Source organism: Centrocercus urophasianus, unplaced genomic scaffold (genome assembly GCF_019232065.1).
Source record: "Centrocercus urophasianus isolate 14NV4802_14NV808 unplaced genomic scaffold, USGS_Curo_1.0 seq_10, whole genome shotgun sequence".
Lineage (NCBI taxonomy): Eukaryota > Metazoa > Chordata > Aves > Galliformes > Phasianidae > Centrocercus > Centrocercus urophasianus.
Window position 1 is genome coordinate 172,932 of NW_024884142.1, and position 142,315 is coordinate 315,246.

General features: G+C 46.2%; 2 protein-coding genes across 19 annotated transcripts in view; both read left to right on the forward strand.

The window, feature by feature from the left end:
* The first annotated feature begins 5,049 nt into the window (after positions 1-5,049).
* Positions 5,050-93,308, forward strand: ASXL2 (ASXL transcriptional regulator 2). Of its 4 annotated transcripts, XM_042813107.1 has the most exons (13): positions 5,101-5,256; positions 25,346-25,428; positions 37,117-37,119; positions 41,098-41,206; positions 44,524-44,680; positions 66,596-66,711; positions 72,080-72,206; positions 76,777-76,917; positions 78,612-78,775; positions 81,659-81,755; positions 84,428-84,533; positions 85,212-85,923; positions 87,475-93,308. In XM_042813107.1, the coding sequence occupies exons 1-13, from the start codon at positions 5,200-5,202 to the stop codon at positions 89,839-89,841; spliced, it is 4,239 nt and encodes a 1,412-aa protein (XP_042669041.1). In that variant the 5' UTR covers positions 5,101-5,199; the 3' UTR covers positions 89,842-93,308. The 4 variants fall into 4 exon arrangements, with proteins under 4 accessions (XP_042669291.1, XP_042669041.1, XP_042669121.1 ...); XM_042813357.1 differs by lacking the exon at positions 37,117-37,119 and having other exon boundaries at positions 5,050-5,256; XM_042813187.1 differs by lacking the exons at positions 5,101-5,256; positions 25,346-25,428; positions 37,117-37,119 and adding an exon at positions 37,137-38,428.
* Positions 93,309-100,484: 7,176 nt separating this feature from the next.
* The window catches only part of DTNB (dystrobrevin beta), a 141,129-nt gene continuing 99,298 nt past the window's right edge, over positions 100,485-142,315 (forward strand). For 4 of the 15 annotated variants that reach the window (XM_042809469.1, XM_042809477.1, XM_042809463.1 and 1 more), the window contains exons 1-7: positions 107,297-107,485; positions 110,935-111,002; positions 115,190-115,270; positions 117,017-117,230; positions 120,979-121,064; positions 129,636-129,790; positions 134,386-134,491. In XM_042809469.1, coding sequence (XP_042665403.1) covers positions 107,433-107,485; positions 110,935-111,002; positions 115,190-115,270; positions 117,017-117,230; positions 120,979-121,064; positions 129,636-129,790; positions 134,386-134,491 — 763 coding nt within the window. In that variant the 5' untranslated portion in view covers positions 107,297-107,432. Of the gene's footprint in view, positions 100,563-100,767; positions 101,014-107,295; positions 107,486-110,934; positions 111,003-115,189; positions 115,271-117,016; positions 117,231-120,978; positions 121,065-129,635; positions 129,791-134,385; positions 134,492-142,315 lie in introns of those variants that run through there. The other 11 variants (XM_042809486.1, XM_042809444.1, XM_042809453.1 and 8 more) reach the window with 7 other exon arrangements.

Here is a 142,315-nt window from a genome sequence, read left to right on the forward strand (position 1 = left end):
AAGTTGGAAAAGTCCTCCAAGACCATCCAGCCTGACCCATCACAGTTATGTTTCTTTCTACCATTCCTTGCTTCTCACTCCTTTTTTCTGCTGCTTGAATTTCTAAACGATTTTCAGCCATCCTAATGCCAGTACCAATCTCCAACTGCTCTTCAACGACCCGTAGTGCCAAAGACACTGTCAACTTGTCATTGCATCCTCAGTCCATGGCACAATGGTACACGCCAAGGGAGAGGTGTAGGAAGGTCTGTGAGCAATGCTGAGATGTCTGCAGGGTAAAAGGAGGCGCCCAGGAGATCCTCAGATAGCTTGAGACTTCAAAGCTGAGCTAACAAACTCTTTTATCAGTACTAAACAAAGTCCTTCCTTCAAAAGGAATGCTCTCCTTTTCTTTGTATGATACCCTCCATAGGCACTCGTCAGGGAGACAGAACATCTGGCTGTGAGTCTGCTGAGGCTGAAGAACAATGGAAAATGAAAGGCTTCTCTTGCTGGCTTTATGCTTATGCTTTTTTTCTCCTGATCATCTTGCCAGGATTGCAAGTCTCAGGAGTGAATGATGACTGAGGACACCAGAGCCTCCCTAGCAACTCATCTCAAAGAAAGGAGAGGTATCTGCTAGGAAAAAAAGTGGTAAAGGGGCCTCAAAGGGTACTTTCAGGTGACTCACAATCTCTTATTGCACTGAACAAGGACACTAACAGACAGCAGAGGGGATGTCATGCATGCCAAGACGATAGTCTGAGGCTCACTCATGCTTCTGTCTTTTGCCCTGCAGATGGCAGATGGGCTGCAATATACCCATCCGCAGTTCAGAGCTCTCATGAGCTTCTCTCCAACTGGTTTATGGACACACCTGGGGTTTGGGCTGCTGGAAAGACCAAGGGTTTTGTCTGCCCACCACTGCCCCCTTAATACTTAGCCTAATTGTTTCTGCACCATACTCCCTGTTGTTTCCTATCTGGAGTATATAAATCATACATCAAGTGTCAGCCCATATCCAGAAGCAGTGCACGGTTAGGAGCAATGTTCTTCATCCAACACTGTACCAGACTCAACAAGCCTTGCTGAGGAGTGCGTGGAGGGTTCAGAGCTGATTCTGCACTGTGTATGCTTGGATTCCCTAAGGATAACACTATGCCTAACACAAGGGATCCTCTGTAGAACCGCAGACTGGGCAAGCCAGCTGTGCTGCCTCTGGTAACAGGAGTGAAGGTTGGATGTTGGGAAACATTTCTTCTCCAAAAGAGTGATCCAGACATTGGATGGGCTGCCCAGGGAAGTGGCGGGGTCATCTGGAGGTGCTCCAGATCCGTGGGGATGTGGCACTGAGGGACTGGTGGGCATGGTGGGGTGGGCTGGGGTTGGACTTGAAGATTTGAGAGGTCTTTTCCAACCTCACTGATTCCATGATTCTAAGAAGACAGCACCGCTCCCTTGTAAAGGGTCTGTGTCACTTTTCCCGTGTTCGTTCAAGATTGCAGTCACTGCTTTGCACAAAGATTTGGGTTCCTGGTTTTTGTATCGCTTTCACAACTTAAAATACTCATTGCAAAGCTGTGTGGTAGCCACATAACCACCCCCCACCTAAAGAAGCCATCTGCTCCTTGTTTGGGCTTAGCAGCAGTCTGACATTTGCATGTTCATTTTCCTGGCTGGGAGTATCAACCTGAAATCAGCCGACTGCCCGCTTTGAACCTGACTTCAGAAATAGGATTGAATCAGTCCTCTCAATTCAGTACTTTAATATTAATTCCTGCTTAATACATGTGAACTACTAAAGCTTAAAGCTTAATGATTAAACAACCTTGCTTCTCATTTTGCCAAAGCAGGATGCTGCTGGGTTCGTGTACACTGAGGTCAGTTTTTCCTTTCTTCATCAGCAACGAAGCAACGCACTCACAATGAACTCTGCTTTGCTTCCTCACGTACAGCTCCAAGATAAAATTAGCTCTGAGGACAGTGACCTCTGAGAGCAGCTGGCCAGCCCAGCTCCTTGCTGGGGAACATCTCTAACAAGCTGCAATGTGCACTTTAGCTGCAACGCTTCCTGACACAGTAGTGGCTCAATAACAACGGGATCAGAAGAAAATGGAGTCATATTTTTTGAAACAAACACCAACAGCTCGATTCTGTGGCTTGTGAGGCTGCTTGAGAAGATGGAGCAGCACAGAGCATGAGTTGAGGAGGCGCTGGTGTGCAGAGCAGCATCCTCTCAGAAAGCACCCAGATGAGTGCAGATCCTGCCTGATCTCAGGGCTTTGCTCCTTCTGAAGGAGGACAGAAGAGTCCCTGCACTACACAGTCAGGTTTGCTGGGTTGAGGAAGTCCCAACCGGGAAGCATTGTGGTGATGAAAGGAGCTCCATTCACCTGGTGGCTGGCCATGAGTGCTGCTCCCCAGGGGTCAGCACTGGGGTCTATCCTGTGTAACATATCGATTTGCTGACCTGAATGAGGGCCTTGAGTGCACCCTCAGTAAGTTTGCAGGTGAGGAGGTGGGGGGGAAGTGTGGATCTGCCTTGGGATGGTAGTAGGGTCCTACAGAGGGATCTGGACAGGCTGGTTTGCTGGGCTGAGGCCATGGGATGAGCTTTAGCAAGTGCCAGGCCCAGCATTTTGGTTGCAACAGCCCATGCAACACTACCTTGGGGCAGAGTGTCTGGCAAACTGCAGGGAAGAGAAGGATATGGGAGTGCTGATTGACAGCTGGCTGAAAGTAAGCCAGCAGTATGCCCAGGTGGCCAAGAAGGCCAATGGCACAGAATCATAGAACCGTTAAGGCTAGAAAAGACTACAAAAATCATCAAGTCCAACTCTAACCTACCCCCCCCCCCCCCAATGCCCACTGACCTCAGTGTCTCATCTTCAAGGTTCTTGAATAGCTCCAGGGACGGTAACCCCACCACCTCCCTGGGCAGCCCATCCCAATGTCTGGATCACTCTTCTGAAGAAGAAATTTTCCCAACATCCAACATGAACCTCCCCAGTGCAACTCAAAGCCAGACATCTGTGATGTCAAAGGAGCTGCAGTGCAGCAAGAGAAATCCAGCCATGAAGATGCAACAGCCCCAGTACATCTGAAGCCAACTCACCCTGCCCTTTGTCATCCTTCCTGACAAAAGTGACCTATTCCATGGTATAAGATGTTCTGTTCTCCAAAGATCTTTTATAATGGCAGGCTGACTTGTAACACACATTGGACTGTACTGCCCTGCGTTTAAAGGAGTTCTCAAAGTTGAGGCATCATGGAGATGGCTCTGCCACTTGTCAGTCAAAACCCAGAGATTAATCTCACAGGCTGACTGACTTCCCGTTTGGAAATAATATGACCTTCTGATGGTAAGTTAAGATTCAGAGCTCCAGGTTTTGTATAAATACTCAGTGAAATAACATGATGGATCACATCCTCATGTTGAAACAATTGATGCATGGTAACATTGCTGCACAAAGAACTATTTCCTTAGCTCACTGATGAATGACCTGTTTTTATTTTACTCCAAATGCAAGATTTTTCTTCTTTAAAACCCCAGAAGCTACTGTGAAATACGAGGGACTCAGAATTCTGGTGGGATAGGAATGCTACCTGGAAATCCTAGAGGCAGAAATAACTTTGTGCGGAGATGATGATGGTGGAAAGATGGTGGTAGAGAGATTATAGTGATTATGATAGTGATGGAGAGATGATGGTGGTGACAGTGGAGGTGGAGATATGATGAGCCAATGTGGTAGAGAAATGACAGTATTGGAGAGATGATGGTGAATATGATGATGGTAGGGAAATGATAGTGGTGACAATGGTAACGGAGAGGTAACGGTGGTGGAGAGATCACAGAATCACAGAATGGCCAGGGTTGGAAGGGATCTCAAGGATCATCAAGTTCCAAATCCCTTCCACAAGCAGGGCCACCAACCTCCATGTTTAATACCAGCCCAGGCTGCCCAGGGCCCCATCTGACCTTGAACACCTCCAGGGATGGACGGGGCATCCACAGCCTCTCTGGGCAGCTGTTCCAGCACCTCACCACTCTCTCTGTAAAGAACTTCCCCTGACATCCAACCTAATTCAATCCAACCACTCCCCCTTGTACTATTAAGATGATGGTGTTGGGGAGATGGTGATGGGTTGCCGCTCTAGGGGAAGAGGTGGGGTGGGGGCACCATTCAATGGAAAACAAGACTGTGAGTGCAGGGAGAAGGGAAACAGGAGGGGAATCAATTCTTTGAGAGGGTAAATAACTGCGGGACAAGTGGAAATGGTTTGAAATTGAGGGAGGGGAAATTGAGGCTGGATGTCAGGCAGAAGTTCTTTACCATGAGAGTGGTGAGGTGCTGCAACAGCTGCCCAGAGAGGCTGTGGATGCTCCGTCCATCCCTGGAGGTGTTCAAGGCCAGGTTGGATGGGGCCCTGGGCAGCCTGGGCTGGTATTAAATATGGAGGTTGGTGGCCCTGCATGTGGCAGGGGGTTGGAGCTTCATGATCCTTGAGGTCCCTTCCAACCCCGGCCATTCTGTGATTCTGTGATGTTTTTATCAGTTGTTGTTATGGGTGGACTTGATGACCCTAGAGGTCTTTGCCAACCTTAATGACTCTCTGATTTTGTTGACTGTATGATTGCATGGCTTGGTCATGGGAAGAAGGTGGCTATGGCGGCCACTGGAGGGTGTTGGTCAGCAGCAGGAGGCCTTGGGGGATGGCGGCAGCAACAAGAAAGGGAACCTGGTGGCCCTCCATTGGTGACCGGGTGGGGTGGTGGTGACCACCGTGATGAAAGGCTGCTGGCCAAGTGGGGCAGCAGGAGGGAGGCGACGGTAATCGCAAGCCGTAAGGGAGGCCGGCAGCCGGCAGCCGTCGACGTCTGTGGGGGAGGGAAGCCGGGGGAGGGACAAGGACCATCCGCGGCACTGAGCGACGGCGGGGGGAGGGGAGCCGCGGGCGGGGCGGCGCGCACGCGCAGCGCTGAGGGGCGGCGCTTCCCTTCGCCGAGCCCCGCCCACCCGTACAGTAGGAGGGGTCACGCGGCGGGGTCACATGACCGCGGCGCTGTACAGTCGGGTCCCAATATGGCAGCGGCGGCGGGCGCGGGGGCTGCCGGGGTTGGGAACGCTCTCCCTTGAGGCCGCCGCCGCTCGTTGCCGGGCGGGTGGAAGGAAAGAAAAAGCGAAAGAGTCGCAGCTTCCCAACACCGCAGCCAACGACATGAGGGAAAAAGGACGCCGGAAGAAGGGCAGGACCTGGGCCGAGGCCGCCCGGACGGTACGCGGGCCTTGCGGCTGGAGGGCGGCGGCCCGGCCGGGAGGGGGGGGGGGCTGAGGCGGGAAGCGACCGGCGGTGTGTCCGTGTGTCCTGCGTCCGTCTGGGTGCTGGGGCGGCTGCTGCGCGGTAACGAAGTGTGAGCGGCTCGGAGGGGTGGATAGGCGTGTGGCCGAGAGGGGAGCGTCGCGTTTGTTGCTGTCGTTGGATGGAGCGCTGCTGGAAATGGGGCTGCGCACGGTGGAAGCAGCTGCACGTGTGGCTGGGAACTTTGTGTGCGTGTGCGTTAGATGTTCACCTTTATTCCTATGAAGGCTAGTGTTTTTTCAGTCTTTTTAGAGTCATAGTGTCACTGAGGTTGCAAAAGATCCCTCAGATCACCAACCCAACCCACCCCACCATGCCCGCTGCCCACTGTGCCCCTCAGTGCCACATCCTCACAGTTCTGGAACACCTTCAGGCACGGTGACCCCACCACCTCCCTGGGCAGCTGCATCGCTACTCTTTCAGAACAGAAATTGTTCCTGATATCCAACTTGAACCTCCCCTGATGCTAATGCTATTACTGCTTGTCCTTTGTTCAGCTGAGCTTTTGCAGCCAGTGTTGGAGTCGCTTGGGGTGGACAGGAGGTGATTGCAGCTTGCTGTGATTGAGTGCTGCAAGTCCAGGTGGGAGGTTCGTCAGCTTGCTTCTTCCAGTGGCACTTAAGGAGCATGGTTTAATGGAGGAGGTGGTTGTGGTGGGTTTGGTGGTTCCGCTTAAAGGTCTCAGAGGTCTTTTCCAATTTTAGTGATTTTACAGTTGTCCAGAAAAAGGACAAGAAAACTGGTGAAGGGTCTGGAGCACAAGTCTTATGAGCAGTGCCTTAAGGGAGCTGTGTTTGTTTGTTCTGAAGAAAAGGAGGCTCAGAGGAGACCTTATCACTCTCTAGAAGACCCTGAAAGGAGGTTGTAGCAAGGTGGAGGTTCAGCCTCTGCTCCTGGGTAGCAGCAAGAGGACAAGAGGTGATGGCATCAAGTTGTGCCAGGGAACAGTCAGGTTGGATATGAGGAGAAAATTCTCCAAAAGAGCAGTGCTGCAGTGGCGCAGCTGCCCAGGGAGGTGATGGGGTCAACAAACCTGGAGGTGTTCCAGAACTGTGGGGATGTGGCACTGAGGGACATGGACATGGTGAAAGTAGGCTGCCAGTTGGACTTGATGACTTCAAATGTCTTTTCCAACCTAATGATTCTATGATTCCTATTCACAGAGGCAACAAGTAATGTTTGATGACTTTTCTCTGTGTTTATGGTGTATGGATGCCTTTCTCCAGTTGCAGAAGGGACAAGCTGGTTGTCTTATGTTGTATAAGCAAGTCGCTGACCCCAGAAGGAGATCTTGAGGGTGACAGCCCTGAACAGGCTGCCCAGAGAGGTGGAGGAATCTCTGGACATATTCAAACCCACCAGGGCACTTTCCTGTGCAACCTGCTGTAGGAAACCTGCTTAAGAGGATGGAACTGGAGCATCTTCGGAGGTCCCTGCAGTTCTGGAATTCCTGCCTGCCGATTTCCTGCTCTGATGCTCTTTGTTTCAGTCTGGTTTGGGGCTGGATTTGGTGTTTTTTCTCTGAGCCTGTTGAGTTGGGTGCAGAAAAAGGGATCTTGAGCAGAGGGTAGACTGAGTAAGTGGGATCTGTGGGGGCTGGACTGGAGGGCTGTGTGGTAACAGCATGGTGTAAGCTTGGAGCTATCTGTATGTGCAGCTCAGATTCAATCTAATGGAGAGAGTGAGGAGTTGGATTAAATCACAAGCATTCTGACAGGTATCTGTTAAAACAAGACTTAAGAAGTCTGGCTGGAGAGCAAGTGTAAATAGGCCTTTGTGGTTGAGACTTGCAAGCACAAACTCTTCATAAATAGTAATTTATTTAGAGCTTGTATTTACAGTTTGAAAGGCATCAGAATAGTTGCTCTTCGGTCAGGAGATATGATGCAGATAACTATTTTAAGAATGCAGGATGTGTCCCACAGGTGTTGGTTTCTCTGTGTATGTTTTTTTGTGTGTGTATATGTACACATTATATATATATGTGTGTGTGTGTGTGTGTGTGTATACACAAATTTATGTATTTCAACGTTTTTCCAAATAAGGGTGGCAGAATTTCCAGTCCAGGCTGTAAGTGTGAGCAGATCTTTTCCAGCCTATGTGCATTGCTGTTGATATTCTATCCAGCAAGCTCTTCCAAAACCCACTTAAAAGCTGAACATGCATATAGAAAATATGCTCTCAGCACCGAAGGTTACGTGTTATCCTGGGTCACATATCCAGCCTCATGGCAGAGAGAGCCAAAATGAGCAAGTGCTTGCCAAAACCTCCCTTTTGGCAAATATTTCTATTTGTGTATTCAGCGGGAATGTTAAAATATTCTGGTCAAACTCCAATTCCAGTCTTCAAAAAGTTCCCCTGCATTTTCAGCTTGAAATAATGCCTTTTGGTTCTTGTCCTAGCTTGTGTAGTCACATTGGGTTTTGAGCTGCCCGTGGCTGAAGCTTGTAGGGGATGTTCTGCAACTGCTCTGAGAAATGCTGCAGCTCTCACATATGCTGTTCTGCTCCTGAAAGGTATCATAAAACTTGGGAAACCTTCTCTTTTGCCTTCTGTAGTGGTTTGCCTCTCCATGCCTGTGCACAGAGCTGGATTTTTGGCAGGTTGAACTCTCTGAGCTGGCTCCAGATGGGATGGAAAGGGCCCTGATGTTCACAGCTGGTGGGGCAGAGTCCTAGGGCTGCATGTTTTAATGGCAGCATGATGTCACGGATGCTGGTGTCTGTGGTATCTGTCCCAGCTCTGTCTCCTTGCTCCAGCTCTTGCATCACCTCTGGTGCTGGCAGTTCAGGGAGCTGAAGCAGCAGGAAGCTGCTGTTCTTATGGTGCTGATGTGGCTCTGTGCCAGCTTAGTCCTCCTAACGAGCTGCTTGGGGTCAGGTGGCTGCGGTGCAAGACAGGGGCTGGGGATGTGGGGAGGGTGCTGAGCTAACTGCATCTGTTGCAGTATTTCAGGGCTTGCTTCAAATGAGGTGATAAGCAACAGAAACATGGCTTTTTTTGCTTGCTAGGAAGACAGAGTGTAGGCAGTGGGTGTACAGATGAGTTTAATTCAGCGGGACTTAAACTGTGCTGATTTTTATGTGTTTTGGGCTATTAATGGGAGCAGCAGTACAGTATAAGGGGAGGGAAGGGTGCCCCATGAGGGCAGTGCTCAGGGAGGAAGTCACTGTTGATAAACAACCTCTTTCTTATTTCCTGGCTCATTCAGTAACCTCGCAGCTGCAGATGACTGTTAACTTGGGACAGTAGCACATGAAGTCCCTGTTATTAAGGTCAGTTTTGTTAAAGTAGGCAGCCAGTGCTGCATGGTACCCCAAGTTGAAGATGCACTCTCCTACAGCCCTCTGGTAAAGCAGCAGCACTGCAGACACACCAGAATGGTCATGAGTGCAAGTGTGATGTTATGTGAGGCAGCAGGACTTTGGTTGTGCAGTAGGGAAGTCCTGCACTGTGCTGGGTGTATGCAAGTTTGCTATTCCCCTTGCTTATGTTGAGCACCATTCCTGTGACACAGCTTTATAAACCAGCAAAAATCCACAAACGTTGTACAGGATTCCTACTCTATGTATGTTTCTGCTGTGCTGCACCATTTAGAGGTCAGCAGCTCCTCAGTTGCTGTGTGCTGGCAATTCCCTGCTGAAATCCAGGCGAGGAATCCTGGTGCTGGACAGGAGCCACGTGCAGGTCATCTTAGTGCTTTGTTTGTGTGCAGGGAAGTGTATGCTGACGTGTGCCAAGCTCAAAGAAATCTGGTGTTTGTTTTTTGATGGGGAGTCCACCCCTTGTGTGACCTGAGAAAACTGCTTTCTGCCGCTTGGGTTGGTTGCTGTGAGCGGGGGCTGAGTGCTGGTGCTCCAGGCTGTCTCTTTGTCTCTCCTAAATGCCCCTTGGCCTGGCCATCATGAGCACAAAATGCTATGTTTCATGACCTCAAGCTGCTACAACAGTGTGTTTTCTTGCTTTTCCTATTGAGTCACACTGACTCCTGTTGGCTTTGGAGGGTGGAAATCCAGTGTCCTCACCTAAGTGGAACCACACTGGAGGCAAAGACGTCAGAGTAGGAGTTCTGTGCAGTGCTGTCAGCTCTACCATGGGAACCCATCTTCTGCTTCAGGGTCTGCTTGGATTACTGATATCAGCTTGAGGAACGCAATGAGACAGCGTGCCATCACAGAGATGGGTGGCATGGAGCACACAGCCTGCTGCAGCCCTCCCAGGAGGAGATAACGGTAATGTTATAGAATCATAGAATGGGCTGAGTTGCAAAGGCCCACAGTGCTCATCCAGTTCCAACCCCCTGCTGTGTGCAGGTCACCAACCAGCAGACCAGGCTGCCCAGAGCCACATCCAGCCTGGCCTTGAATGCCTGCAGGGATGGGGCATCCACAGCCTCCTTGGGCAACCTGTGCCAGTGTCTCAGCACCCTCTTGAGTGACCTCTTGCTCAAAAGACCAAGTCAGAAAGCTTAATTCACAGGGAAACAAATTGCATGCTTTCTCAAGTGGACTTCATTAAGACTACCCTCTTCATTAAGGTGCAGTTCTCCTTAAGGTGGAGTCTAGATGCCATCCTTTGCCTCTTTCTGTTCAGAAGAGATGGATCCCGGCTGTCTGGGCTGCCCCTTGTCTGCAAGTGCCCAGATCCATTTGTTCGCTCCTATTCACAAAGTGAAAATCTGCAAAGGTTCAAAGACTGCTGCAAAAATATACAGAAGTTCAGAGGATTCTGTAAAACATTAATTTGAGGCTGATGGGAAAGGACTGACAGCCTGGCAGACAATGCTGTTATTTTCTGCTGCTTATTTCAGATGCTCGGCTGCAGCTTTTCCATTTAGAGGTCAGCAGAGCTGAATTGTGTTCTCAGACTGTTTTTCAGAGACAAGTAGTACTTAGGTCCAAGATGCACACGATGCCTGAGGTTGAGTGATGGGTTCTCTGGTGAAGTGCAGAAATCAATCAGGGGAAAAACGAGGAGGGTGTGGAGCACAGCAGCCCTTCCCGTTGAACTGCAAGGCTGCAAAACTTGTGTAGCTGCACGAGACTGAGCTGAAACGTGCCAACTTGATCAGGTGTTAGTGCAGCACTGCAGCTTTCTTTGCATCTTTTGTTGACCATAACACTTAGATGTATTTTCCTCCTGTTTTGGCAGTTTTTTTTTAAAGGCACTTCCTGTGAAGTCAGCCGCTGCTCTGCAGATACAAAGTGTTGTAACCCAGTGTAGGCTGTGCTCTGTTGGACGCCTCAGCTGGAGGTGCTTTTCTTGAGAATCCTCAAGAGAGACAGCTTTTCCAATGTGGAGGCTTCAAGTTGATGCTGATATGGCAGTAGAGCTGGGAGGAGATGAGGTGGAAGAGAAACCCTTTATTCCTCTAGAAAGCAAGCAGGTTACAGAACGACGCCTTCTCCCATTCAGCCATCCAGTTACTTGCGTGCCTTTCTCCAAACTAATTCCCAAGCTGTAGAAGTGTGATCCAGCTGGAGATGTCAACCCAGGCGTGCTTCAGACCCCTGAGCACAGGGCCCTGCCTGCTGCTGCTTCAGAAGTGACCTCGGTGTGTTTGGCTTTGCAGCCAATGGATGGAGATGACGACGCGGTGCTGGGATGTGGTTAGTTTGATGTCAGCAGTGCAGCTGGCCCTGGCCTTGAGGTTGGTGTGTCTGTCTGTCCCAAAGCACGTTGCTGGAACCTCAGGCAGAGGAAGCTGCACCTGTGCTGTGGGGAACCCCCTACTGAAGCTGTGTGCCCTTGTGCCCCTGGCACCCTCTGCTGGCAGCCGGCACAAACCCTCAGCACTGCTGTACAAAATCGAACTGGGGTAAAGCTATAAAAACAGCACAAAGCTGGTCCAGAGGAAAACTGACAAGGTTCTGTTCTTATTTAAAGCAGTAGATGCAGGCAAGATACTACTTTTAAAGAGGAGCTCAGATATGTTTACTTGATTTCTTTCATTTAACTTCAGCATACTTCATGTACCCTGCAGAGCTGTGCACCAGGCTTGCTGCAATGATAGGCTCCTCTGGTTTCCTCCACAGGGGATCTGGTTATGCATTGATTGCCTGCAACTCATATTAAAACATAGCAGTTGCATAAAAAGAAGTGGATGCTTGATCTGTTTTGTTGTGTGACTGTTGGGTTCTCTGCACATGTGGTTATTTTGGTATGTTGGGAGGAATAGAGACAACAGAGCCCTTGGTCTAATTTTCCTGTTTCTGTAATATCCCTGCTGTGGGATCTTCTCAAAGGTCGGGTCCAAATTCAGCCCCTGAATGAGGCAACTTCATGAGAAGTACTGGAAATGTCCTCCTTGTTGTTTCTGATAGCCTTTCAAATAAAACGTGAGAAACTAGATAATGAATGACACCCGTTGCTTGTGGTCTGCTGATAGCATGAAGTGCTGTGGGCAGAAGCAGTGAAGTATGAGTGGGGTAGGTGGAGCTGAGTAGAGAAGAAAGTTCAGGGGGCAACCACGTAGGTTTATCACTTGGTAGCTGTGGCAGTAGGAATTGAGTGAGCCAAAAGAGTGGTCAGGAATTGGCACAGGATGCCCATGGAGGTGGCGGGGTCACCATCCATGGAGGCGTTCGAGAACTGTGGGGTTGTGGCACTGAAGGAAATGGTCAGTGGGCACGGTGGGGTGGGTCAGCAGTTGGCCCTGGTGATCTCAGAGGTCTTTTCCAAGCTGAATGATTCTGCAGTTGTGTTGGTGTTGCGTGTGGAATACATAATGTAGTGTGTCAAATGCTTAGCATGGCTTTATATGATGACAGCCCTCATGTCAGTTGTTCAGGAGCGGGGTATTTTATTGATTCTGAAATGGGATGTTTGGCTCTTCTGAAGAAGCACATGATGAGACTGTGAATAGAGTTCCTGCTCCTCAAAGCAGTGTGAAGTTCTTATTTGCCCGATTAAAACTAGGTATGTACCTATAGACGCTGCAGCGTCAGAAAATGTGCGTGCAGTTATTGAGCCAGCTAGAATACATGCTTCCCTGGTTCTTGTTGTGTTCGAAACCCAAGGGTTTCAGTTTTTGTTAATGCTGAAACTGCTGTGAGAACAACTAACTTCCAGCCAAGAGGTCCTACAGATGTACTTTGAGGCGTCTCCTGTGGGGTAGGACTGAACTTCCAGATTAAAACTTCATTTTCAAGAGCACAAAATAATTCAGTGCCACCGTTGGTAGCCGTGTGTCCTCCAACTCCTTGCAGTGGGTTTATGCACACTAAACACTGTCTCCAATAACTGTACTGGAGTCTGAGTGTGCTTACTCATGTTTTGCTTGCTTCTGAATAGAAACTGTTTTGATAAGATCACTCCTTAAAAAAAATTTCCCTGTTCTTTTTCTGACAAGTTATGCAACCCAAATGCTGCTAGGACAAATTCTCTCTTCTCTCCCTTTCCGTGTGGGGAAACTCGAGCTAGCTCACAAACCTCTTACAAGCCACAGCAATAAACGTTCACTCTTACAGCTCACAGTTTTGCTGTTCAGAAGCTCTTTTTGAGCTCCCTTTCGACTCTGTCCCAGTATGTCATCCACCTGAGATCCACAAAGCCTTCTCACTCCTTTTTTCCCCTGCGCTCTTTGGCACGCGATGCACAAACCAAGCGTTTCAAGGGATTTGTGTCGGCTGAAAGGCTGCAGTAGGCTTGTGTTCCTGGCATCTGTGGCTTCTGCAGTGTAAAAAGGCTTCACGTTGAGGGGCGAGTTCTGCTTTCTCCACATGCTGTCTTATGAAATAGCAGCGGAGCTTTGGAAATGCTGAAAGTGAAGTTCAGTCTGTCGTTACGATGTGGACATCGCTGCTTCTGGTGATGGAAGGTCAGCAACGCCTTCTCTCGTGGTTTGTGCCATTTTATTCCTGTGGCAATCTTTGCCCTCTCCCAAGCACGTCCTTCCCTGTATCAGCCAGGATTAGTTGAGCTCTCTCAAATCCTCCACTGAGGCATAAATCCCATTCTTGTTGTCACGAAGTCCTGTTTGTTTCCTGGTACGGTCATAACCCCACTTCAGCCATCTTTCCATAGTTGGTGTGCAGGAAAGCATGGAACTTGGTGCAGGTTGTTTGCTCATTGGAATAGCATAGTTTATAGGTTTTGGCTGAGATTCAAGTCTCGCTGAGTTTGAGTATCTGTTTTGAAGAGTTTGTGTGAACCATCCTTTCAGATCTGCTTTATTTCTTCCATGCAGGTTCCAGAGGATTGTGTAAATGATTTGGGTTTGAAGGGACCCCTAAATGCCCTGCTTGCCTCTCTTGTTTCCAGCTAACCTGCAAATCCCAGTCCTTAAATGCTGAATGCCAGACAGGTTAATAAAACTGTCCCATTTCAGAGGTGTAGCTGGAATGGCAATAATGAGTTTATCCTTAATCAGGAAGGCTTTGCTGATGCCTGAGCTTGGATAGGTTCTTGTTCCCTAAATAAACAAATGTGCTTCTGAAAACCATATGAATTTAACACCCACATCTTTGCCTTTTGACCTTCTTGCTTGCTTCAAGCAGGTACTTCACAACCTGAAAACCATAAAGCAAGGCACACATGCAACCCCAGCTCACCCATCTCTTAAATCCTTAAGTACCATTTGTTTATAAAACCTCTTCCACGCTTGTCCTCCGCTGAGCATGTTAGCAGAGCCTTGCTTCTGTGGGAGGCTTTCAGCTCTATGCTGGGGGAATGGGGATTCTGCAGCCAACTGCTATTCTTCTGACAAAGGTTTGGAGTTGAAGTTGAGCTCCAAACTCTGTTAATAAAAGCAAACGATCTTTATTTACCGAGCTCCCTGCAAAGATCGCGCTTCCTTTAACCAAGCAGTGAACGCACCTCAGACGCCTCTATTTTGATGTTTCAGGCTGCTGGGGCTTCCTGTCTCTTCGACCTAACGTCTGCTCTAGAGCTGTGTGCTGCTAAGTGTTTGCCAGTCCTGAAAGGAAAGAATGAGTGTTAAGGTTTCCTCTTTGCTGCAGGGGAAGGAATGTGGAAAAATAATATCCTGCAAGAGAAGTTCCCCGCTTCAAGTTACTTACCTGCATATTCTGTGGCTGTTTGGATGTGGAATCCACGCGCTCCAGCACTGACTGTCAGGGCTTTATCTTTATCCTGTGGATATCTCAAAAGCTGCAGAAGCTTTGCTGTCTCCTGCTGAGTCTGCACAGGAGTGAACTCACCTGCTTTCTGTCCCCTTGAGGGGTTTCTCTAATTTTACAGAGGAATCTCGAGATGTTGGTGTCATCTTGAATTTGCTTTCTCTGCTGTTCTGTCACTTTTTTCCAGCTGTCTTTTTGGCTGTCATCAAACCTGTGTCCTGTTCCAAAGTGTGCTCGCCTACTTCAGTGTGCGGGATTTGATGCAAACTGTTCCTGCTCTCTCTGCTAGACACAGTATGGATAGGGTGAGATGCAAAGCCTTGCTTTCAGTCTTTAAAACCAAGCAGAACCACTTAAACCAGCAGAGCCCAGCAACCTTCTTGCTCTCACTGCTGGTTGTCCCAGCCAGATGGAAGGCATGCAGTGGTTTGGGTAAGACAGGCATGCCTGAGCAGCGACTTCGGAACAGCTATTGAGGTTTTCTGGCAGGCAGAGTGAGCCTCTTGCCAACACCCAGCTACTCTCTTATGGTAACGAGATTCTTGTGTTTCAGGGTCTGCTCAGCTGCATTCGAGTGAGACTGAGGAGCTGTAGGAGTTTGTTCTCAGATATTCTGTTCGTTACGAACAGTCTCATCAGCAGCTCTTCAAACTCAAGGGAAGGCTCTTGGTGTTAGTTCTCACTTCAGGTCAGTGGCAATGGGTTTCCTGAGGTACCTCTGCTTCGGCTTTCTACCTGGTGTGAAAGCTAAAATAGGGACCAGAACCCATATAAAAGAGCATAAGGATGATAACTGTTTTACTGGAGATGTTCCAAGCTAGGCTGGGAGGGAGGGGGGGCTCTGAGCACCTGATGGAGTTGTGAGTGTCCCTGCTTATTTCAGGGGATTGGGACCAGATGGCCTTTAGTGGTCCCTTCCATCTCGGACAGTTCTGGGCTGTTGGCTCAGCACGAGCATCAGGACCTAACAGCAGGGTGAGAAGAGCTGCTGTGGCTGGGAGGGTGCTCTGCATGAGAGCGTGTGTTGAGGTTCTGTATCCCACAGCAAGCCTTAAGAGAAGGATGGTATTGCAGATCGTGGCTGACAAATCTGTGACGCTGCACTATGCAACTTGATTGCATTCTGGCTGTAACGTGTTGCTGTGAATGCTTCCCTTTTCTCATGTGCCCTATTGTCAGAGAAGGACCCTGCTTCCTGTGGCTCCTGTGACGTTTGCTGGGCGTTCTGCAGATGCTGCTTCACCAGCAGCTTGAGCTGCTCTGCTGTGGGGCACTCTGTGCCTTTGCACTGCCTCCTCTTTTTCCATGGAGCCCCTTGATTTGAAGCCGCTTGGCAAACGGAATGATAAAACTGATTTGGTCTTTCAAAAGGTATTTTTAGCTTGGATTAGGTCCCCAATCTTGTTTACCACTTAGCCTGCATGAACACACACACTGGCAGAAGGAGGGGAGCTGCAGTGCAGGACAGTGGGTGAGCAGCAGCTCAGCAGCTCCGTGTGTTAATAGCTCATTCGGTCACTTGAGACACGGTTTCTTGGCAGTAAGCAAAGCAAAATAACTTGTCTAAGTTTGGTAGCTGGTCATGTTGGTCGACATGTCCATGCTCTCACACCAGTGCTGAGGGCCCCCCTGGCAGGCTGGGTGGTGCCACTGGACACAGCTGTGTTCAGCTCTTTGCTCCGGGCAGCACGGATTTCTGAAGTCTGTTTGGTTTGAGGCTTCCTTCCATGGCTGCTGCATGCAGTTCCTGGCCTTCTGCCCTGTCTGCTCTTTGCTTTATGATTTGGGTTATATTGGGCACCATCGATCCATACTGAGAGAGCCTCACTGCCTGCTCAGGGTCCTCCTTTTGCAACGTGCTTTGAGCTTAAACTCAAATATTTTGTTTCCACATATATTGAGAGCCTGAGATCAGTTATATTTCAAAGTGTATATATGTGTAAAGTTGACAACTTCATAGTGTTTTTCATCCAAATTCTGAATTTTTGTGCTATGTGGAGGAGCCAGAACGCACAGCCAGGTGCAGTTCAGCAAGTCTCCTGCATAATAATTCTCTTGCTAACAATGTGACCTTTTCTCACTGCCACATGGCTGCTGTGTAACTCTTCAGCCTTCTCAAGACTTGAGATACCATGCAGTGGATTTTTTTTCAAAGCGTTGCTCTTTCTGCATCTTCTCTGCCCTCTGACCCGTGTTTGTTTGCTGCTTTCTAAATTAAGGCATGTATGCTCTAGGTCTGAAAGTTCTAAGGTTTTTTTTATAGAGGTGATTGCTTTTGGCTTTGCCCACAAGAATCTGTCCCAGACTTGGGCTTCTCTCAGTGTTTGAGGCTGATGTAAGGCTGCCAGTGCTGGTTCCTCTCTTGGAGCTGCATCCAGGTGGGAGCTCTGGCAGCCTGCAGCGTGGGCACTGAAGAGAAGTGCAGCTGTCTTGCTGATGGAAAAGTTGGCCACAGATCCAGAAATGGTTTATTAGGAGCAGTGCTTTGGTTTTTTGCTGTGTGGTATCCTTAAAATGAAACATCCCCAAATACAGTTCTGCTATGCTGCAGGCTTAGATGCTGTAGGAGATGGACACGTGTGCTGATGTATTTAATGGCACTTGGTTTCTAATGGCATAGAATTGCCCATACCTTGTTGGCCTTGTTTCTGGTTCAAGCCATGAATAGCATTTGGCTAATTGGATGAGCAGGAGGGAGACTGCAAATGTAGGTCAAATCCCTCTGTCTCTGCATGCTACCTCTGCCCCTGACCACCTGGGAAGGGTCTGTGTGCCCACTGAGCTGCGAAGTTTGCCTTGCTTAGCAATGTTTTCCCACTGCAGGAGCGTAAAAGGACATTGCCACTGTTGCTTCTGTGCCTGGAGTCCTTGTAGGAAGGGAGGTGAGGGCTGCTGGTTAGAGGTGAATTTGGGTTCTAACCTAAGAACTAACTCTAAGCCTTCAACATTTCTAAAACTCTCTTTCTGGAAGCACCAGGAAGAAGCTCATCTTTTGGTCTGTGTGTTATTTGCAGTATAGTGTGTTGAGGAGCTTAAGATTAAGCTAGAAAGAAGATGGAGCCAGAACAAACCGAGGGAGATGCTGATTTCTTCAGTCCACAGCTGAGTTTGGAAACTCTTTATCAAGGCTAAAAGCTTGAGTTCAGAAAGTGGCTGGGCAGATTCACAGGAGAAGCCAGCAGAAGCTTTCATGGAGGCACCAGCTCCTGGGTTGAGGAGGGCCTGATCCACAGGTGGCTGGAGCTGGTGGGGCAGAGTCAGTTCCCCCACAGGCAGCTGTGTGTTGTTCTCAATATTTAGCAGGCATCTAAATCCCAGCAGATTCCTCAAGCCACGTTTTGCTCATTGTAGGGCTACAAAGATGGGGAGAGGTCTGAAGGGCAAGATGTGAGGAAAAGGTTCTGCCCCAGAGGGCAGTGGGCACAGCCCCAGTGCTGGAGCTCAGGGGGTGTTGGGTACCACTCTCAGCCATTGGGTTTGGGTTGGGGGTGGTGCTGTGTGGAGCCAGGGCTTCTCTCTGACCATTCTGGGTCCCTTCCAGCTTGGGATGTTCTACGATCCTTGGTTGTCCCTTTCAGGTCTGGATATTCTGCAGTTCCAAACAGTAGTTACCTTTGTGGCATTAGGTTGGGCAATTCTAGCTCTTTTAGATAGAAGATCATCAATAACAAAACTCAAAAATGCATTTTAATGAGAAGTTGCTGGAAATATGAATGGATTAAGGTGTTCCTTCTTATCTGGTCTTGAAGAAGGATGGATAATTCCCCGCCGGAGGGGGGGGGGGGAAGCCAAGCCATTGCTGGACAAGTTGCCACAAAGCTTTTACCTTACCTTTCAATGCTGACAGGGCATGCTGTCGTAGTTATTTGGGGAGAGCTTCCTCTAATCATTTACAGCCTGCTTAAATTCAGAGATATAGCTGAGTCTTCTGGCGAAGAATAAACTATAGAAGAGAACTTAATGGTTTGGTCCAGTGAGCGGCTTGTGCTGGGCTCCTGGGGGAGGGGAGGCCTATTCTTAATTCCCTCGAGGAGGGTTTTAGCTCTCTCATTCATGAATGATTCATTGCAGCCTTTTAAGGACTCTGCCTGCTCGTGGTGTAATGCACTTTAGTGAGGTGAATGCTAATTTAGTGCATGGAGCTTTCACCCAGCCTTGAACTTTGGCACCTGTGAATGTGTGTGCAGATTTGCTTCCTGCGGTGAGTGGAGGAGCTTCCCTGTCTGTGCTCTTCAGCTGCTCAGCAGTCAGCAATAAACATTGGGTTTGGTGGACATTCAGGGTTTCCTGAAGCCCTGGAGTCAGATCTAACAGGAAGGAGCTATTTTTCCAGTGTCATTTGCAGTCTGGTGGCTTTGAAGAAGAGTGGATGGGCACTTGGTACCAGAGCTTGGTTTGAGAAGCATCCACTAACAGTTAATGCTTGGGGATGTATGGTTAAGTGCTGAATTCCATTATCTTGCTGGAAGGAGGTCCCTGATTCCCACTGCTCACTATTTGGACTGCTAGGCAGCATGCTGAAACGTCAGGGGCAGAGATTGTGGCTCTGATGGTTCCACTTTGCTGGATGGAAACCTGTGCCAAGAGCTTTGTTCAGGCTGAGCAGCCAGAGCTGGAGCAGCCAGGTGGCACTGCAAAGAGGAGCAACAGGGATGTGCAGTGAACTCCACGTTCTGTGATGTACAGGGTTCGCTGCAATGCTAAGCTCAGGAGAAGCAGTAGTTTTACTTTTCCTAGTAAAAAACTGGAGGAAAACAAATTAAGGAAACAAATCTAAGCTTTTAGAAAGAATCTAGTTGACGTTTATATGTGTAGATATCTTTCCACAGTGAAGACTGGATCTTTGACTGTAACATTTTGAAGTGTAATGCCATTCCTCTCACTGTTCTTCTCACAAAGGTGTAGCAGTTGAGGTTGCCATTGCTTTATTCCTGCAATTAATTGTCAGTCAATATAATAATGGCTTTCTCTGGCTCTGCTATTCCTGTGGTTTTTCACTCCTCCTGTTGTCAAAGAATTGAGGAAAGTAATAAAATCTAAAATGAGGAGATGCAAAACTAATCTCTATCTAAAGATTCCCGTGCACTCTAGAGACTTTTAAACAGCACGGAGGAATTAAATGTCCCATATCTTACAGATGCAGCAGCAGATGTCATTTAATTTGTTGCATTCATATAGTAATGGTAGCACTCATCAGTTTGCTTCAGTGGCATGCAGATAATTGTTTAATGTCTACAGAACAACTTGACTGTACCAATGGCCAGGACCAAAGAGCTTCACTGTGTGTGTACAGTCTTCAGTCTCATTAAAAGGTCTCATAAGTGTGTTATAGCTGGTCCAGTGTAGCACAGAGGAATGGCTGGAGCTTTTTTTGAGAGTTCCCATTAAGAACAGGATGCTTTATCGTTAGGTTTGAGATGGGAAGTCTATTGATTTCATCTGAAAGTGAAAATAAGATGAAAGCTTTGGGGGGGGAAGGGGGTTCTGGTTGGGTATTAGGAGAAATTTCTTCTCCAAAAGAGTGGGGATGTATTGGCACAGCTGCCCAGGGAGGTGGTGGGGTCACTGTCCCTGGAGGTGTTCAAGAAAAAGGTAGATGTGGGACTGAGAGACATAGTGGGCACAGGTTGGCAGTTGGACTAGAGGATATTAGAGGTCTTTCCCACCCTTACTGATCATAGGATTCTGTGTAAAGATGAGATTTGTGTTGGCTGTGGGCTTAGCAGTGCTGGCAGATGCATGCCATACTTCTCCCGAAGCAGCAAACCCTGAATGACCACATTTAGGGTTGTGCCTGTTTGCTTTTCAACTTTTAAATCCCTCCTGCTTGCACTCAGTGTTCATGCTTCGACATGATGCTTCAACACAGTGCTTCTTGTAAGCTCTTGCTGCATAAGTTTTGTGGTTGTGATGAATCACAGAATCGTAGAATGGCCAGGGTTGGAAGGGATCTCAAGGATCATGAAGCTCCAACCACTCAGCTGCAGGCAGGGCCACCAACCTCCACATTTCATAGCAGCCCAGGCTGCCCAGGGCCCCATCCAACCTGGCCTTGAACACCTCCAGGGATGGACGGGGCATCACAGCCTCTCTGGGCAGCTGTTCCAGCACCTCACCACTCTCTGTAAAGAACTTCTCCCTGACATCCAACCTCAATCTTCCCTCCCTCAACTTCAAACCATTTCCCCTTGTCCTGCTGTTATCTCCCCTTTCAGAGAGTCGATTCCCCTCCTGTTTGTAGGCTCCCTTTAGGTACTGCCAGGCTGCACTGAGGTCACCCCGCAGCCTTCTTTTCTCCAGGCTGAACAAGCCCAGCTCCCTCAGCCTGTCCTCACAGGGGAGGTGCTCCCTCCCCCTCATCATCTTTGTGGCTCCTCTCCAACAGCTCCCTGTCTTTCTTGTACTGGGGGCCCCAGACCTGATGGTGTCCATTGTGTTGTTTCCAGCCCCATCCTTCCTGCTCTTCCTCTCATGAAGTTGCCACTGGTCAACCCTGTGGTGTCTGAAATACTTAAGAAGATCATTGCTTATGGGTAAGCCCTTCTGCAGGTTGATGCTGGAAGTAGAACTTACTGTAGGAATGCTTCAGGGTTTTACAGCTTGTCTCAGCTGGCAACACCCATGGGCAGCCCAGAGGTGCAGAAGAATGGCTCTGGGTTGAGCGGTGATAACTTAACCTGACAATAGGATGTGGACTTGGAACCTGAGTTCAGCAAAACTGTGATAAGAGAGAAGTCTTGAAGTAATTTCCATCATCAGGTTTACTTCTATAGTATCTCTTAAAACATCTTGAAACATCTTCTAGTGAGGTGCTTTCCTGTTCTTATCACACAGCCCACTGCTGAACTGGCCTTCTGCTTCCCTAGAATCAATCAGGTTGGAGGAGACCTCCAGGATCATTAAGTCTGACCTCAGCCCACCCCACCATGCCCACTGACCACATCCCTCAGTGTCACATCTCCCAGTCCTGGTGTTCCACCTCCACACATCTGATGCTGTTGTCTTCTTTCTGGTGCTCGTAAATCTGGGAAACCTGAAAAAAGGAGGAGCAAATTGAGAGAAAAGGAGGAGCAAAGCCTTGTTTATTTTGTTGCACTTTGTGTGGTAGGATGGAGATGTGGAGATGTTTTGTTGTCTGTCTTTTTCCAGGTTTAATTGATATAGATACTTAGCTTCTCAAATCTTGTCCTTTAAGTCCAATTTCAGGTATTATGAATAAATATTTCACAGCATTATTGCCGTAGGAGTTAGAAAGTTGCCTTCCTTCCAAGATGCAGAATTAAGAAATCTTTTCTTTCCATGATCCTATTTTCTTTGCAGAAAGCAGAACAGCTTCAGGGGTCAAAGCAGCAGACACTGCAAAAAAGAACTCAAGTGTTTTTGTTAACGATGAGCCAATTACTCTGTTTCAACACCCAAGGCAACCTAATCTGAGCATGGGTGACATTATCTTAAGTATACAGCTTCACCTATGTGGAATGTTGTCACTTTCAAGCATTTATAGCTAGGCTCTAGTAATGAGGCAGCTTTTTAATAACTAATTGTTGGCATTTGTTGGCTTGTTTTTTAGATGGTGCAAAGTATAGTAGGAAGGCAGTTCATGTATCATAGGATGGCCTGGGTTGAAAAGGACCACAGTGATGATCTAGTTTCAACCCCCTGCTATGTGCAGGGTCACTAGGCAGCAGACCAGGCTGCCCAGAGCCACATCCAGCCTGGCTGGATCCCGACTCTTCATTTCAGAATGCATCTGTGGCAGATGGCAGTGGGTACCTTTTCATTTATTTACACAGTGATCAGAAAGTCCTTAATCCAGTCTAGCATTGAAAGGGCAAAGGAGAGAAGCTACTTGAGGTACATCTGTCTCCTAAAGTCTCTTCCATCCCCCTGTACCTGGTTCTTCTTGATCAGCTTGTCAAGTGGCATGTAGTTGTTATGTATATCAAGATGCAGACTGCTCTGCTTATCTAAGTAGGCTGAGACTGGGAATGCTTGCAATTTGGCATGCTGCCTGCCCTTGGGGTAAGACTTAATGGCCTCAAGTTGTGCCAGGGGAGATTCAGGCTGGATGTGGGGATACATTCTCCAGAAGAGCAGTGCTGCAGTGGCACAGCTCCCCGGGGGGTGATGGGGTCACCATCCCTGGAGGTGTTCAAGGAACGTGGAGATGTTGGGGTGAGTTGGGGTTTGGGATCGTGATGATCTTTTCCAACCTGAATGATTGTATGAGAGACTGCACTGGGTTGGTGTCCACTTTCAGCATGGGTTGCTTGAACTCTTCCTTGTTGGCTTGTCCTTGGATCTGGCCGTGCACGAGATGTGCTTGGAGGCTTCTGGGAAGCATCTGACCGCTGTAAACAAGCCCCTGAATTTTCATGTGAACTTTCTGCTGCTCTGAGGAGCTGTGGCTGCTCAGCCAGCAGAGTTGTTTTTCCAGATGAGCTTGTCTAGACTGAGCTTAAGTAATTGGGCATGTTTCCTGAATCTTCAACCCTTCTTGTTAGTTTTTTTGTTTTCTTTTAACCATACCTCATTGTGTAGTGCTCATGGGATAAGGCATTTTCAGTCATCCGAAAGCCTTTTTACAATGGACTTCATTCCTGTTCGTGCCTTTTTGCAATAAGGCAGTGTTTTGTTTCCCTTGGTAGACGTCTCCTTGAACTTGCAGTTCATGAAACGGATTTCAGTGCTGAATTTATGGCACAGACATAATGATTGAGGAAAGTTCTCTTGGGTTGTGCTTTACCTGTGATGTGAGCCTAAAATCCTAACACTTCTGGTTTGTCCTTCACTTCCCTATTATAACTTTCTTTGTTCTGCTAGTCTTGCAGCTTGATGTGGTAGTTTTTCCAGTATGTTGTGATGGCAGAGGCAACTTGAGAATGCAAAGATCTTTCTCCATTTCTGCATGCTTCTGCATCCTTCTCTCCATCCTCCTTGTGTATCTGTTCATTTGAAGTGAAAATCTGAGACCTGATCTCTTCCATCTTGCTGTGTCACTTAGCTTACACAGACCATTGTGGTCCTGCAGATTCATTCTCTGTTCTCCATCCGTGTCCTGCTGTGCTGCCACAGCACCATGACAACTTGATTTGTTGTCTCCTCCTCTCCTAGTGTTCCTTTTTCCTCCTTAGAGCTGAGTGCTATCAAACAACCACGTCTCTGAAGACTTGGTTCTGTTTTCTGTAGCAGTACTCGAGCCACCTTGCTGGCAGCTTGAATTTCATGCAGGTTAATATCTTCATTGGTGTATGTGGGGAGGGGAGAGAAGCCCAGTAAAGGTTGCCATCCTTCTCTTGAGCATCCCTTGTCAGGAGTCAGCGGATGGTCTCAATATTGTAAACTCTCCTTCCTACCAGCAGACAAACAGCCTTCATCATATCATAGAGTCATAGAATGGCCTGGGTTGCAAAGGCCCACAGTGCTCATCCAGTTCCAACCCCCTGCTGTGTGCAGGTCACCAACCAGCAGCCCAGGCTGCCCAGAGCCACATCCAGCCTGGCCTTGAATGCCTGCAGGGATGGGGCATCCACAGCCTCCTTGGGCAACCTGTTCCAGTGCCTCACCACCCTCTGGGGGAAAAAATTCCTCCTGATATCCAACCTAAACCTCCCCTGTCTCAGTTTAAGACCATTCTCCCTTGTCCTATCCTTGTCTATGCCTTCTTGCTACTTGTTTGATCCTGGGTATACTGAGATGGGCATTTCATAGTCTTAACATTAACAGTTAACTGGGGCTTGCAAGCACGTTGTGTTCTTGTCTGTGAATGCCCTGAAGTTCCTTGTTAACAGAGCTGTACCATGGCTTTCTTCTCCTTTATTTTGCTGCCATAAATAAGTTGGTACTGCATGTGAAAATCGAGACTGACCGTTTTTATTTTTGTCTTCCATGTACTTTCTGCACGTGCAGAATGAGTTTTCAGATATTTTTCTAAGTGAATGGTGAAAAAGTACCATTTCATGCCACTGTACACTCAGAGTACTGAATCCTTGGCAGTGACAAGCAAACATGTTGGTGCATATTTGCAGTGTTTCTGATTCTGGTCAAAGATATGTTAGGATTCAAGGATTGGTATGCTGGGTTCAGGTCAAAAGTGGATGATTAAGAAGGAAATGAGGCATTTCCTGCTCCTCCCCAATGCAAATATTGCTTAAAATATCCAAATCCTGTGTAGTAGCTGATATCTTCCCCCAGAAGCATCTGTCTGTCCAGCGCTGAGCAGAAGGAAGAAGTATGGTTTGTGTCTCGAGGGCAGTGAGTGACACATAAGCACAACCCTGTGCCTGCTGTGGGCTGGGAGAGGGACAGAATATATTTGACTTTCTTCATACAGGCAATATGTTCTGAGCCTGTATTTCCAAAATTTCAGCCCAAATTTTATGGGGAAAAATGTTCCAAGAACCCTATCAGTATTGAACACCATACTTCCCCAAAGTCTTAATTGTCATAATCAGTTTTATTCAAAATTGTTTCAGCTTTATCTGATCCCACTTTAGAGGGGCATTAACTGATGTAAGATAGAGCCTGCACTATGTGACCTCACCTGCTGGTAACTCAGCAGCTTTTGGTAGCTCAGATACGTGCATGCATTAAGGATTTGTTTCTCACAAGCTCCATATAGCTGGTACTTCAGTAGGTCCTCAAAAACCCCTGTGTGAAGGGGATGGTGATGAAGCCACTTTGTTATTGCAGAGGATGGGTTTTGTTCTCTTTAGGAGGTGAGATCTAGAAGCAATGCCATGGAAATCAAGTTTGGAAATGGCTTTAAAGCAAGTCTTCTGGGAGAGCTGGTCACAAGATGCAAGTCAGTGGTTCTTCCTTGGTTGTATCTCCAAGCCTAGATCTCTGAACAGTCTTTTGTGCAGTAGAACACTAAAATGAAAGTACAAATGAGTAACATACTCTCCATCTGCTTTGTTTGCCAGGTCCTGGAGAAATATCCTAATACACCTATGAGCCATAAAGAAATTCTTCAAGTTATCCAGAAAGAAGGACTTAAAGAAATCAGGTGAGTTAAGTGTCCATTGCAGTAAAGCAAGATAACCTCTTGGTTACAACTTAGTTTTCTGTTAACTCCTCACTCGTGTGTGTCTTTGGAACTGAAATGTTAAAATACTTGTGGAACTGGAGTCTACATCCCAGTTGCTAATATGTATACAAAAAAATCCCTGAAGTTGCTGGTATTTCTCACCAAGAAAGGTAGGCGAGGGCCATAATAAACTAACAAATATGTGCTGCACCCACCTCATCTGCAGCTCTCAAATGACATGAACTGGATCTGATCAAGTAGTTCAGACTTCAGTCACATAGGTAAACTTCACTACTTGTTATGTAATCTAATTTAAAGAGCAGAGTGACTGTAGTTCAATGGAAACGACCCAAAGCAAAACTTAAAGCACTTTGGGAAATTAAAAAAAAAGAAAGCAACTTGACTTACAAATCCAAATCTAGAAAACTCTCATGCTGTTTTCTATAGTATTGCCTGCAGTAGCTTTAGAGATCTTCATGTTCCATACAAGGAGGGTATTGAGTGTTTAGATGCTACTGATCTGCTTTACAAAGAGTAACTCAGATGACAAATCTGGAACTGTATGCTGTTACCATAGTTTAATTCTTGAGTCTTTGCTTGCGTAGGGCCCTGAGATACACAGGTTTATCTGCTAATATAGGCACTTGCTATGAACTAGAAAGTATTTCTATCTTCTAAAAGTAAAGAAGAAGCAGGGAAAGAAGAATGCATGCCAGCTCATCTATTTTGGAAGGAAGCAGTCATCCTAGATTTGACTTTATTATGTCCCCTCCTCTGTGTTGCCAGTTGAATACAGCAACATATGCTTTGCAGGAAGTACAGAAGAGCCCAAGTGTAAAAATTCTGCTGATAACAAGATCCGCTCAAATTGTAGATAACAGGAATATGTTCTGTTTTCTGGAAAGAAATGTTGGTTTGCCTAACAGTAAGGAAATATCCTCATTCAGCTCTTAGGGAGGTGATGAAAATTGGGTTGAATTCCTGCCTTGGTAACCCTTTAGTAGAGTGCAGTACAACGTTTGGTTTATCAGAGGCTTACCAGCCTCAGGTCTGCTTTGATGCTGAACAAATTGTTGGTAATCTGTCAGCAGTGTACCTACAAACTCTCATCACACTGCACCTTCAGTCCTTCCAAAACTGGAAATGTGCTGCTCTGTATTGGTGATCTTGCTGGTGACAACGTGAAGTTCAGCAAATGCTACAATCATTCAGTTGGAAAAGACCTCTAAGGTTACCAAACTCCACCCTTATCCCCACCATACCTGCTAACCATGTCCCCCAGTGCCACATCTGTACGTTTCTTAAATACCTCCAGGGATGTTATACCACTTCCCCAGGCAGCCTGTGCCAACGTATCACCACTCCTTCCTGATTTTTCCTGATATCCAACATAGGTACTTAACAGTCATGAACCCTTCTAGCAATTCAGAATGTGTTTTTGGGCAGAGCCTTAGGGAGGAAATCTGATGTTGTGCAAATGATCCAGTCTGACAAGGCTACAGTTTGGAGTGGAAGGACAAAAAAAAGAGTGCAGGGGGTGGGGCAAAGGGCAGAAATGCGATGCATGTAATCGATCTGAACCTCAGGTTCTCTTGCAATTGATGTGGAAGTTTAGTCTGACCTGATAGTAAGTTATTTCCCTTCTCTAAAAGCTGCTGACAAGTATCGGAGACCACAGACTCCTCACAGAATCACAGAATGGCCTGGGTTGCAAAGGCCCACAGTGCTCATCCAGTTCCAACCCCTGCTGTGTGCAGGTCGCCAACCAGCAGCCCAGGCTGCCCAGAGCCACATCCAGCCTGGCCTTGAATGCCTGCAGGGATGGGGCATCCACAGCCTCCTTGGGCAACCTGTTCCAGTGCCTCACCATCCTCTGGGGGAAAAACTTCCTCCTAAGATCCAACCTAAACCTCCCCTGTCTCATTTTAAAACCATTCTCCCTTGTCCCATCACTGTCCACCTTTGTAAACAGCCCCAATCCCAAAAGATGCTGGTAGGAGCAGTCAGATACCAAGCTCAGTTTCTCTAGTTTAGCTGTCCATCCCACTGACTCATCTTCATTTGGATACCATGTAGTGGTCTTTCCTCTTAAATGTTGAAATGACAGAATAAAGTGTTGTTTAGGTTAAGACTTGAACAATTAGTAGTTCTTAAGCAATTCCATTTCAGTTTGTGCCAGTGTCCATCTGTTGGTACCTAGACAGGGATTGTTGGGATTCTCACAAGTCATAGGTTTTGACAGATGGACTTAGCACAGATCAGCATTTGTTAAAGGAAAAATTATGTTATATGAGGTGTAAAACTTGAATCACAGGCTGGCTTGGGTTGGAAGGGATCTTGAAGATCATGTGTTTCCCTCCTCCAGCATGTCAGATGAGCTCATGTAGCTCACTAGATCCTTAGTCCTCTTTTTTTTTTAATGGAAGTTCTGGCAGGAAACCATGACAAAGCCTTTGAGAGCAGATGATAGCAATTTCCCCATTCTTGGTTGTATTGAGATAGCAAGAAGCTCCAAGACTCTCAGGCTGGTAAAGCATGGTATGAGTTTGCAGCCAGGATATGGAGTCTCCTGTTCATGTATACCAAAGTATTCGATTTTTGAGTTGTCTTTCAGTGCAAATTGTTTTCAATTAGAAAAAAAATTGTTTTATTAATGGTGAACTATTTATTAATAAAACACAGTCTCTTAAACACTGCCACTTATGACTGTAAGGCTTTTTATTTCAGCATCTATTCCTTATATTGTTAGGTATATTGTTTTGGTCTAGTGTCTGGTGACCCTGCCCATGGCATGGGGCTTGAAACTAGATGATCTTTGAAGTCCTTTTCAACCCAGGCCATTCTATGACTCTATGAGATGCATCCTTCTCTGAATCTGCAGTTCCAGATAGGGAATAGGTTGAGAAGTGATGAGTTGTTGGGAGCCCAACTCATGTCCAGCAGTCACTTGTTTGGCTCCAGCCAGCCATCTCCCTCTGGCTTTGGTTCATGTTGAGCTGCCACTTGGCAGCTGCGTGGGAAGAAGCTTCACAGCGTGTTGATGTAGCTCAGAGGATGTGCTTGGTTCTGTTACAGGGAATTTGGAATTGCAGGGAAGATTGCAGGTACCAGTTGAAGTGAGTATAGAAAAAGTGATTTATGGTGCTTTTAGAACAATTTGGCTTTTTTTCCTGTGTGTGTGGAAGAGGCTAGATGTTCTGTAGCAGTACTGATACATTGAGTGATTCTGGCTGATTATTTTTCCTGTAGTTGTCATTTTATTCTAGTACTCAAACCAGCAATTTATTTGTGTGATCTTAAAGGTCAGCCTAGGACCAGTGCTGTCAGTTTTGGAGATGTAAGGCATCCTGAAGCCAGACCTATACTTCTCACATGATCTGTCATCCTGATTTTCTTTATTTGCCTATTTTGACAGGCCATCTGAATCCTTTCCTACAGGTCACTGCTTGCACACAGCAAAAATAAAACCCATGTGAAAAAATACTCTTGTGAATCAGCACCGTAACCATACGTGTCTCTAGGCTTTGTCCTTATGAATGAATCCCACTTGCCTTATCTCTGTTGGCAATGCAGTGTAGACAAGTCTGAGCGCTTCCAGGCAAGGCTTTGAAGATGCCCAGAATCAGTGCTAACTCACAGAATGCCAGCTGTGAACGTTCCCTAAACCTCAATACATAGGCTAGATGGCAGCAACAGAGAACCACATTTATTTGAACATGAATAGCTGTTTGGGGGGGGAATATTACTGACTCAGTCCCCTTGGGTCTGTTGGAAGTGGTCGCTGTAAGAGCACCCAAGGAGTTAGCTTCTGTGGAGGATGATATCTTCCATGGTCTTTTCTCCATAGCCATGAATGTTTTGTTTCCTCAAGTATTTTCACAGAACCACCACTGCAGAACTAGTTTGTGGGTCTCAGTCCATGTATGGTAATGCTTTTGCCCAAATGCTGATTGAGTCAGTGTTTGGACAAGGAAGTATGTCTAATCTCAGTGTAAACACAAACATGGTACTCCAGCTGCTTCTTTTGAGTATCCATTGAATTGCTTCTATGCAGAAACCCAAAAAGCTGCTAAAAGCACTTCTGGGGGGGGAAAAAAAAAGGAAGTATAAAAGCCAAGTTTTACTTTTCTCTGGTCCCATTTAGATTAGAGGGGAGTGTGTCATTGTGGCTTGGCTTCAGGGCTTTCACCTGCCCTTCTGTGGGTGGATCATCTGCGCCTCATTGACAAGTCTCTCCTCCCAAATTCCTTGCAAGATGCTCTGCAGGTTTGGCTCCAGGCAGCCTTGGGGAGGTGATTCCCTTCCTGACAAGGGGGTGGTTGTGTGAGCGGGGCTGGAGCTGCTCAGTCTGATGTTTGTAGGAGTGAGCTGCCAGCTCTAATTTTAGACTTCCATAAGGTTTCTTTTTTTTTTCTCTCCTGTTTTTGCTAGTTGAAAATCAGAAGCTATGGTGAGGTTGTCCTCTGTGGGTTTCATGGGAATGGTGCCTCCTCCTGACTGGTAAGGAGGACAGTAACGTTGCTTGCCTTCAAAGGGAAAGAAAAGCTGGAATCACAGAATTGTAGGGGTTGGAAGGGACCTCCAGAGATCATCGAGTCCAACCTCCCTGCCAGTGCAGGTTCCCTGCACCAGGTTGCACAGGTAGGCATCCAGGCAGGTCTTGAACATCTCCAGAGAAGGAGACTCCACCACCTTTCTTGGAGAGTTCTATGCACTTCAGAGCAGTGCCACCCATATTTGTGAGACTTCCCCAGCAGCCTGGGGAAGTGTGCTATGAAATGGGCATCTTGCCTGCCTGGGAAAAGATCCCCTTCCTGGTCACTCTTGGAAGAGGAGAACTCAAAAGGATGCAGATCACCAGCTCGCCAATAGAACTCATTAAAAGAGCAAGCAGAAGTCAGAATGCTGTTTGTACACCTGCAGGATGTTCTTACATCTCAGAGTAGTCAGGGTAGCACCAACGAAGCGGCTCTCCTCGTTCTTGGCAGAACGCTTTGCCACTGAAACATTTCACAGCTATTCTTCAGTACTTTGTCAATTTCCTTCTGCTGCAGAGCTAAGAAATAAGGCAGGGTTGGGTGAGCTGAGGGATGTTCTCCTTCATTCTGGGGTCTTGGGGCAGTTGTTACTTCGTAGCTTGGTTCTGGGAAAGTCTTCCTCCAATGGAATTGTAGAGGGTGGGAAAGACCTCATATAGACCTCCTCCATTCCAACTGCAGCCCATCCCACCATGCCTGCTGATCACATCCCTCAGTGCCACATCTCCTTACTTCTTGAACATCCCCAGGATGGTGTGAGCCCACCACCTCCCTGGGCAGCTTGTTCTAGTGCTTCCTCTGCAGAAATTTCTCCTAATATCTGACCCGAACCTCCTTGTTACAACTTGAAACCATTACCTCTCATACAATCCAATAATCCTTTCCTGAAACCAAACCACACAAAAGCACCCTACTACAGTTTAAGTGTGGGAAGGAACGTTGAAATGGTTGCAAGGTTCTTAAATTATTTTTGTTAAGAGCTGGACTTCTTATTGGAGCCCACTGAGGTTGAATGTGGGGACAAATTATAAGAGGGAAGGGAATCTTTTTTGAAACTGAAACTACCCAACAACAGAAGAAATGTGCATCCTGCGTCTGGCCAATGGCCCTGTTGTTGCTGCTGGCTGGATGCACTGGCTGTGGAACTGTGTCTTGTCCTGCTGCAGAGGGAGCTTTTCCCTGCCCAAGAGGAGAGCTCTGCAAAGTTGAGCTGTTCTGAGGTTTCTTGTGGCAGTATAAATCTTGCTTTTGAGTCCTGTGATAGTTTTAGCTTCTCAACAGCAGATGTCATAACTTGCTTCATCTGTAGGTTCTGAAGTTCTTCAGAGTTTTCTGGGGATATCGAGTGTAGTCTGCATCCTTTGAGCCATTCCATAATGACTTTGGTCACTTTTTATTATTGCTTTTCATCTGGATCTTGTTAAAATGACCTTACAGCTGAGGAACGTTTACAGCCCATTAACAGCTTGTAGACACAGTGTGTTAATGTGTAACTTTGTCATGGCAGAACACCCAGCAGTTGTTGGGTGGCTTCTTGTGGAGGAAGCAGCCAAAGAAAAGGCAATTGCTGTTTCAAGCTTAGAAGTTCCTCAGCTCTAAGCTTAGAGATGTGACCATTATAGTGCGTGATAGAAACAACTAATTAACTTCTCTGGGGAGAACCAGAACACTGGGGATGTAGGTGTCTTTCTGAGCAAGCTCTCATGGAAATATCTGTTGATGTTTTCAGTTGTCAAGCCACAACTGCAGTTTGGAATGGCTGATTTTGGGAGGGACTTCTGGAGGCCATCTGGTCAGAAGGAGGATTGTGACCAATTTGCATGGTGCCCTTGCCTTTGTTAATTGGCAATTATTTGGCAGCCCAACTGATTCCAAGGTGCTTGGAGCTGGAGGCAGCCTTGGGTCCCTCTGGCCCCCCACCCCAACGGAGGCACGCAGAGCAGAGCGCCCAGCACCACAGCCAGGGGTTGGGGAGATCCCCAAAGAGGGATGCTTCAAATGACCACCAGTTTTAGGATTGTGTGACCTTTAAACAATCATCCGAGGTTGGAAGTGGCTTTTGGTTATAGATGCATCTGCCAAAGAGATGTTACTGCAAATCTGTCTTCAACCTTGATGTCTGTAGTCTAAATGCTAAGGTAGGAAGTTGCTTTGTGTTCTACTTGCTGTCTCATTTTAATGAATATCAGCACACTGGCAACTTGTAATTTTTTTTTTAATATTTTGTGAGCACATTTTTACTGATGAGCCATTAGGGAGCTCAAATTTTGACGAAGGAGATTAGCACATAACAGAGCAACTTTCACTGCATTGCTCTTAAAATGGCTGCAGGCCAATTGTCCCATTGGTGAGCTCATTTTTAGCTTTTTTTCAGTGTCCTCTGGTCTGAGCAGGTGGCTGAGAAATGCCCTGTGTACCTGAGATGAGAAAGGTCCTTGAAGCAGAGACCAGAAAGAACCTCGAAGCAGTGCATCTTCCACTTGATTCCTTGTGACAGCAGGAAGCTGGGAAACTGGAAAATAATGTGCTGAAGCTAGCAAGCTAATTTAAATTGTATTTTCCTGCTGCAGCTGAAATGGAGTGGATGAGATGGGAAGGACATACCTAGAGGGCTTCCAGACCTGCTCATAGTGACCATGCCTCACTGGTTTGTACAGCCATCTGATCTCTGCTAACCGTACATCTTCTTAAATACAAATTGTCAGCCAATTTTTCCAGTGGCAACCCATTCCTGTTGTGTGAGCACCTTCACATGCAAATCTGAGGGAGCACCAGTGCGTTATTACATTGGTGGCAGCAGCTTCTGTTGCAGACTGGTCTAACAAAGCTGCTTTTCAGGAACTGCTGGTTTGTATTTCTGGTGAGTGCTGGTTTCCACTAGGTCACACTGCACAGAGCTAGATGCTGTGGAGGGAGGTGCCCAGCGCTAGACTGAGAGGCAGCAAACACAAACTGCTGGATGTGAATTCCCATGAGATAGGAAAAATGCCACTCTCGAGGTGACAGACCACTAGAGCAGGGCCAGAGAAGGCTTCTCCTTTTTTGGAGCTGCTCAGAGGGGGCTGGGCAAGGCCCTGCTGTTGGAGCTGGAGGCTGGGCTCTGATATCTGGAAGTTCCTCCCATCCCAGCTGCTCAGTTCCTGGTTCCCAGCCTCATGCCCTGGAGGTGAAGTGTTTTTTGGCTTCTGTGCCCCTTGTAAGATTGAGTTATTGCAGTGCTTCAAAGACTTCCTAGGCTTAATGGAAAGGCTGGAGTTAAGGGCTGCTTCTTCTGTATGCGACTGGAGATGCAGTGCTCCAAACGTTTGTACTAACAGCTCTCATTTTTTTCTCCCTATCATTGTACAAATCTTGAGCTGGCTTGGAAGGCTTTGTAAGTAACTGAAATCATCAGCTGACAACTATCTAGTTACTTCACAGATTCTTTAATCCACACTTTGAGTTTAATCTTCAAGTGAGCTGAAACATCTTTAGTCTACATAGTATAGAAGTGATATACTAAGTGTGTATTGGGGAAAATAGGACAAGGGCTTGTGCAGGTTGTGCTTTAGAGCCATCAGGATTGGGTTACCCCTGCATCTCTCTGCTGTTCCCAGTTAATTACTTCCATTCTGATGGAAGATTCTGAAATGTCCATCAGGATTTTACTTGACCCACTGGGGTTACTGCATGCAAGACTTCTTACTCTCAGTTGGAACTGGGGGGATCTTTTCCAATGGGAAAAGGTCATTTGCTGGAGGAATCACAGAATCACACAGAATCACAGAATCACCCGGGTTGGAAGGGACCTCAAGGATCATGTAGTTCCAACCCCCCTGCCTAGCAGGGCCACCAAACACACACATTCAGATCAGGTTGCCCAGGACCCTGTCCAACCTGGCCTTAAACACATCCAAGGACGGGGCATCCACAACCTCCCTGGGCAGCCCGTTCCAGGGCCTAACCACTCTCCTTGTATAGAACTTCCCCCTAACATCCAACCTAAATCTTCCCTCCTTCAACTTCGATCCATTTCCCCTAGTCCTGCTGTTGTCAGCCCTTTTGAAGAGTTTACTCCCCTCGTGGGTGTAGGTTCCCTTCAGGTATTGATAGGCTGCAATGAGGTCACCCCGCAGCCTTCTCTTCTCCAGGCTGAACAAGCCCAACTCCCTCAGCCTGTCCTCATAGGGGAGGTGCTCCAGCCCCCTGATCATCTTAGTCGCCCTCCTCTGGACCCTTTGAGGGGAAGGGGCCCTCGAGATAGCATCTTAGATGCAGGATTCTTCAGCTTTCTTCCATCCATTACTGCAAAAGCTCAAAAGAAAGTCTGGCAGAAAGAGAGCAATAAATGCTGATACAGTAAATTCTTGTGTGTTTTCCCTTTCGTTAAAAAGTTGGATTTGGCTTTTTCTGGAGAAAATAACCAACTAATCAGCTTTTCTTAAAAGAAAAAAAACAAAAACTGAAGGTCACCAGAACATTGCATTCTGTTTGAGGCTTTCGTGTCTTCGCAGCAAAGGGGAATTTGTATGAAGTCCCAGCTGTAAGGTACAGGCTGAAGCTGTTTGGGGCAGCGTGAAGGCTGTGGTCAGTGTTGAGGGGAGGCAGTCTGTGGCTCTCAGGGAGCTTTTGGTGGTATGTGTGGCCAGGGGCTAAAGTAGGTTCCCTAGAGCAGGTTGTACAGGAAAGCATCCAGCTGGGTTTTGAGTATCTCCACAGAAGGAGGCTCTGCCAGCTCTCAGGGCAGCTTCTTCCAGAGCTCTGCTGCTCTGCCACCCTCACAGTAAAGAGATTCTTTCTCGTATTTGTACAGAACTCCCTGGGTTCCAGTTTGTGCCTGTTGCCCCTTGTCCTGTTGCTGGGCACCAGCAAAAAGAGCCGCATCCTCCTGACCCTCACCCTTCAGATACTGATGATCAGATCCCCTCTCTCCTTCTCTTCCCCAGGCTGAACATCCTCAGGGCTCTCACCTCTCCCCATCAGGAGATGCTGCAGGCCCCCACCATCTCTGCAGCCCTTCGGTGGGCTCATTCCAGCAGTTTCCTGTCCTCCTTGAAAACTGGGGAGCCCAGCAGTGGACTCAGTGCTTCAGATGTGGCCTTTCCAGGGCAGAGCAAAGGAGAGGAGCCCTTGCCCTGCTGGCTGTGCTCAGTGCAATGGGTTCTATTGGCCTTCTTGGCCATTAGGGGCACAGTCAACCTTTGGTCAACTACTGGTTGATCAGGGCACTCAGGTTCTTCACTGTAGAGCTCCGCTCCAGCAGCTCACCCCCTAACCTTACCAGTGCATGTAGTTATTTCTCCCCAGGTCTAGGACTTTACATTTCCCCTTGTTCCTCTTTGCCTAGCTCTCACCCTATCCAGGTTTCACAGGATGGCAGCATGGCCTTCTGGTGTGTCAGCCACTCCTCCCAGCTTTGTATCATCAGCACACTTGCTCAGAGTGCTCTCTGTTCCTTCATCAGTTCATTAATGACGATGTTAAAAAGGATCACACCCAGTGCTGACACCTCCTAGAACCACTCTGGGTCCAGCAAGCCCTCAGAGGGCTATTTCTTTGCTTAATGAGCATTTCAACAGAAGTTAAAGTAGCCACCAGTTTCTGTAGCACCCTGTATCTGTGCAGAAGGATGGAGGTGAGTTGGTAGGTGACATCAATGGCAGGTATAGGGAAAAATGTTCATTTGAAAAATAGTTTTTCAAGGGATGCTTGTGTAGAGAGATCACGTTTCTGTTAGCAGGGACTGCTAAATGCATTCATATGTTAGGGAAAAGCTCTGCTGTGTGACTGTTCATAGCATTTGCTTTGATAAAGGTATCAAATCCCTGATTAACCACATCTTGCACTTCTGCTACTACTGCAGTTTCGGGAAGAGAGTTGTTGCTGCTTCCTTAAAATGAAATTACTTATGCTTTCCCATGATGGCATATATTCCCTAGTGCAAGGGGAAGTGCGGGGTGTAATTGTGCAGGGATGAATGCTGCAGGAATTCAGCAGGTTGGCTTTTTTTTTCCTGAAAAACACTGGAGTGAGATCTCAGAAGACAGATAGAAGTAGGATTTATTTTTGGTTGGAAACAGCTGATAGTTCTGTAGCAGAAATGGGAAAATCGTGGGGGCATGCCAAAGATTTGGAAGTCTCAATTCTGTGTCTCAGAAACCCCAGAGGGTGGTTTTGTCTGGTTTCTTCCTTTCAGATCAGAAAACACTAAGCCTTTCTGCATAGGCCCTTAAGGGTGAGTGAGAGCACCACACAAACAAGTAGCTTACATATGGACACTATGTTTAGGTGAGGCTGTGTCAGTGCTGTGAACTTAAAGCTTTTTGTCTGCAAACAGTATTTGAGAAAATCAGTGAGCTTCTGCAGGGCTTCTTGTTCTTATTCTGGACTCAGCAGAGGATATTGGAATGTCCTTGTGTTCCCATGGGTCACATTCAGTTGTCATGCCAGTCTTAATAGGCCATTAATTAAAGCTGTAAGTAAACTCCAAATTTGTTGTGGGCTGAAGAGCTTTTTAGCATCCTCTGAGCCGATCCTGCCCTAAGGGTTTACAGTGCCCTGTAGTGCACTGTGGTACAGGTGCAGGTCCATAGAGGCACTGCCTGTGTTGCTGGAGCAATGGTTTGGTCTTAGAATCATGAAGGTTGGAAGAGATCTTGAAAAATCATCGAGTCCAAATGTCAGCCCATCCCCACCACGTCCCCAGTGCCACATCCCCTCAGTTCTCAAACACCTCCCTGGGCAGCTGTGCCAATGCATCACCACTCTTTCGTTGAATAAATATTTCCTAATAGTATCTTGCACAAATTCACAGGAATTTTAAGTGTTGATGATTTAAAATTAACTTTCTAGCATGAAAAGCTTCTACTCCCACCAAAAAAAGCCCTCCAAAGCCATACTGGCATCTCTTGTCTGGATTTGTAGAAAATAAACTGAGAAGCCCAACAGATACACGTTTCTTTCTCTGCTGGTGTTGCTGATATTACCTAGTCTTACTGTTACTGCAGATCTGCCCAGAACTTTTTAAAAACAAATAAAAGTTGTTTCTGGTGGATGGGGAGGAGGGTTCATGTTAATGCTTAGAAGTTGTTTTGCTGAAGTTTTTAAAGGGGTGTTTCTCTCCTTTTTTTGGGTTGCACTCCAACTCCAGAAGGTAAGAACCACTGCTGATTGTTGTGAAGCCGTTCTGTTTTAACACAAGCTGCACAAGCCTTAATTGAAGAGCCCTGCTTGTTTCACGTGGGCATAAAAACAAAGTTAAAGCAGTGTAATTAGTGTCAATGCTTGTTGCACTAACCTGCCTTCGCTGTACGCTGTTTGCATTTGTGTTTGACTATAATGCAAACATGAAGCCTGCTTGCAAGTTGTGGCAGTGTCAGGCTAACAGCACGGAATGCTCAGTGTCTCACCAAATTAACATCGCTGTGCAGTCTTGGGTTTGCACTTGGTTTGCATGATGGCTTTGTGCATCTTTGTCTGTGCGTAGAATCTGCTCTATTCATAGAAGGAGCTGCTTCTGAATCTTAAATTTGTTTTAACAAGCTTTGAGTTGGTGCTGTGGCATCTGCTTACCATCCATGCCTCTCTGCTGTGGCGCTTGATGTGAATCGATTGGGTCTTAAAGCCTATTTTAATTTGCTAATGAACCGAAAGCTTTTTGTGTGAATGTCTGATTCAGAGGGAATGGGGGGAGAAAGGGATACTCAAATATGGGGAAATCCCTCACCCTTAAACACAGCTGGATCCATTAGGGCCTTTTTGTCAAGTTCCATGAATTGCAGTGAAGATGTGAAAGGTGGATGCTCACTGCTGGATGCACTTTATACAAACTTCCATTTACAGCAAAACAGTCATTAACTCTTCTGCAGAACCCCGAGCTGTGCAGAGGTGGGTTCTGAGCAGCATTTCTGTGCCAAGCACCAGTGCACATCCTGCCTGCAGGACCTGCTGGAGCTGTGGTGGTTCTGCTCCAAGGCAGGGAGTTGCTGGCCGTGTGCTCTGCTAACAAATGATTACTGGAGCTTTAATATAAAGGAGCCTTCTGAAGGATAAGTATGCCTTGTATCGTGTTCTGAGTGCAAGTTTGAGTTCCAGCACTGCAGAGATGAGAACTCTGTGGTGTCAGGCCAGCATCCCATCACAGGTGGCTGTACAAAAATGATTCTGTCACACTTTGTTTTCGAATCAGAACAAATCTGCTCAGTCCCTGAGGTCTCAGGGCAGGGCTGGTTGGGAAGGGCTCGGTGGTGGAATTGGCAAACCTGGAAAGAAGTGTTACACATCTTTTTTCCCACTGAGCATGTTCACCATAGAGCTATCTCATCCTTACCTGATGCACATTCACCATTTTCAAGCTCCTTTTTCTCCTGTTCAGTCTGAAGAAGCTTTGAATTTAACATGGAATGTAAGAGGCCGTGATTTAATGAAGGCTGAAATTTGACATTTCTCAGAAAGGGAGCTTGGTATGTATGCATCTGCTGGGAAGTAGCTTAGAGAAACACTCTGAGGGGTGAGAGCTTCAAGTGTGCATTTCTTATGCTGTTGGTCTCATAGCTAGCTACCCTCATGCTATCACAGTGTCAAGCAGTGCTGAGTACAGCAATAGTGGGGGAGTGGTTGGGAACGAGGTGACAGAGCAGACACCTTCCAGGTCATTAAAACAGCACAGTGTAGATGGAATGGTTGTGAAGAGTCATGGAGGACCACCCCTTCGGCCAGCTATAAGCACTGCACTTAGATGTACAGCTAACAGGTCAGTGCCTACTCTGGTAATGCAGAGTTCAAGAATGTGTGTGTGCTCAGCTCTCACTGTGCTGGGTGGTCACCTGGTGAGTATAGGTGAGTGCTTGCTTGTATGCTGAGGCAGCACCTGTAACTGCAAGGGTTCCTGATGGTGCTCTGAAACATGCCTTTTGCCTTTCGTAGAGGTAGCTTTGGGTGGGTGGATGTGTAACTCCCTACTGCTTTCCAAGCTGAAATGCACTGCAGAAGAAAAAACAAAACAGAAAACTTTCAGTGGCATGCCATAAAACTGGCTTAAGTTTGTACCTACTTCTGTTGAACAGTTGGCATCATGCACCAGATCAGTTCCATTTGCAAACATTCTTACCAAAGAAAAGGTCATTTTGATTCATGAGCTGGCACAGGTTGCCCAGGGGGGTGATGGATGCCCCATCCCCTCAGACACCCAAGGCTAGGCTGGATGGAGCTCTGAGCACTGATGGAGCTGTAGGTGTCCCTGTTCATTGCAGGCAGTTGGTCCAGGTGGCCTTTAAAGGTCCCTTCCAACTCAATTATACAATTCTAAAGGCTGGGTTCTGCTTTGAGGCCTATGAAGTACCTTGCACATTACCAGGACCTCGTGGTCAGGGTGCCCAGCCAACCACGGCCCCAAATGGCAGCAGTGCAGGTGTGGGTGACATCCCATAGTTGTTAATGGCGCATCTGAAGCGTGCAGGAACCCTTCTTTCCCTTCATGTGCTTCTACCTGCTGGCTTTGGGGTGCAGCAATGGGAGCAGGTGGTAATGGCCTTAAGTTGTGCCGATGTGCTGGAGATGTGTTTTCCAGATGGGAGGTTTGGGTGTCCCAGCAGGATCTGTGTCTGCTGGTGTGGGATCTGAGTATGGCTGTGGCAGGAAGGGCTCAAAGCGAATGCCATGAGGGATGTGCACCTCATAGCCAGACTGAACCCAGCTTTCTGAAAGCTACGTGAGATTTACTGAGTGGATTTTAACCTGTAAAATTTTCAGTTAGATGTGTGAAAGGTTAGAATGGTGTTAGCTTTGTGCCAGGTTTCTAAGGAGCCTATGGAGGAAGGCAGGTAACGATAGGTGAATGTGAGAAGAAATTAAAGCAGAAATAATGGGTAAGCTGTTAAACAGTGGAATTAAGTAGGCGTGGGATCATGGAATCGTAGAACCCATCACCACTGTTACACATCCCTCAGTGCCACATCTCCATGTCTCAAACATTTCCAGGGATGGTGACCTCACCACCTCCCTGGGCAGCCTGTGCCACTGCATCACCTCTCTTTTGGAGAAGGAATGTTTCCTAATATCCAGCCTGAACATCCCATGTGCAACTTGAGGACATCACACCTCATTCTATCACTAGTTATCTGAGTAGTATGAATGACAGACTGTTCCAACCTTTGTAAAGCTTGGTCATGCCCAAACTTGGTTCTTTGTTGAGCTTTCAGAGCATGGCTTTACCTAGGTTCTTGTGAAATGCCTGGCTTAGCTCTGATCTGCTGTCCTGATCAAGTTTTTAGGAGGAATGAGCTCAAGGTCAGGTATGTGGTGAGCTTCTTGCATGCAGTTAAGTGCAGAAATGGGTTTTGCATAAAGAAGGGAAAGGTTTTGTGCTGGAAAGCAACACCTTTGAAAAGAATATGGGGCTGCTGTAGGAAACAGTACTGGGTTGTAGCTTCCAGGGTGACCCTGTAGCTTTCAAGAGGTGAGGAATAGGATTGCAAAACATCTGCCTGGCCGTAGTGAAGTCAGCTAATGTGCAGTATTGCTGCTGGTTCTGGGCACTGGCAGAATGGAAGCAGAGCTCAGGACTGGGCTTGGTGTGGGATGATGTTCTCAGTGTAAATGTGCTCAGGAGAAACTTCTATCCAGGGATGGAGTTGTCTGGAGGCGAGCACAAGCTCTCAGCAGAGGTGCCAGTGTTCTGACCCTCAGCTGTCTGTCTGCATCAGCCACGGCAGACATTAGGAGGTGGAGCTGGGTGAAACTCAGTTCTGCCATGCAAGAAGAGCAGGGAATTCTAATGCTCTCTGCAGTCTGTAGTTAGCTTGCAACAGATCTGCTCTGAGTTTCAGAGATGCAACTTTTTGCACTTGGAGCTGTATGAATAAGTGTCCATTTTGACGTTCTGCAAAGAAGAGGTGGAGGGCCTGAGCACGGGGGCTTCTTGTGTGCTTTTTTTCCTGGAACTGGAGCATGGCTACGTCAGGCTGGTTTCACCATTGCTTGTTGTGGCTGATTCAACTCGTATCAGTGGGAATGCCCGTTGGGTCTGTGCTCTGTGCATGCTTGGTCCTTGGGTGAGGGGTTGTGACTCCCAGCAGAAGATGAAATCTGTCCATACAAATGCAAAAAATTAATGCTGTGCTTTTATTTTCAGTGGGACTTCTCCTCTTGCATGCCTGAATGCTATGTTACATACGAACTCCAGAGGGGAAGAGGGCATTTTCTATAAGGTCCCAGGGCGGATGGGAGTGTACACTCTGAAGGTAAGTTTCTCAGCTGGGCAGATTGTTTGAGTGCTCAGTGGCTTTTGTTCCTTTACAGATATTTTGCACTAGGGTAAATCCAGTGTAGGGAAGAGGGAGCTGTTCCTCACTAGCGTGGATTGTAGTGTGAGCTGTACCTCCAAACACAAACACTGAACTCCTCATTCTTGCTGGTGATCATCTGCGTGCAGAAAATAGAACCAAAACAGTGCTGGGTTTTTTTCACAGAGGTGTAGATTGCTGGTGTTAATTATCACCCAGAAATGAAATTGTAATAAAATTGCAACCACAGAAAAGTAACATTATCACCACTCAACTCATATCTGGAAGAGAAATAGCCCCTTATCCTTAATCTATTAATAGCAGACAGGAAGTATTTCTAGGAAAAAGGTGTAGAATCCTTCGTGTAGCTGATTTGTTCTTCTAAAAACAATCTCTATTTGTGGTTTCTTTTCCCCACTTACACTACTCAGATGAGGCCTGCTCTCACTGTTCTTGGTTTTCTATGTACTTGAAACTGGTGACTTTGCCATAAGATTCCTCTCGCTAATTTAGATCTCTACAGTGTTGGTTGTGTCTGCTGTAGCCACGCTCTTCTTCTCAGTCCATGCTCCAGAGAGAGCAGTAGTAGCTTCTGAGGTAATGTTTGACTTATCCTGTAATATTTAAATCATTTGAATTGGAAAAGGTCTCTAAGATGGTGTAGTCCAACCCGTCACCACCAGGCCCACTAAACCATGTCCTGAAATGCCACAGAATCACAGGATGGCCAGGGTTGGAAGGGACCTCAAGGATCATGAATCTCCAACCCCCCTGCCACATGCAGGGCCACCAACCTCCACGTTTAATGCTAAACCAGGCTGCCCAGGGCCCCATCCAACCTGGCCTTGAACACCTCCAAGGACGGGGCATCCACAGCCTCTCTGGGCAGCCCGTTCCAGTACCTCACCTCTCTCTGGGTAGAGAATTTCCCCCTGATGTCTGACCTAAATCTCCCCTCCCTCAACTTAAAACCATTTCCCCTCATCCTACACATATCAATCCTTTCAAAGAGTTGATGCCACATCTCCATGGTTCTTTTTCTTGGAAATCCAGACCAAGGCAGACGAGTGTTCCTCCATTTTCCCATCTTATTACTTGTTACAGGTGCTGGAGCATCCTGCTGTTCCCCCAGTTAGTGGCTGGAGCCTTCTGGTGATTGGCAGTGCCCTGTACCTCTGTCCATTTGGCTCATGTCCCCATGTGCTTGTATTTATTGCTTCCCCTGTACTTATTATCCCCTTTGCAGCAGAAAGGCTCACAACTGGATTTCCTGTTCACCGGTAGCCTGAAAGATTCCAGTCTGTAGGAATATTTCTAACCTGATGTTTGGAGAAGTCCATCAAGCTCACCACAGGTGATAAAACAGAGCACATCATCTTGCAGAAGTATTTATAGGAGTGCTAGCTGGAAAACCAGATTTTATTTGATTATTCCATATGGTTCCCTAAATGGAGGAAGCTTAATTATTGAAAGAAGATCAGTTATAAAGAGAAGATGTTTCTGTAGTTTAGAGTACACTTCTGCTTTGAAAACAGGACGTGCAATAGGGAGAGGTAAAGGTGCCTAAAGGAATTTGTGTTAATGAAGATCACGCATTGACATCTTCCTTGGAGCACAGTTATGGAGAGCAGCAGAGGGAGCAGGGATTGTTTTCTCTGGAGCAGAAGGAGGCTTGGGGGAGACCATCACTCCCTACAACTACCTGAAGGGAGGCTGTAGCAAGGTGAGGTTGGCCTTTTCTCCCAGATAAAAGAGAGAAGGATGAGAGGTGTTGGCCTCAAGTTGCACACGGGGACATTCAGGTTGAATTTTAGGAAACATCTCTCCTTCAGAAGAGTGGTGGTGAGGCATTACAACAGGCTGCCCAGGGGGTGGTGGGATCACCATCCCTGGAGGTGGTCAGGATTCGTGGCGCTGAGGGATGTGGTCAGCAGTCGGCGGTGGGTTTGCAGTTGGACTAAATGATCTTTTCCAGCCTTAATGATTCTGTGGTTCTGGGAGATTTTGAGGGGCCAGATGGTCAATGCAGACAAGGCACGGTGATAGAAGGTCTTGAGGAAGGGGCAGAGCTGGAAGGAGAGCACTGCAAGTTGTCTGCAGGTGCTGGGAAGGACCCTTGGAGAGTCCAACCTCCTGTCAAAGCAAGGTCAGCTGTGGCACATCACTGAGGAGACATCCTGAAGCAGTCTGAAATAAGGGACTGTATAATTGCTGTGTGCCAAGCGAGTAACATTATCTCTCCAAAAGTTACGCTTTAAAAAAGGTTGAATAAAGGAAAGGTGAGCATTAGGAGTACACAAGTGTCGTCTTCACCAGCTTAAGTGACACTTGGTATAAATAGATTTTTCCGTGCTTCTCATTATGCTTTCTCTTCCCTCGTGACTTGCAAGTAATTTTTTATGTGCAGTGCAGTTTGTGCAGTGAGGGATGAAAATATTCAATATCTGACCCAGTTAGTAGTCACCTGGCTGGTGGAAAAAAGTCTGGAATTATTGAAATTGGTGAAATCAGTGTCATCTGAATTACTTTTTGGACCTACAAGCAAAGACCAGTCACAGCTGTAACTTCAGAGAAAAGACACAGTTGTCTCCAGGAGAAGGGAGAGATTGCACATCAGTGCCCAGCTGATGGCTGACAAAAGGATGCCCACACTCACACCTAATTTGTGCAGCTGTCCTGAGCCCTTTCTTGCTTGTACAGTAATCGTGTTGCAGCTATGTATCTAAGAAAGAAAGCAGAGCTGCAATTCCTGCAGAATTCTTCCTTGCAGAAGTCAAGGCATTGTTGCTAATTAGCACTAATACGACAATGCAGGTTAAAATCTGAGTGGTGATGATCGCTAGAGGGCAGCCTGGGCTAAGATGTGGACAGGCAGCAAGGGCTGGCTGTTACCAGTCTGAAATGTTAGGTGTGAGAATGGTGGACCTGCAGTGCCTTACAGAGTGTTGGAGTGCACTGCAGGTCACTGTGGCGTGTTACAGTGTGTTGTAGTGCATTATAGATGGTGACTGGGGATAGGCAGCTATAGGGGGTGTGCAGGGAGAGAGATGAGAGATGGTGACAGGGAAGTGTGAGAGCCACACCAGCAGGCACGTGTTTTATGTGGGCTAGCAGAAAGCACAGGCCTGAAGCTGAGCTCTTCTGACACGTCTCTGCAGGATAAAAAGTCAACAACAGGCACTGGCTAAATGAAGGAAACTGCAACTTAAAAATATTTTATTAAGTGAGGAATTTCTTGCTATGTGGGCTTACTGACCTGTTGGCTCCATTTGCAGAAGGACGTTCCGGATGGGCTGAAGGAGCTCTCAGATGGCTCGGAGGAAAGCAGCGACGCGCAGTCCGACTCACAGAGCTCTGAGAACAGCAGCAGCAGCAGCAGCAGTGATGGGTGCACGAACAAGGATGGGAAGAAGAGCAGGTGGAAAAGGAAAGGTAATTTTCCTGCTCAGGAGAGATGATAACGTGGTTTCTGTGAAGGACTTCCAGCTTTTTGCCGATCCCATCTGTTGCCATATAGGGACAGGACCTTACAGGAGCCTAAAGTCTAGTTTACAGCTTATGCTGCTGACTTGAATTTACATCATAAGTGCAGCATACCTTGAAACAAAAAAAGAAATATTTGCAATTAAATGTGTGTGTATCCTTGATACAAGCATACTGTGCTTCAGACCTAGGAACAGCGGCATTGGTTTTTTACAGGTTTTCTCTTTATCCTGGGCCTTATATTGAACCCTGTATAATGAGCCCTAGGCCTAACTCTAACCCTTCTTTCCTGAAACCACTGCACCTTCTGGTTGTGGCCTCTCTCAGTGATATTGCACGTAGCACTGACTAGGAGTGAGCACCGAAGCTCTGCGATTACAGCTTGTTATGGAGACTGATGGGGCTGTGGGACTGGGCTCCATTTTCCTGCTTTGGGCTTCTTTCCCTCACAGACTCAGCAATATTTAGGTATTCTGTACAGTTGAGTATTTAAACTTACTTTCAAGCATCAGTCACTTTTAAATAATACAGGAAAGTTCAGCAACGTTTCAAGAGTACCTAAATTCTGAATGTTCTGCAGAAGAATATCTTTGGTGTTTTGGGGGATCAAGCAAAGGAAATAATGCATTCCATTCCCTTTTCAATCCTGGTATCTTGCCACAGTGTCTGACTGGAGGCTGGCAGTAGTTGCATCATGTATTAGTAACACATTGCAGTTTCCTTTGCCCACGTCTAATTCCAGAACCCATTCATTTGATCAGTGTCTGAATCTTCATTCCTCCTTCAGAATTCTGGTCAAGTATCTGTTTAAGTGCTGAATTAATTAAAAAAAATACGTGTATGTAATAAAATTTGAGGATGCAGTATACATTTACTAGAAATCCTTTGCTCTTTCTTGTAAGCAGTGGTTGCACCTTTCTCTTGTGGGTATTCCTGTGTCTTTCAGTGTCGCTGCTGCTGTTACAGCTGCTTTACCTTTAATCTGATCCTTTCTCTTTCTACTCAGTCATGCACGGAATTTCTTGGCTGAAATGCAACAGAATGAAAAGCTTATTTCCATTGCAGTGGTGGAGGCATATAAGCAGTTTTCTGACACTACTGGAGCCATGCAACAGAGCATTTAGGTCAGCTGGGGTTGTGTGGACTCAACCGTGTGTGGGGTTTTCCATGTAGTGCAAGCAAACAAAACCAAAGGAAACTGTTAGATAGAATTGTGAGCATTTAAAACACTGCAAAAATAGGCATTGTTAAAAGTTTAGAAGTAAGACTTGACTCCAAATTAATCCTTTGAAAGAGAAAGTGTGAGTAGTGTGGCTAAAATACTTTCATTCCTAACAAAGCCTCGGAATGGGGCGTTATGTAAAAAACTTGCAAGGAAGTGCAAAAATCTTAGAGAGATTGTTTGCCTAGCAATATGTGCATGGCTTTTGTGTAAAAGTTCTACATACGGTGCTACTGCTGTCAGAGCAAACAGAACCCTGCGTGGTTTGGGAACCAGAGAAAGAAGGAAGGGAATCTGTAGGCTGAAAGAGGTGGCAAAAGTTACCCAGAGCTCAAAAGCAGAAAGTTTGAAGTTAGCAGTTCCAATACAAATAAAAAAGGGAATTTTGCACTTCTTTTGTGGCCAGATACTGATTATTCTTCTTTCTAGGAATCACAGTGCTTTAATGCACTCGAAGCCAACTTCATTATTAAAAGTGTGGCTGTGGTCGGTGGTGTCACCGATTATTTTCCTTCTGTTCCCCTGAGGTTTGTTTTCCTTTGTTTGAGCAGCTCTTAATTGCTAATGAACTCACCTCTTAGTGTCACACAAAGGCATTCACGGGTTTCTGAGCGGAAATGGTGTTCTCCTTGAGCTTCCCTTTAAGAAAATCTCAGTACACCACTGTGCTGGAGCAGGGAGGGCATTTCTGTGCAATGAATTGTTGGCGCTGCAGATGCGTGGAGCTGCTGCCAGGCCCAGCAGAGCTCGGTGCAGCCTGAGTTGCCCCTGTGCCAGCAGGGCACTGCAAGAGTGAAAATGGAAGCACAGTCTCTGTATTTGCAGCTCGGTGTAAGTCCTATGAGTCCTGCTCTGGCTGAAAGTGCTGGAGCTCTGTGTAGGGAACAGGTGGGAAAGCAATATGAGGCAGTACATCATAGAATTACAGAATGGTTGGGTTGGGAGGGACCATAAAGACCATTCAGGTGCAGTCCCTGCTGTGGGCTGGCTTCTGCCCATGACCCCCTCCAGCCTGACCTCGGGCTCCTCCAGGGATGAAGCGATTCACAGCTGTACATGTACCTCACATTGCCCCAAACCAAGTGCAACACCTTGCACTTGGCCTTGTTGAGCCTTCTGGGCTCCTATGGGCCCTATTATCAGGACTGTCTAGGTCAGATTGGATATTAAGAAATAGTTTTCTCTGAAAGAGCAGTGCTGCAGTGGCACAGTGCCCACAGCTCCCCACCAGGGAGGTGGTGGGGTCACCTTCTGGAGGTGTTCCAGAGCCGTGGGGATGTGGCACTGAGGGATGTGCTCATTGGGCATGGTGGGCTGGGCTGGGGTTGGACTTGGGGATCTCAGAGGTCTTTTCCAACCTGAACCATTCCATGATTCAGTGCTGTTGGGGTTACATGTCTGCGAGTCTGGAATCCATTCCTTAACAGCAAAGTACATTTCCGAGCTCATCGTGTGGGCTGCGTTCTTCCCTTTGGCCCTTAGGTTGCCTTTAATCCTTTCAGAATTCTCCCTCATTTCACTGCCTCTTCCCACGGTGCTCTGAGCTCCTTTTGCAGTTCTCTGCAGTTCAGTCTGTGCTGCAGAAGAACATTTTATGCCAACAAGCTGTGTGTGCCCAATTTTCATGTTGTGTATGTTGAACGGTGTGGGTTGGGCATGCTTCCTCAGGCACCCTGCAGTAATCCCCCTCACTCTGGTGCTAAACCAGACAAGCATATTTCAAACTTTGGAGTCACATTTGATAAACATTTTCTCCAGGAAGCTATTATGGTTAACTTAAGTGATGTCTTTGCCGTTGGCTTTTGCTTTGCCCTTTTAGATGCACTGCTTAATTTCTCTGTAGGTCGTTTCCGTGTTTCAGTGTGGTTCCCCTTTTTATGAAGCTTAATATTACTGTGCCATGGTGTGTGAAATTCTTACAGAGATTTCTCTCTGAAGATTTTCTTCATTAGGACACGAAACCCTGCACTTCTCTCAACCAGAAGTCAGAAATTCCATACAAAAATAACATTTTTTGAGCTTATGTTGCACAAAAGAACATTTGAAGTCATAAACAAGTTCCCTGCTACTTTCTTCTTTCAGAGGTTTTTTTTTTTATGAGAGTGTGGGCTCTTAGTAAGCTCCCTCTTATCACACAGTGTGAGCACAGATTCATATTGCCTGGCCACATGTTATTCCTCTGTTCCTCTGCACAGGGACAAATGCAGCCATCCTGACAAATTTACCATTTTTGGTGACTTTTTGACCTACTGTGTCAGTGACAAGCAGTAAGAAGTCAGCAACCACAACGGGGGCTTCCCCTGGGCACTTTTGGCTTTGCTGGTGACCTCTGTACCTTTTGTTTCGCAGGGCATGTTTACTTTCTCTATGATCTCCCTCTACTCTCTCTCGTCTCATTGCAGCTGTGCCCTGCAGCTTGGCCCTGCTCCTTTGGATGCTCTCAGACACTGCAGGGGTCCTTGTTCATAGAATCCCAGAACCATTCAGGTTGGCAAAGAGCTCCAAAATCCTCTAGTCCAACGCCAACCCATCCCACCGTGCCCACTGCCCACATCCCTCAGAGCCACATCCCCACGGTTCTGGAACACCTCCAGGTTTGCTGACCCCACCACCTCCCTGGGCAGCTGTGCCACTGCATCATCACTCCTTCAGAAAGGAAATGTTTCCTATTATTCAACCTGACAGCTCTTCCATGAGACCTCCAGTAGATGTTATCGGTCTGTGTCAGTCTGTGTGTTTCATGGGGGGCTTTAGAAACATGTAGTGATGGTCCAAAAAACAAAGATAACTTCATTACGAATGGTATCTTTCAAAATACAAACCATCAGAACATAGACCAGCTTTCCACCCACCCCAGAATTTCAGCTGTTTTTCCTTCCAGGATGTGAGGGGGAAGCTGGGATGCTGTGTATGCCATGCAGTGGTGGTCAAAGCGAGGTCTGGGTCTGGATGCACCTTTGATGCTTTGTGGTTTAGGTTTGGAAACAAGGCTTGGGCAGCCTGGTCTTGTATTAATGTGGAGGTTGGTGGCCCTGCCTGCAGTGGGGGGGTTGGAGCTTTGTGATCCTTGAAGTCCCTTCCAACCCAAGCTCTTCTGATGATTCTTGTGCTCTTGGTGTTGTTTTATTCCATAGCTTTGAGCTCATAGGTTTCACCTTCTGCATGCATCTGGAAGACTTTTTTCTTTCAGCTTCATTTAGCAAAGCCTGCAGTTTAATTGTACTGCTATAATATCCAAGAGGCAGAGTGGAAGAATTTCTGCACAGAAGCACGTTTTTGCTCATACATTTGTTTGCTCTGCTTTGAAATAACCAAAAAGACATTAAATTCCAATTAGGTTCTCATCACGTTTTGTTCCGCAGCGTCAGCTCTGGAACACAGCACTCCTACACAGCCACTTCCTGGATGCTTACATGAAACACTTGGAGGGCTCCTTCCTGGTTTAAAAAAACCAAACTGATAGCCCAAATTCAGACAGAGTGCTCTGGTGGCATTGCCTGGCTGCTGGCTGCTTTATTACCTGTGCAGTAGTTGAGGTATGCTGAGCCCTTTGCGATTGGAAGCATCCCAGAACCTCATTAGGAAGCGCTGCTCATGCAGCTTATTGCATGGGGAGGAGGGCTGCTGTTGGGAGGACACAGATCTCTGATGGGAATCAGTGAAGTGAGTGCAAACCGTGGCAGACAGCGAGCAGCTGAGGTGTGCTCCCATCATTGCGTTTTGCTCGGAGGCTCCAACCTGAGCTCTCTGAAACTGCGGCTCAGCTTAACGTGCCATTATTTTTGCTCATATACATATAAAACAGGAAGCACGTTCAGATAACATCAACAGCCACTTCCTTATATGTACAAAAATAAAGTGCTCTGACAGCAGCAAAACTGACACTTTGATTTTAAAAGGGGTAGAAACCTCGCATTTGTGGACCCACATGGGCATTGCGCTGAGCCAATCAGGAGCACAGAGGAAAAAATTTAAAACAACCCTCCTGCATCATTGTCTGTACATCTGTGCATAAGCAGAAGGCTGGAGGAGGCCACGAGGTTGCAGATTTTAAGCAGAAGAAATAATGTTCATGGAGCAGCTCCGTGCAATTCCTCTGGAAGGTAAGGGGATGCTGCTCCAGCAGGCAGCTGCTGCTGGGGATTTGCGCTGTAGGGGATGGAGTGGGTGCTCTTTTGGCTCTGTGACGATGGGCAGCGAGACACAGATATCTTTTCTTTGGCCCTGATGGGAAGCAGTTTCTCAGCTGTTACCTTTTGAGACTGACAATAAAAGCACAGCTTTTTTGGATGCGGTGCGGTGCTTGTAAAACCAAAACACTTTGGTTTCACATTCTTTTAAATCATCCTGAAACTTTAAGTGTAAATACCTCACTTCCAGATGCTTTTATCGTCTTTTCACTTTGGTTTTGGGGCGACTTGCAATTTGTTGTTGTAATGCACTCCGTGAGCAAGAAGTGCAGTGGGCTCAGCGTTACTTGTGCTGCACCTCATTTGTACATCTGGGGCTGTTTCGGAGCTCCCCTGTACTAATGTAGTCTGTGCTTATGGAGTCTGGAAATAAATCATGTGTAACTTAGTCTTGTTTCTATGGCCAGCTGCAAAACTTCAGCAGACTGAAGTGCAACTTGAGCAGAACATAGACCTGGCTTTGCATGCTGATGCAAATAGAATCACAGGATGGCTTAGTTTGGGAAGGACCTTAAAAGGTCGTCTAGTTCCAGCCCCCAAATAAAGCTGTATCACTGCACTATACATCTGCCCAGACTTTTAAGGCTTCTATCCGTTAAAAAACAGCATTCAACGTTGGATTTTCCTGTAATTTCTTCCATGCTGGATGTTCCTGTTGTACCCCTTCTACTCAGAGTCATCCTGAGGGAGAAGGAGGATTTTGTGTAGCTTCTGTGTGTGTCACCTTCTGAGATCATTGTGCACTCAGGTCTCTGCAGCAGAGCACAACCCGAGTTAGCTGTAGCAAAAAGGGAAAAAAATGAGGTGTTAGCAGTCTCTCCCAACCTTAATAGCCATGCTTAATGATGCTATGATTCTATGAAATAAAGCACTGTTCCCTGCCTAGAATTCAGTGCATTATCTTTCAGTCTGGAGGAATGTCTGACAACAGAGCATTGGAGGCCACGTGCCCGCTTTGCTGGCAGCTTCTGTAATTAACCCTGATGACAGCAGCACCTTCAGCGAGTGCTTTGCTGCCACCAGCCCACAACAAATGCAAAGGGAAAAAAAAACAACAGCAAAAAAAAAGAATTCAAAAGAACTCTGTTTGGGTTATGTCATTTAGTTTCTTCCTGTTAAAGACTGGGTTGAAATATCTCAGCTTTTCTGAATGCAGCCAGTTCCTGTTTGTGCTCGTGACTCAGGAGGAAGCTGTTTCCCAAGTGTCACATACAACTTACCGAGCAATCTGCAACACCAGAAATGTCCCTTTTTCCTAGTTTTTTAGGTTGGTGTATCCTCTGCTTTATGCCATCCTATCCACGTTATGAGCTATAGAACACCCAAGGCTCACTCTCCAGCAGTTTTATTTCTGTAGATGTTACTGTCATGGGAGCTGTTGGCTGTGATCCCAAGCACCCACACCTGGCTCCGTGCTTGTGGGCATTCAGGTGCATGGAAAGGTGGGTTATGAATTGAAACTGTACAGCAGAGGATTTTGTACATGAATTTTGCATGGATTCCACATGAGGAACATGTTGCAGCGCTCATAGCAAGGGGGAACTGAAAGCTGCTGCCTGTGTCTGCAGCTGCTCGAGGCGAACCGTGGCACTGCTCCTTGCTGAGCCCTGGTGCACAGATATGCTCTGCCTGCACTCACATGGTTTCCCTCAGCTAGAGGCTAAAACAGTCTGTTGCATGTGCAGTTGTTGAGAGTCTCTGGAAATTGATGTATTGTTCCATTTCATCCAGACCTTGCAACTCTACCGTGTTGCAGTCAGAGCTGTTTTTCTGCTGAGCTGAGCACAGGCTCTGCAGGAAGGGGCTGTGTAAGCAGTGGCACAGCACTCATTCAATCAGTCTCCAGCTGACACGAGGCAAATGCAAGTTTTGAGGGAAAGCCCATTCAAAACTACAGGGCTCAGGCTGCTGCCTGCACTAACAGCAATGGAAATGCTTGTGTTTCAAAGGACCTGTCTGAAATTTAAGATGAGAAGTAATGGCCTTAAGTTGCAAGGTTCAGATTGGGTATTGGGAAACATTTCTTCTCATAGAGAGCAGTGCTGCAGTGGCACAGCTGCCCAAGGAGGTGGTGGGGTCACCAAACCTGGAGGTGTTCCATGACTGTGGGGATGTGGCACTGGGCAGTGGGCACGGTGGGCTGGGGTTGGACTTAGGGGTTGCAGAGGTCTTTCCCAACCTAAATGATTCTGTGAGCAAGGAGCACAGTGGTAACGGGTTGATCATCAAAATCTTTTGAACATTAACAGTTTTGTGATTCTATGAAATTCCTTCCCCATGATATTCTGGATTTCCACGTATAGGAAGCTGTTTCTGAGTATAGGCTGACCTTCCCGCTTCACCAGCATGGTGGGTTCCTCCTTTAAGCTCTCTGCATCTGTGTTTTTTCCTTATGCCTTCAAGCTAAGGCTTGTTCCGTGTTGAATCAGTACTGAACCATGCGTGCCCTGATACTGAGGTTGTGTGCTTTCCATGTCCACATGCAAAGCACACTTTGCTTAAATAGGGGTTCTTTGAAGGCAGAAATCCTGATCCTCGGCAGCAGCAGCAGTCTGATGCTCCTGGTCAGTGGCACCCTCAGAAATGAAGGCTCCACCTCAGGCCATTCCGTCCTTATCGTCCTTTTCCAGCACACCTGGTTGCATTTAGGCTCAGGGTGAAAACAGCACACGTTGTTCAAGACCTGAGCCTGTGGCAGGGTGTGGGGCTCAGCGGATGCTGAGGTCCCTTCCAACCCAACCATTTCATAATCCTATGAAAACACCACCTTTCTGAGGTCGTCATACAAGACCTATGAATTTTCAGTCACCCTGTGTGTTCTTCCAAGTAACCTGGTGTTATCAGACCTCACCACTCTTTGCCCATTTTCACAGACTTATGATTATGATTCATGAATGCATTACTGTAGCATCGGAACAACTTCTGGCCTTCTTTGCCACTACAGATGCTGTTACTGCACTCCAGCCTGCCGCAGAGGCCCTGTCAGGAGGAAACATGGGGCGTGTTGGCACTCAGCCCACTGTGGCCATTGCGAGCTCCCTCCTCCTTTCCCAGTAGGAAAATCACCAGGCCATCAACAGAATTGTGTCCCAAAAGCCATGCTGAGATGGGTCACTGCATATCTCAGAAATTCTAGTGAGAAGCCAGGTTAATGGTGTATTACTGATGAGAGGACCAAGCAAGGTACGGGTTGTCCTTCTCTCCCAGGTAATCGGTGATAGAGCAAGTGGTGATGGCCTCAAGTTGCACCAGGGGCAGTTCAGGTTGGATATTAAGAAACATTTGTTCTCTGCAGGAGCAGTGCTGCAGTGGCACAGCTGCACAGGGAAGTCAGCATCCCTGGAGGTGTTCCAGAACCATGGGATGTGGCACTGAGGGATGTGGGCAGTGGGCACGGTGGGGTGGGCTGGGGTTGGGGATCTGAGAGCTCTTTCCCAACCTGAATGATTCCATGATTCTACATCAAACCAATACTTAAATTACGTGCAGATTATATATACCTACATATTGAGCTGTAGGGATGTGAGGAGGCTTCATAAATGTTGGATGCTGTGCAGCTTTACCTCAAGTGACTGAAAGCATCTTGCTTCACCTATAGAGGATAAAAACAGTTTTTGCCTCACTAAATTTTAAGAAAAGGGTGACGTGCATTCTAAAGATACTGTCTAGATACCTCTGCCCTGTGCTCACCTCAGAGGAGCTGACATTTCTCCTACACTTCTCCAGTTTTCAGCAAAGTGTTTGCCATATAAGTGCCTCTTTATATTGGCAGTGTAGCCAAGAGTAGCCAAGTCCTGTATAAACACTGATTACTACCAGCTTGGTCATCGTTATCAGCTCTGAAGGAGTCATTGCAATCTATAAAGCATTTTTTATTTTTAACTGTTCCTTCACTGTTCCTTTCTGATGTGTGGTGTGGTTACACGTGGCTTTTTGGTGCTCTGGTGAATGTCTCTGGAACAATCTGCAGCTTTCATTTTCATCAGCACTCCTGCCAGTCAGATTTGTTGTTGTTTTCATCCCTTGTGGGAGACGAAACCTTTTAAAAACAAAGTACACATATAATTGCACAGACTGCCTCTGTTGCTGCTGAGACCAATGCAGCCACACTCCCTAATTCTCAGCTCTTGACATCATTCTAGTCCAGGAGTTAGTTCTTTTCACCTCAAAACACAGCTCATGCTCATTTCCTAATCGTTAGAGGTGTTAAAGCTTTTGCTGATGGTCACAGAGAGCTGCCTGAGCTGAAATCCTCAGAACTTCATGGATTCTTTCCAAACGTTGCAGACCGATGCATAAGAAAGGTTTACCCCAGCTGATAACTCAGAATAAAAATGCTGCAGATGCTTGCTGAGCCTCTTCTCCTTGCACTCATCCTAACAGCCTGTAGCAGTTTGGCTTTGGGGTGATTTCTCAGCATGCGGTATTTTCTCCGTGGTTCTCATGGCAGGCACTGAAGTGGCAGTGCTGGTAGTTCAGGTGACCTTTATAAGACTTTTTTTTACTTGCCAGACGTTACTTTTGGGGCTTGGTTTCTCCATTTTCAGTGTCTGTCTGGGGAACAGGGAGTATCTTTTAATAGCACCGCAATCATTTCAGCTGCTGCTGAGAACGTAGTATAGGGAAATTGATTTTCTGTCCACTCAAAAGCCCTTATTTTACAGTGCAGTACATCGCCCAGGCAGTGCCTCAGCCCAGGACTTCACATTCCTGCTGTAAATGCAGAACGATTTTCCATTAAATGACATTACACCGCATTTTTAAGCTGGTTTGCAGAAACAGGCAGGGGCACAGATCATCAGCAGGAGCAGTGAGTGTCATCTCGGGGGAGGCAGGGATGGACTTTTAAACACCACTGGATCTCCATTGGAAATTAGTTTGGGTGTGAGCTGAAATTTCTGTTCCCAGTTAATTCTACACATGGATCTTTCCTGAGTGATCGTTCACGTCTGGAGAGAATCAGGAAGAGGAGTTGATCATGGACAACTGTATGAGAAAGGGCCCTAATGGTTTTATTTTGATGTTTTTGACAGTGGTCTCTAGGAACTGATCTCGCAGTAGCAGAGAAGAAACTAAATTTAATCTGAGCTAAGTTTCCTGCTCTTCAACAGGGAACATGGACACATTACAACACTCTCATAGGACTGGATTGGAGCACCGCTAGGCTGGATCTGCACGTGGGATTGCTTCCCCTGAGGGCTCACAATCAAGTCACAGAATTATAGAACTTCAGAGTGGTTGGTTTGGAAGGGACCTTAAAGATCATAGAGCCATAGAATAGTTGGGTTGGAAGGATCCTTAAAGATCATAGAGCCACAGAATGATTGGATTGGAAGGATCCTTAAAGATCATAGAGCCACAGAATGATTGGGTTGGAAGGATCCTTAAAGATCATAGAGCCAGAGAATGATTGGGTTGGAAGGGTCCTTAAAGATCATAGAGCCACAGAATGATTGGGTTGGAAGGGTCCTTAAAGATCATAGAGGCACAGAATGATTGGGTTGGAAGGGTCCTTAAAGATCATAGAGCCATAGAATGATTGGGTTGGAGGGGTACTTAGAGATCTTAGTTGAGTGCCCCGCTCCAGATCAGGCTGCCCGGGGCTCCATGTTGCCTGGCCTCTGAGCAGCAGTGCCAGTGTCTCGTCACCCTCTGAGTAAAGAATTTCTTCCTAACATCTAACCTAAATCTTCCCCCTTTAGTTTAAAAAAGAGCTGAAGATGCTCTATAGTCAGGGTACAAGATTTTAAAACTGCTATTTTTCTATTAGAATGTGTATTGGCAGAGAAAAGCTGCAGTGAAAATCATCAAAGAGACCTGAGAGGTGGTGAATTAATTGTTATCTGTGTGTAACGAAGCTCTTCATATGCAAGGAAGAAGGCAGTTGTGCTGCCTGCCCTATGCTCTGTGGTGATACACGATGCAAGAACCTGGAGAGGAGTTCAAAGAAATGTGACCACATCTTCCCTTCTCTGAACGCCTACGGTAGCTTCCTACACAGTTCGTGTTTGGCCACCTCTCATCTGCTCTGTTTGAGTCAGCAACCTAGAAACGTGTTCTGGTGCCCCGTAACAAAAGATGTGAAGCCTGCGGTCCCACTTGTGCTGTCCTCTAAGCGTCTTCTGCAGAGATGCACAGGGTCAGCAGAGCTGCTCTGAGATTTTCTCCCACAGCTCTAAGCTTTGTGCTCCCTTTAGAGACATGGAGTGGACTGGGGCAGTCGTGGGGACCCTCTGTGAGCCTCAACAGTCCTACAGAAACAGAGCTAGTGACAAAAGAGCTGGTAGCTTTGCGTCTGACCAGCAGTTTGAATCAGCTCAGCCAGGAGGCATGCCAGGATGGTTCGAGGCAGGGGATGGGGCTGCAGAATCACAGAACATCAAGGTTGGAAGAGACCTTCAAGATCATCCAGTCCGACCATCCACCTGTCACCAATAGTACTCACTACACCGTGTCCCTCAACACAAAATCCAGACGTTCCTACCCCTGGGGAGGGAGAGGATCTGTGGAGAGATGTATGTGAGGTTAGAGGGTGGGAAATGTAGGGCCTCGTATGTGTGGATGGATATCAAGCTTGTAGGTGGGAGATGTAGAACCTTGTGTGTACGGCTGGATGCGAGGCTCATGGATGGGAAGTGCGAGACTTCATATGTATGGATGGATATCAGGCTGGTAGGTGGGAGATGATGTCTGTATGTGTAGGTGGGACCTTGTGAGCATGGATGGATGTCAGACTCATGGGTGGGAGGTGTAAGATCTCATGTATAGACGGATGTCAGACTCGTGGGTGGGAGAAGTAAAGCTTCCTCATGATGGCAACGGACCAATAGTGCAGATCAGTTGCTGATGTACCTCAGGAGACCTGCTGTGCTCCAGATATGTTGTTCCAGCTCACGAACCCACGTGTCCTCCGTATGCTGTGGTATTAGTAAGCAGGGGCAAGTCATTCTCAAAACAGTCAATATATTGCTGAATGATGCTGCAGAATAGCATAAGACACCTCTTCTATGGTTACTGCAGATCAGTCATGGTCTGGAAAAAGAAAATATCTGTGAAGATTGAAAAGGGAAACTCCAGGAAGGTGTATCCCCATAGTGAGTGACACAGGCAGGCTGGTAACAACAGACATGGAGAAGGCTGAGGTTCTTAACAATTTTGTTTTGCCTCGGTCTTCCCTGATAAATGCTCACCGCACAGTCCTCAGACATTTGGTTTGGTAGGAGGGAACTGAGGAAGCAATCCTTCCCACTGTAAGTGAAGACCAGGTTTGTGACCACCTGAGGAACCTGAGCATCCACAAGTCTGTGGGTTCTGATGAGTTGCATCACACCGTCCTACCTCTCCTATAAGGACAACTGAGAGCTGGGGCTGTGCAGCCTGGAGGCTGTGAGGTGACCTGAGAGGGATCTGTCTGTATCTGGTGGGGGGCTATGAGAAAGAAGGGGGCAGACTTCAGCAGGGTCTGTGACAATAGAACAAGGGGAAATGGTTTCAAGCTTTAAGGGAGTAGATTTGCCCAGAGAAGTGGATGCTCCAGCCCTGGGGACTTTCAAGGCCAGGCTGGATCAGGCCCTGGGCAACCTGTTCCTGTTCATTGCAGGGGTGTTGGACTAGATAGCCCTCAGAAGTCCCTTCCAACTCCAAGGGTCCTATGATTTTAGAGGCTCTGCAGAGTCCAAAGGAAGAGAAGATAAACTGCTAAATTCTTTTTTGGGGAAGAGGGAAGTATCCTGGTCACGGAAACAGCAATTTGTGCAGTGCTGTGCCACGTGCTACTCAATGGTGCAGTGTGTTCAAGCTGCAGGAGAAATGCAGTGTTTGCAAAACTTTGTCTGGCGTGGTTTGGGCACTGGCAGCTACCAAGATCAGTTGTCAAATGACTTTCAGTGAAATTTATCAGTGATGGCAGTGACAGCTTCTGTCAAACACCTGGGCTACCAAAGTGCATCTCGTGAGTAACTGAGATGTATCAGAATTAGATCTATCACTCCTATAGTCTTCACTTTTTCCTAGAGGCACACGTCTGCTGTAGTATTAAAAAAATAGAACAACTCATTAGTGTTGGCTAATTTTGGTGTCCTTTGAGGTAATTAGCACTTACAGCTGTAATTTCCTAATGTGTTTATGTGAAAGAGTTGCCTTACATTTCAACAGCTGAAAAAGTGCTATTTAGATCAGTAGAATGTCACCAAATTTAGAGCATTTTGATGTTCATGATTTTATTTTTATAAACACGCAGGGAGCTGTGACCTTGTCTGTCATTGCTCTGCATCCTCCAGAAAACTTGATGTTGCATCAATTTCAAAAGTAGATTTGCCAAACATTCTTTTTTCACCACCTCATTTCCTTTCTTTTATACAGATTATGAGCATGTTGGCTTGAGGACTTTCCAGTCCTTTTTTATGTACCACCTGCAGCAGGATGTCCCAGTGCATGGCTGGGGCTCCTATGTGTGCTCCATGCTCAGAATTGCAGGATCATTCAGGGTGGGGAAGACCTCTCAGATCCCCAAGTCCAACCCCAGCCCACCGTGCCCACTGTGTCCCTCAGTGCCACATCCCCACGGTTCTGGACCACCTCCAGGTTTGGTGACCCCACCACCTCCCTGGGCAGCTGTGCCACTGCAGCTCTGCTCTTTATGAGAGGATGTTTTTCCTAATACCCAACCTGAACATGGGCTGTGTGCTCTGGTTGAGGTCTGAACCCACATTGAGGTCACAGCCGTATTTGGATGGCCAAGGTGGGTGAACAAGCTCCTCTTTGTTGCTTGCCACTGCATCACTGCTCTTTACAAGACAATTTTTGTCCTAATATCCAGCCTGAATCAAATGAGAAATGTAGTCGTGTGCCCTCCCTATGGCTACACCTCCCAAAACAAGAGCTACTTCTCTATTGTTTAGGTAATCCTAGGGGTGGTTTAACTAGTAGGTGGTTTAAAACACCAACTCCATAGTTGGTGTGGCCTGGTGACAGAGATATATGACACTTGGATATGCTGGTGGATGCTCCTGTGCTGGGGAATACCACTGCCATCCCATGGAGATCTAAGAGACCTAAGAAAGCTTTGAATTGGGACCAAAAGATGGTAAGTGGGTGCAGTGAGATCTATGGAGCACAGGGATAGTCATAGAATCATAGAATAACCAAGGCTGGAAAAGACCCACAGGATCAGCCAGTCCAACCATCCTCCGATCGCCAGTAGATGTGTGAGTGATCCAACACTTGTTTAGAGCTTCAGCTTGTTTTCTCAGAGCTGCCAGAGCCAAATCCTCTCCAGTCTCTGTATGAAGCAGATGGATGATCTTCATTATGTTCGTAAAAACCGAATGTGATTTTAGGAATGTGTAACCCTCGTCACGGCAGTGAGAGCCTCAACTTCACCCAGGGCAAAGTGCAGGAGTGGGAGTTGTGCAAGGTTGCAATTGGAAGATATTTTTGGTCCTTTTTTGCTCCTTGATTTTAGCAGGGAGCTGTTGTGTGGTGGAGAACGCTCGCGAAATGGCCGTCGTCCTTGTCCGTTTGGTCTTGGTTTGGTGTGGATCCCGCCTTGAGTTCCCATTCTCTTTCTGACAAACTGCATACCTGTAAAATGGAAAAGGCGTTGGATGAACAGGAGGCATTTTGCTTCTCAGAACGTGTTTGATGACTTTCACTAGGACTTTTTCGTGCCATACATCTGGATCCCATTAGCTGTTCAAAATTGGGTTATTTTAAGCTTGTGACTGCACATAGTTGAAAGGGGGGGAGTACTGTATTTTTAGTTCATCTTGACTGTAATTTCTTTCCAAATTAGTAAAGTTCAGCCTTTTCTTTCTGAATGTGTTGATTTCAAGGCAGAAAACCCCATGGAAACACATGCAAATCTTGAGCAGGAACTCTGGTTCTACTCTTTCAATTTATTTTCACGTTAGACTCTCCCAAGGCTAAACAAAAGCAGAGACAAAACCCCAGTAGAGTTCCTGCAGTACTGTTCCTACAGCTGAGCTCCAGCCAGGAAGAGAGGTGAGTACTTGGTCTGTGTTCTGGGATGCATCTCATGCTCGGTCTGTGGTGCATTTGGGTCCTTTTAGAGGCTAAGAATGAGTGTCTCATACCTGGAGACCATACAGAAGAGTGCTTCTTTTGTGCCAAGTAATAAATCAAATTTACCCCGTCAGCACATCACAGATTGCAGATTCCTATTGGATGGAGTGAATGATTGGGATCTGCGACCCGTTCACAGGATGGCACTGATTGCTGCAGTGCTTGCAGGCAGAGTCATTGCTTCAGATTACTTTGATTCCACTTACCAAAGCTGAGAGTTTCTTTTATTGCGTGGTATGTTTGAAACTAATTTGCTCTGATCTGTAAAAGGAGGAGACATGCAGTAGGAGCCTGAATTTCCAGTTATCAGGGATGTGAATGGCTCAGAAGGCTGCAGCACCCTGCTTACACCGCCGAACCTGTTGCAATCCCAAGATGCAGGATCCTTCCCTGGCTTTACACTGCTCATATAGGGGGGATGTTCTGGCTGTGCTCATAACTCATGCAAATTGTCTTCTGCTCAGAGTCTTTTTGGTCTCACAAAGTTCAGCAAACTTCAGCAAACGTTTTTTCTTCTGATGGGGGAGCATTTTGCCTGCCAAGTTCTCTGACAACTGCGGATGTATTTTTCCCGTATTTCTTGTGCGTTCTGTCAGTTTTGTTTCATTTTGTGGGCACGGTGGCGGTGAGTTGGCAGTTGGACTGGATGAGCTTCGTGTTCTTTCCCAACCTTAATGATTCTCTGATTTTCTGCTGTTGTATCATTGGCACTTCAGTCACGATGTCCATGTATTTGGTAAAGTCAGCTGCCAGGGTTGACCTTGAGCTGAGTGACCCTAAGAGTAATTTTCCTTTGGAGCCACAGAATCGAAGTGGCTGCGGGATGTGGGGTAATTCAGTGTGCTTCAGTTTGTTCTGCTAAGCCTGAGGAAAGCATCCAGTTCTTTGTGCAACATCCATTTAAGAAAATCTTCATCTTGATCTTGATTTAGGAATTACTTGAGTGCCAGCCAAGAAAGCTTGATTTCTGTCATCATCCCCATCGTTTCCCTGTAAGACCTCCCTATGCTTTCCTGTTTCCTCCTTTCCAGCTCAGTGATTCTCCAGATGTTTTCCCGCATAGGCTTAAGCCATTGTGCTCTAAGAGTGCAGTTCTGCACTTCACACAGTATCAAGGGAAGGCAAGGCAATAAATCAGAAAGTAAACTACTGCCCCAACGAGCAGAGACTTGTGTAGTGCTGTTACACAGAACTACTGAGCTTAAAGGGATGTTGCAGCCAAGCAGTTAATCGTGCTCTCCCAAAGCAGGATCAGCAACATCCATCTGTTTTCTTGTTTATTCGGCACCAGTTGAGAAAGAGAAACATAGCTGGAGGATTATTACTAAATTTTCTTTTAGGAAAGGGAGCAGATGTGTGCTGGAAGCCAGAGGGATTTCCCACCCAAACCATCCTATGAGTCGGTGATTTCAAACAGGCAAATATCCTGCTAAATTCACACCCTACAAAGTAAATAGTTTGTCTAAGAGGAGATATGCAGGAAAAGGCAAAAGAAGTCAAAAAAATTCAGATGTCTTCGCCTTTCTGCTGTTTTCACTTTTATGTGCCAATATCTGGTGCTGGATGAGAATTATGAGCTGATGGTACTTGCTGGGTAGCAGGACGGCCTGTTGGCAGAGCTCAGTCTGTCTGCGTGGTGACAGCAGACATCATGGTGTGCCCTAAGCACCGCGGTGTCAGCAGGATCATGGCATTCCTCCCACCAGTGCTTTGGCCGTGCTGGATGAGCAAATGGCATGGTATGGTGTCAGGATGGACACACTGGCAAATTACCCTTCTGTTGCATCTCCTGGAGTTGTGGCTCATCAGTGTGTTCCTCTGCCCTGCGACTTCAGGCAGAGTTCTTTGTACTGCCTGAGCTGGAACTCTACAAAGGGAAGACACAAGGCAGCATCAGAGTTGGACTCGGTGATCACAGAATCACAGAATGGCCTGGGTTGCAAAAGACCACAGCACTCATCCAGTTCCAACCCCCTGCTGTGTGCAGGGCCACCAACCAGCAGACCAGGCTGCCCAGAGCCACATCCAGCCTGGCCTTGAATGCCTGCAGGGATGGGGCATCCACAGCCTCCTTGGGCAACCTTGATCCTTATGGGTCCCTTTCATCTCAGGTTATTCTAAGATTGATCAATATTTTAGGGTTTGAAGATCTTGAAGGAAGCTGAGACCTTGCAAAATGTCATCAGATCCTGCAAAATGGAATTTCTTATATAATTTGGCCTTTAGCACAATTAAACTTCTGTTGCAGCTTGGTTTCTCAGAAGAAATACTTTTGTGTCGATTACATTTAAAGTACGAAGACAACAGTGTAAAGGAGCCCCTATTCCACAGATTGCAGCAGTAATTGACTGCAGATGCACCTTCTCCAGTATTCTTGCAGCTGGGACATGGGGCTGTGCTGGGTCCAATCTCAGTTTATCTAACAAATTGGGTTTCATGAGTTTGGCTGACACATGTTCCACTTTGTCTCTTCAACTTTAATCTAAGAGAACTGTTAAAACTTCACCTGGCAAGCTCCTCTCCCAGCCAAACCAACAGCAGGAAGTCCTGAAACCTTGTGAATGAACCAGCTGGCCTAAACCCTGGGGCCAAGTGTGCAGAGTTATTAGTTTTGGAGCTCTCTGGGCTCTGTATGCTTGGGTTTAACTGCTCTAAGGCAGAACTCTCCAGTACCTGTGGGATTTTTTGGCGCTGCCATGCAGTCACGTCTCCGTCTTCACCACCCGTCCTCAAGGTGACATCTCCAGCCTTAGCTCTCACTCCTCTTTGGGATGAGAAGAATCCCCGAATGCACTGAAATTCCTTTTGCTCAGATCCTGGCCCCATCTTCCAGAATCTTCAGCTGATGAAGAATACCTTTGGTTGTGCAGAAACGATGCGGAGCAGCTCATGGAGTATTTTCACAGCAGTGCTTTGCTCGGTTCACTGCTTCCCCAGGTGTCGCTTTGCATTCTGTAATTATTTCTGCAGCTTCCCTCCAGCAGTGCTCTCAGGATTTAACGGCATCAGGAGGTGCAATCTTTGCTCCACATATTTTTCCAATTAAGAAAGCCCGAAGTGAAGAGAGAACTCACTTTGCTTAACTTCTTTTTAAATCTAAAGGAAACAAGCTTAGCTCCTCAAGCCTTGTCCTGTGGGAGCCAGAGTATTTCTGCACATTCTGTCCTTGCCTTATACCTGCTCTTGGCTGCTAAGTCCTTAAAGGGCTGTGAACTTTCTGAGAGTTTTCAGGTCCAAGGACCCAGGGGTGTGTTTGGGACCAATTTTGGTTGCTTTTTCCCTTCGCCCTTGCAGGGAGCCTCCAACTATCTTTATTTCATCTGCTGAATCTTCTTCAGCTTTCCCATGTCTTTTTCTGAGACCAGTGGGTAGAAACATGCAGTTTGAAACGTTTATGTTCTGGGATGTACAGAATGCTGCCTTCTCTTTTATTTTCTAATAATTTCACATTTGTTGCTCATCCCTTTCCATCACATTTTGCAGCTGTCTTTCCTTTTTGACCTGTCAGTGAGCACGGAACTTGAGAACCACAGCGATGTGGCACTGAGGGAGGTGGTCGTTGGGCATGGTGGGATGGGTTGGGGTTGGACTGGATGATCTTAGGGGTCTTTTCCAGACTGAATTGCTTCCAGGATTCTGTCCCCATCTGGCCCACTTCACTTTGGGGCCCGCAGCTGAGTTCAAGCAGCCAGGCCTTGCTCAGCTTTTGGAGCTCTCCTTTTGTTCTTGAGAAGCTGCTGTGGTTACAGCTGTCAGTCTGCAGCCGTTGTAGCACCAAGGGCTTGTGTGCACAGATTGCTGTAGTCTTTCCTTATGGCATCAGCTCATGGGTTGAGTCCTCCTCCCAGAGCTGGATTTTAGCTTGCTCTGCCATCACTGGTGCTAAAAGATTTATTATCTTAGTTACAAGACAGCATGAAAATGAAAATGTGGATTGAATATGAGAGTAGAGCAGAGGAGCCTGTATTTGAGTTAATTTTCTGCTTCAAGCAGAACCTTTAGTTTCTGCAGTGATGGGCTTTAGAGAGGATGTGGTTTGTGTTCCTGCTATTCAAATGTCTCAAAGCCAGTAAGTCAGCCTGTTGCTGAGCATGGGTTTCAGATGTTAAGCTGCATTTGTGTTTGCTTCGTGCTGAGCAGTGTTGGCGGCCGTGAGCATGGTGCTTCCCCATGGGACTCTCACCTGGACATGAAGATGCTTAACTGGGTTTGTGTGTTTCAGTCGTGGTCCTTGCATGCAGAATATCCCTCATTTCTTCCATGTCTGCCACCATTTTCTCTGCTTTACCAAATCCTGTCACATTCTGTAATAAATCCTTTTGATGATGTGTGATCAACACTACGGCATGCAAGTGAGACAGCCAGTGTGAATACACAGTAAGAATGTTAGGTTCTAGGTTAGGTTCATCTATCCACCCTCACATACTGCATCACCTTTCTGGCCATTGCCATGAACCCATCAGACATCAGATATCTTCTTCCTGAACTGATGAAATTGATTTAGATCACTACAGGTTCCATTTGTAGCTTCTAGTCTGTCCCTGAGCATTAAAACTTCTTGCTTAGTTTGTCATCTTGCAGAATTTTTGTTGATTTCTTGCCTGATTACCATTGAATTCTTTCCTTCTGTCCTTTCCAGCACAAGAGCAATGCCTGTTCTCTGGTTTTGAAACAAGTGTGCCAGGGGAGATTCAGGTTGAATATTAGGAACAATTTGCTCTCAGAAAGAGCAGTGCTGCAGTGGCACAGCTGCCCAGGAGGTGGTGGGGTCACCAAACCTGGAGGTGTTCCAGAACCGTGGGGATGTGGCGTTGAGGGACGTGGGCAGTGGGCATGGTGGGCTGGGTTGGGCTTGGGGATCTGAGAGGTCTTTTCCAACCTGAACGATTCTATGATAATTGCCTAATGATTTTCAGAACCCTTCCTCGTGGAGCACGTTGGAAATCTCTGGAAATCTCTGGGAACTTCCCTTCTCTGGTGGCACTGAGCAGAGTCACTGCAGCAGGCGTTCATGAAGAGGGCTATTATCTCTTGAGTCCTTTCTGCTCTGAAAGGATTAGCTCTGCATCTAATCTGCAGTTAATTGCTGCAGGAAGCAATAGTTCAAATAGTCAACGTGCAGGGCTGGTTATTCTTTATAGTAGGGATCATCCTTCTCCCTGGGCTCGAACACTCTTCTGCACTTTGTTTTTTTCCTTGGTCGTACAGCCTGGTACTATTATCTGTGCTAATTCTTGTGCAAATATATACACAGACCCTGAATTTGCTAACTTTTTTCAGCCTGCTGCTTCCATATCCAGTCAGTCTCCCAGCTTTAGAGTGCATTGCATATGAAGCAATCTGATCTTCTCACCTGCTTCTCACTGATCCTCTCACCTACACACACTTGGTGTCTGTTCTGTTACAGCCATCATGCAATGCAGGGCATTCCAATTAATGTCACTGTGCTTTTTTGGTCTCTTTTGTTGCACTGTTTCATTCTCAGCAGCTGACCAGCTTCCAGTAGCCCAGTGGCACTGATTTACCTGGCTTGTTTTACATGTGGTGGGTTAACATTGGCTGCTGACCAACGCAGTACAAATCTGCCAAGACAATGGAGGGAAAACCATGATTGTGAGAGACTGATGCCAAATGGGTTCCCTGGTTGGCCACACAGCACCTCCACTGCGGCCAGAGCAAAATATCTTGAGTATCCTGTGCCAAATTTGAGCCAGCAGTGGTTTAATTGCCATCCTCGATTTGCTGGTTGTGAAGGGACTGTCCAAAAGTCTCAGCCATGTGGAATGAGAAGCTTTGCTTTAGGACTCCACACGGCTAGGACCAGATTTGTGTAAGGTCTGTCTGGGATCGTTCAGAGACCGTCTGTCTTCATGTATTGGTGTATGTTCTCTATTCTCACCTATCTTTTTTAAAAGGGACCAAACAATAGTCACAGTCCACTCTGTTTCCATGTCATTTATCCTCCAGCCCTTGCTTGGCATGCAGATTTAATCTGATGAGAAGCTGCTGTCAGGTAGGTGCCTGACCATAGGTCATCCCAGATGGAGACCATTGCCTGTGTCTGCATTTCCTTTAGACTTCTGTGGAACTTCTTCTCAAGCTGCTTCCACGGTGAAAAAGAAATAGACAAGAGATGGAACATCTGAAGTCAGTTACAGGAACTGCAGTTGGGTCTCCAAGGAGGACAGCTGCCTCGTTGATATACAAATAGGAAATAGAAGGGATTCTTCTCTTACACAAAAAGTAACACTTGCTAGAGGTGCAGTTTTCCTGAGCCTCATGAGATGATCTGAAGTGGTGAGACCTGGCTATTGCATTGCTGGCAAATGCAGAAGCATTGAATTTTCCACGTATCTTTTTTTCTTTCAGTGTCATCAAGACTGTCACAGACATCCTCCCCTCAGACAAGCTGCCAGTCACCTTCCATCCAGACAGGCAAAGTCATCTCCTCATCCCAGAAGCACAGCAAGAAGGCACTCAAACAGGTGAGTGGCACAGTCTGAGTTTGGGGATTGCTGCAGTAATCTTATTTCTCTGTAGACCATCTTTCGAAGGGAAACTGCACTCTGCGGGGCTGAAAGTCAGGACTTCCTGCCTGTTGCATAAAACAGGGCTTTGCTAAATCATAGAATCGTTCAGGTTGGAAAAGAACTCTGAGATCTCCAAGTCCAACCCCAGCTCATCCCACCGTGCCCACTGCCCACGTCCCTCAGTGCCACATCCCCATGGTTCTGGACCACCCCCAGGTTTGGTGACCCCACCACCTCCCTGGGCAGCTGTGCCACTGCAGCACTGCTCTTTTGGAGAAGAAACGTCTCCAACCTGAACCTCCCCTGGCACAACTTAAGGCCATCACCTCTTGTCCTAAAAATCATCCCTCTCTCTTAAAGGAGATTCGAAATACTGTCTTGCTTGGAAAAAGCACCTGGAAATTTTATCACGGTTATTTTAGAGAATGAATCTGAGATACTGATTTTCACCCAAACTTTTTGATGAATGTGCTTAGCTTTCCGCAGTCTGTTTTAGAACAAAGAAGGTTCTTCTGAGAGAAGAATTAAATCCTTTAACTTATTCCCCTCATTAGGGGCATACTTTCCCTTCAAAGGAACTCTGTGGCCCAGGGTATCTTTATGGAGGTGACAGAGGGAAGCAGGCCATGCTGGCTTTGCACAGCTCCTCTAGTGGGCTTTATGAGAGAAGGAGCAGTGCTGGTTGTGCTGTGTGCTGGTATGTAGAGCTTACTGCATGCTCTCAGGATGGAACAGATAACTGTACCTCACACGGTCTGGTTCTTTTAATGAGAAAAAGCAGGATGAATTATTCCCTTAAGGATCTTATTTGCAGGTGTTTCCCCAACAGCATTGTTTAGTTTTCCATGATCCTTAGAAAGGAAGTGCTTTAACAGGGTTAGACTTACCCCTCAGTCAAGCAAAAATCTGCAAGGAGTTATGAATCAACTGCAGAGGAGGTGCGAGTCGAGGGATTACGGAAGCTTGTCACAGACAGATGAAATCCTGATGTGTTCTGGACAGGATTTACCTTTTCTCAGCCTGTTTTCCCAGCTTTTCCCGGCTGAGAAACAACACTCAGGATGGTATTCAGCTCTTAGAGATGCCCGTGGTGTTTGGAAAAGGAGATGCATTGAGAGATAAGGATCCAATTAGAACGTGCTGTTGAGGAAAATATCACAGGTGAAGATAAAGAAATGGAATAAACTGGAGCTTTGTTGCCAGTAGGAGTTAGATGGATGTCAAGCCTCTCTTCTTTCTAATTCTCATCTAATGGTTTCCCACTTTTCGTCTCTGAATTCCCTCTGCTCCTCTTGCCACCAGCCTTCCCCACCTCTCCATCCACCCCCTGCATCTCTGCTCTCCCCACGCTTCGCCCCACCTTTCTTGCACTGTTTACCTCTGGAGCATTCTTGTTCCAGTGCTGACTCCATGCGTTCTGAAATGTCAGACCTGGTGAGGTCCAGAATTTAGGTGGTGATCTCAGTTTCACTGCTCTCAGCCCTCTTGGGCTGGGGAAGAAAAGTCAGAAAGAAAGACAAATGGGGGAACACATGTTGGGCTTGACACGTGGCATACCTTGATCACACTGCACCATTCTGCAGCTGTCTATGAGGCCCAAAGCTGTTTCTGATGGTCACTGTCTTCCATCACAGCAGCATTTCTCCTTGGGTTTTCTTCCCAGAGTAGAGAGTGTGTCCAGTTGGAGTGTGCTGATAACTTATCTTCTGGGCACGCTGGAAAAAGGCTTTTGCTGAAGAGTAATGGATGCTGTAACCATCCAACCATTGTAACCCACCTGCCTAAAACTCACTGTGGCTTTGGATCAAATGAAGAACACTGTGTGCCCAATCCATTGCTTAATTTTAGTTCCAGTGGAATTCTGCTGTTTTGTCCAACTGTCGCATTGGCCACCTCTTCCTAAACACAATTCCTGCTGTAGACAGGAAAAATTGTGCAAATTAGGTAGAATGAGCAAGCATCAATAGCTGGAGGGAGACAAAGGCCTTATGAGTATACTAGAAAAAAACATAATTGTTATTTCCTTCATAATCCTAAAGAAAGGATATATTTTTAATTATACCCAGATTATTTGCTAGCGTGCAGTCGAGGAGACAGCTGGCTGGACTCAGTGTTGGGTAATTATAACATCACTGGAGGGAACAGAGAGCAGATTTTAAGTGAGGATGTTTAACTCCTGAACACCGCATTGCTGCAGAAGCCACTTGTTCCTTACAGTCTTTGGGAAGAACTGGGAGTTGGAGGTTTGCATTACCTCGATCTGCATTGACAGAGGCATGTCAGCTCTCATCCTGGTCGAATGATGAAACATTCCCAGGGAGAATCCTCCTCTGTTGTAGTGATTGATTTATTGATGACCTCGATGAGGGCATCGAGTGCACCCTCAGTAAGTTTGCAGATGACACCAAATTGGCTGGAAGTGTGGATCTGCCTGGGGGTAGCGAGGCCCTACAGAGGGATCTGGACAGGCTGGAGAGCTGGGCTGAAGCCAATGGGATGAGTTTCAACAAGGCCAAATGCCGGGTCCTGCACTTCGGCCACAACAACCCCAGGCGACGCTACAGGCTTGGGGCGGTGTGGCTGGAGGACTGCGTAGAGGAAATGGACCTGGGGGTATTGATTGATGCTCGGCTGAATATGAGCCGACAGTGTGCCCAGGTGGCCAAGAAGGCCAATGGCATCCTGGCTTGCATCAGAAACAGTGTTGCAAGCAGGAGCAGAGAGGTGATTGTTCCCCTGTATTCAGCACTGGTGAGGCCGCACCTCGAGTACTGTGTCCAGTTTTGGGCCCCTCACTGCAAGAAAGATATTGAGGCCCTGGAACGTGTTCAAAGGAGGGCAACAAAGCTGGTGAGGGGTCTGGAACACAGGCCATATGAGGAGAGGCTGAAGGAGCTGGGATTGTTCAGCCTGGAGAAGAGGAGGCTCAGGGGAGACCTCATTGCTCTCTATAACTTCCTGAAGGGAGGTTGCAGTGAGCTGGGGGTCGGCCTCTTCTCTCGTGTCATTAGTGATAGGACCAGAGGGAATGGCTTCAAGCTACGGCAGGGGAGATTCAGGCTGGACGTGAGGAAGTATTACTTTTCAGAAAGGGTGGTCAGGCACTGGAACGGACTGCCCAGGGAGGTGGTGGAGTCACCGACCCTGGGGGTGTTCAAGGAAAGACTGGATGTTGTGTTGAGGGACGTGGTTTAGTGGGAGCTATTGGGAATAGGTGAACGGTTGGACTGGGTGATCTTTTAGGTCTTTTCCAACCTTGGTGATTCTATGATTCTATGATTCTATGATTGTGTGGTGATACAGAAAAAAAGGCATTCAGACTCTGGAATTCATCATCCAGATTTGGAAAGATGGGCAGATTCTTACCCTGGGCTGGAAAATGAAGATGCTGCCCCAGTTCTTTCCTCTGCTCCTCTCCCGTTCACTGACCTCACCTCCTCCTCACACAGCTCAAGCAGCCACATCCCAAAGCCATCAGAATTCAGATCTCGTTGGAGTTTTCAGAGGTTTTAAATTTTTAATTAAATTGTTTTAATATTGTTTATGCTGCTGGCCTTCATCTTAATCCATTCTTGTTGTCTAATGTTGCTACACACGCATGGAAGGAGTAAGGCCAGGAGCTGAGCTGGGCTGCACCCTACAGAAGCTCTTGGGTTGGTAAATCAAACACCCACAAATCATGGAATCATTCAGGTTGGAAAAGCCCTCTGAGATCCCCAAGTCCAACCCCAGCCCACCGTGCCCACTGTGTCCCTCAGTGCCACATCCCCACGGTTCTGGAACACCTCCAGGTTTGGTGACCCACCACCTCCCTGGGCAGCTGTGCCACTGCAGCTCTGCTCTTTATGAGAAGATGTTTTTCCTAATACCCAACCTGAACATGGGCTGTGTGCTCTGGTTGAGGTCTGAACCCACATTGAGGTCACAGCCATATTTGGATGGCCAAGGGGGGCGAACGAGCTCCTTTTTGCAAGGCTTCAGAGCTGGCTGGAACCTGAGCAGGGCATTAACACCCAGCGGTCGCCCCGGTGTGTGTGGCTGGAGATCTGCCCTGCAGGGAAGGCAGGCAGCGACCCGCAGACCTGTGATGAAAAGGCAATGTGTGGGTGAGGGCAGAATGGGCCTCGTAGTGCTGGCCTGCATGAAGGCTCTTCTGGAGCTCCCCCTCACCATCCATGTGTGCAAGTTCAGATGCTGCAGTCAATGACCAGATTACGTGGGAATTGAATTTGTATCGAATACCTCCCTATCTTTTAAGCTTCTGACCTCAATAGCAGGAGATTAATTGTGCATAGCAGGGAATGTTTGCCCTTCCCAGTTTTCAATTTTGTTGTTTTTTCAGTTTCACTGATTTTTTTTATGTTTTATTTTTTTTGCCCTGCACTGCAGGTGACTGTTTAGGAACTGCTTGATAGATAGGAAAACAGGCATGTGCCATGGCACCTGGTGATTTGTATCCTCCTGTTGTCAGTCTTCTTCAAGTGGTGCCTTTCCAAACTGAGGGTCTCTTTCCCTTTCCTCATGTGGCCCCTTCCTGGGGGCTCCTGGGTGTTTATATTCCCTCTCCTGCTCATAACTGTATTTTGTAATGATTGTATAAGATAGTGATGTTGCCTCAGTAACAGCCCCACTCATTTGTGTACATGCAGCATATTGTTTTCTCTCAGTTCCTATTCCTAAATTCTGGTGTGTGCTTTATCTGTTGGAATTCCTTCTGTTTATTTTTGAGTTCATTTTTTGAAAGCACACACTTTGGCTTGGGTAGCAGCTGCAGTTTAACCAAATTGCCTCCTTACTTCCTCGTCGCAGCCACTGGTGCCTTTTTGGCAAAGCTGTAGTTGTCTTAACAGCCTTTATTGTAGCAAAGGGTTTTAGTGTTCTATTCCTTATTACTTTCCTAATTAAAAAAAAAAGAAAAATCTTTCCTAATGGATGTTGTCTCTGTTGAATGTTTTTAGTAAGTTGCTGCTTGCTTGTCCAGGAGGTGAAAATGAATTACGTTGTAGAATTGATGCTTTGAAATTAGTTATACTTAGTACTTGATTACTTGATAATTACTACTTGAACCAGCTCCAGATTTGGAATTCCTTCCTCTAGAGATATCTTTTTTTAATGCAACAACACAACTTTGGGTATTCTGCAGCCATTACCTTTGGCTGTAGGTGCAGAGGTAGGCAGTGTGTGTGCCTGTAGAGCTGCATTTAAGTAGATCGGTGTCTCATGCAGAATGAGTGAAAGCTGTCCATGCGACCTGCTGTCAGTCAGGATGCCTGTGCTGTGCGTTCATCATTTCTGAGAGTATTTTGAATTTCCTCTTCCCCAGGCCTTGAAACAGCAGCAGCAGAAGCAGCAGCAGCAGCAATGCAGAGCAGGCATGCCGGTGTCCTCTAATCAGCACGTCCTGCTGAAGGCTGTCAAGGCAGCCAGTGCCTCCACACCTACAAAACCTGGTACGTGGCAGCAGCTCCTGTCCTGCTCATTGCTATTGTCACTGTCATTGTAACTTGCTTTTTCTTTCTGGGGAGTCTCCTTCTCTGGAGATGTTCAAGACCTGCCTGGATGCCGACCTGTGCGACCTGCTGTAGGGAACCTGCTTTGGCAGGGGGTTGGACTGATGAGCTCTGAGGTCCCTTCCAACCCCTACAATTCTGTGATTCTGTGATTCTCTTAGGGGAGGAAAGAATAAAGTCCTATTTCCCAGTGGTTTTGTTTCTGAGATATTCCAGCTCCTTTCTCCCTGGCTTGGACTTTATTAGGAGCACGTTCTGTTAGGAACAGATCTTGAATGGGTTTTACTGTGCAACATCTTTCTGTGGCAGATGTCATCCCCCTTAGTTGCATATGCACTGTAGTCAGGTCTTTCTCACGTCTAAGCAAATTAGGCAGAGATTCTTTTAGTATTCATTTCTTTGCAGACTGCCTTTTCATTCTGTAGTGTGGCTTTCATGTCATGTTTCAAAGATGTATGTTTTTACCTGAAAGATTCTGAAGTGCTCTCCTGAAATTACACTACATTTGAAATGAATGCAGTCGTAGAATCATCACAGAGTGGTTTAGATTGGAAGGGACCTTAAAGATCACCCAGTTGCAACCCCTTGCCATGAACAGGGCTGCTCTGCTCTGTCTCGTTCAGCAGTACATTTGCTTCCTTCCCAGCATCAGGTTTTCACTGCTCATCACAGGTTCTGTGTGGTTACTTCTGGCCAGTTATGCGTAGTCTGTTCTCACCAGAACTGCTTTCCAGGATGAGCTCCCTGTTCTGTAGGCATGATTTCAGTTGTTAAGATGCAGCAAATGGCTTCTGCATTTCTATTGCGTGGTTTACACCAAGCCCAAGGTGCTGCAGGGCCTGGGGCAGACATTTCTTTCTCAGTTGGAAGAGTCCTGCTGGCCATCTTACTCCTTCTATAAACTCACTGACGTAGAGAATTAAAACCCTGCAGCACATTCAGGGTGTGGATCCGTTCTGAATTCATATGGTGTCATGGTATTCTTTGTTCCTTTGCTAACCATCCCCAGCATTTGCTTTGTTTTTTTTTACCTAGCCAAGAGAAGCCATTTTCCTGGCTTAAAGTTAAAGTTCCAACCCTCTTTCCTGACTTATTTTCTATCTTAGGGCCCAACACTGCATATGTGAGGTTAGGAGAGTTCTTTTTGCACATCACTTCTGTCTCTGTGCAGTGAATCTCACCTGTTGTTCTGTCACTCAGTTATCCATCGGCATGAAGTCCTCCTGCAGCAACAACAGGGGACTGAAATCTCTACCAAAAAGCAAGGATCTTCTCTGGTTCCGTCCTGCTGATTCTGATCCTGCAGCACATCCTCAGGTCCTGTCTGAAGTCCCAGCACTTAGCCCCACTCTTAGCCCCACTATTTACCCATTATTATGAGTAAAATGCTGTGCTTTCTTTCAAACTCAAACACTTCCAGGAGTGGGAAATTCCCTCCTTCTTAATAATGACCCCATGTTTTTCCATCGTTAAGCCTTGATTTATGTGGCTGATCTTGGTTCATCTCAGAAAGATGATGGCCACGAAAATGGAACCGCTGAGAAAAACACAGCAAGAGTGCTCAGTGTAAAAGGCTTCTGTCACAGATGGAGTGACTGAGGCTGGCAGCCATGAATCAGAGGTTCCAATTCAGGTTGGAAAAGATCTCAGATCCCCAAGTCCAACCCCAGCGCAGCCCACCGTCCCCATTGCCCACATCCCTCAGTGCCACATCCCCACTGTTCTGGACAACCCCCAGGTTTGGTGACCCCACCACCTCTCTAAGCAGCCCATCCCAATGCCTGACCACTGTTTCAGAGAAGGAATTGTTCCTGATATCCAACCTGATGTCCCTTGGTGCAACTTGAGGCCATCACTTTGCATTCTATCACTAGTTACCTGAGAGAATGGCTGCCTGAAAAATGAGAGAGAAAACACACAAGAGACCACAGCAAATTTACATTTCCAATTTCAAGCCCTCAGCTATTTTTAGTCTTCTTAAAATTAACTTCTTGCCCTCCTTACAGCCAGGGAAATGCCCAAGAGCACCGCTTAGTTTACAGGTACGGAAGTAGCCAGAGAGGGCTGCATAGCAGTCATACAGTGAAGCAGCAGTAGTCACATGAACATTTTGCTGTTTGCTGTTGGATTATCTTGGTGTAACGCTAGGAACTGTGCTGCAATTCCCTGCTCATGTTAAAAATTCCACAGCCATCAGAAACGGGCTCTAGGACGCCCCTGAGAGCTCATCTTGTCCATGGGGCAGGATCTGCTGTGCTGTCCTGACAGATGCTTTCTCCACTCTGTTCTCAGAGACACTGTTGCAAAGGCCAGAAACTCCCAGCAAGTCTTGACCTTCCTGCTTTGTTAACTCTGTCCTTACATTGTTTTTATCAGTCTCCAATCAAAATCTTTCCTTGGTTTGGTTGAAAACCAAGATTTCCTTCCTGTCCACTGTGGAAATAGAAGGTTATTTGATTGTTTGGTTATTTGATATCTTCTCTCTACAGCCTTTCACATAACTGGAAATGTTGTCTCATCTCTTGCTCGTTTTCTTTAGTATAAAGTTCTTCCTGTGTTTTTTAGTGTGTTTGTTTATTCTCCCTTTCCAAATAGCCCTAAAGAAATCCAAACCCAAACTAGACCAATCTGTCCTGGCTAGCTGATTCATACTGCTGGAATGTTTCTTGCACATCTGTTCAGACATATGCAAGGTTGCAGCCATGTGCTGTACATCCATTTGAAAGAAATGGCCATACTTAGCTGTGCTTCATGCATCATTTAAAGGCAGAGGAAGTGATGCGGGCATTGAATCGTTGATGATGTTTCCTGTTGTTCCCAGACAGCTTTGCAGTTCAGACCCTTTCTGAAAGGTTCAGAGGAAAACCATGAATCTTGTGTTTGTCCTGAGCTGTGGTCCTGCTCGTGCAGCCTGGGACGCAGTTACCATTGGTTGGCGTGGAGGTGATGGGTTGGTGGTTGGACTGGATGATCTTAGAGGCCTTTTCCAACCTCAGTGTTTGTTTCAGTGATTCTGCCAGGCCTCGCTCCCCAAATCTCACCAGCCAGCCAGCTACAGTTGTGTCATTCTGTGATTCTTCCCTTCCATTTGTCCACCCATCCAAACCTAATGTCTCAGCTTGCCTGCAGCGTTTCAGGACACAATGTCAAATGTCTTGCTGAAATTGAGGTAATTGGCATCCACCTGTCTTCTCTCATCCACAAATCCAGTCATTTGATGGCAGAAGGTAATCAAGCTATTCAGGCATGATTTACCCTGCTAAATCCACGCTGACTGCTTCCATCTCCTTCGTGTGCACAGCACTGTGCTCCAGTGGCATTACAGGGACGACTGTGACTGGTCTGTATTTTCTGTTTGTATTTTTCACCCTTTTTGACAGTGGGTGCAACGTTTGCTTTGCAGTTAAGGATTAAACTCACTTCACACATTGTCTCAAGAAAATCAGAGAGAAACTAGGTTTGGAAAAGCCCTCTCAGGTCCACAGGTCCAACCCCAACCCAGCCCACCATACCCACTGCCCACTGTGTCCCTCAGTGCCACATCCCCACAGTCAGGGAACACCTCCAGCTTTGGTGACCCCACCACCTCCCTGAGCAGCTGTGAAACTCTGAAACTCTGTGCCACTGCAGCACTGCTCTTCATGAGAAGAAATTGTTCCTAATACCCAACCTGAACCTCCCTGACAGATACATTTCTCAGCTTTTGCTGTAGTCCCTATAGAATTGGACTTGCTTAGTAGAAGCAGTGTACATTCATGCACCCCCCAATTAAGCTCTTAAGTGGAGACCTGTCATTATCTGTAGAGGGAGGGAAGACCTGGTCGTGTTGTTAACTCATCTCACTTAGAAAGAGGAGAGAAAGGCAGGCAGGGAGAATCTGGGGAAGAAATCCTTCCCACCAGCAGAAGATAGTGCTGTGCAAAAAGGAGTGTGGGTGGCACTGCTTTGTAAGGCAAAATCAGCGTGGTGAAATCATCAGCTCAGTAGTGACTCTGGGGGAGGACATGAAAATATCTGAGTATTTGAAAGGGGAGGGGGAATTACTGAGGTTGGCCTAAAATAATAACATTTAGAAGAAAAGGTAAGAACTTAGAAAGTACACATAAGGTATGAAAAGATTTTTTGTGACGGTGAACTCCGGTAGAAATTAAAGCTGCATCTGAAAGGACGTTTCAACAGGATCCTTACTGGACTGAGTGTAAATGGGAAATAAAATGGGACTAGCAGGAAAATAGACTCAAACCATGACTGAAATGGGTGTCCATCTCTTCGTTTTGTCTTTGTTTTGTGACAATGAGAGAGCTACAGAGGGCCGTTCTGCTCTCAGCCTGCTGGGAAATCAGTGCTACAAGAATAAAGGAGTGTCAATGTCATAGAAGTGCTTGTCCCAGAGCTGCTGGGATTGCAGTGAGCGTGTTAAAGTGAGCGTGTTTGTTTCAGTCCAAACAGATGTCTTGTATAATATTTCTTTGTATATCCCTGTGTTGAACTGTTTCAATTTCCTGTGCAGCTTGGGTAGGAAAGCAGTCCGATGGACACTCAAACAGCTCTCAGAACTCCACCTCCAGCTCCTCTGCCTCTGTTAAGCTTGACAACTCCTTGCCAGGGCTGGGGAAGAAGCCATTCCAGAGATCTGACAGGCTCCATGCAAGTAAGACATTGATTTTTTCTGATTTAGTTGTTGTGATGACAGAACAAAAGCCAGAATGGCAGCGCTGACTGAAACATGCCATTAATTCCATTTCCGCAGTGATCTGTGGAAGGCACTCCCACTATTCTGCATGAACTAAGATAAATCATTCAAACCTTTCGTATACAAATAAGCCTTTGCTCGTTTTGTAGCACCGAGGGTTTCTGCCTGTGAATTTGGAGCTCAGTTTGAGAAGCAAAGAAGGATTTGCATTACTTTGAAGGCTTTTTGTATGTACTTAAGGCACTGTGGTAACAGACAAAGAGGAAAAAACCTCCTCCCCAGATCCTTCAGGCCCCGGTGTTACTTAGCTTCCTTCCCACTCATCTTTCTCAACTTCTGTAGTTTCTTATGCATATACCAAGGATGGGATTGACCTTGATTAACACTGCTCCAGCCGAGCTAATCATCCCAGATTTCCTTTATTGCTGGTGAAGAATTGCTGGCACTGTGAGGGCATGTTTCATTTGCCCTCCATTAGATTCTGTCTTACTGCAGGATGATTTGTGCCCTGGAGGTCTGACTTAGGGAAGCCTAGGAAGCTAGCTGAAGTGCCAGTCCCTGCATGCTAGACATCTCTATAGGTTTGGTGGAATAAAATAGGGTGTTGTTATGTGAGTGGCACCTTGACCTGCCTCTAGAAGTCACAAGGAAAAGAGGACAGTGTGTTCTCATTACACACAGGACCAGAATCCCATCAGTTGAGAACTGTTCACCCACAAATCCTCTGAGGCTTCTCTCTTTCCCCGTTCCTTCTCCCACACCACAAGGCTCAGACCCATTTACAGAGCCACGTGAGATAAGGCTGCTTTTACAGTTCTTACCTTGGCCGTTTAAAAAGGATTGTGATCCACTGATGTGGAAGAATTGCCAGGTTCTCAAGTTCATATGGATGAAATACTGGAAAAAAACATAAGGCAGAGGAATGCTGGTGCCATTTCTGTAGATGGACTCTCAATCAGATGGGAAGCACGCAGCCAGGTTGAGATGCTGCTCTCCTGCCCAGCTTCGTCTCACTCTGTAATCAGGAAACTGCAGCTCCTGATAAATTACAGACCTGCAATTTCTGAGGGAGTCGTGTTTGTGATAGAAATGCTTTCTTTGCTTTTATTTTCTGAGTTTGCAGCACATACATGAAGCTGCAAACATGAAGCTGTAACATAAGAGTCAGTGCTGAATTTGTTGGCTTTCAAACGCAGAAAAAGAGAGAGGATTGCTCGTTTTTGCTGCTTTGTCCAGGCTTGTGGTTTCAACACAAGCAGAATGAGCTGCTTTTAGTGAGAGTAAAGCAGGAAAGTCCAAGAAGAAATCCCTAAGAACAATGTGACCTTAACTGGAGGCTTAAAATAGGGAACTGGTGTGGCTGAAAGTTTGTGCAGAAACCCTTCTGAAAAAGAGTTCTTGCCAGCCCCCAGATAGACACCCAGGCTTCCTAGGAAATCCAGATGAACTGACCCAGGGTACGATGCAGTAGGAAGAATTCAGTGACAGAAATGACCTCCCAGTTTTGTTTCTAACTATATGTACAACTTTTTGCAAAGGTACATGGTGTATTTCAAGTTAAGGTTTGAAACGGAGCGCTGAAGCGCTCTTTGGGAGCCTTTAATCCTCTCATAGATGAGATGCTACTCTCTGTTCTCTCTGGTTCTTTTCAGGGCAGCTGAAGAGAACAAAGTGTGCTGAAATTGACGTGGAAACTCCCGACTCCATCCTGGTGAACACCAACCTGAGGGCACTGATCAACAAGCACACGTTCTCTGTTCTGCCCACAGAGTGCCAGCAGCGCCTGCTGCTGCTGCTGCCAGAGGTGGACAGGCAGGTGAGTTGTGGTTCGGGGGCAGAGAGAAAGCTCCTGGTATCAGTGGGGAGTAAATCTGATGAGACACAGAATCATAGACTGGCCTGGGTTGCAAAGGCCCACAGTGCTCATCCAGTTCCAATCCCCTGCTGTGTGCAGGGTCGCCAGCCAGCAGCCCAGGCTGCCCAGAGCCACATCCAGCCTGGCCTTCATTGCCTCCAGAGATCATGCAGACATCCAAGCACTACATTAATCTCTAATGGAGTAGACTTTTTTTATTCTGTGTACCGTGCAAAATATTACAACATTCTTCTATGTTTCCTTTGGGGATTTGTTGCTACCAGATTAAAGAATTCAAGTTTGATAAATCAGTGGCTTAGTTCCATCCAGTCAACGCTATGTTCCCAGCTACAGTGAGAGAAGTGTTTGTGGTACATCAGACTCCACAAGGGCCAGTGGGAGGAACATGGTGGTCTCACTGTTTTCCTCTCTTATCTTCTCCCAGACTCTTTGGTACAGGATTAACCCTGCAGCTTTCTGGACAGGTGCCTTCCCAATACCTGGACACACAGTGGAATTCAGTTCCATCTTCTTCTGTTTCTCATTATCTCGTGTTGCCGCTGTCAAATTTTGGGCTTTGCTAAATTCAAAACGGAGCGAGTTTTCAATTGCATTTTTATGTTGTCCAGATTGCAGAGTAAACCCCACAGAGTTGGTGTCCTGATCTGAAACACACAGCAGGTGAAAGGCAGCAGGCACACAGCAGGAGGCACCTATGGGGCAGTTTGTTTTTTGCAGATGCTGTGCTCGACACCTCTGTGTGTGGGAGGAAAAGGGCTTGAAAAGCCAGGAAAGTACTTGGTGGGAAGGAATGGGATCCACATCAGGATTTCTGTTCTATCCTGAGGGATACAAAACAACCTGCTTGAAGCAGTCTTAACATCACAGCAGTTTTCTTCAGCAGTGGATCCAGGGATGATAGAGATGAGACCAAATGTTACCCTTGCTTGTAAAAGGAGGAAAATACAGTGAGTTCAGGGAGTGAAGTTCAGTCTGTTTGTGCTGAGTACCAGAAAGGTTAGAGCTTGAACAAGGATACTTCCTTTTGCCTTCATCATATGATATGTTGATGTCAGCATTCCTACCTCAATGGGCCTGGGAGCTTCCAAGCAACGTGGGATTCTGCACTGTGCTTGCATGGGATTCTGCACTGCCTTTCCACTTCTGTTGTAGGGATGTTTGTTCAGATGTATTCACGTACAACCTAGAGCATCCTGCAGACACCATGGGTGGCTTTGGGACATCCTGTATCAGATCTGGGTGTCCCTTGAAGATATTTTACTGCGTCTGTTCAGATTAGGGCTACGTGCCAATTCATACTCATCTCAGTCACTCCCAAGGGGTCTGCATCTCAGCTGTAGTTATTCCAGGCTCCTTTAGAAAGTGGAAATCCAGTTGGTACAGTCAGCAGCATGCAGCCAAACCAGCTGCTTCACGATGAAGCCTTTTTGTTTGTGCTGCTGTTCTGCAGCTCACGGAGCATTAATAATGCATATGGGTCACACAGCTGCACTGAGGTCTGCTGTGCAGAGGGTGCTGTTGAGCAGATCCATTAGGAGTTAGGAAGAGTTGTGATGTTGTGTCATAAATTCTAATCTTCAATCAGACCCATCAGGGGCTTGTTAGTTCAATAAATAATTGGAGGACTTGTTTTTTAAGTCTTGTTGCCTTTGCAGTAGTGAGGTACGTGTCAGAGTACGATGTGATGGAGTTTGCAGCTGGAGTTCACTGGCAAGAAGCTCACAGCAGATGGCAAGACAATTCTGTCCCAACTTTTAAGTTTAATTATCCTTAAATTCAATTAGAATTTGACTGAGAACGAATTTTGATTATCTAAATAATGCAGCTTAGCTTCTGAGAGGCTGCATTTTGCATTTCACCGTAGTAAATCACCCACCCCCCAGTGACACACTCCATAGCAGTGTCAGACTTTCCCGTAGTAAACAGAAGAGGTGAAGACATTGGATGTGCCAAAGGCAAAAGGTCCCCTCTCCGTTGTGTCTGTGTGGAGGTGGCTTAGTGCCTCTCCAAGTGGGCACTTACTGAGACGTGGCCCAGGGCTGTGCCCTGACATCACGTATGGGCAGACCGTATGTGCAGCAGAGGATCATCTTTTGAGTTGCACTCTGTGGCTGATCAGTATGGATTTGGATTAGAACAGGCACCTCTCTTTCTGTACATCTCTGTAGTGGTTCTGCAGCTGCAAATTACTGAATGTGCCTTTTTGTGTTTCTAACAGAAAAGTGCACATTTGTTTCGGTGTGGTGATCATTTCCCACCGTGCTGTGTTCCAGTCTCAGCCTTATGCTTTTGCATTTACATCCTGCACTGTAACTTGACTATCCAATTTGGTTAACTGTATTTTCAAGACCGAATGAGTTTAGAGCTTCACTTGTCCCTGTTTTTCCAGAGGCAGCTATGATTATGTTTGCAGGCATTTCAGAGTTACTTTAACCTGATAACTTTTATATCCCTGCTTTTGCTCTGCACAGCGATTCAAGGCAATGTCCTGCATTAATTTTGCAGGGCAGAATGCATTTGAAGAGGCTGTTCATGGGCATTGCTGTCCCATTTCCTTGCACTTCTTGCCACCTGTATCTTGCTCTGTTTGTGTGCGTTTGTGCAGCAGCAGAGCAGGATAGGCTTGGGCTGAAGCAAAGAAGAGGAAAATTTGTCACAATCTCCGGATTCCAGACTTGGTTTCTTTTCTTCGGATTGAAATAAAGGCTGACTGTAGAGAGATTTGTAGCAACATTGCAACTCTTGCTCTGTTTTCACACAGCACAACATGGGACGTTTGCCTTTTCAGCTAATCATCACTGTTTGCTTTGTGATGTATTCCAGGTTGGGGCAGATGGTTTGATGAAGCTGAGTGGTTCAGCGTTGAACAATGAGTTCTTCACTTCAGCTGCCCAGGGCTGGAAGGAGAGGTTGTCAGAAGGTAAGACTTCCCATAGCAAAGAAGTAAAGTGTTACAAGGCTTTCAGCTCATCAGTGTTTTGGGGAATGTGTAAAATAGATTTGATGGGGAAACTGAAAGGCTGGATAAGTTCCTAGGTAAAGACAGCTGTGGGCATTGTAGCCCATAAGAGCGAGTGCAAGCGTAGATGTATTTCCTCTTAGTGGGGAAATGCTGGTGGTTGGTTGGTGGTGGGACTGGATGATCTTTGGAGGTCTTTTCCAGCCTTGGTGATTCTGTGATCTTATGAAGTGCAGGTCACAGTAAGGTCTGTAGTAAGGAATTGTCTTCTGAACTTAACGTGTGGAAAAACGAGCAAGTCCGTGGAAGAAGTGGCAAAAGAATGAAAAATGGTTTTGAAATGTTGGTGAAATGCCAGTAGAGGTTTGTTATTATCCAGCCAAATACAGCCCAGTAGAGAAGGTAAATTATATTCCCAGATAATGCACTTTATCATCAGTGAAGTGATCTTGTCATATCTGGTACTGTCAGTCCTCCAAGATGTTGTTCTTTACATGCCATAAAGACAGCCAAGTACAAATACATAGCATGCCTGCACCTTCAACAGCCATTTGCATCTCAAACTCAGAGGTGCTGAATTCTTTAATCGAGCTATATCATCACAGGTGCACTCACTCCTTGGCAGGGACTGTTTCCCCTACAGAGTTCAGCCACACAGCTTCTCACCAGCATTTTTATAAAGACTGCAGGGTCAGCCTTGACTCACTTTAAGAAGGGAATGCCATTTACTCATGTGCAGATTGGATACAATGGATTCTTAGGAGGTTTTTCCATAGAAAAAGCATCCTATTCTGTATCACCATTTATATTTTGTGGGTGTATCTGTGACAGTAAGCAGACAAGGAACAGAGTTCAGCTGTCTGTACTTTGTAATTGTTGGAACCTCCTGTAATTTTGGCCCTCATCCTCTGGTGTTTTCCCTTTAAAGCCAAACTGAAGACCTTTCATCCATTCATCTACATCACATCTACAGGGAACAACAGTGTCCAATCACCAGATTATAAACACAACAGCTGTAGAACCTTCTGTGCTCATAAAGCTTGCAGCAGTCGAGCTCAAGAAGTCTGGAGGTGTCCACTGACATTCTCACTAAGCAGCATGTCACTGCTTAGGTCTCAAAGCTTGATGGCACTGCAGGCAGAAGGGTCCTATAGGTTTTGTTTGGCTGCAGCTAGTGCACTCAGGCCCTGACAGTGTGCAAACTGTCAGGTGAAAGCATGAATGCATGGTCAGACATCATTACTGTAGATAGAAGCAGCACAACCTGCCAGATTGACATCAGTACCTGCCTGAGCAGAGGTACGGGTCAGTGGTCCTTCTAAGCTGAGGTCAGAAGCTTAGGATGTCTTCATACAGCAGCAAGATTTGTTTGTAGAGGAGGTTTGGGTTGGATATTAAGAACAACTTCTCCAAAACAGCAGAGCTGCAGTGGCACAGCTGCACAGGAGGTGGTGGGGTCCCCAAACCTGGAGGTGTTCCAGAACCATGGGGATGTGGCACTGAGGGACACAGTGAGCAGTGGGCACGGTGGGCTGGGTCAGCAATTGGACTTGATGAACTTGGACAACTTTTCCTTCACGATTCTAAGAATCTGCAAGGCATAAAAGGGTGGAAATGACAGAAATAGTTTGTCACCATGGGTAAAAATTTTCAGAAGCATCAAATGACTTCAGAGCAGATGGGCCGCGTTTCGGGGAGCTGAGGGAACTTCCAGTGCCTGAGAGGCCCCTGCCCATCATCCTGAAAAGGAAGTGAAGACTGGCAGAAATTTCCCGCAACTAAGAAAGGCAAATGTTGCACTCACCTTCAAAAAGCACCAGAAAGGTCATTTGAGAAGATGCAAATCTGGTCAGTGTCAGTTTCATCGTGGTGCGAGCCCTCTTGGAGGACATTCCAGGGTGTGTGAAGGAGAAGGTGATTGCGAACACTCAGCATTTATTTCTTGCCTGCTTGGCTTGAGTGCCTAAAAAAGCCCTGAATTTGTGAATGGCAGAGATCAGTAGGTGTCATTCACATCAACATAAGCAAAGCTTTTTGGCACAGCTGCCCAGGGAGGTGGTGGGGTCAGCATCCCTGGAGGTGTTCCAGAACCGTGGGGATGTGGCACTGAGGTGGGCAGTGGGATGGTGGGGTGGGTTGGGTTTGGGAATCTTAGAGGTCTTTTCCAACCTGAATGATTCCCTGATTCTTTATCTTGTCTCCCACAGTATTCTGGTATCCAACCTGCAACGTTAGGGTGTAGGTGACTTCATAGCCACCTGAGAGAGCAGCTTATGGGGTGTTCTGCCTCGTGGTTCACACCTGGATGCTGGTAGCACATGGAGCACACGGGTCTGTGTCGGCACCCCACGCATTTACTATCTGTCAGTGACCCGGGGGCAGTTTGCAGGGGACACCAGATAGTGGGCACCAGTTGATGTGCTTGAGGGCAGTTGCCATCCAGCAGAATCCAGCAAAACAGGCAGCAGAGGAACACCTTGCAGCTCAGGAGAAGTGTAGGGCTGCACTGTCAAAAGCTGTGGAGGGCTTCTGTGAGACAGGACGGTCATCTGCAAGCATGAGGGCTCCTGTGGTTATCCTAATTCACTTTATCCATAGCTTGTTTTGCACATGTCCCTTATTGCATTTTGCAGGTGAGTTCACACCAGAAATGCAGCTAAGAATACGTCAAGAAATAGAAAAGGAAAAGAAGGTTGAGCTGTGGAAGGAACATTTTTTTGAAAGCTACTACGGCCAAAGGTAAGGACCTGCAGCATCTTTTTTACCCCCACCACTGCCTCTCTGGACACACTTACTGCTAGGGATTTCGTGTGCTGCCCACCAGTAGACATTACCTTTTATCAAACCTCAACAAGATGTAGCTTCATTAGATTCCCAACTTGTTCGTTTCTTGTGTAAATAAGGATGGATGCACAGGACAGGCAGTGTTGGTTCCAAGCAAAGGGTACATCAGTGGTTCTGCTGCTGGCCATGTTCTTCTGGAAGAAATTGGGGGATGCTTTTCAGGAGCCCGGAGTCCATTTCAGCAAATGTCACCATATGAGCTGACGTCAGATGCAAGCTGTGTGGGACATTTTGCATATGGCAGAGATAGGCCTGCAGGGACAAGGAAAGGTAATGTTTACTGTTGGCCAAATTCTTTTGGTTTGCAGCTTGGAAAATGAGTATCTGGGCAGAGGACTACATCTAATGCGTGCTCCACGTATTTTGTTTAGCTGGTTTTAAACATTGCTATTAAGTTCTGTTTCGTTTGGAAGCACTGACAGTAGTGAAGGATTTCAAAGACCATGGCATAAAATCAGTACGAGTTACATTTACTTTGGGTATGGTGTTTAGACAGCCCTCTTTGTTTTTGTAAGGATAGCGTGCTTCTTGCAAGAGTGTTTCACAAAACAAAAATTCTACTTTTCTTGTTAGTTCTGGATTAAGTCCTGAAGAGTCTGAGAGACTGACAGCCAACACCAGCGCTGATGACGTAGAGAATGAAAAGCCAGCAGCAGAACAGCCAAAATGCATGCCAGTCAAAGAGGAGATCACTTCTCCATTGGAGTCTAAAGCACAGGTGGTCCAGGAAGCACCCGCAGTGAGAAGAGGAGTAGAGGAAAGAAGAGGAGAGGAGAGGAGAGAAGAGATGCAGCCCAAAGCAGCCAAACCTGTCGAGGCCTCGGTTTCCCCAGCTGGGTGTGCAGCGAAGCCCAGCGACCCCCAAATCCAAGAGAGAATCCAAGGAGAACCCATCCAAGAGAAAGCACAGCCTGCAGTGAGCCAGAAGCTGGAAGAAGAGAGGAAGCACGCTGCATCAAAGGAAGTGAAGGAGGCTGTGCGTGCCCCGGTCTTGGCCCCAAGCAAACCAAAGAGCCCTGAAGCAGGTGAAGCAGCAGCAAAGGTCGCCGAAAGTCCCGTGGTCGCCCCGCCGACGCCAGAAAAGAAACCCGCTGTGAATGAAGAAATGGAGGTCAGTGTGGAAGGCCATAAGAGGAAGTCGGAGAGCGGTGAAGAAGCTCTGACCACGCCTGAGAAGAAGCCGCGCATTGCAGAGAAGTGCCAGCAGCAGCAGCCGGCGTTTCGCGGCCAAACGCAGTCCTTTCCTGCTGCCGGGCCCCCGGTGCCACGCGTGCCCCCGCTCAAGGTAAGGAGAAGGGAAGGCAGATCCACAGGGTGGGTTGGTGTTGGTCAGCTGGTCGTGTTGGTCGTGCTGGGTCAGCTCCGTTCTGGCTCTGCATGCAAGTTATGTTGCCTGCTTATTGCGGTGATGGAAGTGTTTGATCCAAAAATGCAAAGCTTAGCTGTTTGCTAAAGGAATGGAGTTGAGTGAAGTCTCCTGTACACACACATCTGTTACAAGACCTGCTCAACCAGGAGCTGCAGCAATTGCAGGACCGAAATCACAAAGGGAGCTGCAGCCCAAGAGCACAAAGAACTTTGTAGGTGTATCCGCACTGGTACAAGAATGGGTCTGGAAAGAATGCTGTCAGCAGTTTGCTCTACTATATCAAGTCCAGGAAGTAAACTATTCACCTGTGTTAAAACTAAGTAAAAAAATGATGTGGTTGTCATTAATACTGAATGCAGTGAAGTATCAGACTGGGTAGCAGAGGGCTGTTTTAGGGAAAGCCCTTTATCTGCTGATTCTTGGTAGGAATCTACATATGAAAAGATGACGTGGTTTTCAGTGATCACAGGCATGGATTGATGGTTGGAATGGATTATCTTACTGGTCTTTCCAACCTTTACGATCCTGTGATTCTGTAAGTTAAGCAGTGAATTACCAGAAAGGAAAACAGAAACGAATTGTGACAGTGACAGAAGGGTTGCAGACTTTGGCCTGAGCAATGCTGTTCTCTTGTACCTCAGACGTAGGCCATAGGAAACACACCTGCTATTGAGCTTACAGGAAATTCGCAGCTCAGCTCCCTTGCTTGGGGCCTTAGGCAGAAACTGTGCATGGAAAACTATTCAAGTGCTCTATTTCTGTATGTTCTAAGAATTCTAATCTCTTATTAAGTTTAGAAGGTAACTGGGAGTCAGCAAAGTATCGTGGATGTGTGAAAACAAATGTGACTTTAAAGGATACGAGCTTAAGTCATTACAGATGAGGGAAAAGCACTACTGTGAGTGCACTGATCTCATCATTTCCACTTTAGAAAGAAAGGGTGGTCACATAAAGTGTACTGCAAAGTTGAGGGGAGTGGAATGCATGTGTTAGAAGACAGGACTAAAATTTGGCATTTTATGTGAAGGTACACAGTAGAGGATTAATTGTTTATAGAAGGACACCAAGGAGTGAAACGTAGACATGCAGGGGTAGCAGAGTAATTCACAGATGTACAAATGGATGTAAGCTGCACATGTGTAATGTTAAGCATGAAACCTACACTAAGGGATGAGAGGTGTTGAGTTTTGGTCGCTTTTGACTGAGCTCAGTAGGCTGTGTAATGATGGAGCGTGGTGGAACAGCCTGTACCTGCACGGGAGGAGCTTCCAGCCTGAGTTGATGAGGTGATACCAGACCCAAAACAGGCGTGCCAGGCATCAAAAGGATGTGGACCTTCTCTGTATTCTTCTCAAGTGAGAATTCCAAAAGCATTAATCTAAAACTCCAACCGTAAACACGTCTGTCCTTAACGATGCGGGTTAAACATTCCCTGTGTATCAATTCCACTTTTCTCCTCTCTTTCAGATTCCCGTTTCCCGAATCTCCCCCATGCCATTTCCTGCGGGCCAGGTCTCTCCCAGGGTACGTTTCCCAGCCTCACTCATCAGTCCGGCCAGAACAGGGGCCAGAACCTTGGCGGACATCAAGGCCAAAGCCCAGCAGGTCAGGGCTCAGAGGGCAGCGGCCGCAGCAGCCGCCGCCGCCGCTTCTTCGGGGGGAGCAGTGCCAGGGCCGGGCCCCGGCGGGGGCCCAGCGGGCGGCGGAGGGACGGGTAACACAGCGACGAGTGGAGCCGGCGAAACTGGAACGCGAGGAAACGCACTGGAACTGGCAGGAACTGGAAGCGGGGGAGGTTCGAGAAGGTTTCTTCCACGCTGCCCAGGGACCCATTCCCCAATGGAGACTCAGGAGCAGCCGGCAACCCCCAGTCTTTCTAGAGCACAACTACAGCAAACTTCCACGTTGCAATCCAGAAGCGCAGCTGGCAATGCAGGCACCAACTGCTCCTCCCCAGCGGTATCAGCGATTGAGCAAATCAGCAGAATCAAACAGAGCCCCCCAAACGTGGCTGTAAATCAGGTTTCGGGCTCCTCGTGTGCTGGTGGCTGTGACAAACAAGAGAAAGCACCTTCTGCTCCAGCAGGTCCCGGCCAGGCCTGCGGGGCATCAACTGTCAGGGATGGAACAACTTGTGTCACCGTGTCCTCAGCAGACAGCAATGCCAACATCACCAAGGTAACACCTGCGGCCTTAGGAGGGACCAGCTCAGAGGTCCCCAAAGGCACATCTCCTTCCCCTCTGATGCCTTCGCTGACCCCCACTAGCTCAGAAGCCCAGGCTGGAGGTGCGATGGTGTCAGCTCCATCTGCCCCATGCTCCATCACCTTGTCAGCAGCACCTAGCCTTAAAACCCATCCGAGTTCAAGCGGGGCCCTCCCAAAAGCAAACTCCAGTATTCCTGCCAACAACCCTTTAGTCACCCAACTTCTTCAAGGCAAGAGCGTTCCCCTGGAGCAAATCCTGCCGAAGCCTCTCACCAAAGCAGAAATGAAAACTGTCCCATTAGCTTCTAATGAAGAGAAAGGGGCAGCAATTGTAGCAGGGAGTGGTGCTGGAGCTGAGGGCGGTGAAAGGCAGTCGGGGTTATCCCCACAGCAGCTCGGGAAGATCTTTTGCCAGAGCAGGCCTCTGCCTCACATTCCAAGGACATTTGTGCTCCCTGCAGGAAAGGAACCCAGTGCTGACCAGCACCCAGAGGCGCTCAGTAAAACAACGCAGGAGCAGATCCTTCAGACGCTCATCAAGAGGGTCCAGAGGCAGAATTTGCTCCCGGTCCTTCAGCCTTCCCAAGTGAACCTCGCACACTCAGGTTTCCAGTTAGAAAACAGCTCCACCAGCCAGAGATTTGTGCTGGGTTTCATGGGCAGAAGGACATCCAAACCCGCTATGTCTGGTCATTATCTGCTCAACATTTCCACCTACGGCCGTGGTTCGGAGAGTTTGAGGAGAGGCTTCTCCTTGAACCCTGAAACCCGCTCTTGTCTGAACAGCCCAGCCAGTGGTCCAAAAGCAGAATTTGGGGAATGTGAGGAGATGGCTGGCCATGGCAGCAGCAGCGAGGAAGGAGATGCGGATGATGAGAGCACTGGTGATGAACGCGAGCATGTCAGCGTAAAAGAGGAGCCCCAGGCTTTCCAGGTGGCTGCTCCATGTGAAAAAGAACAGGTATCACACGGTGCAAATTCCTCAGATTACAGCATCCTTGCTAAAAAGGGGATGAAGACGGAAGCGGCCATGTCTCAGCAGGCAGCCGGCAGCAGGGAGAACATTCAGGAGTTGGATGGAACGGCGTTAGCACGAGATTTTATTCAGGCCGCTCAAGAGCAAATGGTGCACACAATGAAGGGAAAAACGCACAGCAGCCCTGAGCTCTTCAGCTCTTCTGCACCATCCTCAGACTCTGCGCAGCCACAGCTTCCCCAGCTTTCTCACCCCCACCCTCCGAAGCTGGGAGGAGATGCTGCGGCAGCGCAGCTCATCGGGCCCAGCTACAGCGGCACAATAAACGTCTCCACCTCCCCAGACGTGAACCAGGGCTCTCTCATGAGCGGGCTCTCCGAGTGCAATCAGTTGTCCAGTAGCATGGGGAACGTCATGTCCTTCTCTGTGACTGTAACCACCATTCCCACCAGCCAAGCCATGAACTCTGGCAGCCACGGCCAGACCATCCCGGTTCAGGCCTTTGCTGAAGACAGCAGCATGGAGGACTCCCCTTCCAAGTGTTACTGCAGGTTGAAAGCCATGATCATGTGCAAGGGCTGCGGTGCCTTCTGCCATGATGACTGCATTGGCCCCTCTAAGCTCTGTGTCTCCTGCCTGGTTGTGCGGTAACCGGGACGTGACGTGGGAAGAGGAAGGCTCCGTGTTGGGTTTGCTTTTGGAAGTACGTTGGGAAGAAACAGGAAATTTACTGCCTTGCACAAGAGACACGTTACTGAATCAGGAATACAGAGTAGAGTTCTTCTTTCATTAAAGAAAGAGCACCTTCTTGTACAGTGAGTCTAAATTGAGCTCAACTACGTGAATTGTGACAAGAGTTTGCACTTAAGGAATTATGTAAATATGTCACATTATTTTGTTTAAAAATATTTTTTCAATCTTTTAGGAGATAGCGTTTGACTTGTACTGCAGTTCCATTAACCCTAGCCTGCTATCCAGCGCGTTTGCTGAGCTCTGCTCTAGATGGGGTAACAATCTCCCAACGAAACCTCAGTGGTTGGTCTTCTCTTGGCAAGGAGAGGAGCCAGGCAATCAAGGCAGGAAATGTTTGTGCTGACAGAGCCCCGCAGCCCCTCAGCGGGCTGCTGGGTTGCTCTGAACTTCAGATTGATCAGAATTGGAAGCCGCTGACGTTCATCACCCATGGCATGGCCGTTCCCAGAAGGCCATGCTGGGTTGTGCAATATTGGCTGGTGGTTTTGATTGCATATCCTCTCCTCTCCAAGGAGTCAGTTGCAGTAACCTCATTTTAAGGGTGGTGATATCTTGGTTTGCTGCTGAAAAAGGCAACTCTACTAACCATAGGATACCAGAATTTAAATCACTAAACCAACTCAGTAACTGTGATGATCGGTCATCCCAGGAACCATTTAAAGCAGAGATCACAAAGATGTGCTGAACTGCATTTCATTTCCGGACTGTCAGGACTCAGCAGAAACCTGCTTTATTAGGCATTATTTCAAGTGAGCTGGAAGGTGCCATGCCCACCACTGAGAACCATCACAGCACATTATGCAAGTGAAGTGCACTAAATGTCACCCTCTGTCCTACTGTTTTCTAGGAAGCTTACTGTGGCTCATTAAAAACTCCACGTAGTCAGACTTCTCTCATTTCTATAGATTTTATATTAAGCTAAGAGTGGAAAACAAGCCTCTCGTTGGGCCTCACTGGTGTCTGGGCATCTCCATGTCTTTTAAAAACCAAATTGCCCCAACTGCTGGTTGCGCTCTGTTGTGGCCCAGTGCCGGTGTTCGCAATCCGTTCTTTCCAATTAATCCAAATTAACAGTTACAAACTGGTACTATATGGTACTCAACAACTGCAATTTTCCACAGGCTGGCTGATAGAGCATACTCCAGTCTGCATTGTGATGCAGTGCAACGAGCATGCATCGCATGGAGGAGCTGTAGGTTACTTCTCTTCCCAGAAAACGTCAGGTTCACATCCAGTCCCATGTTGTCACTGTTGGGGGAGGGAGGGGGGCCATACGAGATCTTGGTCAGGTAACAAATCCATGTATCTTTTTGATGGAAAAGCACTGAATTCACTTTGAATCCAAAGGCCTTTTTAAGATGAAGCAATATTAACAAAAGAGGTGACGGCTGTTTTATGAGCTGGGGTCCGAAAGCCTTTTTCCTTCTTTCCATTTGACTGCACTGCTGCTTTCCCCGTTTCCCACACGTGGGAGCACTGAGTGTTTCTGCAGGGAGAGTAATGATAAAGAGAGTTGCAGGCTTAATCACTTGGCAGAGAAATGTTTCCTTCCCTGTCCAACAGAGCGTGGTATCCTCCAACGCAGGATCAGCACGTCCTGGGATTTGATTTGCTCACCATACATTGACTGGGGACCCCTGCTTTCTAACTCCACATCACTCCTTAGGCAACGGTGGAAAGAATTTAACTATAGGAGTACAGCCAGGGTTTTTTTTTTTTTGAAACCACTTAAATCTCAAAAAAAAACTAGCCCTGGTTGTTCTGTTGTGCTGCACAAGCGTTGGCCACGGCTGTAGCCCCATGGCTTTGGGAGCCCACCAGAGGGACGGCTGCTTCTCTGGGCTGGCTGCTATGGAAGCACTGACTTGGCCACATCGCTGCCCGCATCCCTCCTTCCTTTCCAGTGGGCATCTCTCCATCGTTGGAATTCGCAGGGCGCTGTGAAGGAGGTCCATGTGGCACCCCGGGCAGAGTAGCATCTTCCCTTGCCTTGTTAACTCGAGCCCTGAAGGGAAGCATTACGGCCATGCAATCCTCCGTGAGACACATTAATTCCCTTCTAATGCGGATCCCCCAGGGTAACCCAGCCTGAAGGCTGTAGCTAGTTACAAAAGAAACTGAAAAAGTCACTTCTGCCTCAAATAAAAGCCAGGAGGTTTTGCTGGTGAAATGGGATCGATTCTGTTCATGCCTCAATGTTCATCAATAACTCTTCATAGCCTAAAGGCTGCTGCAGACAGGTAGGGGGAGGTGCTGAGGGAGCAGCACGCATTGCTGCCTTGTGTGAGCATCCACACGTTCTCAGCATTGCCTAAAGCCACCCCGACCCCCCCTGCAGCTCCAGCTCCTCGCTGCCTTTATGTTTGGCAGGAGTTCCTCTGCAGCACACAGTTGGGTTTCTGCAACACGTACAGCAATAGGAACCGAGTGGAGCTGGGCCAGGTTTGGGCACAGGGTGACCACTGGGATATGTGGGGCTGCCAGGCTGGATGGGAAATGCGGGCATCTCATGCCACAACTTGGAAGTTTACAAGCATTCAGTGCCTTAGTTCTATTTTAACAGAGGAGCGCTTTTCCTGGGCTACTTCTGCTCCATTCCTTTTTCAGACAGTAAATTCTTTTCCCTGCTTGTCTTTGATTTTACCATACGCTACGAGCTACTAGGTGGAACCCGATGGAGTAACGTCCACAGGATTGCAGGAGGGCATGAAGTAGTCAGGAAGTGATTAGGAATAACAGAGCTCAGTATAATAACCAACAGAAGCACAGGTCTGCCTGAAGCCTTGAAAGCTTTGCATGTTTCACAGTGCTGGTTGTTGAATAACGTGATCTAGAAAGGGAACATCCTGCAGCCCGTGTAGCAGTGCTCCCTGCTGGCCTCACCTGTGTTAAACATAGTTTAAAACAACAGACTTTGGAGCCCAGATATTAAGTAATGGCATTCTGTAGGAAATGCCATCGTTTTGCTGGGCACAGTAATGATGAGGTGATGGTTGGATTTGATATCATAGAGGTCTTCTCCAACCTTAATGATTTTATGATTCTATAACAAATAAGATCTAATACTAAATATTTTACCAAGTCTAACATCAGACTCTTTGTGGCAGTAGAAGCAGCTTGAGTAGGAAGAGATGCTCAGGTTTATATTTTCCCTCTTGAGCCACAATCCAAGTCCTGCAGCATGAGAACTAGAAATACAAACTGAGCAATGGAATTTAACTTTCCGGTGCAAAAAAGAACCCCGCCTTGTTCAAGCTGTTTTAATGGAGGAGTGAATGCAACTCCACAGATGAGCTAAGGCTGCGGGATACGGTTTGGTAGCACAGGGAAGGAAATTTGTGTGGAATTCTGATGCCCTTCTTAAATCAAAAGGAAAAGACCGAGGTGCTGAGCAGCTGCACGGTCAGTGGAGTTGTGTAGTGCACGGTGTTGGGTCACAGCTGGGAGGGGAGCCCTCAGGTTGGGACTGAGGGGGGACCTTCGTGTGCTGGGGCTGCGTCCTGCCCAACGGGAGCTGCCACGGTCAGGCTGGGCGCTGGCTCTTCTGTGCCAACCATGCTCAGTCCAGCGCTGGTTTTTGAGCTGCAGATCGGCTCCTGCTGAAGGAAATTTGGGGTTTTGTTCAGGGAAGTGCCCAGAAGACCAGTGGTCGCTGTGTGTTGGCTGCTTGAAGCCCTCGGAGGCTCCTTGTCTTCTTGGGATGAGCTCAGCTGTCCAAAGCCCCCGCCATGCAGTCGTGGCTGAGTCAGCCCAGGAGCGTGCTGGGCTCTGCCCAGGGCTTTCAGCTTCCCAAATCCCACTGTGGCTGTGCAGGAGGCTGCAGGGAGTCCCTCCGTGGGGTTGCCAGTTCCATCGGTGTGGCAACGGAGTCCAACCAGGGGAGCATCTCAGGCGCGTGCTGCGATCGCGACATCCGCAGTTCTGTTCCTTAACTGGGGTTGTTTGTTTTTTTTTTTTTAATGCTATACATTTGATATAACTGAAGATCAATTTTAAGAGCTTACAGTAATATATTTTAAGTAATATATATTTTAGTATCTGTAAAAAAAGAGAAAAAAAGAAAAAAAAGACAAAGGATGATTTATGAACTAGATGAGCAGGGTATGGAGAGCGTGCAGTTTCTCAGCAAGGCCATGGAGTTTCACTGGCAGGAGAACTGGAAAGATTCCGTTTTGTCCATTGATGCAATAAATGTGGGAGTTCTTAAAGAGAAGAAATCCAATACTGTTTACCATGAGCTTTTCTGGTTTTGACAACAGGCCTGTAAACGCAGCTAGAAGATGCTGAACCTTTGTCTGTCTTTCGCCTTTTTAAAAGGGACTTAAATTGGAATAGAGGGTATGTACAGAGAAATCGAGTTGACACCATTTTAAAATGTATTTTTACACAAATAATATAGAAAAATCATATTTTACGTAAGAATTTTAAGTATTTGAAATATGTATATATATACTGTATGTACTTCATATATTCTTTATTTTACATTTACAGTGTATTAAAAAGTATTTGAGCTGGTTGGATTTGAGCATGTAATAATGTTAAAAGGGAAAAAAAGAAAAGAGGGAGGGAGGACACGAGGAGGGAGGCCGCAGGGAAAGCAGGAGTTCAGCACTGAAGGAGTCTGGAAGAGTTTTGCAGCTTCAGATGGAGCGTACAGAACCTTTTCAGTCCTGTGTCCTTTTGTGTTCCATCGGTGTCCGTTCCTTTTGCCTCACAGCCACCCAGTAGAACCCACAGTGAGGAGACAAGTTGAGGTGGATCCCTTCCATAAGCAATGCTACCTTCGTAGCCAAAGAGACACACTGGTCCAGAAGCTGCTCAACCAAAAGAGAATCCGAAGCGGCTCAGTTTTGCTGTGCCATTGGAATGGTGATCAGTAGCTCAATTGCTGTGTGAGCACCTTAGGGTGCCGATGGGGAATTCAAACAACATACCAAAAACCCAACCATTTCACGGGAGCACTGTCAAAGCAGATTGGTCTTGCTGTTTGTAGAAATTGGGGTGAAAGCCTCACTGTAGGGGACGATACATCCTTGCAGCTATTGGGAGCAGAGTGAATCCATTTGGCTGCACTGGAATCCTCAAGATGTCCCCAGATGGCAGAGGCCACTACTGCCCATGCCAGGCTGGATGTGGCTCTGTGCAGCCTGGTCTGGTGGTTGGCAGCCCTGCTCTTAACAGGGGGTTGAAACTCGATGATCATTGTGGTCCTTTTCAACCCAGGCCATTCTACAATTCTATGGTAAGATACTATGGGGCGTCCCCTAAAGCAGGGACAAGCAGGGCATTGCAGCGTGCTCTGCAGGCTGAGATCTGCAGCTCACACAGCTGCTGGCCCCAATGCTGCACACAAATTTGCCATGGAGATGAGGGTAGAAATGGAGCCATTTGGAGTGTCCCTGTCCTGTCCCATCTGCAATGCCCATTTGGGTTAGATGAACCTCCGGTGACATTTATACCACTCGTTCCTGCAACTCCTGTATATAAATTGGAGGTGATTAAAAGAAATCTCTGTTGCTGGGAGTTACAGCGAAGGTAACAATGTGGGCAAAGAAGAATGATTGACAAGTCAGGTTTTAAAGTACAAATCTGAAAACTGAAAAGGTGGGCAACTGGTATTTTTATACCACATCAGCTGTCATTGGAATCTCTTGGAAACAAGAGGATGGAACCCAGGATTTTGTCAAAATCTGCTGTCTGCACATTGGTGGGGTTTTCACTCTCAACAGCTGTACCCCACTGGTGGGTGTGCATGTAGGGCTGTGCAGATGTGTATCTGTACAGGTGTGCACGGCTGCATTGGCCACGTGTACATAGAAGACCAGCTCCACCTCAGCCTTGTGCTGCCATTACACCTTGGGACTTGAGATGGAATTAGGGCTGCTTTACATTTGTTTTCATATGTAAGATATATGGGGTAGACAAAATAAATACTAGCGGTGTATGTTTCGATCTGCTGCACTTTGACAAACAAACAACATTCCTTCTTCCCCTGGTACTGCTGCATCTCCCATTCCTCCCTACCCTGATTTCAACCTTACCCAGCCGGTCTCCTGTCCCGTTCGGTTAGCAGAGGCTGCACTGTGCATTGCTCAGGGCAGGGCTGTGCTCTTAGCCCACCTGTGGCTGTGATGTGGAAGGTGTTGTCCCATCGTCTCGAGCAGCAGGGACAGAGGTTCTGGGTACAATCCTTTATTGAGTGCCTGGAGGTGTGCAAGGGACGTGCCTGCCAGCAGTCACCCTCGCTGATGGCTGGCAGCTCCCTTCCTTTGCCCTAAATGTGTGCAGCCACAAGTCCTCACCCTGCTCCTGTCTGCTTGAAAAGTCAAATTTCAGTTACAAATCCGGCAATTGAGAGGAAAAAAAAAAGGGGGGGGATTAAGTAATGTAAGCTGTAGGCATTTATAACAGTGTGGGCCCATTCCTGCAAAGGAGCAAGACAGCAGGGACAGACGTGTCTGTCGTGCTGCAGCTGTGCCTCTTGGCCAACGGTGTTCCCTCAACACGTTGTCCCTCATTTTGCTGTGTAAGCTTCCACCTTAGCTTCTCAGCAGCATTAAGAGGGATCAGAGGAGTGCTAAGAACGGCCAGTTTCTAACCTGTCACTTGATCTGTGCCCACAGGAGGTAGCACTTGGACAAGCAAAAGCCTGCCCCGTGCCTTCTGTCTGACTGCAGATTCCGTTCCTTTCCCTCTCACTTCTTTCTGTCGTGTAAAACTACCTGCTTTAGAAATGAATGTAAAATTCCGTAGCTCTTCAGCACATGGGCAAATGTGTATTTTATCTTCATGTTTCATTTTATGTTAAATAAAAGGCGTATGGTTTTATGGCCATTAGTGCTGCTAATGTTGATTTTTCAGTGATTACCTTTTGTTTTTTCAAGGGACCCCCACGAACAGCAGTGAACTACGGTTCTTCAAACTGGAATCACTCAACAACTCAATGCAGTCAGTGGGACTGAGGTGCTTGTGAATGCATAGGAAGCCTGGGACTGCTTCTCACTGAAATATTACAAGGCTAGATATAAGGATAAAGCCTTTTACGTGAGGATGGAGAGGCTCTGGAACAGAATACTTAATATTGTATTAATATTGACGCCCCATCCCTGGAGACTTTAAAGGCCAGGCTGGATCAGGTGTTGGGCAACCTGACCTAGCTGTGGTGTCCCTGTTCACTGCAGGGGAGATGGACTAGATGGCCTTCAGAGGTCCATTCCAACTGTTTAATTCCCTATGCAAGGCTCTGGAAGTTTTGAAGTAAAATCTACCAGGAGAGGAAGCAACACAATCTTGCCTAAGGTTTGTGCAGACTGATTCAGTGTAAGTGGTTTTCTGCTCAAAAAAAGTCAGGTGTCTCTTTAGTTATACAAATGGTGCAGGAAATTATGTGGAAAACTGGTAGCAAAGCTTGAGAAGATGAATATAAAATAAAGAACTGGTTTAAAGGGTCTTAATATGGATAGGCCAGAAGCAGGAAATCACTTTGGGTGGAGGATTCTACTGAAGTGTCTCAGTCCAGCCCTGAATCTCGAAGATTTTTATCAGTGATACCAGAAACAAAAGTCAGGAATATCCCAAGAAAATGGACTGATAACACAGATTTAGGAAACCTCAGCAATGTGCACACAGACAATATTGGTAATCTGCAACTCAAAGTGAAGCCCAACTGCACACAAAGGTGTCTGGGGGCAACAACACAGCCTGCTGCTCCAGGAGTGGGTGCACAGTAACCAGAGCTGACGGGATGAGCAGGACCTTGACATACTAATTAATAACATCTTGTAATTATAAGCTGTCAGTGTGATTTAGCTATGGGGAAGGAAAAACAAAAAGTCCAGTTTGTGTATTGCCAGCAGAGAGAAAACCAGTGCATTGTCCAAGGCAACGAGGCACTTACTGTGTGCCTCTGCTCCCCTGCATTCACGAATGACTGCTTCAAACTGGAACAGATGTGCTAAAGGACTTCGAGGCGACCAGGAAAGGACAGATAAATCCCTGACAGGTAGCAAAGAAGCCAAAAAGTGCAAGTTAAAGAACAGAAGTTACAAAGGGTATCGTGGTGCATCTCCACCAAAGCATTGGGCTTAGTGCTCTAGGGAGCATTGGATGGACCTGTTATCCTAAAGAAAAGACTTTTAGAGTCCAGGCATTTTTAATGAGCAATTTAAATTACTCTTTTCATTGACTTGTTTGCGTTAGTGGTGATGTCACGTCATCAGCACCACTCTTCCATCTGTTTTGTTCTAATCTTTAATGGTTGTATCTCATTATTACTGTACCATCTCAGTCCCACAGGGGTTGGAAGGGACCTTTAAGATCATAGAATGATAGAATGGCCTGGGTTGAAAAGGACCACAATGCTCATCCAGTTCCAACCCCCTGCTGTGTGCAGGTCACCAACCAGCAGCCCAGGCTGCCCAGAGCCACATCCAGCCTGGCCTTGAATGCCTGCAGGGATGGGGCATCCACAGCCTCCTTGGGCATCATCCAGTTCCAACCCCCTGCTACAGGCAGGGACACCTCCCACTACACCAGGTTGCTTCTCAAACTTTGTCTTCTCTGCTTTACTTCATGTAATTAATTAGTTGTTGCATTTTTTTATTAAAAGAATAAATAAATCTAAAAGCCTTTGTTAGCCCCACTCAGAAAGGGAGGGGATGGATGCAACCCACAGTTAGGAAGCAGTGCAGCCCAAAATCTAAGTATCAAGGGTTGCTGCCCAGAGAGGCTGTGGATGCCCCGTCCATCCCTGGAGGTGTTCAAGGCCAGGTTGGATGGGGCCCTGGGCAGCCTGGGCTGCTATGAAATGTGGAGGTTGGTGGCCCTGCTTGTGGCAGGGGGTTGGAGCTTCATGATCCTTGAGGTCCCTTCCAACCCTGGCCATTCTGTGTAATTCTGTGAAAGGCTGTCCCTAGAAATGCTATTGCTCCTATCTGGTTATCAGCAACGAGTGCCCGTTTCCTAAGCAATCCATGCCTTCCTACATTGGTTTTCCATCAGCTCTCCATGCAACTCTTCAGAGTAATGAATCTGCTAAGTGCCCTGGGACGGAGCTGTACAGAGGCCATCCAGTTACATTTGGACATTTCATCTCTGTTTTAACTGAACGCTTTCAGTTTAATAATCATCATCTGGTTTGTTTTGTTCTCTGCCAATTTGCAAAAAAAAAAAAACCAACCAAAAAAAACCCCAAAACTTGTGAGCGAAAGAAATGCTGCAGAATCAGTGTCTAAATATAGAGGAGAAGCACACCCATGGCTCAAGCAAGGTAATTATCTTGTCACACCAGAAAGGAATAAAAAGGAGGCTGTTCCTCTCTCCTGATCTCAGCTTCTGCTTTATGTCAGTTGCTGTGTTGGCTGTTAAGTGGGGATACGTGTGAGATGGAGGAGCAGCTCGGGACACACAGCTGGAGGTACATCTATCTACATGTACGTATGTATTCTCAACCTTACCTTTTGCTTGTGCTTCTTTTGGGCTGATCTCATTACAGCCAAATGAATTTAGACTCAGAGCCTTCAGACCTCTGAACACTGGGCACTGGGGTTGTGGGAGTTCAAGTGCATGAATGCATAAATGCAGAAGTGCATTTGTTGTAGTGGTGAAGCGTAGTTTTTTTTTCCAAATGGTTTCACTGTTAACTCCACCTCAAGTTGAACAGAAAGACAATTTTCAGATCTGAAAAGCTGTAAATGAATTTTAAGCACACATTGCCCCGTCCTGGTTTTCTCTGGGGCAGTTAATCTTCTCCACCAAGGCTCTCGTGGTGCTGTGATTTTGTACCTCACCTTTCTGACAGCCAGCAGCTCCCATCTGTGCCGTATTTTGCACCTTCCCCTTTGAGGAAAGGTTTTCCCTGGAATGGCTCTGCTTGGAGTTTGCTGCCTCGGTGCTGGTGAGACCTCATGGCTGGTGGGCTGCTCCCTCTCCTGGGGTCTCTTTGGGTTAGGGCGGATGTCAGGGGAAGTTCTTTACAGAGAGTGGTGAGGTGCTGCAACAGCTGCCCAGAGAGGCTGTGGATGCCCCGTCCATCCCTGGAGGTGTTCAAGGCCAGGTTGGATGGGGCCCTGGGCAGCCTGGGCTGCTATGAAATGTGGAGGTTGGTGGCCCTGCATGTGGCAGGGGGTTGGAGCTTCATGATCCTTGAGGTCCCTTCCAGCCCCGCGCTGAGCTCAGCACGTTGAAACCTCATCTTCAAGTCCCCTCAGCACCCGGACGAGCAGCGCTCACAGCTCACTGCGCCTGCGCCGCACAACGGGAGCGCGCGAAGCCTCGCCGCCTGTCGATTGGCTAGAGAGCACGAGCGCTCCCGAGGACGGAGAGCTCGTCTGATTGGCCGAGGGGCGGTGCGAATGCACGCACGTCCGCCGCCGGAGAAGCGTCCTCTCGACGATTGGCTGTGACGGCGAGGAGGCGGGGGGAGGCCGAAGGGCTCTCTCATCCATTGGCTCGCGGCGGCGGAGGGCGGGGTGGGATTGGCCGGAGGACGCGCGCCCCCGCGGAGGCGCCCGGCGATTGGCTGCGCGCCGCGAGGCGGCCGGGGACCGTTGGAGCGGGGACGCTGAGGCGGAGCGGCGGCCGCGGGCCGGGTGGAGCGGGGCGGCCATCCCGGGAGAGAGGTGCGCGGGCACACCGGGGCCGCGGGCAGTCGCGGGACGATCCGGGTTCTCCGTCGGGTTCGGGCTGCGCAATTTGCGGGGCGTAATTGGAGCGGGAGGAGCTCACGGCGCTCTCGGAGCCGAGAAGCGGGGCGGGCGGCGCGGTGCTTGGCTGCTGATGGACGCGGCTCGTCCCGCGCTTCGTGCCGGGTTCGGGTGGCAGCGCCCGGCCTTTTGGCACCGCACCGGCGGCCCTTCGTGCACCACCTTGGAGCCCCTCCTCTTTGCGTGCGACGAGAAGTTGAGTTTGAGCCCGAGCAGAAGAGCCGTGTGGTTTTTCACGCAGCTTGATGGTGTTTTGTTTTGTTTTTTTCCTCGCGTGGTTGTTTGTCTGTTTTTCAGGTTGTCCCTTCGATGTTGGCAGAATTTGCTGAGGTGGGCGCTGCCCTGCGAGGCTCCGTGTGCCAGCCAGGTAATGCTGGGCTGGGTGCGCACGGCTGTGTCTGTGAGCTCATCCATAGCACAGCGCCCTTAGGGTTAGAAGGGACCCTTAAAGGTCCCGCTGAGCAGGGACACGCACAGCTCCATCAGCGCTCAGAGCCCACCCAGCCTGACCTTGGCTGTCTGCAGGGATGTCACCATCTCTCTGTACAACCCAATGGATGTGGAGAGGCATGCTGCTGTGCAGTGCTCCCTTTCTTCATTGATTGGTGAGCCCCAGATGGGCTGGGAGTCACTTTGCCAATGGTTTGTGTGCTGCTTGAGAACACTGACAGCAGCCAAGCCACTGCCGTGAGTTTGGTTAACAGCTGTGCAGTGCTGCCCTTTAAAAACGCTTTGTACTTTCAGTTTTCTTATTCGTGTTCCTGAAACTGGGTGTGCAGTGGGTCAGTTTCCTTGCTCTGCTTTAGGCTGCTGTGGCCGTCCAGGCAAAAAAAGTTCACATTCTCATTTCCACATTGGGAAATTTGAGAAATGTTGGCTTGAAGAATTACTCGGGTTGGGTTTCTTTCCTCCTGTCTTTCCTTGGTTTGCTTTTCCTTGGTTAGTGTATGTGGTGCTCTACTGCAGTGTGATATTACGAAGTAATATTTGGGCATCTCGACATTAAAGTGCTGGAGCAGATTCAAAGAAGGGCAGCAAGGCTTGTGAAGAACTTGGAGAATATGGCCTACGAGGAGAGACTGAAGGAGCTGGGGCTGTTCAGTCTAGGGAAAAGGAGGCTGAGGGGAGACCTGATTGCTCTCTTCCAGTATCTGAAAGGTGCTTACAGCAGAGCGGGGCAGGTCTGTTCTCACTGGTGACAGGATGAGGGGAAACGGCCTCAAGTTGTGCCAGGGTCAGTTTAGGCTGGATATCAGGAAGCACTTCTTTACAGAAAGGGCTGTTAAGCACTGCAATAGGCTGCCCAGGGAGGTGGTTGAGTCACATCCCTGGATGTGTTTAAAATCCATTTGTTTGTGGTGCTCAGGGATGTGATTTAGCAGATGGTTGTTGGACTTGGGCAGTATGGTTGGGTTGTGGTTGGACTCGATGATCGTTAAGGTCTTTTCCAACCTGAGCGATTCTATGATTCTATAAAGTGCACTCAAAGGAATGAAGGTAACCCAGAAGCATCTGTTTGAGGCCGTTGCTTTCTGTGTTTCCAAAGGATATTTTAGATTAGTGCAGAGTTTGGGTAAAAGGGTGTTACTGACCAGCAGCTAGTGAAGATGGAAAGCATTAACCACTGTAGGGCAGTAATAGCAGTAATCTCTCATCAGAACAAGTACTGTTAGCGAGGCTGGCTGTGGTCTGTGCTGCACTTTCTCCAAAGGTATTTGCCAGATTGCCCAATTCACCTTGTGATTCCAGTGTCATTCTTCTGAGCCTTGCAGTCCTGCTGTGCTTTCCTCTGCAGCTCCCTGAGGTAGTGTCCCAGGCTGCTTTTGCCTTGACTGTACCATCCTGTTGCTTAAATCTTCCTTGGGATTCTGCTGCTTTTCTTGCAGAGGGTTCTTGTCTTCATTTTGCAGATCTGTGAGAGCCCTATGAGCCCCCAGCCTGACCTGCTCATTACAGTCCTGTGTTGTTGGGAATGCAGATGCTGTGGTAGCAGTAGACACTCGAGATTGCCCCCAGCTCCTGCTTCCTTGCAGCAGGCTGCTGCTCCTCTTGCAGGCAGTTTGGAAAGGCAAACTCCTGCCGTCTGTGAGCTTTCTTATTCATCACGTTATTTATCAGTACTAACATGAATAACAATGGTGAACGGTATAGAAAACTTACCTAGAAGCTGTGATGCAAAAAGAAGGGCTTTTGTGGCATCGCTGGTAAAACACAGGCGTTTTCAGTCAGCCTGTATATACTGTGCACTCAGTACCACAGGGTGGCATTAAGAGTGGCAGCTTCCAATTCCTTGTAACCAGGATCCTTCAGGGAGGAGCTTCGTGCTTCCACTCATCTGCTAGCTGCTCTTCTTACAAGCTTTTTATTTCTCAAAGAAGGCTCTTTGTGTATCATTTCCCTTTAAAACTCCTTTTAAAAGGGAAGGGAACTCCCTTAGCACAGCTGTGGGCAGTCTGTAGGGTCGGTGCTGCCATTGCATTTGCAGAACACTTTGCTGTGTTAGGTAGGAGAGTTTTCCAGTTGGCAGAGTTCTCAGAGTTGCCCCCTGAGCACAGCTTGCTTCTCTTAGCATCATCACTGCTGCTTTTAACTTTGTGCTTTCAGGATTATTTGGTGATAAGGACTCAAATTTGTAACGCTTATGTTGAGTTATATTTTATGGTTTTTCTCTCAGTGCCAAAGAGAAATCGTGATTGTAAGGTGTACGTTTGGTTTAGTGTTTAAATAGGTTCCTACTGATAACCTGTGGCTAGGCTTAGCTTCGTGGCTCTCTTGCAGTCATGTGGGCTTTCAAGGCTCACCGAAAGGAACGGAAGTGTTTGAACCTCTCAGCTGTGCTAAAGCAATGCACATATGTAATAAAATGTGCCAATGAACCTTATAGGTAAACTTAATTTGGAAGATACAGGAAGGGGCTTTGTAATGTGCTATCTGTTGGGGAGCTTTTGCTGGCCAACTTATGTATTGAAAAATGAATAGAGTTGCAATCAATACCCACTTGTATCTCAGTTTTTAACAGTTTGAGTATATGAAGTAGGCACTATTCAACACTTAGAAAGTTATTAAAGGAAAGCATTTTTGTTCTTGGTCCCTGTGCCCAACTTTTGTGCATCCTTCCCTTTTTGAAGGGTGCTTATAAACAGGAAGGGGAACGGTTGTTTATGAGGGTGAATAGTGATAGGACAAGGGGGAATGGCTTTAAACTGACACAGGGGAGGTTTAGGTTGGATCTTAGGAGGAAGTTTTTCCCCCAGAGGGTGGTGAGGCACTGGAACAGGTTGCCCAAGGAGGCTGTGGATGCCCCATCCCTGCAGGCATTCAAGGCCAGGCTGGATGTGGCTCTGGGCAGCCTGGTCTGCTGGTTGGTGACCTGCACACAGCAGGGGGTTGGAACTGGATGAGCATTGTGGGCCTTTGCAACCCAGGCCATTCTGTGATTCTTCCCCTAACTTCTGGGGAGCTGATCTGACTGTATGCTGTGTGCTGAAGCACGCAGTGCTGTCCTTAATAGCTTGTGGGTTTCCTGTTCGGCATGCTTAACATTTCCCTCTCTTCTGAAACTCTGTATGCAGATGTGCATCCCTGATGTATCAACTGGTGCCATTCCCTTACAGCTTACTTATCCTCTATGACTTTGAGAACATCAGCTGCAGAGCTTCTCTGTCGCTCTGTGTCACTGCCTTTCCCTGCTCTGGCATTGCCCCAACAGATCCTGAGGGCACAGATTTGTTGCTGTTCCAGGCAGTGTACAAATAGTTACAATGCAGGCGCTGAAACATTGCTGTGCTGAAGTGTTGTAGCCATCCAGGTAGGCTGGAGATGGACCTGAGTGTAGATGGAGCAGGGCAGTGGGCCTATCTTAGCGCTGCTTTTGGTTCCAAACTGCTTGATTGCCCATTAACTGAAGGGAAAGATACTGTATCTTATCTGTGTGCTTTGTGCTCAGTCTTCTTTAGAAGCAGCTCCTGAACCACTGTATTCAAGTAAAATTAACAAACACACACAGGGGAAAGAGTGATCTCTGAATGAGTGGTCAGGCACTGGAGTGGGCTGCCCGGGGAGGTGGTGGAGTCGCCGAGCCTGGAGGTGTTCAAGGAGCGTTTGGACGTTGTGTTGAGGGACAGGGTTTAGTGAGAGCAATTGGTGATGGGTGGATGGTTGGACAGGATGATCTTGTAGGTCGTTTCCACCTTTTCCAACCTTGGTGATTCTCTGATTCTGCTCTTCTCAACTGCTATCCCTTATGGCTTGTGAAGATCTTAAGCAAGCATTTGAGCTTTGTTGGGATCTGTGGTACCAGAACGTGTGTGTGGTTCTTCATGGATGCTCTGTTCGTTGATGTAGATTTTGAGGTAACATATCAAAGTGTTCTTAATATTTCCGTGCATCATTATTTATGCGTTAATGAATTCCATTCAGCGTTGGGAACTAAATTTGAAATTGTAGTTGAACTAGAAGAATGATCAGAAGTGTGTAAAATACGCTTTAAAGAAGGTGATGGGGGTCTGTTAGCGTGAGTGGCTGCTCTTTTTCTCTCCTTGAGTTTCCATTGAATGGTTTGGATTGGAAGGGACCTTAAACCTGTTAAATACGTGCCCCTGAAATAATTTCTAGAGCTCTTCTTTTTTTCCTGGTAAGATGTATGGTGAAGTAAATAATCATAATATGAATCATAGAATGGCCCGGGTTGCAAAGGCCCACAGTGCTCATCCAGTTCCAACCCCCTGCTGTGTGCAGGTCACCAACCAGCAGACCAGGCTGCCCAGAGCCACATCCAGCCTGGCCTTGAATGCCTGCAGGGATGGGGCATCCACAGCCTCCTTGGGCAACCTGTGCCCAGCTTTTAGGGGAGGACTTTTGATCTCTTACACACATTTGTGTTTGACTGCTGATGAGAGGGAGATCAGAGTTTGAACCATATGAGAATGGGAAGTGAAGAGAGGAGCAAGGAAGTGGGACAGCAGCATTATCACGTTTAAGATAAGACTTTAAGATCCAGAGCCACAAATTTAAGACTTCTAAGATAAAATAAACTGTTGAAAATCACTGACATCGAATGAAAATGGGAACCGTGGAAGTTTAGAAGCTGAAATAAATGAACACGAGGATGCTAAGCAAACTTAAATTTAATCTTTCATAAATGAACTTGTATTTGTGTTCTGGGTAGCTGATGGGGCTGAAGCATTTGGTCATAAACAGGGCCTGATAGTGGTTATCAGATCTTCAAGTTATCAGAGCTTCCTTTGGGGGGTGTCTCACGGGTGGAATTGCAAAATAAAAACAAATGGAGTATTTAAAAACCAACCCCAAAACAAGGGGAAAAAAGCAACGCATCCCTTCAGTAGCTCAGAAGCTGATTTATTTAGTCCCTAAATTAAAGTAATTAGAAAGCAGTGAGGCAACAGCTGAAGTTGCAGATATGGAACCAGGATGACAGCATTTCAGGCTGTGATTTATTACATGGCAGGAGATGCCCATGGTGATGGTTGGGGAAGAACAGATGGTGTGATTTGGGACGGTGGCCGTGCTTGGGTCGGGAGCAAGGGCTGTGGCATTAGCTGGAGTTGGCTCCATGGTCAGGCTCCTCCCACTGATAGAATCACAGAATCATAGACTGGCCTGGGTTGCAAAGGCCCACAGTGCTCATCCAGTTCCAACCCCCTGCTGTGTGCAGGTCACCAACCAGCAGCCCGGGCTGCCCAGAGCCACATCCAGCCTGGCCTTGAATGCCTCCAGGGATGGGGCATCCATAGAAAAGGCAATGCCATTTGTCTGGGCCGTTACCTACAGCTGATGAGCTCCAAGAAGAGCGAAACCTTGTAATATAGGTCCTGTAGTATTGGCCTGATGAGGTCCTTCTGTGCTTGAGCTGTGAGTGATCAAGAAGCATTGTGGTGCCATCAGTGGCTGAGCCCATTGCAGCACGTCTAGGGGAGGAAAGCATTCTGGCTGTACCTTTTATTATGTCATTAGTTTTTTATCCAACCAGGCTTAAATAATGCTTGTATGTATTGCGGGCACGGGAGAGAATTTTCAAAGGTAAGGAAAAAGGGAGAAATGTGAAGAGCTGAATTATCCCATAGAATGTGGGAATGCTCCTTCCATCGCAGTATAAAATATAGCTTATATATACATATATATGTATATAAAGTAAAAATAATTGTCACTATTGTATCTCTTAGCATGCCTGAGCATGCTTGACTTTAAGATGTGTAGAGCACAGTCAGCATCAATACCTCTGCTGGCTTCTCTGCTAGGTGGAAGGTGAACTCTTTGACAGCAATGTATTCATCTTACTGATCTCATATCTGCCTCCTTGAGCAAAGTTACTGCATCTTGACATAAAGCAGAGCTGTACTGTGTTGAACCAGCACCATTCTTACGCTAAAGTCAGCACTGCTCTGCTGCTGCAGGGAGAATATTCTCTAGTTCATTGAGTTGGACTTGAATAGAGCACCTGCATGGCAAGAACCAATATGAAGACCAAAATGTGTAGAACGTCTTTGAGCTTGCAGCTTTCCATGCAGAGCAGAATCCTTGAAACTCTGGGAGCTGCCCAGCCAGAAGGATTGGCTGCGGATTCAGCTGCATTTGATCGTAAAAGCCTTTAAGGAAAAAAATACATTGGATTGAACCTCATAGAATCCTTAAGATTGGAAGGGATCTCTGGAGGCCATCTAGTCTAACTTCCTCGTCGTCCTTTTTGCTAAGTGAAGCAGGAGCTATCATAATGCAAGTGTCCCCTCCAGATTGCTACAGGTAACAGAGCAGCTTGTTGAGGAGGAAATGCCAATGGAAGCCGTCCAGGGTTTACTGTCCCATCACCATCACCTAGCAGGGTGGGTTATGTTGTCATACTGCTTTTCTGCTTTAAGGGAAAAGGGAACGTTTTGCAAGAGCAGCTAAAGCGGATGCTCGTTGTGCAGCACATCTGGGTGTGAAATTCAGATCTTTATCACCTTTTAGGTTTTCCATGATGTTTAAAAGGCTGATGGCAGTGTAGGTGGTTTGTGTCCAAGCACGTTTCTGCAAACGCTGACATTTCAGCCTTTGGTTGAATTGAGTGTTATTTAAACTCATGAAATTAAGGCCTGTGTTGCTCTTTGTTCACCCATACTGTAAGTTCTGAAAACTTGCTGGTCTCACTTAGCACCTGAAGCCATTTGCAGACCTCCAATTTCCTTTCTGTTTCATTTGTGTCTTCAGTATTTACTGTGGCCAGGACTTCTGTGTCTTTTTAGTAGCAAGAGGAAAAAATGAAACAGGTTTGTTTTATACCATAGGATAAAGATCTTTAATTGGGAAAGCATTGGGGCAGGAAAAGGGAAAGCAACACAAAACCAGACTAAATACGTTGTCTCACTGCAAAGCACACATCAGTATAGAGCAGAGATAAGAAAATGATCTCTTTACTGTACGAGTGAGGTTACATTCTTGGGCAGAAGTGAAATACAGCAGAGGGGTTAGAAATCAGCTCCTGGTGGTCCTTAGCAGGTTTCCTACTCATACAGAGGAGCCGAATCGAAGACGGAACTCAGTGCTTCAGTTTTAACCCAGGCTTTTAAAGTGAAATTCAGCTTTTTAGGATAACGCGCTTAAAAATGTTCTTAATGTGTGATCTGTAACGTTTGCAGGGTTTTGGCTTCTAGCTTTATGCAGATAGCAAGAAGCATTGCCTGTTTCTCAGCCAGTCATTGGTTTTCAAGAGGTTGAAGTATCTTTCCTCTGCTTGCAAGTGAGGCTTTGCTGTAAGTCCCTTCTAGGGACCCGGCTGTTTGTGGTTCTGCTGAGGCTCACAGGTCCTTCTGTACCTCTTTGTTCCAGCTTTACAAACAGGGTTTGTTGGTTGTTTTTTATTTTGGTGAGTGAGTGCAGGAGATGTAGCACAGAGGAACATTTTTAAGTGAACATGGTAGGCATGGGTTGACCATTGGACTTGATGATCTTGGAGGTCTTTTCAACTTGTTTGGTTCTGTGGTTGTTGAGCTCTTCACCTGCTGAATGTTTCAAGTGCTCCCTTGTGAAAGAGAGAAGATTATTTCTTCTTATTCATTATAGAAAATCATTCAGGTTGGAAAAGACCTCTAAGATCCCCAAGTCCAACCCATCCACCATGCCCACTGCCCACTGCCACATCCCCATGGTTCTGAAACACCTCCAGGTTTGGTGACCCCACCACCTCCCTGGGCAGCTGTGCCACTGCAGCACTGCTCTTTTGGAGAAGAAATGTTTCCTAATAACGAACCTGAACCTTCCCTGGCACAAGGTCCTGAGTTTCAATTGATCAGGCTGCATTCATGTGTTTCTGCTCTTATAGTGTGGATAGGCTGGCTTGCGTACCCAGATCTCAGTTCAAGAGTGTCACTGAGCAGATGGATCACTCGTTGCTTGCACAGAGTACAAAGAATAGTGGTAGATGCCCTAGAAGCCCGTACCGTGGTCAGCCTCAGCCTACTGGCTGTGAATTCTGTGATAGTGTTCTATAGCACTGGTAGATGAACGGCCTCTAAAAATCTCAAATCCTGGTACAAGCAAAATGATGAAGCCTCTATAGGGGAAGGGGCTGATGTCAGGGTGATATAATGACTTTAAATGTTCTGCATTGCAGCTTTAGGTTGGATGTCAGGGTTCTTTACAGAGAGAGTGGTGAGGTGCTGGAACAGCTGCCCAGAGAGGCTGTGATGCCCCGTCCATCCCTGGAGGTGTTCAAGGCCAGGGTTGGATGGGGCCCTGGGCAGCCTGGTCTGGTATGAAATGTGGAGGTTGGTGGCCCTGCTTGTGGCAGGGGGTTGGAGCTTCATGATCCTTGAGGTCCCTTCCAACCCTGGCCATTCTGTGATTCTACACAGCTGTGACATGAGGACCGGTCCCAGCACTGCAGGAAACTGCAGATGGGAGCAGGTTGTTGGGAGGTGGGAGGAGGGACATGCACTCAAAGCCCAAGGCCAGCAGTTGTCATGTCAGCCTGGTGGGTCTCGATGTTGCAGAAAATGCAGTGGTATCGTGCCTTGTGTCTTGATAAAATGGTGTCTATTAAAGCTATTTAGAAGACCGAGTAATTAACCCAACCCATGGGGTCCATCTGTTGTGGAATTTAGAGAGGTGCTGGCATTTGAAATAAAGCTGCTGGCTGGTAGAGCAGCTGGCATTCTTCAAGATGGCATGCCTATGGGGATAAAGGGAATGTTAGCACTGAAAAATAGCTCCTAAGCTTGGGGCAGCGTTTGAGGATAGCAAGAAGGACGTTGGTTCCAAGTCTACGATTGTCTGAAGTAGGAAACAAAGTATTTCCAGATACAACCATGCAGTTATTTTCGTTTTATGAACTGCTCAGTTTAAAGGTCTTGGTGGCTTCCAGGATGAATGCATGTTGGGTTCTTTATCAGAGAATAATTAACAGAGAGTGGAGGACTGCTGAGGGATGCTGTTAATCAGAGCACATGTTAAGTGCCAAGACACAGCTTCTTTTTCTTGGGTGACATTTAAGCCTAATGAAATCTGTCTTGCCATTGTGCTGCGTGACGATGAGCCGGCCAGCTCCCTTGGAGTTGGTTTCTGATGAAGTGTAGAATGATTGTTAGGCATTTTCTTGTTGTTTTGTTGTTGGTTGGTTGGTTTCATTGTTGAAGTCATTTAAAAAACATGTTTAATTAGTTGGTGAATAACAACAGAATAATACAACTTTACACTGATGTTGAATTTAGTTGCTTATTGTTGTGCTGCGGTCGATGGAGATTCAGTAGTTGTCCTTTGAGACTCCCTTATGAAGTAAGCTATAGAAAGTACTGCATTGTCCTGTGGCTCCTCAGCTCGGGATATGAGTCCCACTATTTCTATGCCACTTCTTTCATTGTTTCCCCAAGACAAAAAGGGCAGTTTGTTTCAAAGTTGGGTGATAGTCTTACAACTTTTGTTTCAAGACAACTCCTTGCTTCACCCCAACATCGTGCTTGTAAGGATCTCTGAGTTTTACAAACGTAAGGTTAGAAACTGAAATGTCAGAATTACTGTTTCCTATATTATCACAGCTTGAAGAGGCATTTCACTGTCTCTGCTATGGAATGCTGTAGATATGAGGAAATGCCTGTTTTTCTCTACTCTTAATCACAAAATATCCCAAATTGGAAGGGACCCGTAAGGTTCATCGAGTCCAACTCTTGGCTCTTCTTTTCATTTTCCAAATCTAACCAAACTGTTTTGGTTGATGAATATAATGATATTGTTCACGTTAAGTTGCTCTTGTAACAGGAATTCTGGTGCAGACACTCATTGCCATTTTTGTCTTCAGAATGATTGAGGAGAGTGGGAAGAGGAGGAGGACAATGGCGGAGAAGAGACAGCTGTTCATGGAAATGAGTAAGTAGGAGATTGGAAAGTAACATCATTTATTCTTTACACAGAGCTTTGTTTTTAGGATTTCACCCAATCATTTACATCTGGTTTCCTCAAGACCATTGCCTGAGCTGGTGAAAAGCATCCTGGGTGCTGGTCAGGAGGAGAGTGCAGGAGATGGGTAACAGAGCCGTGCAGTGCTACACTTCTACACTTTGCCAAGCTCCTTTTAAAAGGAGCATTCATGTTTCCCATATATTGGGACTTCTGAAGTTTGTAGACAGCTTGTAAAATAAATAAAGTTGGAAAGGGCGTATTTCACCTTAAGGTGCATCGTGATGCCCAAAGAGAGCCTGTAATTGTTAGTATAAATCAAGTGCCTGTCTGGAGGTAATCTCATTTAAAGAATGACACATGGCCTTTTAAAAAGATGTGAGCAGTTAGAAATGAAAGATTGTGTGTGTGTGTGTTTGTGTGTGTTTGCATGTCTTCGTGTTGCTTTACTTTCCTACTGAAACACAGGACTGAATGAAACTCCTTGCGTTAGGCCGGCACATCCTATAATCCAGAATTTAGGTTGGTGAATGCCTTTCTTAAACAGATAATATACCTGTGCTAATGTTTTGCTGGAGGATTTCCAGAGCATCATTCTGAGTGTGGTTATAAGCATCTTGTCATTTCAAGAACGGTTTCGTTCCTGGCCAATTTATAACTGCTCCCTTTCATGCGAGAGCTGTCTGGGTTGTATTCCTCCCTGCCCTCCAGCTTGGTTTATGTCTGAGGTTATAGTGAGATCCCTTTCTGTGTGCTCAGCACGTGGCACAAGCCAACACCTGCACTCTCCAGCCTACACACCTCATCTCTTTCTGTGCCTCTGCTCTGCTTAAGCAAAGGTGGTTGCACTGGCACATGAAATCCCAAATTGAATCTCATTTGGATCTTGTGAAATGACAGTAGTGCTTCTCCATTAGAAGAGCTTTGTCTGATACATCAGAGTACTACACGTGTCTTGTATCTCCAGTAATCACCTGGTGATCATTTGGTGCAGCTAGGTTTCTACAGGTAACTGGCATCTCATCAGTAACTGTGTGCAGCCATACAGTTTCTCTTCAGTGTCAATTTGATGAAGATTCTCAGAGTCACTTAATTCCTGCTTTGGTGCTCTAATTACCTTGCATGTTGGTGATACCTTTAAAGCTACTTTAGCAAAAGATTTCTTCTGAAGCACGCATGTTTGATTATAGTGTTGTCTTCAAAGAGATCTGCTGGCAGTGTTTGAATCTGCCACCCAAGGCAAGGGGAGCAGGAATCTACTTGCTTGTTTTTAGTTTTGGCTAAATTGCTAAAAAATACTTGCAATTCCTCTAATTATCTAACAGAATAGATAATTCTTCCATCATCTGTTTATAGAAGGTGTTCTGTTGGGTTTTGCAGCTGTGGTTCATGGTGGTTTTTTTTCAGTGGAAGTACTGTTGTGTGGACTCCTTGAGCTGCTTTTCTCTCTAAGGCACTCTTAACATGTTGGTTGGCAGATTGGAGGTGTTCATCTGTCTCGAGAAAGACAGCATGTTTCATTGTGAAGATGAATGCAGAGGTGTTCTTTCCAGGAGATCTTCATTCACGGATGTTCACTGGCATTTAGAGGATTCCTCTTAGGAGGCAGAAGTAGATTTTATGACTTTCATCCACACTGAACACACCACCTGAGGGTGTGTTTGTAGATTTTGTATTATTTGTGGAGCTAGCAAGAAATCTGTGTAAGCTGTTCTAATTTCCTGACCTGCAGAATATATAAAGTCATAGAATCATTCAGGTTGGAGAAGACCTCTAAGATCACCCAGTCCAACCCCAGCCCACCCCACCATGCCCGCTGCCAACATCCCTCACTGCCACATCTCCATGTTCCTTGAACACCTCCAGGGACGCTGACCCCACCACCTCCCTGAGCAATTGTTTGAGTTGGAAGGGACCTTTAAAGGCCGTTTGTTCCAACTCCCCTGCAGTGAACAGGGACACTTACGGCTTGATTGGGTGCTAAGAGCCCCGTTATAGAATGGCCTGGGTTGCAAAGGCCCACAGTGCTCATCCAGTTCCAACCCCCTGCTGTGTGCAGGGTCACCAACCAGCAGCCCAGGCTGCCCAGAGCCACATCCAGCCTGGCCTTGAATGCCTGCAGGGATGGGGCATCCACAGCCTCCTTGGGCAACCTGTTGCAGTGCTTCACCACGCTTAACATAAGAAAAGCTTTTTCCCTGTATCGATGCAAAATATCTTCTCTTTTAACTGGGAACCATTTCTCATTGTCTATCACAAGGGACCCTGCTAAAGAGGTCTAAAAATGAAGTGCAGTGGCTGGTCCTTGGCTAGCCATACAAAAGGTTCTGATTGACAAAGTTTGAGAAGACTTATCATCTGTTCGAGTTGTTTTTCATGTGATGGAAGGTAGACCTAAGCACTGTAATGGAGAATTTTGAAAGAATATTGCCTAAAAAGCACAGAATGAGTTATTTTAGTCCAGCCTTGGATCTGAATACTTCAGCTTACATTATTTGTCCAGCTCATAAATCATTGAAGGGCTTGGATTGGAAGGGACTTCAAGGATCACCTAGTTCCAACCTCCTGCCACAGGTAGGGTTGCCAACTGCTAAATCAGATACTTAATCTGAGATAAGTTTTCTAAAGATGGTACTGAGAAATAACATAGGAATGCTTGCTGTACCACACTGCCCAGCAGAATGCTGCCCAGGTTGGCTCATCTGGTGCCACTCCTGGGTGAGCTTTGGGGAGCTTCTCATTGGAGCCGAGGTCATTGCTCTCACTGCTCTTAGGAAGTGCTTTTCACCTCATGTTCTCTGGTTTCAAGACAGCCTACAGGTCTGTGTGAGTCTTAGCAAGTGACGGCGTTATATTTGCAAATCTCTTACAAAACACCCAAAAGACAAAAAGACCAAACCGATCTGCCCGTCTCCTGTACTGATCAAATAAGGTGGCTTTTGAAATTTGCAGTTGTGAGTTGGTGAGCGTGGACTCAAAGGTTTGCAGATTGGTTTCTGAATTCAGAATGCTGCAGGAGGAAAAAAAGTTATCACCTTTGAGCATGACCCCGATACAGCAGCGACGTGCCTTCTTCAGGAGGATGTGGGTTTGTTGCTTTTGGGGTTGTTTTTTGGTGCGTGTGCTTTTTTAGAGGTCTGCATTCTTTGAGTCAGTTTTCCCTGTTCCTCAGTCCGGTCTTCATGGAGGCAGTGACATTGCAGAAGCCTGAAAGATTGCACAGATGTTACTTTTGTGCACTCCTGTGAGAACATGGGAGGTGCAGGATCCATGTGCACCCACTGCTGTGCAGCCAGATTGTTCACACTCCTCCTTAGAACTCCATTGACTACAGGGCGTACACTGATTACAGCCACAAGTGCTGTTGAAATGTGAGCCAGTTAAGACATTTCTGTTTATGATTAATGAAATTTGCAAGGCCTGGACCAGTTGTTGGCTTCTTCCAGATCTGAAATGATCGATACCGGACTTAAGAGCGGTGTCATTTGCCATCCCCACATCATTTATCATCTCATCTGATCAGCCCAGGAGATGCTCAGATCTGTTTGGCCTTTGGCAGAGGATTAATACAAGTTTCAGGGATTGCCCAGGTTTGTGATGTTCAAAGTAATTGCAGTGCTGGCAGGAGCTGGTGGATGTGGTGCAGATGAGTGACAGATAACAGCGTTTACATGATGTGGGATTGGTTGAAGGTACAATAAAAGTTTTAAGCATCTTGAAGTGGGAGATGTTGGTGAGGTTGGGCTTCTCTCCTCTGTACTTTTTCTTCTGCTTTTTACCTGGTGTAGATCTGCTTGGGAGAAGGAAAGCGTGCTCCTGGGGGGGGAATGGTGGGGGTAGCAATGCAGACTGTGGTAGGAGCATCACTCTCCTTTTTTTCTGTCTTTTGTGCACCCACCACCCAACAGCAGCGAGCTCCTCTTTGTGCCCACTTGCAACTCAATCCAATTCTTGTTTCCATTTTGGGATTTCAGAGTTCTCATGTCAGTCTGACGCTTCCATCAGTCTGTAATACACTGCTCCCATTTCCTCATCTTGGTCACTGTCCCATAACAGGGATGATGTGTGAAGAACCAGTCAGCATCACTTGTAAAGTAAACAAATAAGCTGAGTGTCGTAGGGGCAAGAAAAAACACAAACTTCTTTTTTATTCACAGGAGCCCAGAACTTTGATGTCATCAGACTTTCAACGTATCGGACAGCCTGCAAGCTGCGCTTTGTGCAGAAGCGATGTAACCGTAAGTTGTAATCACTCTTTGTCAATTTCTCATGCAAATATTCTACCCATGTGAATTTTAAATATAGCAGGAATGATCAACAATAATAAACAATACTTAAAATTAGGGATCATTAAAGAGGCAGTGATTTTTGACCGGTGTTTATAGTGTCTTCAGTTTTAGTTTCTAATGCTTAAAGGAAAACCTGAAGTACCTGGGCCAGACTGACATACTTCAGTGCAGCCAGCCCCGGACTGTTTTGTCTCCTTTCCACCATGGTGGAACAGAAGCCAGCAGACAGCTGGATGCAGCTGTGAGCTTGGTGATGATCACCAGCACAGAGGTGTCTGCATTTCGCAGAATCACAGAATTGCAGGGGTTGGAAGGGACCTCCAGAGATCATTGAGTCCAACCCCCCTGCCAAAGCAGGTTCCCTACAGCAGGTCACACAGGTAGGCATCCAGGCAGGTCTTGAACATCTCCAGAGAAGGAGACTCCACCACCTCCCTGGGCAGCCTGTTCCAGTGGAACCACCATCATGGCGTATATATAGCAACCACAGGGAGCACTTGAAGTTTATGCCATGCTACTCACTGTATGTTTTCTTATTCTCTTCCATTGCCTTCCATGTTAAATAGTTCACCAAAGTAAGGATGAACCCAAGGGTTCTGTTTCCTTTATTAAACTGGACCAAACAAAATGCTTGGTAGACTATTGGAGCAGCTGCCTCCTACCAGTGATGAATCTGGTGTGGGAGAGAACAGGAGAGCAGCTGAGGAGTTCTGCAGATGTTTGCAGATGCAAACTGCAGCTCCACACATTCTTCATGCCTTAGGAAAAGTGGTATGCTTTTCCTAAATGAAAAACACTAACCATGCTTTTGAATTAAAAAGGTCTCTTAATCAGTAGCAAGGTATCAAGATCTGCTAATTATAGTGCCATACACACTTGGGGCCTAACTCACTGGTGCCGTACATATGCCTTGAGTAACCTTTCATTTCCATATATGCATAAACCAGAGTGCTCTTGTGATCTTTGTCTGCACCAGGCGGTGATCCAGGGTGTGTGTTTGGTGTGAATTGGTGGTTTGGACCAATGGATTCCTGCTGGTCCTCAGATGTCTTACCCACTGCCCTGCATGCTTTTCAAACACTGAAACATTGTCAAACATTGTTTGATGCGGTTCTACAGATCACTTAGTGTGGTTATGGCACACTTTCACTGCGTTGTTAACAGTTAGATACCTGAACAGCTACAGTGGGATAATTTAGGGACAGTTTGGAGTTCAAGACGTATGTTTATGAAGTATTTTTCTCTTGGCACCAGCTGGAAGCAGTCACAGTTTAACTGGAACATCAAGTTCCTTTCCTAGCACTGAGCTTTTAGTTAGTACAGGGATGTTCAACATTACAAACTGGTTACTGTAGTGGATGTTGAATGTGGCTGATGTCTTTCTCAGAAGAAAATACATAATTTGGCTACAGCACTAGGTGATGGTGGAGGAGCACGTTTCTCCTTTATGTGGCTTTGCTCTCCTTTGAGGGGCAGAATAAAAGGCCCATGTGGACTCAGGGCACTGCTGTTGCTTTCGAGTATCTGGTGTGAGCTCAGTATGAGTATCAAGACTCTGTTTCTCACTTTGAAGATGAGTAAGTAGTGGTTGACTCTAAAATAAAAGCTAGTGTCATATTCGGATGTAATGCCTTAGATGTAAGATTGTGTGCATTACAGAATAGAAGTTAATTTTTTTTTCCCCTTTATTTTTAGTTCATCTTGTTGATATCTGGAATATGATTGAAGCCTTCCGAGATAATGGCCTTAACACTTTGGATCATAACACAGAGATCAACGTGTCTCGACTAGAAACAATCATTTCATCCATCTACTACCAGCTCAACAAACGCCTTCCTTCTACTCACCAAATCAGCGTAGAGCAATCCATCAGCCTTCTCCTCAACTTCATGATAGCAGCGTATGACAGGCTAGTAACTCTTCTAGCTGTACTCCTAAACTGCTTTTCTCTTTCAGTTAGGTGAATGCTGCCAGCAACTGCATGAGTCTCTGGCAAAGTGTCTGCATGCTGTTTCTCATTTTGTGGAATTGTGTGTTGCACAAACACTTAATATCATGGTAGTGCCTGCAGAGATTTACAGATCTACACTGCCGCAGCAGCAAAGCTTTTTGTTAAAAATTGCTTTCTTGAGAAAGGTGAGCGAGTGCCTTCTGGAAATTGCAGCCTGCTGTGAGATGCGTGTCTGAACTGAAGTGTTCTGCAGGCTGTGATAGGACATAATGTTAAACTCGTGATGCTGTAGCAATGTTTTAAAAAGTGAAAGGTTTTTTTGTTGACTCTTGATCAACGAGACCGTTTTACAAGGCTGCCTTGTTTCAACGTTCAGCTCGGGTCGTATTATAACACACTGTGACCACATAAAGTCTAATTCTCATTTGTTGACTGGGAGAAGTTTGTTTTCCTGTTCAGAGTACTGCCAGGCACTCCCTTGGGTCCAGCTTTTGTAAGTTTCCCTCACAGCCTCTTTCATCAGGGGTTAATCTGCTGATCTCAAGTAAAGTTACCTCTGGGTTCTCTGAGTAGTAAATGGAAATCTTTCTCTGTTGTTAATGAGTTCTTTTTTCTTATCTTTCTCACAGTCAGTTGTTATCTGTTTTGTTTCTTCTGCTTTTGCCTTCTATCTGAGCAGCAGAAAACTGCCTGTGGCCAGGATGTTGACACAGAGATGAAGGAGTTTTACCTACAGCAACCGGGACCACTATGCCAAATAGTTGTTGTGCCTGTAATGTCCAAGTTTTAATCATTCTTAATTCCTCTTCTTAAGGTCACCAAAGAGCAGCCAGAATTATCCTCCCCAAAGGTCCAGAACAATCCCAGTCTCACTCAGGACAGTTAAAAACAGTGCAGAGCTCATAGTAGCAATACTGCTATGACATCAGAATCAAACCTTTATATTTTTCTGTTTAGTGTGATATGATATTGATTGTGAGAGTTGTTGTAAAGGGTAACCGATGAGTTTCCTTATTCTGAGTCAGGTCACACTAGAAAATGTAGAATTTAAAATAGAAGTGGTTATGTTCTGGAGGTCTGGCTCAAAAGTTTGAGGCTTTAGTTAGAGATGTTTGTCTCCCTCTGCCCTAAACCTGCAAATTCCACCTCTTGTCTGCAGCAAAGCAGCCTGCTTGCTCCCAGCACAACACAGCAGTTTCTGTTGAGCTTCCTCTATCTGTCACATGGTGTTGAGAGAGAAGCTGTGATGCTGCACTGTGTTGTGCCACGGGAAAGCCAAGAATGAGAGGAGAGCTAGGCTCACAGTCAGCTCATCCCTGAGACTTGTAGAACAGCACTGGTTGTGGTGCACAACTGGTGGTTCATACAGTGTACAGTCAGTGTACAGTAGTGAGTTGGGAGGAGGAGTAGCTGTGTTATGATATTCTTTGCTGCTCTCTCCCATGAAGCTCTGCCTGTGGGTGTTTGGCAGTGGTGGTGGCTCATTCCAGAGCCTGTTTTTCTTGGTAGCCTTCTCCAGCTTTCTGAAATCCCTGACCCCCGATTGGTACCACACAGCGATGGTCCATTCTTTCTGATTTCACCTTTTCTAGAAATGCATTTGATTTAGCAACAGGTTTAGTTGCTTCAACTTCCTTGTTTGTTTTCATATTGTAATAGCAGCACGCAGTAAGGAGGAGGGAGAGGATGACCAGCAGTCATGTGAGGAGATGAGCTGGCAAGCAGCGTGATCAGGAAAGACCCTATAGTTGGCAAAGCTGGAAGGAGCTCTCGGAGTATTGGGAAGTGCCCACAGAGCAGCACTATGAGGAAAGCTGTGATGGCTTTTTTGGGAAATTGATATGACCTGGTCTGGTATTAAACGTGGAGGCTGGCAGCCCTGTCTGTGGCAGGGCGGTTTGGAGCTTGATGATCCTTGAGGTCTCTTCCAACCCAAGCCATTCTATGGTTCTATAACTGAGTGTCTTTGTGAACTAACCACCTTATATTGCATACAGAATGGGGAATAAGAAGGAGGAGTTGCAGGTCTGAAATCATAGAATAGCCCGTGTTTGAATGGACCCCCAACGATCATAGAGTCCAACTCCTGGCTCTGCACAGGATCACCCAAACCCTATGGCTGAGAGCAGTGTCCAAGCACTCCTTGAGCACTCCTTGAGTAGTACTGCCTTTGCCCTGCTGGTCACACTCTGTGCAATGCACCCCAGAGCCCCATTGGTCTTCTTGGCCATTGGGGCATGCATCTGGCTCCTGGTCAACTTTTGGTCAACTGTTGGCCTACTGTTGGTCAACCAGAACACCGCTGGCCTTTGTGGCCACAAGGGCGCGCTGCTGGCTCATGATCACCTTATTGGCCATCAGCACATCCAGGTCCTTCTCTGTCCGCAGGCTCCATCTGTTTTAAACAAGTCCCACAGACTTATTCCTATCCTTCAAACTCATGAGTGTTACAGAAGTTTCAAAATCGTACCGAAAGTTCTGTTCTTTTTCCTTTTGGTAGGGAATTCAGCAGATGGAGTCACGTGGGACCAAAAATCAATGTAGATGTTGGCAATTTGCTTAACTACACCTCTGTACCAGATTGCAGGGGGAGGATTTTTTAATTTTATTTTCTTGATTAATAAACAGAATGTCAGCAGAAGCAGACCTATATCTGAAGGCACCGTGAGATATCTTTCAAGGATGAGATTGTACCATGTGAGGAGACATGGATGGTTCCAGTCACTTGTTCTTTCTTTCAATTAATTAAAAAATAATTCAGAGCCGAGAGAAGAATGGCTGTAAGAGAGCAAATGGAAAGAAAGGTTGAGACTCTGCTTTAAAGAAGCTTGAAATGGTTATTGAGATTTGCTGAGACAAGCAGAGACCAAGGTTTGAAGAGAATGGATCTTTTCAGACTTCAGATTTCAGATGCAGTAAAGTCTTTCTTGTAGGGTTTTGGGTGTTGTTATTTCTGTGGTTTGGTGGTTTGGCATAGCAGGAGTGCCAACTTTTTCCTTTGAGGAAACTAAAAGACAGAAATGAAGTAGGATAACTGCTATCTTTACTGTTTTGTTAACTTTATAGCCTTTATACAGCTTAAAATAAAAATTTTGTCACTATTTTGGTGCCGCGAGGCAGAATTACTTTCAGTGGTTTTACTCCTTCCTAGCATTTTCCAAGTACTGGTCCTCCAGTATGGCAAAGTGAAGGTTCTCTGTATTCTATCTTTATTGCTATGGAAGCTCATCCAGAAATTGGGAATCAGGGAGGCACAGTGTGTGCCTTTGACCAGGCTGGTGCAACTGGAATCTGTTGCCAGTATTTACTGCAGTGTGTTTCACTCAGCCTGTCTTGGCCTGGTGACTTGCTTCCACCTAATTTCATCCTCTTCTGGTAACAGGGGTAACACACCTTGCTGTTTCTGCATACCACTGTGTGCTCAGTGTGCTTTCTCGTGCTTTCCACGTGGGCAGGTTCATTTTCTCTTGCTGATGTTAGACAACAATTCTCCATACATGCCGTCAGTTTAAACTGTAATAAAAGACTGCTCATGTTATTCCTGTTCTGTGTGGTATATTCAGGATATTAGCACTGGTATAATGTTACAGCAAGTAGCTGTGCTCGATCTGAGTTGTTAACAGTTATGTATTCCCTATCTACAACCTCAGTGTTTGTGTTCCTTCTCACTCTACAGCAATTACTCACCATGTACTTTTTTCCACAGCGAGGGCCATGGGAAGCTGACGGTGTTTTCAGTGAAAGCAATGTTAGCAACAATGTGTGGTGGCAAAATACTGGACAAACTAAGATGTAAGTATTTCCAATCAAAATCACAACAGTTTTTGTCCTTTTTTTTAATTTTGTTGGTGTGGTGAATGGGCAGCGTTGTCACATTCATGGTTTTTTTGTAACACATGCCATCTGCTGGTCACACAACAAACGTACCGAGTGTGTTATGAACAGCTTTTCTGAGTCCATGTGTTTATTTTAAAATCTTTGGCACTTACATGTAATTCTTCCATCCTTCTCAGTGGCAAGCCATAGTGTGGTTTATGGGATTTTCTTTCCTTTTCTGGCCTGAAAAGATTGGGAGCAGGTCTTACTGCTAGTGCCAGATTTTGCTGTTCTGATGTCATTGGTTTTCGTCTCCCCCCTAAATTCCCTTTATGAAAGTTATTTGGTGATAATTAATTCCTTCTGACCTCTGTGATTATTATTCACCCCAAATAATTCTTTTCACTTTTCCACAGCATTAAACTTCTAAAACGTATTTTCTTTCAAAATGATACAAAATGCCAGTGTGATCTATTAAACTACACAAACTTGGATCCCATTACCTCAGGGTTTTAAGAGGTTACAATAGATAAACAGTTTGGTATAAACCTGGTACAGAAAAGGGGATCTATTTTTGTGCATAAGTAGGACCACACCGAAACATGTCAAGCAAATGGTAAAAAGTGACCTTTTAAAAGGGCAGTTAACCATGGAATTAGATGGTAAAGGAATTGATGCTTTCAAACAAAGCCCAGACACCATCCTGGAGGTTATGCTAGGCTACCAAGTGCTGAGTCAGAAGTGGCTGATTAAGATGTCTTCACCTGAAAGACACCTTATTTAATCGTCCTGCTTCACAAATGTGTCTTAAAACTTGCTAGTTGTGCATTTCATGTTCTCTTCTCCACCCCAGCTTTTTTCCTAGCATACAGAACTTTCTTTTTCTTTTTGCTAATCATGTTGAGTCCTATTTCCTTTAATATGGTAATTTTCTTTATGAAAATTCTTAACTGAGGTTCAGCTGAGGTTGTAGGAAGGGTTTTTGACTACTCTCACTGAATGCTGCTTTTTTATATTCTGGTTGTCGTGTCTTTCCTTCTTTCTTGCACTTTATCAGCTGCCTTCCAATTTGTATTGTACTGCTGGAATCTGTCCTCCAGTATCTGCACTCCCTGTTTTCTCTATGCACTATCTGCACAGAATCATAGACTGGCCTGTGTTGCAAAGGCCCACAGTGCTCATCCAGTTCCAACCCCCTGCTGTGTGCAGGTCACCAACCAGCAGCCCAGGCTGCCCAGAGCCACATCCAGCCTGGCCTTGAATGCCTGCAGGGATGGGGCATCCACAGCCTCCTTGGGCAACCTGTTCCAGTGGTTTGAGCAAACACGGTTGGATAATTCCATGGTTGGATATGGAGCTTTGTTTTCCAGAGAGCATGTGACATTTGACATGTGTTCTGGGAAGCAGCATTTCTGCCTTTTTAAATTCAGCTTTAAACTCAGTTTCTTTCCTTATCCTTCTTGGTATATCACTAAAGCTGTTTCCACCATGATTTTGGCTGCTTTTGATGGTGATGGCAGTACTAACTGTTGACCATTTGAAATCTCTGTAAAATGCTATCAGCCAACTGTGAGAAATGAATTTCTTTTATCCAGGAATTCAGAAAGAGGAGCAGAGCAAACCTGCGCGGGAAGGAATAGTTTTCGTTTCAACCAGGCAGTTCTCTAATGGGTTGATTGGTGGACTAATGGGTTGGTGGTTGGACTAGGTGATCTTAGTAATTTTTTTCTACCTTAGTGATGCTGTGATTTTAAAATCAGGCCGTTGGCTTTTCAGACATGATAATGGGTCAACTTTTTTTGTGGAAGACGAGAGAAACTCAGAAGGGTGTGATGCAGGATAGCATGATCTTGTAAAGTTTCTTATGGAAGGAGAAAGGAAGTATTACTGCTACTGGAAAAAGATGAGTAGAGCTAGAATGCAAATCATAGTGTAGCTGAATTACTGTTGGTTACTTTTGTGAAAAACTTCTGAGGACCAAGGGAGGAGGTAAAAGAAAATGTACTGAAGTTTAGAAAGGGCCATATGGAGAACTCTGTCTCTGTCTCTGTCTCTCTCTCTTCTTTCTTGTTGCGAAAGACCTTAAAGATCATCAAGTCCAATTGCAACCTAACCATACTACCCTAACTAACAACCCTCTGCTAAATCATGACCCGAAACACATCCAGGGATGTGACTCAACCACCTCCCTGGGCAGCCTATTGCAGTGCTTAACAGCCCTTTCTGTAAAGAAGTGTTTCCTGATATCCAGCCTAAACCTTCCAGCACAACTTGAGGCCATTTCCCCTCGTCCAGTCATCTGTCACCAGTGAGAAGACCAACCCTGCTTTCACTGTAAGCACCTTTCACCTGTAGGCCTGATGCACTTCAGGGCAAACTGGTAGTAATGAAGAATAGAATTAGTTGATTAATGGGTAAATAATTTCTTGGGCAGGGAGGAGGAATGGCTTTTGGAAGCAATGTCTTACAAAACTGTAGGAGTTCCTTAAAGTAGGGCAAAAAAAGTAGAAAAATGCAAAGGATTTCTGACCAACACAGAATTCTTGAGTTTCTAAGAGGGCTTCAAGTATCTTATCAAACAGATAAAAACATTAAAGTCTGAAAGGGATGAAGGGAAGATCTTTTCTATGTGTAAGACATTAGCTGAAGGGAGCCCAAAAAAGAGCAGTAAAAAGGTGGATGAATAATGCTGGACTTGAGCTGTTTTTAACGTGTCATAAATGATCTGGAAAAATAGAATGGAAGATGGCAGTCTTTTATAAAGTAGATTGGTGTAGTAAAAGCCAAAATAGACTGTGAAGAGTTGTAGCATCATCTGGCAGTGCTGAGTAACTGTGAATGAAATGGTAGCTGAAATTCAGTGTGAATTTATGTGCAGTGGTGTGTGCTGGAGGAGTGAGGTGTCATCCTAATGTCAGGCACAGAAAGGTGAGCTCAGGAAGTTGTTAGTGCTAAGACAGATCTTGGAGTTTCTCCTGGAAGATTGATGCTCTATCTAGTAGTAGTTAAAGTAGTGAAGTGTTGTGACCAAGAGGGAAGGACATAAAGAACAAAACAGGAAGACTAAGGCATTGCATAAGTCCATGGAATGTTTGTGCTTAGTATGAGCGCTGCTGTGGTACCTTGCACTCACTCTGCCTTTTCAGATCTGCTTTATCTTCCTGAGAAGAACAGCAGTCACCAAAGTCAGAACAAACTTTCTGTACAAGGAACAACTAGATGTAGAGCAGGAATCTTCAACCTGGATGGAAAGCAAAATGGTGGTGAAGGGACAGCGTTGTGTAAAATCATGAACAGCGTGTTTGTGCTGAATAGAAAACAGCTGCTCCGTTCCCCCTCCGAGACGAGGACTGAAGGCACTAAGTGAGCAGGCTGCCAGCTCAGCTGGACCGTGAGGCTTTGTGGAAATCCAGGAAGCTGTAAATATTTCTTTTTCTCATCTCAGAATTTGAGTTACAGTCACTTGGTCTCTGTACTTGCAGATACTTGCAGGCTTGCTTTCTTTCTTTCTTTTTGTTTTTTTTTTTTTCTAGACTGCACAGTATCTGACAGTACATATGAATGGAGTTGTTCAATGATGCCACTTTGCTTTCAGTGGGAAAGATTATTTCCAGTGGCTGACACTCCTTGTGAAGGAGTTGCTTTACATGAAGTGCAAGGAAGGAGTTATAAGCTCAGCCTGTTGCTATGGGCTTAGCTTTTAGCATCACATTTTTTAAGCTAGAGAAATACCATATAAATATGATGAAGTCTGTGGATTTGAGTGACCTCATTTTGGCATTCAAGCAGATCCATAGTGAAGTAATTAGTGTTTCCTTCCATGTCCTTTCTGCGAGTAAATTGCAAACAGAACCTGACTTCAAACAAATTCCAACCTTGCTCATTTTAAGGGCCTGTATCCCAGTAGGATCAAAATGGACCCATGGAACAGGAGGACCAGAGAGCACCCACACGGACAGCACTGTGACCTGGGTTTGTTCCCTTCTCTGGATGACCATGATGAAGGCCTGTTAGTGGATATACCTGTGCCATATGGATGCCTGCAGTGAATGGCCATAGTCTATCCTGTGTCTGTTCTCTTACATTCTCTGGTGCACAGTCTGCACCAGCCAGACTTATGGCCTCTCCAATGCCAAGTTCTCAAATGCAAATCACTACATCTTCCTCAAAAAGCACCTTCCTCTGTGTCCTTCACAGCCTCCTTGTAGGTTTTGGGATACTGTTATTATGTCTTCCCAATATTTCAGTCTTTTTCAAAGTGAACAAGTGCTGTTTCCTCAGCCTGTCCTCACAGGATAAGTGCTCCAACCTGCTGGGCATCCTTGTAGCCCTCTACACTTCAGTATGTCCTTCACCTTCTGTGGTTCTCAGATATTCTGTGATTCTGTTGGTCTCAAAGCTGGACACAATGCCTGGAGGAGGTGTAACAAGTTTTGAGGGGTGGAAAAGAATCACTCCCCTCAATAGAGGGTGAGTTCCTGCTCATGCAGCTCAAGATGCTGTTGACCTTCCTTGCTGCTGTGCCATGCTGCTGGCTCATCTTCAACTTGGGACCCCAAATTTCCCAAGGACATTTCCTGCAGATCTGTGCCAGCCAGCCAGTCCCCAGCCAGCATCACATGCATTTTGGAATGTGCATTTGTCCTTTTTTTGTTTCATACAGTTCCTTTTGACCCATTCCTTCAGCTTGCCTGGGTCTCACTGGATGGCAGCCCTTGCTTGTGGGGCTATCGTAGAATTTCATGGAATCAATAAGGTTGGAAAAGGCCTCTAAAATCACCAAGTCCATCCCTAACCCACCTCCAGCACACTCCATGACCATGTCCCTCAGTGCCACATCTCTGTGATTCTTGAATGCTTCTGGAGATGGTGACTCCACCACCTGCCTGGGCAGCCTGTTCCAAAGCTTGACCTTTCTTTCAGAGAATGATTTTTTTCTAATATCCCAACTGAACTTCCCCTGCTGCAACTTGAGGCCATCACCTCTCATCCCATCACTGTTATCGGGGAGCAGAGGCCAACTCCCACCTCACCACAACCTCCTGTCAGGAGCTACAGAGAGCAGTGAGGTCTCCCCTGAGCCTCCTCTGCTCCAGGCTGACCCATCCCAGCTCCCTCAGCCACTCCTCATGACTCTTGTGTTCCAGACCCTTCACAGCTTCACTTGCCTTTCTGTGGATGTGTTCCAGTGCCTCACTGTCATTCTCATAGCAAGGAGCCCAAAACTGAGCACAGTACTTGAGGAGTGGTCTCACCAGAGCTGAGTACAGAGGGACAGTCAGCTCCCTGTGCTGCTGACTGCATTATTTCTGACACAAGCCAGGATGCCCTTAGTCTTTATGGCCACTTGGGCACCTGGAGCTCTCCAGCTTTGTACCTGCAAACCTGAGGACAGTGTACCCTGCTCTTCACTAGCGGAGATGTTGAGCAGGACAGAGCCCAGCACCAGTCCCCTTCTTGTTTATACCAGTCCCCTTGTTCTTGGCCCCCATGCAGCGTGACCCATTACCTACTGTCCTCTAAGACCAATCATCCAACTTGCTCCTTCCCCACCTGTTTTTTCACCCCTTCAGACTGTGACGTCCCACTTTGAATGCTAGAAGAGCAAGCTGTGCTGGTCAGATGGGATTTCTCCTTAGCAGATCCCTACCAACTGCTCCAGTCAAATTTGGGTGCTCAGAAATGTGCTCCAAAAGAATTTTCTCCATTATTTTCCCAGGATCCAAACTGGGGCTGACTGGCTTGTATTTCCTAGGTTTGCTCTTTTTGCTTGATTATGTATTTTAGATTAAGACCAGGGAAAATCCCCTAAGAAGCAAAAATTAATTTGTGTCTGTTACGGATTTATTTTCTTGGCTTTTAAACTAGTATTCATTAGTTTTTAAGAAATGTTATTCAAATTTGTACAATTAAATTTGTCAACTTTGAGGGAATCGAGGCACAGGAAAGTCTCCCAATCCACTCCTTAAAAAAGGAGGGTGCCAGGGGTTTTGGTCTGTTTGGTTTTTTTCCTTTGTTTTTAACTCATGCAGGGAAGTGGTTGGGTCTTCAGCTGGAACTGTAAAGCATCAGGCAGGTGCCCAGTAGAAAATGCAGGCTAATGCAGGATTCTGGCAAAGATACAATCAGTTGAATGAAGGCTCTCAATGGAAATACTGGAAAGTTTTATTTGATGATCAGAGGGCTGGAGCAGCTCTCCTGTGAGGAAAAGCTGAGGGAACTGGGCTTGTTTAGCTTGGAGAAGAGAAGGCTCCAGGGAGACCTCATGGTGGCCTTCCAGCACTTGAAGGGAGCGTAGAAACAGGAGGGGGAACGGCTGTTTGTGAGGGTGGATGGTGATGGGACAAGGGGGAATGGTTTTAAACTGAGACAGGGGAGGTTTAGGTTGGATCTTAGGAGGAAGTTTTTCCCCCAGAGGGTGGTGAGGCAGTGGAACAGGTTGCCCAAGGAGGCTGTGGATGCCCCATCCCTGCAGGCATTCAAGGCCAGGCTGGATGTGGCTCTGGGCAGCCTGGGCTGCTGGTTGGTGACCTGCACACAGCAGGGGGTTGGGACTGGATGAGCACTGTGGGCCTTTGCAACCCAGGCCATTCTGTGATTCTGTGATATGATAGGAGCTTTGTTCACAGTGCTCATCAAGTTCTACTCCATTTTACATTGGTATGTTTGGGTTTGAGCAGTTTTTTTTTTGTGTTCATTTTTTATTTTCTCTAGTAAAAAAAAAAAGGCACAGAAACATGTTTATAGTCTGGTTGCACTGAACTGAATCTTAGATGAGAATTAAAGTATAATACCTTATCATAGGGAAACTTAATTAGCACATACGTGATGTGACCTTAAGGTGGGATCTTGAGAAATTACACTGTTAGCTCCTGTTTAGCTTGAGGTTTTCTCTTTTCAGGTAACTTAGTGCCCTTTGGAAGGGAAGATGACTATTTAATTAAATCCTATGAATCTTTATCTTTTCCAATTTCAACCTCTAATTTCCCCTGTGAAAGTTTCCCCACGTAGATGACTTCAACTTCATTTTGACTACAAAACCACTTGGGTTTCTTTTAATTTATTCTTGATCTAGCTTGTTCATTTTTATCTCATTTTTCATTTCTTTCATAGCTTTAATTACCTTCTCCTTAAAATCGTTTAAATCCTGCATGCTGATGAAATTAGATTAATAGATTGTATTTACCCAAATGATTCTTGTACTTTTTTTAAATACAAGTACTGTCGTGATGCAATCATGTTCTACCAGTCCCTCCTTAATAGACTGATTATTGGACCAAGTTCATGTGCCGGTTCTGGGGCGAATCTGATATTCAGCATTTTAGGATTGTGAAGGTTTTGCTCTCTAATTAGTTCCAGTTATTTCCATCACTTCTCTTCCATGTTAAATTTTCCACTGAAATTTGATTTTTCTGCTTGGATGAGTTCTTTAAAATATAGCATTCTTTCATCACTTAGCTTCTCCCTTTCTTGTTTCTTTTTTTTTTCTTCTTCTTTTTCCAGTCCTTATTTCTTATATGCCTTGTAAGACTGTTTAGCAAGGACTTCAGACCTTCCCATCAAGCCTGTACATTTTGCCTGATACAAACCCCAGGCAGACCTCCAAGATCCCCAAGCCCAACCCCAACCCATCCCACATGCCTGCTGACCACCTCCCTCAGTGCCACATCTCCAAATCACATCTCCAGGGATGGTGATTCCATCACTTCCCAGGGCAGCCTATCCCAATACTTGGCCACTCTTCAGAGAGAAGACTTTTCCTAGTATCCAGTCCTCAGCTCAAGCACTGTAGACTTCTTCATGAGCTCATTAAACTGAGCTTACTTTCTGTCAGCGCATCCTTTTTGATGTTTAGTTACTTACGGTGTCTTAGGTAGCCTCATAGATGATTCAGAGGCTGCTTAGTGAAGCATTCTGGTATCTGTCTTGTCTTCAAACATTTTAGGTCTTACTAATATTAGAGAAGTCTTTCTTTATAGTGTAACCTGACTGCAGTCATAGCAGAGACCAAGCTTTACTGTTCAAGAATGTGTATTTTCCAGAGAGATTTTGCCCCCCGGACAGTTCTGCTGTATCTGGGTGCAGCAGTCATAGCACCTCCCATGACATCATTTTCTTCCAACCCTCTCTGTCCATCTTTTCCTATATTTTTACTTTTGCTGAGACACAGAGCTCTGGGTTAGCAGCGTGGGATGGGTGGGCAGAGGGGCTGGAGAGGCTAAGAAATCATAGAATTAAGGTTGGAACAGACAGCTATGATCACCACGTCCAGCCACCAACCCATCCCATCCTGCCCCCTACCCATGTCCCTCAGTGCCTCGATGTCTTTATTCTCATTGCTTTTTGATATGGGATAGAGGGGTTTGTGTCACAGCACATTGAAACGTAATTCGTAAATTCTATCTTGATATCAACTAAAAAGAAATTGTGTTTAGAATTAAACAACAGGAGTAGTGCTTTGGAGCTTAAATGAACTGAAATTATTAGGCTTTTCTTTTCTGTAGCAAGCGTGTATTTACCCAAATGTTTTATTGTATTTTCTTACAGATATTTTCTCTCAAATATCAGATTCAAATGGACTGATGATATTTTCCAAGTTTGATCAGTTTTTGAAAGAAGTCCTAAAACTTCCAACTGCTGTGTTTGAGGGACCTTCTTTTGGATACACAGAGCATTCTGTACGGACGTGCTTCCCACAGCAAGTAAGAGTTTAATTCAGTAAGAGTAAGAGTAGTAGTAAGTAAGAGTATTATTTTGAACAAATCAGTTGTTAGTTGGCTTAGTCTGCACACAATAAATGCATTTTGTGTAATTTTTGGAATAGATATTGCAGCAGCTTCTGCAGTATCAATGTTTCTGTTATGATTTGATTGTTCTGAGAAATTGCTTTTAATTTGAGATGTACAATAGCATAATTAAGCCTTAATTCTACTATAGGCATAAGCCTAGATAAAGCTAGACCTAAACTTAAATGTTTCGTCTCTGATTGTGACTATATTCTAAACATTTCTCAAAGTGTTCAGATTTAGAATTTGTAGTCACTTTTTGCTGAATTTATGTTGATCAGGAGATCATATATTTGAAATAGAACACAAAAGGAAAGGAAACGACAAGAACTCCTGCTCACCTGTAAGTTGCTGAGGACAGAGAATTGTCTCACAGCTGATGTTTCTGTCGGTAATTGCTGAGGCATTTATGGATAATCCCTCATTCTCAACATACCACCCTTTTTCTCAGGCTGTGCAAGCCACTCCTGCGTGTAGGGATACTGCATTTAAGGGGCAAACCATGGACTCATTTGAGAGTTACCAAGTCATACATCAGATTCTAAGCTGTAAATGCTCTGTCTGCAAAGAGAGATGCGAGACTTGCCTGACATTTGTCATGGTTGCTACCCAACCAACCTAGTGTCCTTTTATGATGACATAACTGTATCAGTGGACAAGGGAAGAGCCACTGACGTTGTCTATCTGGACTTCAGTGAGGGCACTGGCACAGTCCCCACAAAATCCTGCTATCCAAAAGGGAAAGATATGAATTTGATGGGTAGACTGTTCAACGGATGAGGAACTGGCTGTGAGATCGTTCCCAGAGAGCAGTGGTCAATGGCTCCACATCCAGATAGAGATGAGTGATGAGTGGTGCCCCTCGGGGGTCAGTACTGGGACTGGTGCTCTTTGATGTCCTCATCAATGACATCAACAGTGGGATTTTGTGCATCCTCAGCAGTTTATGGATGACACCAAGCTGTGGGGTGCAGCTGACAAACCCAAGGGACAGGATGCTGCCCCTCTGCTCTGTGCTGTGAGGCCTCACCTGCAGCACTGCATCCAGGTGTGGAGTCCTCAGTACAGGAGAGACATGGAGCTGTTGGAGTGCATCTTCACGTTATCTTCTGCAACCTTCCTCAGGCAGGGTGATTACATGGGAACTGTTTATTGAAAGTGATTCGTAGCTGATGTTAACAGTTTATCTGGATGCTGAAATCATTTGGGAGACTGAATGGTTACAGTGGGCACAGTTACAATAATGTAAATCCATGCATTATTGAGCTTAGGGCCAGAAGCACTGCCCTGTGTTACTTAAACCCCACAGGGTCACAGATGGAGTAATTCAGTCTTGCTGTCCACAGGGAATAGATTTTATTGGGACACTTCAGCAAGAGCTGCATTCTTTACAATGGTTTCCAAATTCATATAGAGCTTCCAGCCATGATTTACTAGTCAAGGCCAAATGGGTGCTGTCACAGATAGGAGATCATGTCATACTTTCCTTCAAGCTTCTGTTCACCTGGCTGTGACGCCTGTGTTTCTCATAAGGATACTGTATTACCCATTTCAGAAAACACCAAGGTAGCAAATGCTGGGAGGTGTTTGACCCTCCTGACTGGCTGTGCTGTGAAAATTTGAACTTTCAGTTTGTGTTCTTTGGGTTGGGTCCCTACTGACAGGTGATCTGATTGTGTTGCATCACAAATGCTGGGTGAGTGAGGCTTTTGTGTTTGCTTCATGGTAAGGCTCTGAGCCCAGCTCCAAAAAAGCCACTTTTGGGTCTCCTTCCCCGCATTCTAGCTTCAGGAGCAGCAGGCTGCTGCTTGCTGCATTGCCAGGAATGCTTGCAGTGGCATCAAAACTGTGTGCTTTTGTTAAGTTGGTGCTTGCAGCATTTCCCACCTGTATCAGTGCAAAAATCCAGAGCCTGAGCCCTTGCTGCCCTCCGGTGAACTGCAGAGAAGTCGCTGCTCCAACAGGGGCTGGAATGTTTAATTTGAGGGCTTGAGGGAAAAATTTCCAACAGAAAAGCTGTCCTGTTACATTTTGATTCTAATGTGAGTTGTGCGTATTGTACACAGAGATCTTTGTCACCAGAACCCATTTATTTATGACTCGGAGCAACCACAGGAGGAAGAACCCACAGCTCCTGTGAGATACGAGGTTTCTGACTTCAACAAAAAGTAACATACTTCTTACCTTGTAACTGCCTTGGTACTCAGCTCTGTCTGGCTTTCCCTCCTCCTCACAACCCTTATGGCCACAATGAAGTCTCTTGTTGCAAGTTCATATGGCATTCAGCTGTGTGGTACCAATGTGAGACCTACAGGTCTTACTAAAGGCACCTGGATAACACTCCTAGTGATTTTTGAATTTGGAGTCAGCCCCAAAATAACATGACAGTAGGACATGTAGGACAGCAGGTCCCTTCCAAGTTAAACTATTCTGTTGTGTTTTCCTGCCGTTGTGATAACTCCCAAACTTATTTTTCAGCTTAGTTGGGTTGCAGTGACCCAGAACGTTGACATGCATTCTGGATGTCTTATCTCTGGATTTGCTCAAGGCCAGGCTGGATGAGGCCCTGGGCAGCCTGATCTGGTGGCTGGCAACCATCCCATGGCAGGGGTTGGTGCTGGGGGGACTTTCAAGTCCCTTCCAACCCAAGCCATCCTATCATTCTATGTCTCTGTGATTTTTTCAACCCAACCATTCTATGGTTCTGTGATCTTTAAAGACCCTTCTGCCCCAACCATTCTATGAAGATTCTACTGTTTTCCGTATTGGAAGCAATGTATCAAAACCAAAGTGCCACCATGGCTGTCTTGGCATGGCCCAGGTGCTGCATGCCCTTGTTCAGCTCTGGCAAAGAATTACAGCCAGAAAATGTTTCATGTGCTGTCATGTATGAAACAGGGTGAGAGATGGGAGTCAGGTGGAACGGGACCCTTAGAGGAGTACATGTGTAATGCTATACAGTCATGGAATCATCGAATCATAGAATGGCTTGGGTTGGAAGGGACCCTTAAGCCCATCTGGTTTCAACACCTGCCATGGGCTGGTTAGCACTCATCAGGTCAGGTTGCCCAAGGCCCCATTTAACCTGAGCACCTCCTCTACCCATACAAGATGTCTAATGCACCGCTTGCACATTGGGCAGTGATGGTATTCAACACTGTGAGCACTGAGGTTCCCCGGGAAAGTGGTGGAGTCACCATACCTGGAGGTGTTCCAGAACTGTGGGGATGTGGCACTGAGGGATGTGGTTGGTGGGCTGGGGCTGGACCAGGTGATCTTAGGGGTCTTTTCCAACCTGGATGATTCTGTGACTCGTTTTTTCTATCGTTCCTTGTTGTGTGAACAGGGCATTGGGTTTTCAGACGCTGCAAGCTGTGAACAGTTCATAGAATAGAATCACAGAATGCTTTGGGTGGGAAGAGATCTTAAAGCCCATCCAGTTCCAACCCCCTGCCATTGGTAAGGTTGTGAACCATGAAATCGGTTCAGGGTCATCCATCGCGGCCTTGAGCACCTTCAGGGATGGACATCTCCTATCAGAGGGCTTCCTTCAGCACTGGTAGTGTGCTTCTCAGAAGCACTGAGATGTGGATTTGTTGAAAGGTGCTGGGTTTCTTCACTTCCACAGCAAGGAGGAGGCAGGTTGGTGGAGCAGGGCTGTGAGAATCCCAGCCTGGTTTTTCCTCCAGCTCTGCTTGCCCTGCCCTTTGGATGCTCTTTGAGGTAGCACTGCCACAGGGTAAGGTGAGGAAAAAGTGGTCATCTGCTTAGGAGACATTCCTAATCTTCCAGCTGCCTGCATGCAAAAGCCAGTATATTCTCATGTTATATCCACAGCCACTCTCAACTGGTTTTGTTACCAATTGTCTCCATCTGTTTGTATTTGCAGCAGAAATTTTCTCTTGCTCAATTGAATTTGAAACCTTAGAAAATACTACTCTTAAAGCATGACTTCCTTCTAACGATTTCATTTCAATTTCATTATCAGCGATAATACATTTTCTAAACCTTAGTGCAGTTCTCCCCTTGCCTCTTGTTCTGTATTTCTTTAAAGTAATTTACTGTGTGGATGCTGTATGAATATTAGTTGTAATTACCTTTTTTTTTTTTACGTCTGCTTTTTTTAGTGCTGCCTGTATGCTTGAAATACCTTTTCCTACACTGTTAAATAACCTCCTCACATTTTTTGTATCCCTCTTGAAGTACAATCCAGCAGCTAATCCAGGCTGACTTGTCCTCCATTTCTTGGGATTTTCTAATCATCTGTGAATCTTTAATTTTTGTGTGACGATGCTGTGTCTGTACTGATACCCTCTCTGTGGTGGTGCTGTTTGCTCAGTGTAGGTTGAAGCTCCCTGAACAAAATGTCTGCTTTATCATTATAGCATTTCCTATATTGGTAAACAGAAGCTGAATAGTAGTGAAATGTTAAAGCTGAAGTTATTTTTGGTACTGAAATTTTGAAATGAAATGGACAATTGTCTTAAGCTGTGTTTCTTTTTCCTTTGCAGAAAAAGATCATGCTGAACATGTTTTTAGACACATTGATGGCTGATCCACCTCCTCAGTGCCTTGTGTGGCTGCCTCTCATGCACAGACTTGCCCATGTTGAAAATGGTAAATAGAATATTTTGTTCAAAACCCCGTGAGCAGGGCTGTATGCTGATCAAATATGTTGATATGCTGTCCTTTCTTAGTGAATGCGTTCCCACTGTAACTGTCCAGGCCCCAATGCACTTAGGCTTTAGGATTCTGTTGGAGTGACACATGTTCAGCACTTCTAGGAGGAAAATGGATGATTGATGGAACCAACAACAACGTCAATTGGTTGTTAGTATTTAAGTTAAGGTTCTAGCATTGTTAGTAGCAAAAGACAAAAAAAAAAAAGAGAAAAATGGCATTCTCTCAATGCTCACATTTATTCTGAAACTTTTAAAGCAAATCTTCACTTGAATGATGCCTCAACATATGCTTTCAAGTGTGAACTTCCAAAGATGTTGGTACAGTTCAAATGTCTTGAGCAGCGTTTGAGCACGAGTCATAGAATCACAGAACGTCGTGGCCCATGAGGATCATCGAGTGCAGCTCCATCTGGTCACTTCATTCACTCACTACAAATGCTGAGTTCCTCTCACTTCCAGACCTCTTCTAAAATTCCTGTTATTACCGCTAACAGAATCTGTTTAAGGAGCAATAAGAGATGGAAAAACTGAATGTCATCTTCTGTTTCCTTCACCACACAGTAAAATCCTCTGAACATTCTTCAACATCTCTGCCCTACCAGGTGTTACCTCTTCTTCAGCTTAGTGTGCTTATAAGCATCTCAGGGTGTAGATTTCTTCCTTTTAGGACATGGATGAAGTCCCTCTTGTCCTTGCCCAGGCAAAGCTTTAAAACTCCAGCAGTCTGTGTGTCTCTAGCAAAGTGTCCAGGATTTATTCCATTCTCTGCTTCCTGATGTCTGTGAAGTGGTTCAGTATTGCTGTGACTTTGATATGCTCTTTTGTGGTGTTTGTTTTATTGTCTTTTCTTGAGCCTCTTGCAAAGCATATCTGGTTGTGTTTGTAATCTGCGTTTGTACAGCACTGAATAAGAGCAGAGCTGCAATGCTCAATGGGCTTTTTCTTGTTTATTGCAGCAGAAGAGATGGTTAATTTCCCAATTGCTCTGTATGCTTACAAACGTTTTCTGACAATTGTGTGTACAATTGAAAAGAAAAAAAGTGATTTATCAAAGACTTTTTGAGGGGGAGTAATGTCATGGAAACAGATCTAAAAGGGAAAACTTCCTGAGGAGCTGAGAAGGTTGATTTAGTTGAAGTGTTAGGGAGACTCTGGCACTGCCAATCTCTTTCCCACCCTTATGTAACAGGTTGAAATGGCAGTAGCTACTGTTTGCTCTTTTTCCTTTATCCTCTTATCTTTATAAGCTTTTACTTCAAGTAAAGCACACAGGCTGCAATAAATACAGTAAGGGAACAAGCTGTAAAAAGTTAATATGCATTATAGGTCAAGGTAGAATTTTACAGAGCTCAGGCAAGGGTAAATGTTGAAACATAATGGAATAGTTCAGTTGGAAGGGACTTTCACAGACCATCTGGTCCAATTACAAGGGAAATGGTGGAAAGACCTGGAGGTAATCCAGTAGTCTGAGCTTTTTTCTTGAAAGTACCAAGAAGAAATTATTAGATAGCCGAAACAGCGGCGTCCTGAACAATGCCCTGTGCCATCAGGTTGGAGGAGGTGGTCAGTGCCTTCTGTTGTTGGGTTGGGAGAGGTGATCAGTGCCCCTTGCCATCAGGTTGGAGGTTGTCCAGGCTGTGGAGTCTCCATCCTTGGAGACACTCAGAACTGAAACTGGCCGTGATGCAGCAGCAAGCTCCAGCTGGCCCGACTTGAGCAGATGTCCTGAAGTTCCATCCAGTCTCAGCTGCTCCATGATTCTGTGGTTCTATATGTGTTTACAATGGAAATTCCATTGAATCATTCCCTGAAGCTGTTCATTTAGGAAGCAGCCTTCTCATCTTTCGGCTCCAGACGTTAAATGATATTTTCCTGATAGAATGGTCTCAGTCCTTAAAGCTTCATCCTTAATTTTGTCTCTTTCCTGCTGCCGTCTTGGTCGTGTCACCTGAAGTTACCTGATCAGTGCTAGTCTTGTTCTGCAGCCTGTTGTTTCTTGCCAGTTTTCTCTGGATTGTGCCTGGTCAGTGCTTCTGTTACCTCATCTTTCCTTCCACGCAGATGCTTGTCTCCTTCACATTTTGTCAGCATTTTCATTAATTACTGTGGCAGTCATTGAAAAGTTACTGCAGAGGCATCTGAACACCTTAGCTGACAACCTGAAGAAAAATTCCTCCTATTTCTATGGCTGTCTTTTCAGCTCTCTTTCCAGCAAAAGGCACTTAGGCTGTGAACTAAGTTTGTTCTATTGGAGAAACAAGTTTTTTCCTTACCTTTAAATCTTGTCTTCTTTTTCAACACATCAGACAAATGTCTTTGGTTGGTAGTACTGCTCTGGACAAATGGGCCAGCACCTTATTTGGAGAGCCATTGGTTCAGATTGACTGCATTGCTTTTGTGTCGACATTCCAGTCCTTTTAGTTTTGTTCCTGGAGAAATGCAAATGGAAGGGGTCTTCAGGCTGTGTTCTCTTTGCTCTGTAAAAAGGAAAATATCCTCTGAAAAAAGGAAAAGAATATCCGACTCCTGAATTTGGCCTTTGTGCTGTCTTAAGCACTCATTATCATTGGTAGAAATACTTTGCCAGCTCATTTGCTCTTGAGGGTAGGAATGTACAATGGTTCAGAAAAACAAATGTATGAATGGGTAGGGACAGTGCAGTTTGTGTTTAGGAGTTCCCAGTTAAAGAACAATCCATTGCATTTTTTCATAGTGTCAGGTCATTCTTTGGTTGGTTTTGGCTGCCTTGGCAAATCAATATTTAGCTTTCCCAGAAGCTCAGAACCACTGCAGTAATTTCTGAAAGGGACTGAGAATTGCTACTTGCTTTTTCTGAAATGACCCAATTCATGTTTAGCAACTGCTGAGCAGCCTTGCCTGTAGTAAATCTATTCCAAACAAGAAAGGATAGAAACTGACTGTGGAATCCGTTTTCAGCTTTCCTTTGGAAATAAACAGATAAAAACAATGAAAAACTAGAAAATCCAGGAAACTGCAGTGCTTATGCCATTTTTATTCTCCTTTTTTTTTTCTTTTTTTTTTTTTTCTCCACATGTTTTGCAAAGAAGAAGGTGATTTCCTGGGAAAATATGCCAGACGTGCCTCTGTGCTTCCCCAGGCTCCTGGGAATTCTCATTTCCATTAAGAAAGCTTTCCATGAGCTTGCAGATGTCCCACAAAACCCCTCAGAAATATCCTAAGGGAGGCAAAGGAGTTCCAGTGGCAACTCCATGCTTTCATTTTGGTCTGATCCTCCTCTGAGGGGCATAATGTCACTTACACGTACCAATGATGAACATGCAGAAGCACATTTCAGAAAGAAGTAATATTCCAGGAGGTTTTAAACCCATCGCTTCTTTCCTGGATAAAAATTCTATAATACTTTTCGGTCTTTCCTCCTGCTGGTCCCCAAGCTTTCCTGTGCAATGCAGATTTCTGCCAAAGGCCATCCTTCACAGCCTGCTGCTTGGCACGTGCCAGACTGACGCAGTCCATCTGAAGCTGCTGATCCCGTGCAAGGAGCCCATCTGATCTGCAGGGTCAGGTGGAAAGCAGATCCAAAGGGAAGGCTTTATTAAAGGGTTTGGCAAAGCTTGAGAACTTTTATCATTCCTCTCATAGCTCACACTCAGACTTTAATTTCACAGGTTTTTCCCAGCTAGTTTTTGGTAGAGTTCTATAAAACTCAGGAGAGGAAGAAGACAAACCAACCAAGTGAACCCCAACCAACCAACGCCCTCTCTCCTGCCCCTAGATTTTGCCAGTGCCTTGTCTTCTCTTTACAAGTCTTCCCTCCTCTTCCATCCATACTACTCAGGATACGTCTGTGCATGCCTGGTAACTTGTCAGAACTTACCTTGGAAGGTGATTCACATTCTGTTTGGATGCTTTGATTCTGTTTTGATTTGATATATCTAATATAGCATGGGAATTCTTCATTATAATTGCCAGAAATTATGTTTTTAATACTTAGTAGCTCTTTCTACAGGAAAACTGAGTTCCAGCAGAGGAGTGCAGAACCAATTTGGGTGTATTCACAACTTAATTGAGTCAGGAGGTCAAGTTCCTTGTTTAATCGACAGAAACGTTTGGGTTCCTGTGTTGAACTGCTGCTTGAGCAGACCTCTCTCCATTGGGCTGAGCTGAGGATGTTAATCTGCTGGAAGACTTCAAGTCTTCTCTTTCCGCTCATCAGAATAGTTTCCATGGAAAAATAAAACACTGGAGTTGGAACCTGGAGCTTGACATACGTGTTATACACTGGTCATGTTTTTTGGGCTACTTTTGCATGAGCTCAGAGCAGTAGGATTTTTGTGGTTAATTAAGCAGATGATTACATTTTTATCTCATAGCTAACATCATCATTGGTAAGTCTTTTGCTTTGGAGTACTAGAATTTAGATGTTCTGGATGTGCACATCAGTATTCCTGGCCTGGGTCCACTAGGACAAAGCACAGTCATGTAGCAATATGTCAGCTTACAGATGTAGCTATTAGTACCAGATGAAAAAGAGTAGTATAAAGACAGATGTTTAAATAAAGGTTTGTATTTATAGTCATGGCAAGTTCTTCAAAGCATTTCTCTTCCAACACTAATTCTGTCTTAGCCAGAGTTTTTGAACAGTGCGTTTTTCCAGGTCTTCCCTGCAACACTCTTACACAAAAATATTACTTCATCTGCATCCTGCTTTAGCTTTCTACTTTCATTATCTCCTCTTTGATTTCTTTTCTTGTATTTTAAAGTTCTCATATTTTCGTTTTCCTTTAGCTGCTATTTTTTTTTCACATCTTTGTCGATTACTCCTACGCACTTTTATAAAGGCTCTGTTCTTTTCTCCTTCTTATTTCTGTCTGTGTTTTGTTCTTGGTATCCTTCCCATGGAAATACTCTGTCATCTCTATGTAGACAACTTTGCTATGCTTCTCAGTTCCAGACCAGTCTCCAGTCTGCATGTATCTTACCTGTCTGATGTATCTTTACATTTACAGTAATTTGAAATAATATATAATTTGAAATAATATATCTGAAATGCAGATCCACAATTACTCTAAAACTTTTCCTCATTATTTCATTTTAAGTAATCTAACGTGTATATTACTACTGTATTTTGGAAGCCTTTATCATATGTCCCAGTGGGAAATACATTGTTCACACAGAGCAGTGGTTTTGGCATTAGCAGTGAAAGCGTAAGATAAAAGGTGGATGCACAAAGGAGGGCAGCTAATGGAGATTTCAAGGCAGGGATTTGGGGGTTGCAGCTCAAAGACTGATGATGGAATAACATTTCCCATTTGGGTGGGAAACAGTAATGAGGGATTTTGTCAGGAATGGCTTCTTGGTAATGAGGCAGAGGGATTTATGTCCTGTTCTCCAGGAGTTAGAGAAGAAAATATGGACAAATTAGCGTGTCCTTATAATCTGAAAACCTAATCCAATATATTCCAACCATTGTGGTTGGAAAAGACTTCCAAAATAACCAAGCCCAACCCATCCCACCGCATCCACTGACTGTGATCCTCAGTGCCACATCCCCACAGTTCTGGAATACCTGCAGGTTTGGTTTCCCCACCACCTCCCTGGGCAGCTGTGCCACTGCAGCACCACTCCTACATATATTTTGATATACTGGGGAGTCAGAAAAGCAGACCACTGAAAAAATAGAGGCGTCTCAGGTAAATCACAAGATGGCACAAGATCTTTGAGTAAATTGCAGTTTTGTAGAAGAGAGCAAATGAGAGATGTCTTTGAGACAGGGGAAGAAAGAAAAGGAGGAGGAGAATGGTCACATCTCATTTTCACTTGGAAGAATTTAATATGTCCAGATCAGAGAAGAAATGTGAATGAAAAGAGAGATTTGAATACTGACTGGATGATTGCTCGTGGCAGTTTTATACACTGATGGCCAAAATGGTCTGCTGCTGAGAATTAATTAGAGGAGAAGAATTTTGGAGGCTGGCAGGGTTGGAAGAAGAGGACACAGCTGGGAGAGGGTGAGGTGAGTTTTGTGATGTCTCAGAGGGTCTGCTGGCAAGAATCACAGTATCCTTTAGGTTGGAAAAGACATCTGAGACCATCAGGTCCAGTGGAGGAAGGAAGGAGCGGGTTGTCTGTCAAAAAGGACCCAGGAGGAATCTTGAATTTGGAGCACTGACAACCAGGAAAGGGAACGACTGAAGTCTTGGAAGCAGTGAGAAGTAGTAAGAAGCTTAAAACTCCCCCTTCCCATACGTGACTGGAAACTTTGAGTAAAGGGACACCTCCTGAGAGGAAGTATCAATAGCAAGAACTTGTTCTTCACTGAGGCAGGGAAAATAAAGCATAAGCAATGACACCAGTGAATGTTTCAGAGGCAGAATGGAGAGGAAGAATGGGATGGAATGAGGTCCTTGTGGTTCAAGCACGATGTGGAGTCAGGAGTGTCAGTGGTGTTAGAAACATCATCAGTGCACCTCTTCGTGGCAGCCTCAGCCTGGAACGGATTCGTATGGACAGAAACATGGAAGACAGTCTGAACAGGACAGAACTAAAGTCTTCAACACCATATTTTATTGGCACATTGACATATTCCCAAAAGTTGGAAAAAAAGCATCTGCATCTGATTGTGCTGTAGCACTTGGCGGTAACCAGGTAAGGAAGACCTCACGATCTCTGACAATGACTGTTTCAGTCTTTTTCCTCATCATGTATGCAGTATGCTCAGAACCCTGTCACCACTGTAATTTTGTCTGGTGTTTATTTCATCAGAATGCTGCTACTGCATTCCTTCAGTCAAGTGCATCGGCTTCAAGTTTTTGATTCTTTGGTTCAGAGCTCCATGTTAAGGCAGTGGCCCCATGTCTGGTCCCAGCAGGAGACAGAAACTCTCCATGGACAAAGGGTTCTTGGAGGTGGATACCAAAAAGCTGTGGGAGCCCATGACATCATCTATTTCCCTTTCCAAAGGCAAACTTTGCATACATTCAAAGTTCTCAAGAGATCTGCCCTGCTGCTGCGTAAAATGTTCAGTCCAAAGGTTTCAGCGTCGGTGTGGATGAGAAGCTGGGCTGAGATCAGTGTTAAATATTCTTAGGGTGAGAAAGTTTTTCCTAGTATTCTAGCATGGATTTTTCTTACTGCAGTTTAAATCCTCAGGTCCCTGGGTTTTGGCCGCTGGCTCTGCAGAATGCATTGGTATTTTTGTAAGTACCTCTTGCGTGTTTGGTGCCTTCTCACAGTCCCCTCTTAGCTAAGCTGCCTCCTAGATCTTGTTTGTTGAAACGTGATGCCCCAAGTTGGGCATTTTGTCAGTTTTTCAATATTTTCATGAAAACAGTGAGCAATACTTGACCTGGAATAAAGCCTTTTGGAGCCCTGCTTGTTTGATCATTTTCTTTTGATAATTTTCTGGTCTTTTCCCAATGAAATTCACATCACAGTTACAGTCCTTTCATCTACTGGGTATTTCCCTCTGTTAGGCAAATATCACGGCCTGCCAGTTTTGGAAGAATTACTGAAGTAACATGGGAAATTGGTGAGATTTAATGCCCTCGTTCTGGTTTCAAGGGCAATTAGCCTGGCATGGAAAGACACAAAGTTGAGTTGGGGAATGTTGTTCATGGCTCACGTTCTTCAGGTGCTTAAGCTCCTTTAGTATTTGTTCAAGTACTCTACCAGTTTAAATAACATGAGAAGGCCGTGGTTACATATGTATAATTTCATCTTTTCTTGAGGATCAGAACTAATCACAAATTTTGTGATACCTCTTTTAAATCGCTTGCTA

Bases quoted from the DNA above. Each gene is read 5' to 3' on its own strand.
- ASXL2 (XM_042813107.1), top strand. From the start codon at position 5,200: ATGAGGGAAAAAGGACGCCGGAAGAAGGGCAGGACCTGGGCCGAGGCC. The intron at 41,207-44,523 runs GTAAGTTTCTCA...CTCCATTTGCAG, and splicing joins TGGGAGTGTACACTCTGAAG to AAGGACGTTCCGGATGGGCT. The intron at 44,681-66,595 runs GTAATTTTCCTG...TTTTTCTTTCAG, and splicing joins GAGCAGGTGGAAAAGGAAAG to TGTCATCAAGACTGTCACAG.